General features: G+C 42.1%; 5 protein-coding genes across 10 annotated transcripts; 2 read left to right on the top strand and 3 right to left on the bottom strand.

Annotated features, from left to right (window-relative positions):
* Positions 1-21,312: 21,312 nt before the first annotated feature.
* Positions 21,313-23,283, top strand: LOC105906524 (myoblast determination protein 1 homolog 1). The gene is made up of 3 exons (XM_012834684.3): positions 21,313-21,979; positions 22,095-22,173; positions 22,356-23,283. The coding sequence occupies exons 1-3, from the start codon at positions 21,467-21,469 to the stop codon at positions 22,586-22,588; spliced, it is 825 nt and encodes a 274-aa protein (XP_012690138.1). The 5' UTR covers positions 21,313-21,466; the 3' UTR covers positions 22,589-23,283.
* Positions 23,284-24,645: 1,362 nt separating this feature from the next.
* tnnt3b (troponin T type 3b (skeletal, fast)) lies at positions 24,646-36,757 on the bottom strand. Of its 5 annotated transcripts, none has more exons than XM_042708049.1 (16): positions 36,391-36,756; positions 34,634-34,670; positions 34,378-34,391; positions 33,555-33,569; positions 32,055-32,243; positions 30,678-30,695; positions 30,341-30,361; positions 29,664-29,682; positions 29,402-29,441; positions 29,165-29,281; positions 28,969-29,046; positions 28,641-28,754; positions 28,334-28,443; positions 28,034-28,124; positions 27,563-27,603; positions 24,646-25,004 (listed from the first exon to the last, which is right to left on the bottom strand). In XM_042708049.1, the coding sequence occupies exons 2-16, from the start codon at positions 34,648-34,650 to the stop codon at positions 24,968-24,970; spliced, it is 921 nt and encodes a 306-aa protein (XP_042563983.1). In that variant the 5' UTR covers positions 34,651-34,670; positions 36,391-36,756; the 3' UTR covers positions 24,646-24,967. The 5 variants fall into 5 exon arrangements, with proteins under 5 accessions (XP_042563983.1, XP_042563984.1, XP_031424555.1 ...); XM_042708050.1 differs by lacking the exon at positions 27,563-27,603 and adding an exon at positions 26,803-26,843; XM_031568695.2 differs by lacking the exon at positions 27,563-27,603 and having other exon boundaries at positions 36,391-36,757.
* A 2,975-nt stretch (positions 36,758-39,732) lies between these two features.
* Positions 39,733-66,083, bottom strand: lsp1b (lymphocyte specific protein 1 b). 2 transcript variants are annotated; one of them, XM_012834681.3, is made up of 14 exons: positions 65,846-66,083; positions 60,208-60,354; positions 57,255-57,642; positions 57,020-57,141; positions 55,910-56,159; positions 54,843-54,971; positions 53,908-53,949; positions 53,464-53,507; positions 52,140-52,221; positions 51,003-51,143; positions 50,685-50,783; positions 48,777-48,863; positions 48,386-48,479; positions 39,733-40,663 (listed from the first exon to the last, which is right to left on the bottom strand). In XM_012834681.3, exons 1-14 carry the CDS (start codon positions 65,902-65,904, stop codon positions 40,650-40,652), a joined length of 1,698 nt encoding a protein of 565 aa, XP_012690135.1. In that variant the 5' UTR covers positions 65,905-66,083; the 3' UTR covers positions 39,733-40,649. The 2 variants fall into 2 exon arrangements, with proteins under 2 accessions (XP_012690135.1, XP_012690136.1); XM_012834682.3 differs by lacking the exon at positions 53,908-53,949 and having other exon boundaries at positions 65,846-66,082.
* On the top strand, positions 42,082-48,354 carry LOC116220808 (mucin-17). The gene has a single exon (XM_031569305.2). It carries the CDS (start codon positions 42,435-42,437, stop codon positions 46,521-46,523), a length of 4,089 nt encoding a protein of 1,362 aa, XP_031425165.1. The 5' UTR covers positions 42,082-42,434; the 3' UTR covers positions 46,524-48,354.
* A 9,861-nt stretch (positions 66,084-75,944) lies between the features above and the next one.
* LOC105906494 (troponin I, fast skeletal muscle-like) lies at positions 75,945-81,882 on the bottom strand. Its single transcript, XM_012834647.2, has 6 exons — positions 81,721-81,882; positions 77,586-77,621; positions 77,311-77,439; positions 77,085-77,174; positions 76,607-76,783; positions 75,945-76,282 (listed from the first exon to the last, which is right to left on the bottom strand). The coding sequence occupies exons 1-6, from the start codon at positions 81,880-81,882 to the stop codon at positions 76,193-76,195; spliced, it is 684 nt and encodes a 227-aa protein (XP_012690101.2). The 3' UTR covers positions 75,945-76,192.
* Between the last annotated feature and the right edge of the window lie 40,168 nt (positions 81,883-122,050).

Below are 122,050 nucleotides of genomic sequence, written 5' to 3'. Positions count from 1 at the left end.
GTGAAGGAGGGACAAAATGCGAAACGACTAACTATTGGGTCTGCAGGTTAGCGTCTCTCGGGAGCGCATTCTAAATAAGACAGAGGCTCCGAATGTACAGACTCTCTGACTGTGCCCAGGTCATTCTCTCACACCGTGTATTTTAAGGCCCGTCTCTGAAGTGAGAATACGTCTGACCTTAGTGTAGAGCTGTGACATCACGGCCCTGCGGTCAGCACAGCTGTTCGCCCATCCTGCCCCCTGTCACTCGTCCGAAGTGACAAATCAGGGTGACGGCCTCCGAGGGGAACTCGAGGAAGCATAAACCTGCCCGGCCAGGACAACAGTCGAATACCAAAGATTCAGCACATGTTCTATCTGCGTGCAAGTACGAGGTGCCTCTGCTCAAAGTCACTGATGCACAGTGGTGTGCAGTGATGCACCGGGATAAATACATATATACAGCCATATGATAGAGGAGATAACAGCTGGGGTGGATCATTAGTCTTTTTGTTGACATTTTCCTCAAAATTTCAGAAATGAAATAAACAGTGTGTGAACAACTGGTGTTGAAAGTAGAAGTGGTTCATCACCTCTTGTCTAGATTTTTACTATAGTTGGCACAAAAAAGCCCAAATAACTTTGTGGTCATCTCTGATTTCAAAGTCATGTCCTGAGGACCAGCTGTATCATAAGGGACTGCACGCTTTTCCAAAGATCTAATGCTGGATGTTTTTTGAAAGGCAAGCTACTGAGGCTGAACTGGGAAGTTTTGAGAAAGTTGAAAGAGAGAAGGAAAAAACTTGCACCCTGTGATGACCACCAGATGGTCCAGTGATTTGGCAGAGCTTAGTGGCAGGTTTTGATATGAGGCAGCCTGCCCTCTCATTCTGCACACGGCCAGAGCCATGGACATGCTGAAGATTTTGTAACAATAGTTCTTTGAAGTCTCCAAGATAAGTCATAAGTAGATTTGTATAGTTCTCTTTTTGTGAATACCTGTTATGGGAATTAGTGTAAAGAGACATACAATATGCAAGGGAGTGTGAACAGCATTGACAAGGCATGGCAATACTTTTCCCTGTCAATATGTTAAAAGCTAATAGTCAAATGCATGTATATATCTATATATCTATCTATATATAAACGTATGTGTATATGTACTGTATGTGTATATGTATGTGTATGTGTGTGTATGTGTGTGTGTATCTGTGTGTATATGTATATATTATTTGGGGTTCCTAGCGTAAAAACTACCATCAGTTAGTATGGTACAGTATTAAATGCTATTTGCTATTAGACTATATTACATGCTACTGCTTAATTAGTCAAAACAGTCCCCGTAGTGGTATTTTGTGTTATTCTCTCTCCCACACACACACACACGTGTACTGACACATATATGCAAAGACCCCACAACACATACACATACACATACACACACACATACGCACACACACACACACACGCACACACACACACAGATGCTTGCACTTGCACAAGCACACAATACAGTTATTAGAGAACTAGGGAACCTAATCTCCAGCTTCATTCTCACTTCCAGATAACATTTCAGAGAGCGCATAAAGCTGGTGTGCAGAGTTGAACCCCAGCCAAGACAGTTACAGCTAAATGATTACACAACAGCCACAGGGCCCCACACAGCTTTTAAGCCAGAATGATTCTCTCACATTTGACATATTATCACAAAATACCACTTTATGTTTGTTGCTAGGAAAGACTGTACAGTGACAATATGTCTACTAACACAAATCCATATGAATAGCTCTGACATATGTACATAACTGTATTATTAGATTTGATAAACTTATACTTGTAAATGTCTCTACATAACTGTCAGTGTGAAGTATCGCCATCTTGCCATTTCTCTTTCCTATTACCGGCCCATTTGTCACTCTTTCTGCCTAACCTTTAAACATGCACAGTAAGCTGACGTGGCCAGGGGATGGGATGACAGCGAGGGGCCCCGGCGGGCGCTTTGTTGGGGGTCACGTATACCACGCCATGTCTGCCCCCTGACCCGCTGCCCAGAAAGAGGTGTGGGGCAATCTGGGTGGGGCGGCCTGGGCCCGGCCAGGGTCAGGTGAGGACTGCATGGGATGGCATTATGTATGAATGATAGCAGTTGCTAGGTGGACCGCCGAAGATCCTGCCGAGCCCTGGGGGACAGGAAGTTGGTCAACAGGTCAAAGACGAATGGGAGCGAGCCACCAACAGGTGGACAGTTTAGGGCTTCTGCAAGCAACCCCACACTCCCCTCCACCTGTTCCCCCTGTCACTCAGCCAGTCCCACTGGACTGAATAGCCTAGGCACTGAGACACACCCCTGCCTATACTATCTCACTCAAAGTCCACTTTTCCATGTGGCTACTCCCATGCATATCTGATATATGAACATTGAGGATATATGTGTGTATTAAGTGTGGGGCCTGCTGCACAGATCACATGTTTTGTCCATTTTGAAAGAGTCTGAGATTGATTGATGGCCCATTCCACCCTTTGGGATGCCGTGAAAACTGATGCCGGATCTATTTTCGGCCTGGGCACAGTATTTAGGGACTGTGTGTGCCTCACCCGGAATGGTTTTTAAATGTCATGGAACCCAGCAGAGGCACACAGCAGAACCCTTGCCACGGCACAACTCAACAATGTCGCAAACACCTCCCCCCTTAAACCACAAGCCGATACATTAGTCTGTAGGGACAAGTATGACACCTCAGTGTGTCACTGAAGGTTTTGGGGCGTCATCTCTTGACATTTCTCCTTGGCGAGGCGCCCGAGATTTTTGTAGCGCTATCAAGCAGGAATATCAGCAAGGGGTTATCTGTTCATGTGGACCAGAAATGAGATTTTCTTTCACCCTCTTTCCTCCCTCAGTTTTTGAGACAGGGAGGCTTAGTGGTTATTTTAGAAGAAAGTCCTCTCAATCCCTGCAGCTGTTCCTGAGGCACGGAGCACTTAGTCACTGTTTCACTTTTGCTCACAGACAGAACCTTGCAGTGCAACACACGAGCAACATGTTCATTTCAGGGGTTGAATTGAATGTTCTTTTTAAAGTTCAGAATGATACATGTTCTGAATAGTACAAACATCAATACTGATACAAAATTATTTCTTTGCTTTCTCCTGAAGTGCTAATGATACACAGAGCTACATTTTGGACAACTTTGATAGGCAGCATTGCCATTAAAAGCAAAAATAGTCAAAGAAAGCCCACCTAGTGTTTGTCATACACCTCTAGTAATACCAAGTTATCTTTAATTGTATAATAACATATAGGTATGGGTAGGGGTGAGAATTGATAAGATTTTAACGATTCCGATTGCATAACGATTCTTGCTTATCGATTCGATTCCTTATCGATTCTCATATCGATTCTTTTTGGGCAAGGAAAAAAAAAAGAGTACAAACGGGTTTGTTTACATTAATTTTCTTTTACATAATATTCTCTGAATAGATGATGCACCGCATATACAGTATGTATGTATACATTTACATGTTTTAAATAACCAAAAACAAACCTAAGAATAGGTCAACAAACTCTCAAAGTAGGGTCCAGAGACCCATAGCCTAGGGATCCTTTTCCTTGAGAAAAAAAGTATTTGTTTTGACTATAATTCCAACCATAAGTAACAGAATGTATGACTGATTTGGTAATGGGTTTCATACAATTTTTGTAATGAAACATCTAAACTCAAAAATCAGATGGGGGAGCCTGGAAAATAATTTATCAAATAGGGATCCCTCCCTGGTCTAATTTGTGGCAGTTTAGGGGTCCTTGATATACCAGAGTTTGAGAACCGCTGTGCTAAATAATATTTGAACTTGCCAATTACAGTGCTGTTTTTTTTAAGTGTATTCTACTTGAACTAACAATACAACTGACATAAACAAATAGTGAAAGCTGGTTTACACAATGAAACCAATGGCACTAACACAATAGACTGTTAGAGTTTACCTTCGATATTAACAGATGAAGCGCTAACATTAGCCGCGCTGCTGTTGCTTGGTTGAGATTCATTAACGTTATCGTCACTCCGTAGAGCTCAAAAACGTGACATTCCTGCAAAGTTATTGCATGCAGTATGGACAAATGTTTCGGTGTAATGGTAGTTTTCCCCCCCTTTGACGAAAGAGACGTTTTGCAAGCATTGCAAGTGGCCCTGTGGTCATCTTTTTGCGTGAAATATAACCACACCTCTGCCTAGACGCCATGTTGGCTGCAGTCTAAAACAAAACAAAGCTGCGTGCACGTCACATACCTAAACGGCACTTACATGATACCGGAATAAAATAAAATAAAATAATATTTTTTTAATTATCTTTAGCGGAATCGGGAAAAAAATAAAAAAAAAATAAATATATATTTTTTTATATCGATAGCGGAATCGAAAATGAGTTTGGCTAACGATTCCAAGGAATCGGTCCACTGGGAACCGGTGCTTAACAGGAACCGGTTCTCGATTCCCATCCCTAGGTATGGGTTTAAATTATGTTAAATTGATAATATTTCTCAGCACCAATACCTTGTCAGTGTTGACCAAAAACGTTATGGACCTTAAACCCTATCCTTTACTCATACCGACCCTGATTTATTTACTGTGTTTATGGGAGCTCCAGGCTTGTATGTCACAGGGTAATATTACAGTCCACAGTAGCTGGAGTTAGAGTCTGTCCTTTGATCTAACCCTTCACCGGAGAAAAGCGTCATTAATTCCCCTGGCTGGATCCAGGCTCTATCTGTGGGCCACCTGGCTCCTGTGTGTGGATGAGGCACTGAAAGAGCCTCTGAAGCTCTAATGCACAGGAAGCCCAGAGCAGCAACAGTCCCCAAACCACTGCTGCGCAGACAATGCACTTTTTTGCCTCACGCTTGATTAGCCACTTAAATTGTACCCTTCCTTTTGGAATGCTGTGCATGACTGAGAGGGTTTTAAGTGCTGTGTGTGCAGGTGTGTGTGTGTGTGTGTGTGTGTGTGTGTGTGTGTGTGTGTGTGTGTGTGTGTGTGTGTGCGCATGTGTGTGGGTGTCATAATGTGTGCTTGTGTGTATGTGTGTGCGTTCGGGTGCGTTTACATGCATGAGTATTTGCGTGCATTTATGTCCAGGTTGGATAGGTTTTATGTTGAGTGGTGGTAATATGAAATGTTTGCCCCTTAACATGGTTGGGTTATAAAGGCCAGCCGTTGTGTATGACAGATGCTAGAGACTCGCAAGGAAAAAAAGATAGCTTTGACATGAGCTAGACAAATACTACCTTTTATAAGACCCATAGAACCAAGACACTCATACTGTATAGCTTACCTTAGTCTACCACCAGCCTATTCAGAGAGCTTTACCCCAGTCTATGTGATACCTGCTCCTACTACTAATTATTAGCTAAAAATGTTTTGAACCAACCAAAACGTCTTCAATCTTAACTTTGTTGTCTAAATGAAACATAGCACAACAACTGATTCAGTCAAATAGGCATGTACAGAAGCACACCTCAAGAAAACACCAATAATACAAACAAACAAACAAACAAATATGACAGAGATGAAAAACAAACGATAGCCCAAACAACAAGAAGTAAGTGCAGCTCAAAAGACACGGGACAAGAAGACCACACATAGATGAAGCAGGTAGTCAGACCCCCTCTCTGGCTCCCACAGAGAGAGCGGCCATCCTGCTGAAGCCAGACCTTTACCACGTGTAGGTCAGAGCCCTGTACCCACATCGCACATACCCAACAAACACAGCTATGTGTCAGAGCTTCCGCTCCTCTGCATCTTTGCTCCTTCTAGACACCATTGGACGTCGGGTAGCCCTCCGATTAACTCACGCACTGGAGTCCTCCCGGCGAGTCCTCGTCCCTGCCGAGTGGCCCCAGGTTGCTGGACTGTCTGAGTGGCGTTGTTACCATGGCCTTGGCCTTTAAAAAGATCCTCATGTCCATCTGCTCTGCAACTGTGCAGCAGGTGCGTTGGGGTACTGAAGTGACACACCAAACAAGCACAGGCCAGGCGAGGCTGGGACACCCCTCTCCTGGTCAAGCCGTTATTGTCTGTCAAACAGGGAAACCTGTCTGCAATGGCTGCTTTTGTGGCAATGGGTGTTTGTATGGGTCTTTCCCCCAATCTTCTCCTATCGGGAGTTGTGCCTAAGGCCTTGTTGCATTTATGCTCTGAATTTTTCAAAGGGAAATTATGTTGGTCGTATTTAAGCCATTTTATGGAAACTGAAAACTTGTGTTGGACTTTTCTTTTTACAAATTTAGTTTTTTGATGACATGAGAACATACAGTATTTAAAGCACATACTGTAAGATCTTAGCATAACACTGGACATGTCAGGAGCTTCCAGCACTGTCCACAACCTCTGCTGGTCATTGTGTGTGTTTTGTGCCGATAGCCACTAGGGATGCTGGAAGTCTTCAGTTGCAGCAGGGCAGACTGACTGGCACCCTCATAGTCACTGCTTCATCCCAGAGACAGCTGCTGTCTCCGTGACCACGCCAGCCAATGGGGAGTGGAGCCAGAGTGAGAGGCTGGCACTGAGGCTTAACGTGGCTGTCCTGGATAGAATTACTGGATGGACCTGGACAATCCAACACATACACAGCCACATTCTATCTTCATTTATCAGCATAAAAACACATAGTGTGAACACTATCGCCTTTATAGATGGCAATGACATTAAACTGCACTATCTATTACAGTCAGTGACACTATCAAAGGATGCTGTACTGAGCTACATAAATAGTAATTAATTGAATGTGCAGATAATAATAGTTCATAAGACATGCATTAGATACTTCAGGCAAGTGGTATAATGAATTTTAATGCTTTATAAGTAGGTTCCTTGAAAAATATTGTCTATTATGTTCATGTAAATAGATTTTTACGGTAGAGGTGTTTACATAAACCCTAATACTGGAAAAAGGAGGTGCTGTTGGATTTTTACCATCACTTCCAAACCTAAACCTGTGTCTCTAAATAATATGGTTGAAAGTGAATATCCTGAGTGATGGAGATAATTTGCAAACACTGTTAATTACTTAAGAATGTATGAATCATGTGCTTATGAAAGCAGAAACATGGCTTTTCTGTGTTTCTGCGTGTGTGTAACTTAGAATATTAGGTGCCACTTAGTCTGCATATGTACAAGAGCATGTTTAGACCAGAGGTGATAAGAAGGTTCGAACTGTGCTTCTTCCGACCTTGCAAAACTTCCATCCTTGCCTCAAGCGTCAGAAATCCACCACGTGGTTATCTCTGCTGAACGCTAAACTTCTGTCTATATAAACCTTGTGCGATGTGTTTATGATGGCTTCACTTTCAGCCTTGTGCTGGGAGTGAGCCCGATTGCAATTGTTGTCTGTCTAATAAATATACTTATATGCAGCTCCGGAGTCCTGAGGTAACTAGGGTGAATTTTCACCTAACACTGAGGGCCCAAGTTTTAACAAGCACTATTTGGACTGTCTTAAGAGTGTTTTAAGTGAACTTTGTGCAAAGCATGGTGGGTATTGTGGGGTCACGGTAGGTCTCTCTGCTGTGAACAGTCCATTGTCACTGACCTTGAAGGGCCAACAGCAGGTGTTCTGAAAGCAGAGAAGAAGACAGAGAGAGAGAGAGAGAGAGAGAGAGAGAGAGAGAGAGAGAGAGAGAGAGAGAGAGAGAGAGAGAGAAAGAGAGAGAGACCAACTGGACGTCACACCAAGTTGTTGGTTATGAAAAGATGACAGCAGCGAAAGTGACTGGCATTTCTGGAAGGACACGGGAATGGCACCAATGCAGAAGCAGCGAGAGAATGCTTTGGGCTCAGAAAGTGTGTTCTGTGGATACATAAATATTCTGCTACTTTAAGACTAGTGAGTTAAGAGAGAATATAAACTAAACAATACTTTGATTTGTCTAGAAGTACTTTAACATGCTGTTATGTAAGACACTTAAGGCTCTCAGAGAAGTGGCATAGTCCCTGTGATTTGGCAGGAGCACAAATAATGTACGTCTGACAGGCTCTCCTACCATTAAAAAGGACCGTTGGATGTAACTGCCACTGTTACAGCTGCCACTGCCATCAGATCACCCAGATTATGTTAACATTCACAAAAGACTGTTGAACCTGAGTGACTGAAAGACATTCCAAATGGCTGCTTTTGCACACTTTGATAGCATGTTCCAAAGAGCACATTACACTGCATCTGTTTCTCCCGCATGACATAACGGCACTCCTATACATGAAGCTGATTCTACCTTCAGCAGTTTGCTGCATGCACTGTAAATACGTGCACTCTACACAGCAGACATAGGATATGATGATCAATTTCTTGATGTAAATGTGTATTGTAGTATGGCCTCAGTAAGTTCAGGGTCACCTATTCTCGCTGGAGTACTCCGATGGCTGTGCAGCGTGTGGCCTCAAGGGCCGTGGCCCACAGTCCTGCCCCTTGTTCTCATGGGAACACAGCAGCTGGGAGTGGGGGTGCTCAACACAAACACGGCACCGTAAATCTCCCATCCACCTGTCCATATACACCAGAGAGGGGTTTAAAAGAGCATAGCCTGAGATACTTACATCCTTAGGGATGCCTACAGTGAACCATGGTGAGAAACTGCAGTGTCAAATCTAGTACTAAGAAGTAATATAGTGTTGTAGTATGTTAAATGACAGTTCTTGTTCACATGTTGAAATGTCCTTGCTGATGGCAGGTTTGCACTTTAGACTCGTTTACGACGCTGGCTTCCTGTGCAGGTCGGATGTTCATAAAAGCTGTCAGCGCCGTAGGGACTTCAATTGCCCAGGCCGTTGTTGAGAGTCCCTTTCAAAGATGCACACTGCACACTGGGTACTCTTCGAGTGATTTATGTTGGGGGGCGGTTTGGGAAAACATCCTAATGTCAGAATCATACGAATGGAGCGGCTGTGGGGACAACGACAAGGCCAGATATTGGCTGCTCACAAGCCCTGTAGAGGAGCGGGGTGAGGGGCTTGATGGCGGTGGACAAGTGATTGGCCATCTGACATCAGTGAGAAGGTCCATGACATTTGTCCCCTGCACCCTCCTTTTAGGAAGTGACCAGTGACCTATTTTACATACAGGCACAGACACAAGAGTAGAACTCTTTGTTTTAACCGTTGTCATTGACTTAACCTTTGACCTTGCCAGCAGGGGGACTTAAATGTTCTTAAGTGTGGACAGGGTTACCTATTAATCTATTCACAAGACCCATGACCATATATAAAATACACTCTGTCAAATATTCCTCTAAAACTGTAAAGTGGATGGAAAATGTATTGATATGAATGCATGGGGAACATGAGTAATCTTGTAAAAAAAGAAATCTCTAATAAAGTTAGCAGATAGTCATTGAGGCGTAAAACTAATTAGCATGTGAGTGGTATTGGGAACACATTAGCTCTTCATTGCTTTTAAGTGTAATTGTTTTTACACTGACTGGGGCTGCGGGACAGATGCACATAGGAAGTGGGAAGATCAAGCCTTTTGGATGGGAGTCGTACTGACTCATTATGTCGTGCACATTCTCACTGATGTCAGTGGCAAGCTTGATCACTGAACAAGAGAGGGCAATGAAATAGACACATGTAATCCTAATCCTAAATGCTGTTTGATGGCATTAATGAATCACAAAAAAAGATGTTTCATTAATTGATAATGAGATTGTGGGATTCCATAGTTATCCTCAATAATCAGACACCACACAAAAATACCAAATGACAGCTGTGGCTATAGAACAGTGAAAGAAAGTGAAAGTGAATTCCTCTGTACAGCCAGTGTAAATATTTATTGATGACATCTCGTATCATCACAGACACTTTGAGTAAAATAGCGCATGAGTTATTTAAAATAACTCACTGTCTTCTTTTAAATAGTAACATTCACTGGCTGTCCTATAACAAATATTTTGAGCTAATACTTTTGAGCTAATATTTTGAACTAAAACATAACCGTCTTTAGGACGAATGTGTGACAGATTCACTAAGAGTGGAAAAAAGTGTCAATGTACGTATAAGGCGTATATTGTTGTGTTATGGAGCTGTTGAAGAGGAACTGTTAAAAGATTGTGTTGCAATAAAGGTTTTGTCATCCAACTGGGGTGTGAGTTAACTGTTGCCTAATTCACACTCCCATGATATGACACCCCAGGTAAAGTTCTGCTGTGCTAACCCTCGCTTAAACTGAGACACATTTGAACTACTGGGTGAACATCATGATTGTAACGCTATGTACTGTTTACAGATGTTACTTCACACGGTGTGAGTCAGTCCTTATTACACATCGTCAAAAGAAGAAAATAGATTATTTTTTTATAGAATGGGAATACAAACATGACACCCTAAGTAAACAGATAATACAAAATTGGCTGCCTAAGCATTTCACATCTTTTGACACGGAAGAATCCCATAAAAACACTAGTTATTGGATAGATAGGGAAGCTCTGGTGGGCCATCAGTACAGTCACAGGAGGGGTTAAATCGAGCAGAGGAACAGAAAAGAGGCCATCAGAGTTGGTAAGAATGCACAGGGCATGACTTTAGAACAGCAGAAAATAACTCAGGGTAACAGTAATCCAGTAAGCCCACTATGAAAATCTCTGCTCTGAGTGTGTATTACCAAAGCAGTGCATCGCCCACATGCCAGCTAACTATAGCTCTGCTGGAAGCAGGGGGACTGAGGGAATATCCAGTAAGAACTGAATCATGGGATAAATAAGGTGTGACGAGTTCATCACACAGTCTGGGAAGCTTTTGGGAATAAACCACACTGCAGTAAACCACAATATACTGAATTTGATCTTTGTTGGTGTTGCTACCTTCTCCATTACCATTAAATGAAGATGATTAACGATCTGAAAAGATACAACAGAGCAAAATATCAAAAGAAAGGTCCATCTTTGGGAAATAGAAATGCAGAGATGCTGAAACTAGATGATTTGTTCAGAAATACAACATATTTAGGTGTAAGGCATGAAAAATGTGTGTATGGGTACCGGCTTATCTTACTCCCAGCTAAACCTGACAGACTTGGCTGCAAACCCAATTTTATGATTGAAATGATGGTTGTCAAGATTATGAAGCTTTCGCTGAGACACCGTATCGTGTGAAAAATGCCTTGCAGATCTGTGTTTGTCTTTTCTCAACAGAAAAAATTTAATTCAGACCAATGAAGACACAGAAAATGTATCTTTAGGTCGCATTACAAATTACAAGAAAGTTAACTAATAGACACTGGATGCAACTCTAAAGGTTGATTAAAAAGTCAAACTAAGGACAGTAGTCAAGACGTGTGGGAAATGTTGCATGTTCTGTAGGGCAGCAAATAAAACTTTCCGCCTGTGTGTGTCATCATGTACTCATTATCTCATCTGTTTTCACTCCCTAAATGGACATCATCAGTCCACTCCTCCGTGTAAACAAGGGAAGTGTCCAAATAAAACACAGAACAGGCTGCAATGAGAAAATAGTTTCAAATTTCACACTAATGTGTAAAGTAACACAACACTGCATATAATTTCATGGGAGTTTATGGAGGCCAATGGAACTTTCCCAAACTCTGCTTTCTACCTTCATGTATATTGTGTATACATGGTTGTGATCATTTCTTTGGTGTGTTGAAGACCAATGTCACTGGATATTTCTCAGTGAGTATCCGACCACATCTCACTATCTTGTACAAAATCCTGCTGAGGTTAACATCTTGGGGATTACTCATGACTCTGTCCACAGTGGTGGTTAAGGCAAAATGTTGATCTTCAATGTTTAGTATATGAACTTATTTAAAAGTGTTTAGTCGTCTCTATAAAATTAACATTCAAATGAAATTCAGATAAATGTGAAATGATCAGAAATACATTTTTGTGGGCTTAACATAGATTTGAAAGGAGAAATGTTGGGCCCATTTCTATGAGCTATTCTTATTTACATTGTACTTAGTAAACAATCAATAATACATCGCACCCCCATGTAAGTACATATTGGTGCATCCTTTTATTGATCCTAACTCTAAACATAACCCTAATGTTAATTGTAGATCCAAAATTGTTACCCCTGCTGTCTACTAATGTTGGAAATACACTGTGCTTACCAATTCAGTGTTCAGGACATAGTACCAAAGATCACCTAAAATAAACTTTTCAAAATTCAAAATGATCTTTAGCTGTATTTTAAAGTGGATCTCAGACATTTCAGAATCACTGTGTCCATTTGATAGACAAATAGAGTTCCTCGGTCTCTAACGGCACGCAGGTTTGCCCAGCAGTGGGGTGGACTGCTACTGTGTCCCTAACTAACTAGGGTAATTAAACCGTGGGTGTCCCAGCAGGGGGCCTGGACCTGGTCCCAGAGAGCCTCTGCTCCATCTGGAATCCACATCCAGCCCCCCCCACTGCTGGGAGCGAGCCCGCTTGGGACGGAGAAGACCGTGATTAACCCTGCAGCGAGATCAGCATGTTCCTACATGCCCACTGGTGTCCTCCTGCCCATCCAGCCTCATCCTGAGTCCCTGTCCCAGCCTAGGCCAGCACAGCCCAGCGAGATGGTTAAGTCATCTGAATGGCCTATGAGGGAGGACAGGGGAGGACTCCTGCTGCTCCTTGTTTGTTTATTTGCTTTTGTTTGTGTGGGAATCAAAACACAGGGTTAGCATGTGCTCAGCAGGACTACTGCTACAGACGAGCGGAGATCAAGACATGGAGGGCGTAAAGTGCTACTGACGGAGTTTCTCAGATCCATCTCGCTAGCTGTATTGTCCAAATTGATTTGCCAGGATGACAATTATGACATCTCAGAGTAAATATTTTCATCGTGTTACATTTTATTGTTTTTAAATCACCAGTGACTGTTCCCAAAGTAACGGGGAAGACACTCATGTACAAAAAAAATATATTTTATGCATACCATAGTACAAAGACATTTCCAAACTGTGTTAGATATGGAACCAAAGTTGACATAGAATCAAAATGCACGTTTTACAATGCTGAACATGTGGAGACCCTGTTTTTTTGGCATGCTATGTGTTCACACAGCATTAAACTTAACCGTGTCCAGGGTAGGGTATCACATGATAGGGAGAGATGCCACAGCTTGAAGTGAAAATAGATGCATTGATAAGATGCCCCAAAATGTCTCAAATTAGTTTTAAAAATACGTATGAAAAAGTAATTACGATACAGGCTGTGAGTCTAATCCATCAAAGAACTAATAAAATGATACAAGGGAGATGTCAGAAATTCTATATTCTACATATTGAGACTCCATAAAACTCTAATGTGAAAAGTCCCTTAGTGGAGTGAAACTCTAGACAGTACATCCAAATTATTACGCTCACACGGAAATGGAATTAAGCTTCAGATTAGGACTTTTTGTGAATGTCTAAACTGCTGGAAAAGCTGGACAAGGTAAAGAGATCCATGTTGGTGAGCATCACTCCACTCCCCAGGCCTGGACTGTTGGGAAACCAGCCAGTGTGCTGAACCTGAGATCTGAGAAACCTCTTACTGAATGCTCAGAAGTGAAATGTATTTCACAACTGTCTCTCCTTTCTCGCCACAGCTCTCAGACTGTTTATGATGGCCGTCGAGGGGTGGGGGGTGGTGGTGGTGGTGGTGGGAGGGGGGCTTGTGCTGGAGGGCCAGCTGGGCCCTGTGTCATAGGACTGTACACTAGGCTCTACACCAGAGGGGCTTGAGAGTCACTAGTTGCCAGGACGGAGGTAGGCACGGCGTCTATCGCGCCAGAAAAACGTACCTGGGATCTGTGAGCGATTATTCACAGTCTCTCAGGTTCCGCCCGCCTAAGCACCAGAGGCCCAGGGAAGGGATGGTCCTGCAGAACAACATTAAATCTGATACCTGCTATAGGCCCAAATACGTGCTGCCTCCAGAGCAAGCCCACGGCTAATCCATGTCTGCAGTTAAAATTCACGAGGGTGTTTTTACTCCCAAATTTGATCATGTTTACTTGTACTGTATGAGTATTATGTGAAGCTTTGTGGACGTAAATGTAATATAATGTCAAGGTTAAAGTAGTGCATACACTGTGTTGTATATAAATCTATTAATATTACCTAATATTGCATATACATATTTAATACTTAACAAATAATATGGCATTTCTCTGACACTGGGTTAGTGAGTGAAGTGTGAGGATTTCAATAGAATATTTGAGATATTTACTGTCTGTGAGAAAACTTTTACTGGTGTGATATTGTAACAATAGCCATCTCTGTCTTGTGTAAATGAACATTTATGGGGTTGGTGGTGTCATATCTTTAGGTGAGGGTATTGCTGTAACACCTCAGTTATCTCCAATAAGGTGTAGCGCTGTTTTATTCAGGAAGCAGGAAGACACCTCTGAGCTGGTGCAAGGTGACAGGATTACTGAGGATTGGTCAGGAGTGTGAAAGCCAGGGACAAATGGGCTCAGGCTCTGAAGAGTATTTAGCCAATAAGAAACGTGCTGTTTGAAGAAAAGGATTGCTAAATTGAATCAGAATGAGGTGTCACTTAAGCTGTCACACAGCATAGTAACCTGGGAATTTACAAATGAAATCCAGAGTGAATAAAAAAAACTTCAATGTGACACAAATTCAATGTGTTGAATTTAACTTGGGATATTCACCCACACTTTTGGTAAAATTATTCAATTAAAATTAGTCTTGCCAACGTATAAATATGCAATAAAAATGGAACAAACCTAAATGTGTCTACAGCTACACTCTCTGAATTTAATTCTGAATCTAAATGGGAGGTTCAGCTGATGTTTTATGAGGGTTCTTTAGAGTAATCAACTAATGTTCAGCAGAAATATATTTTCATTAGAATAATCAATTCACCAAATGAAAATGGATCCTCAAAAGAAAACACAAATGTCATATACAGCACATTGTGTTACCATCAAACATTTAAACCATCAAACATATAGCTCCAGTTATACATCATATCTCTCCAGAAAGCTACACTGTAAAATGATGCCAATATTACCTCAGAGAGCACATTACCTTTCAACAGACATGAGGATTAACAAACATTAAATAATACATTCCTACCCTGTGTACTAATTAATATATGGGGGTGCAGGCTCTGTAATGAGCTGGTTAGCCGTGCGCACACTGTAGCCTGGTTGTTTTGGGGGGGCTAACGTGAGTGGCTAGGCTGCAGCAGGTCACTGAGTGCTGAGAGGCCCCAGATGGTCACTGAGTGCTGCAGGCCTGTCCCAGCCTCTCCATGTCTCTCAACAGAGGAGACTGATCGCCCCACTTGTGCTTTGTTCCCCCGGAGTGGACATGCTCTGTTTTACGAGCGCGGTGCCAATAAAGGGGCTGGAGCGCTGCCCACTGTAAGTGCCACACAGGCCGGATGGCGCCTCCCATACTTAAAACCATATTTAATGTTTTACATCACTGTGCCAGCGGATCATTTGCTTAAGGGTGCTGTAATTCCCAGCAAAGACCAGCATGTGTTTCTTAAATACAACACCAGGAAACAATGTACATGCTTTGACATGTGGCTTACACACGATACAACACATGGGCGACCATGCCAGCCTTTTCAATGTGGGCATCACTGAACTGTTTATAGCTGTGAAATATCTAGTGGCGTGTCTGATCTTTTTGACTGGTCAGAGAATCTAAAATAGACGATGATGCATAAATATGGCACACAGTCCTACCTGTGAGATCACTCTTTTTTACCCACTGAAATGATGAGATAGCGTGATTGTTCTGTAATGTGCGGAAAGTGAAGGGTACGCTCTGATTCTCTGCCCCCTATGCCTCTGGCTCTGGGGACTGCCATGGTGTGGTCTGCACTCAACAGGCCAGGAACAGCGAGTCCAATCAGTGTGAAGATGAAAAGGCAGAAGACAGCTCCTTCAGTGTGACCTTCACATCCACTGTTACACACCCTACAGCACTAAGACTCACATTACATCATGCACTTCACAAGATCCTTGTCAGTCTGGGCCAATTTTTCAGTAATGATCTACGCCATAGAAATCTCCTGAAGGAGCTGTCTACCAACCCTAACCCCACACACACAGCACATCTGATAACATTTGTTGGGCCGTTGTATTTGTGAAACAAATACACAACTCATTGTGTGAATAATAATATGATTTCATGTGAAGAGTATTCTACGCGCAGTATATTATATACTATATTATATACAAGTATTATGCTGATCCTGTAACTCTGCATCCACATCATAGAGCATCATACCAGCATCTCTCCTGTCAGCTCCTTAAAAGAGACAGTCAGCATTGTTATTGTCTTTGTGGTGGCATTCACACCCACAGAGTGTTGTTCCAACTCTGAGCTTCAAATGGCATTCCTTAGAGTGTCAGCATCCAAAACAATGTCGCCTGATTATTTAAACCATTTGCACTTGCCAAAAATGTTGCAAACTCGACCACCCTGTGGGTGAGGAACTGAGACTACCACCCAGGATTGAGAGAGACGTGGTAAGTACCTGCCAAGCCCAACCATTAGCCACCTGAGCTAAATTTGGCCCCGGCCAGCAGCCGTTGTGGCCCCAGCATCGCGTTCACACCTGCTGCGGCTGTCTCAGGCCGGGGACAATCATCACAGTTCTGGGTGGGAGTTTGGCATGCTTTGGGTTGGGATGCTCAGCCGCTCGAACAACAAAGAAGCATTCCTGTGGAGCCAACATACAGCATCTCTGTGATCTGGGCTCGCTTCATGTGTAACACATAGACTTCTACTGGGCTCTAGAAAATCACAGTCATCAGTTCTTTTTAACGATAGGAAATGGCTACGTCCTCATCTTAGCATCAAATAGTTGTGTAGTCTCATTTTGTTGCCTTTCAGGAGAACATAAGCACAGAAGATAGTGTGATGTCTGGACTCCCATTTGTAGAGTAGGTCATCCAATGTCAATTTAATGTACGTGGGATTAAAACAGAAAAAATCTTCCATTGTTTGGCTGAGAGTATTCTGTGGTTGTTTGCATGTAAATCTCTCAGTGCAGCTTATTGTGAACACTAAAAGCAGAACCAGTTAATGGGGTAGTGCTAAAAGACTAACAACACAGCAGAAAACGGAGAAAGATGGATAACCAACAGTGCAGGCTTAACTCACAGCTGAACTGATCAAACTCAACACAAACATCCCTGCTCAAGTGGTCCCTCACATTAACCAATTAAAGAGTTGAAAGTGATGACTGATGACTCTTGCTGCTGCCATTATTCCATTTGGGCTGATTCACCACCCAAGTGAGCTTGCAGCCTGGAGTTGGGGTGTGAGGTTAGAGACCACACAGGAGAAACAAACAGTTTAACTACATGGCTAAGGAGCAAACAGACTCACTCATGTTACAGTGCAACACAGGCAGAATAATACTGATTAATGTCTGTTAATGTAACTACATGGGTAAGTAGCAGACCACAGACTCACCCATGTTACAGTGCAACACAGCCATAGACTCACCCATGTTACATTGCAACACAGGCAGAATAATACTGATTAATGTCTGTTAACTTAAAAATATTACTCCCATCCAGGCTTCTCTGTGAGCCGTATAGACAATGCTTTCCGACATCTGGATGTGACATTCTAGAACTCACCAGAGTTTGGGATTTTGAGTACAACAACTGTTAATCTGGTTATAAAAAGCTACTTAAACCAATTGGGCCTGAGTATCCTCAATCCTCTCTCAGTTGAAACCCATGTCAGATAAGCATGTATCCCTTACTTTTCTCAGCAGCTTATTGGTGAAATATGCACTACAAAGTACTGGCGTACTCTGCATTTTTTGTGATTTGTTCAGTTTGTTTCAGTTTGTTACTGCGTTCTTCTTGTAAATACGTAGGGACAGTCAAACTGCAGACATTTGTAGACAAGTGGCTGTGTGGCACTGACTGCTTCTGGTTCATGGGTGGCCTACCACTACCACGGCTTGGTTGTTGTCATGTTTGTGTTACGAGACTTGTAAAATGAAGGTTTGGGAGGGTAGCAGAGGGGTCTTATGGACACCTACTGGCTGGTTTTCTGCCTCAGTAGTCTGATGTTACCATTGTCGCTAATTTAGAGATATTTAGTTGGCTTTTTTAAATGGGCCTTTCCTTCCTGCTTATCATCCCACAAAAATATTGCAATCTCCATGATGGTGTACAGTAATACACAGTTCACGATAAACAAAGTGAACTTCTACTTACTTCTGTGCAATTCTACTTTTCACTTTTCATGTTAATGTTGTACAACCACATATGACCAATTTTGTTTATACCTAAAGGAAATCCTGAGCCACTTGCCAGTAATGGTTACAGGGGCAATGGATTCCTTTTGAGTGTCGGAACATGTGATACACTGATGTTCGTGGGTGTTCCAGCATGTTCCCTTGTTCATTTTCACCTTCAGTTCAGGGAACATGGGAGAGACCTGAAATCATACCTCTGGCCCAGGCGTAATCATGCCGACACTTTACTCCGAGGCATGCACAGAGCGTACGCCCTCCAGAAAGATGATCATCTCTTTCAGATGCTCAGAACATGACACAAGAATGTCTCATCAGAGATGGAAGATTGTTTTGCACTCGTTCAGCGTAGGACGTGTTTCAAATGTCCATCTGCAATCCTAAGGTGAATGTGTATCATTGATATGATACCCATAGACCTTAGAATTTATGGACTCACAGCATATCAGGCTCAACAACAGGCCATCGTAACTCTCAGAATATTTTCTGATGGTAAACTCCTAAAATAATCATGACTTGGATTTGATACAAACATTAATGTTCTTGGATTCAATGTAAGCATTAAAAAAATCACACCACTGTCTATTGAACATCATATTTTTTTCTAAATGTGGTTAAGTGTATGGTGTTATAAGCAAACAAAACCTGTCTAAGGCATATCAGAAGTAGACTGCATGGCACATAACTTCTGGCTCTGTAGGGTACGCCAGCAGGGATTTGGTCATAATCCTTTAGCTGCAGTGGCACAAGACCTGTTGGCCATCTCGTGTCCGTGGTTACAATCCCCCAGTATCTCCAGAGTGTGGAGAAAGCCCAGCTGTAGGCTGGGTGTAATGTAATCTGTGGCCCATCACAATGCTTGTGTTCAGTGAGTCGGGGGGCGAGCGGCCTGCAATGGTTACGCACCGCAGCAGGTGTGAAAAGAAACTCCAGGGCTGTTGCTGATTACTGATTGCTCTAACCCCTCCCCTCCCCTCCCTTCCCTTCACCTCCTCTCCCTTCTCCTCCCCTCCTCTCTCCCTTTTTTCCTCCTCTCTTTCTGGCTTTCTGGGCTGTTTTGTATTCATGCATTTAAAAGCAGAATGTAATAATGCGTGATCATGCCATAATATTAATGAAAACATTGACAAATAAATGAAACTTGTCATGAACCTGTCAAGAAATGAGACTTTAAGATAAAACTTTTTGAGATTTGAATTGTAAAATTAATGACAATCCTGTATAGTGTTTGTGTTTGAATATAAATACAAAGCAAGGGGTCTCTCACAAAATAGGATTTTTTGTGTTACTGGAGAATTGCCTAAAAAAGGGCTTTACATATTAATTTGTGTTTTGGTGGTATTCTTAATTTTACTCCACACTTCATACTCTATCTAACTCATAAATATTGGTTATAAAAATGGGCAAATCGAATATGCACGCCATTGGTTAATACATATATTACAATAATTAATGGAAATACAGACTTAGGAAATAACCGTCTCCCCCTCTTCGATATGTTTTCTTGATTTTTAATCGGATTATTCTTTGAAACAAATAAATTGACTGGTTATTTAATTTCTTGTCAATGGAGTAGCATATTGGAACTATGAGCTGTGCCTGAATCAATTGTTTTAGGCCTTCAAAACGTTTTTTTTATTATTTGTTTTTATCTTATTTTCCCGAGAAGTCATTAACTAAAATGTGGCAGTGCTAAGGTATGAATGTCAAAAGTCTGCAGAAAAGTTAATCATAAATATCACCCTGAAATAAAAACAAGAAAGCACACGTTCAGACTGCGAATTGAGAGGGAGGAAGAGATACGTGTAAACCCTTGGCTTTGGGGGTCTGAGGGTTTAAAGCTAGGCACGGTGTACATTACGTTTCGTAAATCCGAACAACCGCGGAGGTCAGATGAACTGAACTTTTCTACATTTGAGCATCACAAAGCCAACTAAATTATGAAAGAAGCGCGTCAAGCGTGATATGACACCCTGTCAGGGAAATATTAAACGAATAACTTTAGTTAAGGGCTTTGATTGGTTATGGCATTTTGGATTGGTAGTGTCACTTGACGTAGTAGTGGTGAGTTGACACATATAGGTCTGCTGCATACAAGTATTTTTTTTGTCTCAGGAAACCGAGCATAAATAAAATATGATCATTCATCATTCATTACTAATGAGAGTTATTATTTACTCATTAAGATATTAATCTTCCACTTGAGTTGAAACCTCTTTTCTGTTTACCACGATCTTTGCTATCTATTTTCGTTTTCTTTTCATCTTTTCCTTTTCCTTGAATAAACTTTGCTATGATAGCCAGACACTGTCCACCAATTACACATGACTAACGAGCTCATGATAATGAACGCAGGGTTGCATATAGTCTGTGGGCGAATTGATCTACTCATGACTCAGTACACTTGCGTTTTGGCTCTACAGCGTCACCTATTGTAATGAACCGATATAGCAAACCATACCCATGGGTAGATTCTACTACTCACAAAACGTTATTTCATGACAGTGCTAAGACAGTACTTTAGATCTTAGAAAATACCACTGTGGTGCATTTGACAAATTCCAAATTAACTCAGCTATCATTTTTTATACAAGTCCATATACCCTACCAATTCTTATAACCTACATTTGATCATCTTTCCAAAAATCTGAATGTTAAATTACCTAATCATTATTCACTTCAGTTATTTTGTTACTCTAACATTGAGTAGAACACATTGCGTTTACGACCTAATTTCTGTAATAATACAGAAATACTTTCTTAGTTCTTTTTTAACGTTGTTTTCTCATTGAGTTTAATTTCAGTTAACGACCCAACCATATCAATTCGATCAGTCACTTGGCAACGTTTATAGGCGACATTCATAATTTAACATAAATATTTCAGCTGAATTTACATTGTTGCATGACAAAATCAGACATTTCAATACCACCAGTATTTCAACATTAAGCTTTCTGTCATTAGATCAATGACGCCCCTCTAAGACAGCGTACAGCCATTGGATTGTCTTGTGGTTTGGCCGCGGCTAGACACGCCCCGGGAACTACAGGTCACTATAAATTCGACCCAAACTTTTGCAATAGCACGTACGTTGAGGGTTTCTCAGCTGATGCACGCCCACACTTCTGATTCATAATCGGTGCCTACACATCGAACTAGTGTGGATCAAATATTCCCTGGATAGCCAGAGGCAGCAAAAGACACATCAGCGAAAATCCCTTAAAGTTCTTTGGAAATAAACAAACAAGGACCATGGAGTTGGATATCTCTTTTCCAATCAGCACCGCAGACGACTTTTATGATGATCCGTGTTTCGACACCAGTGACATGCAGTTTTTTGAGGATTTGGATCCCAGGCTGGTACACGCAGGTCTGTTAAAGCCAGACGACCATCAGCAGAATGAAGACGAACACATACGTGCACCAAGCGGGCACCACCAAGCTGGTAGATGCCTATTGTGGGCATGCAAAGCCTGCAAAAGGAAAACCACCAACTCAGATCGCAGGAAAGCTGCAACTATGCGTGAGCGGAGGCGGCTGTCGAAAGTCAATGATGCATTTGAGAGCCTGAAGAGATGCACGTCTACAAATCCGAACCAGAGGTTGCCAAAGGTCGAGATCCTCAGAAATGCCATCAGTTACATCGAATCTTTACAGTCCTTGCTTCGGGGGGGAGGACAAGAAGACAACTATTACCCAGTGATCGACCACTACAGCGGCGACTCTGACGCATCCAGTCCGAGATCCAACTGCTCTGATGGCATGGTATGATATAAACACTGTTCTAAATGTGCTTCGTGCTTTTTGTTCCGTCCTTTTACGCATTGTATAGGCTACACTTGCATCAACATATCTAACAACTGTCTTCTTTCATGTTTAGGCTGACTTCACTAGGCCATCTTGCACTTCAAGGCGAAGGAACAATTATGACAGCGCTTACTTCAGCGAAACACCAAATGGTAGGTGTGATGTCAAACTGACACATTGCAAATACGTTTAATGGGAAAAGACAATTGAAAGACGCAAAATGTTTGTGCGTTGCAAAGAGTGTGTCAAAAATAAAGATCTACCAATTAATTTTCAGGAGGTAGCGCTCACCAAATGTGACTCATTTTAACATTTCGTTTTTGTAACCTTTCAGATTCCAGAAACAACAAAAACACAGTTATTTCCAGTCTGGACTGTCTATCAAGCATTGTGGAGAGGATCACCACAGAAACCTCTCCCTGCCCCACTGTCCAGGAGGGCTCTGAGGGTAGTCCATGCTCCCCTCAGGAGGGATCCGTGTTGACTGAGCCAGTTGCGCCCCTCCCGTCACCTACCAGCTGTATCCCTTCTTCGCACGATCCCAACCCAATTTATCAAGTGTTGTGAGGATACCGGCGTCTGAGACAGAGGAGAAGCCAACGGGCGAAGTGACTTTACATTCTTCAGGACGAACTTATTCCTTTACACACATAACAGTTTATACACTTGCCTTTGAGGTGTCAGCTAAATTAACGATTGCGTCCTTTTCATGTCGGCCTATAGCAAGTCCACGTTGTCCAGTATCTTAAATTAACATTATTCCTGTTTAATCGTCAGCAATGATACGTCTTTGTCGATGTATGTATGGATGCACTGTGTCAATGTCTGAGTGCTATAATTCTCTTTTGAGGACTGAAAAATAGGTGGCACTAAATTAAGTATGTTAAGTATGAAATCAATAAGAAATTAAGTATGTTTTTGACAGTTGCCCTTGCATTTAGACAGAAATAATTGCACGTGAGGAATGTACTTCTGGCTAGTAGCAGTGATGACCAATAGCTCATTTTCAACATTAATAATAATTTAATCTTTCGATTCCTCTGCTTGGTAAAGATTTCACACGATAATGAATAGAACATGAGGACCATTTGTGTATATTTGTAAATAAGAAAATCTGCTGAAAATCAAACACAATCTTGACTTATTTAATGTTGCTTGTTGAAAAATGCTTGTATTGTTGTGCCAAATGTTAAACTTTATATTTATAAAAAACGAGTGTATGTCAACATTTTACTAAATAAATATTTATACGGATTACCTTACATTTTTCGTTTTATATGGGTCAATTAATGTATTCTCAAAAGGTATGGTCAGTTGTGCATATCGATTGAACCTGAACGACGATCATGGTATTATAGCCTACGTAAGGCCTAGGCCTATACGACGCTAAATAGGCCTTAAACCACGGATGGCTGGAAATTATATATAAACTGAATATGTTTATCCTCTCTCAGTCTTGTTAAACGTTCAACGTAAAATATTAATCTATTTTCGTCAGGCCTTTTAACCAGTTTTGTCCAAACACATTAGTCGAGAAGATGCTTAGAGAAACGTGGAGAAACGTCGAGAATACGCAAAATGTTGTAAATACCTGAATATTGAGAACACCTTCTAGAAAGTTTATAAGAGACTGATTGTGCAAATCATTGTGTGCCTAATCAACAGACCTACTGGATCGTCTTTTTGAATTATGCTTGGCCTGTTTGCATTTAACTATGAATTTATCTTTTAAATAGTCAGCCAGCATTAAACGATACATTTTTTTTAATTCACTGTGACAATATGATCTGAATGAAAGTAGGTTAATTTTTCTAAGACAACATGCCTACCGCGCAATTTGGAGAGTGGTTGGTCAATCAGACAACATTTTGACACGAAACAAACAAACCAGAACAAGTTCTACGTGAAACACGGACACTGTAGAGCAAAAATGGACATTTCATGACGTGATTAACAGCTTACTTCAAGGTTGAGAAATCAGTCGTTTCCCCTGACAGCTCAGCCCATTTGTTGATATTTCCCAATAAAATGTCTTTGTCTGAGAAGGAAAAAACATACCTCAAATAATTAAAAATATACGAAAACATACAGACTGCATTAGAAAATATAAGAGCTGCGTAAGAAGCTAAGCACAATTATTTTCATTAGTCATTATGACACTCAATTTTGAAGCACTATAAAAACCTAGGAATTATGTCAATATGTATGTGAATATATGAAATATATGTTATAAATATAGGTATTTATTTATACATTATTTGGAGGGAGGGGAGTACAAATTATATTTAGTCACGTTGGTTCTTTGACTACAGTTTGTAATTCACTGATAGAATGACAACATGGAGTCATGTTTCAGGTTGAGCGAGTGAAAAGTGGAACAAAACAAGAACGGCGTTTGATGAAAAAATACATAATTTATTAATGTAGTTGCAATAAGGACATTTTTCTTGTTCTCATTTTCAGCTAGCTATTTGTTATTCACACTAAGATTATCTGAAGTGCTCACCTGATATTATTATTTAAACAATGTCCAGCCCATCTGTCCGAGCTCAGACAAACATGTATATGGTTTGATTGATTTCAAGTTCAAGATAACATGAATATAAAGACTGTCAAGTTCATGGTTTAAGAAGAAGGATTTTATTGAATTGCGAAGAGTTACAGGGCAACAGACATAGCTGTAGAGTCATACGTTATTTACAAAAAACATCTTGAGAACCTAACAGTAGTCCGGGTGAGGAGGGCCAAAGCCAACTACCTCTACTATTCCAGCTCTGGGCCTTTAGGAGGGATTTCACACAAAACAAAACAGATGCCAAGACACCTGATGCCTGTCGTTTCTGTGCTAAGGGTCTAGGTGCATTCTGGACCTCTACGGGGGGCGGGTCATAGCTCCAACTGGCACGGAGGTCACGTGCCAGCGCCACGTCCTCCTGAGCTGGCAGCTTACTTTCTGCGGCGGGTGGCAGCTCCCTTCTTGCTGCTGCAGTAAGGCAAGAGAAGACACGCACACATGAGAGGATCCAGGGGGCCGGTGTACACACGGGCATGGGGGGGGGGGGGGGGGGCTGGGAGCGTCCTGTTCTGAACACTGACCTCTAGTGTCATGCAATGGATTGGACGCCGTCACATGGAATAATATTTCAACATGAGAGACACTATCTGGACCGTCCGTCATAACTATCTTATTTAATAGCACTGGCTATGAAAATTAAAAAGAAAACTGCCATGAATAAAGGTTGCTATGAAATGCTGTATAATGCTTTATTATTACTACAAAAACAGTTTCTTCCCCCTCGCCGTCTCACTACTGAACAACTAACCCACTGTAGCATATATATTTATATTTATATATTTATCCCTGCACATCTCGCACTCTCCACTTCTTCTTTGCACTACTGTTGTGCAACATTTCACAGCTACTGTATATAACCATTCCACCTTGTACATACTTTCTTAAACTCCTTAGTCCATTGCACTGTTGCACTGTTTGTTTGTTTGTATTGTATTGTATCGTATTGTGTTGTATATTTTGTGTAAGCACACTGAGAGTCACTTTACCAAGTCAAATTCCTTGTTTGTGCAAACTTACTTGGCCAATAAAACCTGATTCTGATTCTGATTCTGATTTTAACAGCATCTAAATAACTATTAACAGGGCTAATTTGCTTTACACAAACTATTGACCTGTCACATTTTCTCAGTTAATGGCTACAGTAGAGATTTTACTAATTGTTGTGATTAAACACACAACTTCTGCAATATGTTCAACACCTGATTAATAAATACCCTGGGCATGGTGAAAAGTTACATCACAAGGGTTAATGCGTGTCATTCCATGCAAAACTTACCATAATTTATTATATGAAATGAGAAAAAAACACACTCATCACTCATTAAATTATATCATTCATGAAGGAATCATGGAGGACATGCAGTACATTTTAGCTAGATGGATACAGAAATTAAAACACACACACACACACATTACAATAGTACTATTGTATGACAAAGAAAATTATAAGCTCAGAGCAAAATTTTCAGATTTGACTGAACTATAACTCTACTGAATTACCCAGCACCCCAGGTTACTCCATCATGACCACAGTTGTAAGACTGTACTCATGTAATAAATGCTTCTTAAGTAAAAAGATGAGCCAAATTTTCTTTGCCTTTATAGCAATCCTTACCAGATGGAAGATAATGGAGCAGGAATGGACCAAAGCATATATACTGTAATGCCTCATACTAACAGTGTGGCATTACAGGAGGTACAGGTAGCAATGATGATGACAGTACTGTAAGTACCTTTCTGTTGTCACGCAGTAACTTGTTATTCAGTCCTCCCTTGGCACTGAATGCCAGGCACAGCAGACAGGAGAAGAGGAATGAGAGCCTACGGTTTTGTCAGTGTGCTTAGTCTCACTCATATCTTCCATGCCTTTTACAAAAATGTCCTAATTACTTCTGTCTTTGTTGTAGACTGTCTGAACTTGTGGTGTTCACTCAGGTTTAGGACATTCTTTGTACATCCTTAGTGCAAATGAAAGACTCACCACAGAGAGTGTGATGCGGGTATGTCTGACATGTTGCATAAGAGTGTGGGGGGGGGGGGCGTATGTGGGAAAGAGTCTAGTGACTAGTTCTGTTTCTTGTCAGAAGTTATTAGCGTGATGATGAATGCATTTCTCGGGAGAGGCAGTGGCCTTTCTCAAAAGAGGAAATGCATCGGCCATGCTGCTAGAAATGTATGTGAGATCTGATTTGAAAGCGTTACTTACTGTTTCTGCAGCTCATCAATGCGGTTTCGCAGTGAGACAACCTGAAAGCAACACATTCACAGTGCACTTTTTTAAAAACCAGAGGCTGTGTGTGGCACCAGCAGCGAACCGCTCACCTTTTTTTCCGAGGAGAACTCCTACCCCCTCAGCTGGGAACTGGCTGGAATTTGAGAGACTGGAGAAAAACTACAAACTAAACACCATCTGAGCTGCCCTTACATAATCACTGAAACAAAATGTGTGGTTTCTTCTCAGGAACTCACACGAAACATTAATGGACTTTCTTTTTCTCTGACTGTAATAACCAAGAAGCAGAGGAGACAGTGTGTATATTTGGCTTGTTTCTCCAGCTCACAAAATGCCCAACAGCTCTTTGAATGAACCATCAAACCTGTGTGCGCTGTTCATACTCTCAGCACTGTGTGAATGACCCAGGGAAGCACTCTTAGATGCACTGATACACACCCACTTACCTGTTGGGGGGCAAAAGGGAACCCAGGGAGTTTTGAGGTCTCTTACTAATTATACCAAGAGACAGGTGCCTTATTTGAGCCAACCCTGCAACTCATCCTCAAAGGCACAAATCCTTTTTTTGCAGCTTCCCCACTATTTGATTAGACCCGTCAACCTTCACATGATGGCCCGTTGCCCCCATTTCCATTTTCAGGTCTCTCTTAGAGTTTCCCATGCAGGCAGATCATGCTATCTGGACCGAGCTCTGTGCCTGCACTTGCTCAGCTGTCTGAGCTCTGTTACTTACAATTTACTCAGCTCCTCCACTCTCTTACGTAGTGTTGTAACCTGAAGGAGATCAAAGCACAGCTGCATTCAATGCTGCACTTTTTCAGGAGGAGGAACCCTTTGCAACCGGAGCGACATGGACCTCCCTATTCAATGTACTTTAACAGAAGCTTGTTGCAAGTTAAAGGTATGATACTCAGTTTTCATTGGTAAATATAGAGGTGTTTCCAGACCTACCAGAGTGATGCTATTATAAAGGAATATTGAAAATAATCTTTCACAATTTTGCCTTGCATTCTGTGCTTACGTTTGCAAATCTAACCATAGTAATGCCAGTCCGTGGTGATGTAGATACAGAAAAAGTAGTGGGTTTCTGTAAATGTCATCTGTCATCAGAGCAAAATGTTGTGAAAACAGCACCATTTTATTGATTATACGGAAATACGTTAAAATGTCATGGCAACTATACAGGGAGCAAGGGAGTACCCACCTCATACTTCTGCCTCTTCAGCTTCTCCATGTGGTCGAACTTCTCAGACTCCAGTTGGTGCATCCAGTCCCACAGCTCCTTAGCCTTCTCCCTGGTTAGTCAAATATGAAACAAAATCAGCAAGGGGAAACATTTCTACGACAGCTTATTTGGCAGACTTTTTTAAAAACTGGTCGGAAGATTACATTCTGTAATATGCACATTTGATTCCCTTGTTACAAATGCATTCTCAGATTCACCCTGCCTTTGCCCATCACACACCTGACGACAGAGCTGCCATTACGGAGCTGAATTACTTACTTCAGTTTATCCTCGTTCAGATGGTCAATGTTCATCGCCTTGCGCCTGTCAGCCAGGATCTTCTTCTTCTTTTCTCTCTCAGTCTGCTTCTTGCCTCTCTTCTGGTCAGCCTGTTATGCGTATACAAACAATTGTGTCATCATCATCATCCCCTAGGCAGCTTACTAGAAGCTATATAAGCATTGTAGATAACTACATCCCTACATCGCAGATAAGCACATTTCTGTCCATAAAACAAGAAATACAGAACCCTAGATGTTGTGAGGTGGACAGTACAGTCTGTCCAGTCGTTAATCAGAGCACTGACCTTCTGCAGGTGGCTGCTGTAGCTGGAGCCCATGTTGGACAGGGCAGACTTCTTCTTCATGTCCTCATCAGCCTTCTTCTTTTGATCTGCCTCCTCCCTCTTCAGCCTCTCCTCCTGTATGGGCAATCAGAGTGGAGTCCATCAGCAGGGGACCCATGTATGTGTGTTGATACTTACTTACTTATATGTGTGTGTGTGTGTGTGTGTGTGTGTGTGTGTGTGTGTGTGTGTGTGTGTGTGTGTGTGTGTGTGTGTGTGTGTATGTGTGTGTGTGTGTGTGTGTGTGTGTGTGTGAGTGAGTGGTCTTCTGAGTCAGAGTTCTACACACCTCACGTCTCGCCTGGCGCTCTTTGTCCTTCTCAGAACGGATCCTCTGCTGCTCAGCCCTCTCGGCCCTACGTTTCTCCTGTGATTTTGGACACACACACACACACACACACACACACACACACACATTGAATTAGGAAACCATTCCGATCACACAACCTATAAACACGTTCAGTCAGATAGAAGCCATTCCTCACAATTCTATCTTTGAGAGCAATGAGCTCCTCCTCTTCCTTCTTCCTCTGCTCAAAGTGAGTATCGATCAGGCCCTGCAACTCAACGAGGTCCTTGTTTTGGCGCTTCTTCTGGATGTCCTGTGGGGACACAGAGAGGGCAAAGGTCACATTTATTTCACCAACTGTAGTCTAATCAGCGTTCTTGCTGTTCAGATCTTTCATTCAGCATATATAATAAAATAACTCATGTTGACCTACATCAAAGTCCACTTTGTCGCCGTCTGGGATCTTGGGGGCCCTAGAAACATTTAAATAATGCCAAATCAAGTACTCGTCTGTGATGATCCTAAACTACTTATTGTATGAATCAATCTTTACTAAGCAATTCAGTTAAAGCACTCAACAAAACTTTCAATAAGACGGACGGTGTAAACAGTATGCAAGCTCACGCTGTCCAACATTTAAAAAAGCTTCATTTAATGATTCATTGCCTACGCCAACACTGATACTTGATACTTACTTGAACTTTGGCTTCTCCTCTGTTCAGTAATAAAATAAAAAAAAGGGAGAAGGACATGTTACAGTGTTAGAGACTCACATCCAATGGCATTTGTGCAGCGTTCAGGCAACAACGGATGAGTGTTATGTTAATAATGAAAAGGACTGTTATTTTAGGTTATCTCCTGGCATCTAAGAGCTGCTCTTAAAATAGCATCTACATAGCATTAATATAGAAAGTAAACTTTTAAAGTCTTACTTTCAACTGTGTGTTGTTAATATACAAAACGTCAGTGAAGAGGTAAATAACAACTCAAAGAGAACACCATTTGAAAGACAGACATGAACATCAGTATATAAGTGCACAAATATCACATCAAAATGATAGAGTTTTACACAGAAAACAAGGGAGGCGGGAACATCAGTCAAGATTTCATGAATCATGTGGGACTTAATTCTTTGTTCCTAGCTCAACGTGTATGCAAATGTTAATGTTAACCATAATCTGGGTGAATGAAATAAAAAAAACTGTGGGTTAGATTGGAGAATTACACTCATGACTAGAATATATCTTGGCTTGACCCGTCCCTCACCCACCAAACAACAAAACAGGAAAACGAAACGACACAAAAACTAAAGACACAAGCAAGGCAACACCAAGTGATTAAAAAAAGTTCTTTGAAAGAAAATCCAAGCTACCATCCTGTTCTCCCTCCTCGACTGGTTTGGCACGTCATGCAAAGAGAGAAGCAAAGCAAACATGAGCAGTGAAGTCACTGCGCGGGTCAAAGCATAATGTGAGCATTTTATATTCTTTCACCCTTTCTCCATGTTGGCACATCATCTGACATTAGGCTTAAATTTGGACTGTTATGTTGGATTTTGGTGAGGGCATCTGGCCAATTATTTTTTTTTGCAGTGCACCTTGCTCGGTGGAAGACGCAGGCATCTACCAGCTCAGGGGGGGGCTTCGACCCCCCCACACACTATAGCCCCTCTAATCAGATAAACACATACAAGAAATGTGTCAACATACCTTCCTCTTCATAGGCCTCTGCATGCACCAAACGTCCAAAGCAAAAGCAGAATAGACAACATTAGCAATACAAACAGGTGGAATACAGCCACTACCTCACACTTTTTGAAGTGCTTAGCTCGGCTTACATCCAGATTGAGGTGTCCATAGAAAAAAAAGTACTTAATTTTCTTTTTTTTTTATTAACTACAGCTACGAACCATAACAAGCCATCACACTCTAAGACACCTCAATGGGAAAAGCACCAAAAAAAATCAGTCCATTTCATACGTCATAAACTTCACTCAAATATCACTCATCGGCTCTTAAGAAGATATTTCATTCTTGTAATTAGAGAAAGGACTGAAATGTAACACTTTGTATGACTTTCAAGAGGGACAAAAAAGCCTTTACAGCAGTCAGGGTCCTCTCCATTCCACGCCTATCACATAGATTGCATATGGGAGCTACATTCTAATTTCCTACATTTCTCTATGTTAAATAGGATAAGATATTGTATAGAGTGGTCATGGAGGAACACAAGATGTCCCAGTGTGTAAAGGCCTAAGATGATCTGTGATCATCGTGGATCTCGAATGTTAAGATGGGACATTTTGAGAGGACATCATATAAAGGAAATGCAGAGATCCTTTCTTTGTCCCTTTGAGGAGTTGAAACTGGCGAATTGTCCCATATGCACTGCTAACATTAACACCCAAAGCATCCCATAGAGGCTCTAAAACCCTCCATTGTTATCAGGAGCAAAAGCTAACGCCAGTGCATGCAACTACATATCGGTACGAGCAGTTGACTTTCTTCAAATGCAATTGAAGAGAGCAGTGTTTCGCTTGGCAACGGCATGAGGACTGCTCTCTGTTTTGTAAGTGTGGGGGTAAGCAGGGAGGGTTTAGCTTGGTTTGAAGCACATTGCGAGCAGAAGAACTTTATATTAAGCTTCAATGGTAATATTAGAAATGGGGGGGGAAATACAGCATTAGTGGTGTGCTCCACAGAGGACCCACAGACACTTTGCTTACCATTGCACTGAACAGAAGCATTTGGTGCAAAGCAGCTAGAAGCGCTCTTTGGGAGCATGGTAGGTGTAAACAGCAATGTAATTTCAAACACAGATTTTGTTCTGTACAAGATATTGCCAAGTCTCCTTTATACTGGGCAGTTATGAAGAGGAGGTACCTCCAGTAATTGTTAGCGACTTAGGGGGTTGATGCTAGAAAGTTGATAAAGGTTTGGTATGGACACAACAGTTCGCTGCAAGTCTTTTTTGTATTATTATTAAGTAGTATTGTCTGTAATTGGTTTTATTTATTTGTTTGTTTATTTCTTTTTTGCACCTCTTAAAATTTCGGGGAAGGATGAATGAATATCCATGCCACATACCTTCCTGCACCTCTGGTTCAGGCTCAGGTTCTGGTTCAGGCTCTGGCTCTGACTCAACCTCAGGTTCAGGTTCAGGCTCTGGCTCTGGCTCTGGCTCTGGCTCTACCTCTGGCTCAGGCTCAGGCTCAGGCTCAGGCTCTGGCTCAGGAGCCGCCTCGGGTGCTACTTCTACCTCCACTACCTCTTCGGCTAAAGCCACGCAGCATGCAGCGAGCAACCAGGGAGAGGAAGGTTTATATTAGATTGTAGAAAGGCCAAGGAGAAGCAGAGGCATTAGAGTATAAGATTACTTGTCAGTGATGAGGAGAAGAGAGGGGGAGAGAGGAGAGAGGAGAGCGGGAGAGGAGGAGAAGGAGAAAGATAAGGAGAAGGAAGAGTTGAGGCAAGGAAGAGGGGTGAAATGCATCAAGGAGATGGGCCACAAACAGCTCTGCTGAAAAAAATACAGCTGGCAGCAACATTACCAGAGGGAGAAAGAATCTGAGAAAATGAGTCAATGACACACACACAAACATGGTGAAAAAGGAGATGTTGATTAGATGAACAGTGATACTCTATTTACCGGAGATACCTGGGTTGACAAAAAGGCCTTGCATGCCAAAAACGCAAAAATGTTTTACACTCATCATTGCCTGAATATATTTGACCTCAGTGTCTGAGTTTCAAAAAGTCATCCAGTCATTCAAGCATGTGTCACCCTTAATTAGACAGGCAATGCAATGCAACTGAAATACATGCAGATCATAGCATTAACAAGCATAATGCACAGTGACAACTGAACAAATCAAGGGATTGGGAAGTGGGGGAAACACTGTGTTGTTGGCTGTAAAAATGTGAGCAAAATGTGAGCACATACTGCCAAATGAATGGAACCTAGAGTCTAGCAAAGCTTTAAAGCTTTTTACTGCAAAATGAATATATTCGGACTAACCCTTTGTAATCACCAACATTCTGATTAGTAACTGTAAGTGTATTACAATTTTCTTCTCAGTAACTTTAACGTATTAAAATTACATTTTATTGAATTACCTAACTCCGTTAAATGTAACTAGTTACTCCCTAACCCTGTGTGTAACTGTGCCCGGTTAATAAAACAGAAGCAGACCTTTGGTTGATGAGAAATACCCATCAACCCAGAGACAATACAGTGCATGGACATGAACTCAACCACTGGGATGATAGTCTTGTCTCTATATCAAAGGCCATATGCTGTTGACTAGTGATAACCAAATAATTATTAAATAGGCTCTATTTTTATATTTTATTATCAAAATGTTTTGTCTTTACACACAACAGGACTTTAGTAGTTTTATTGAAATGATTGTTGTGTGTTATATTGGACTTGAAATGTGGACAGGACAGTAAATAAAATGAGGAAAGGTTAGTGCTATCAAAGCACAATGACTGGCCGAGACAGAGTCAAACATATTAAGGGTGGGATGGTGGTAAAATAATTAGTATAGACATTAAAAGTGATCTAATCATCTGTGGATTTTTTACCTTCCCCCTCGTAATCTTCATTTCCGTAAAGAAAGCAATAAATGGATAAGATTACAATGAGTTTACTTCTATCAAATAACTAATAATATTACAATTTAAAAACAAAAGATCAATGCTGCCATGCTGGGCATACACATATGCTGTCCTCCATAACTGATAATGAATCATTGATCACATCATGAATCAAGAGCATCACAACATTGAATTTAAGGCCACAAGTCATACCATATTCAGTTTAAGGAGGGCAGTATAACACTGCATAACATTATTATACATAGTTGCAGGACAACAGATTGAAAATAATAATGTTTCCTTAGGTAATGTTGAATGACTATTAATACTAATAATACACCTTTACAAAGTATAGCTCCAGTAATTATTATCAATATTGCTTTAAAATGGATATCTACATAAAACAGTCTATATACACCTGTGTCCTGTGACTATGTATCAGGAAAACCTTTATCAATACATTCCTGACATCATCAGCACAGTATACTTTGGCTGCGTTGCTTTAGAAGGTAGCAAAGAAGCACACATCTTCATTAGGCCAAGCCAAATCTACGAAAATGTGAAATGTTCATAAACACTCACTACAACTTAATATGGCATACAGATGTATGATAGATTCATGGAAAGACAGAAATGCAAAGGCAAATAAATCATTTCGTTGCAGTGTATTACATCCGACGGTAGAGGGGGGAGTAATACAATGTATCCTAAGAATGGATGTGGAAACGCAATTGGTCGAAAATCCTATGCATTCATTTCTATACCAGTTTACAGTAAATAAATAATTAAAAATTGTTTAATTTCAACTTACCCTCAACCTGATCACTGCAAGGAAAAGCAAAAGCAAAAGGGAACAACTGGTTATAATCAGGAAAATATAGCCTAGCCTAACAGCCTAGAGCTTTGAAAATAATACGCATACACAGTAATTTTATTATTTACATTAACCGTGAGTTATAAATGAAATAGGCGCAATGCTTGCCCAAGCCCAAATAACTAATTATGAATGTATGGCTAAGCATCAAATAGTAGAACAAGAGAAAATAAATAATCCAATTTCTACTCACACTTCCGTATCAGACATGATGATGGTAGTCTTTACACCTGTGTGTGACAGAGAAGAGTAACGTCAGGCTATGAGTGTGTAGCAAGGTTTATAACTAGGCAACTGCATCACAGAATATTTTAAGATCGCAGGCATAGGCTATACCTCCCACCCCCCTCCCCACCTCAAAGTCGACGCCAGCATCTTGGGGTGGTTGAAAATAAACGCGGGCCAAGGACACAGATAAGAAGTGGCCGTTTCAGTAGGTCATTTAAGTTATCATCAGCGCTCTGCTAACGACACCTGTTGCTTTCAACACTTCAGTTTCTGTACGCACTGAAGAGGATGTGAGATGGCAGGCATAGGCTATACCTCCCACCCCCCTCCCCACCTCAAAGTCGACGCCAGCATCTTGGGGTGGTTGAAAATAAACGCGGGCCAAGGACACAGATAAGAAGTGGCCGTTTCAGTAGGTAACGACAACTGTTGCTTTCAACACTTCAGTTTCTGAAGAGGATGTTATTTACAGTAGTGTATCTAAGATGCTAACCGGTGACATTACTTGTGTGCCACTTTATCAAACTACTTAAACAGTGAAATGAAGACTAGTTCAATATATTTTTTTCTGGCAAGTCGCTTGACTGCATTGGAAAAGACATTGTCGGATGACTCCCGCCATCAGCGCTCCGGCGCAGCTGTAGAGGATTAGCCAAGGATCATATTTCTCAGCATCAGCGGACGCCCTTTTTGTCTGAATAGCTGTCATAATTACCATTGCTCATCCGTATGTGGTCATAGCACCTAAGGAAATTATAGAATTGGAGGCCAGATACAACTGTATTCAAAACGTATCTTTGTCTTATACATTATTTCTTTATATATCATATCATATTTCTTTATATATCATATCATAATTTTTTGTTTCTTTTTTCTCTTTTGTTTTTGAGTGGCATATATTATTTGTATTTCTCTTTGATGCCATCCATACTGGATTGGGAGTGCCATTGCTAGCACTGTCTGAGGTACCTGCCAATTGTTTCAATCCCCCATTGGCTCCTCTGAGGATATTTAGCATTTACGGTCATATTATCAACAATGCTTTGCTAAGCCTCGATTGTCATACCCAACAATGCAGTGATGATTTGAAGGTGGCCGTTTGAAAATCCACTGCTTGAAATACATTGTGGCAGCTCTTCAGGAACACGTTGTAACAATAGGCTAAGGTAGATGCCATCAGTGATCCAAAACCACATAATACTAGTCCAGTTAATTCTATGAATCCTTCATAAGCACACAACAATATGCCTTAGAAACAGAGTATTCCAAGCCCCCTGGCACAAACAGACTTCCAACTTTTGTGTATCATAATATTTCATACAGAATAGTAATGATGACATTGATAGTGAAACTGATGCAAGCTATCCAGACAGTACAATAACTCATGTCTGAAATATTTCCAATTCTGAATTTAATCCTCTTCAAATCCATCCAAGGCAACAGGCTCGGATTTCCTACAAGCGTATCAAGCTTAATAGTTGTCCAAGCACTAATAAATTCCAACTCATAAATAGATTTATGCGTTCTACTCTCTGTGCACCATGTCATCATGCCAGGGCAATAGACCTGGCAGCAGGTGAGCCAAAGTGATTCTACCCACCAGCTCCTTTGAAGAAAAAAAGAAAAGAAAAATCTGATACAGTAAGACCATTTACTGTACGTTAAATGCACTCTCCATGGACCTACTGAAGCAGGCGAGTTATTCCTTTTTCCCCCTCTTACCTCAGAAAAGCTGAAAGAAGTGAGCGTCTGTTGGCGCAGACTGGCTGTAAGGTTCTACAAACTTCCCACAACGAATAAGTCCTTCTGTTATACTGATACTTGATATGCTGAGGAGCCTTATTGGCTGAGGTTGTGAGCGAGGCTGGATGCACAGTGGGGCAGGAGACATCTTCTCCTCTGGCACTGAATAAGGAGATGGGTAGAATGTGCCAGATGGAAGGAGGCTCAAGTTTGGAAAGGCGAGATGGCCAGTGGCTATATTTGTCGCAATACAAGGCAAGCAAAAATGTGTCCAAGGGGTTCTCAAGCAAATGAGGTTTGAGGCAGACAGGCAGCAATATACTGCTACACATCAGCTTGGCATTTGGACAATGCCTCTGTTTATTTTAGCCACGGGTTTAGCAGACAGGTTTTGGACTTGGTCAACGCAAACAACTAGGCATACATTTATTGATACACATGTCAAGTCTTACACAAAGTATGTGTTTCAGAAGATCTTTAAAAGTCTATTTTCAAGCAAATTTGACATTTGATATATCTTGAATTGTATTGAACACATATGTGTGTACATACATATTAAATATACGTTGAAGTCATATGGTCGAACAAAAATACATGAACTGCATTCTCTTAAAGTGTAAACATTTAAATCACTGGTATGGTTCTGCATGTTTAAGGTCTGAAATATGTGTGACACAGTGTCCTCACTGATCAAAGAGTCAAAATGTAGCTTGCTAATTATTTTTGTGTTGATCGATGACAGATAGATGAGAAGTAAAATATATCTAAAGCAAAAAAGGACTTTATAAGTGGTTTTGTCTACTACGGTCAATGTCACTCATCTTGTTGAAAATAACATCATTCATGGTAATGCAAGGCAGCTCAAAGGTGGCCCCATAATCAAAGGACAAATTCTCTGAGGTCAAGTTCAAGTTTTTGAAGCCAGTGATTTACTACCTCTGAAATATATATTAAGATAAAATATTCCAAGCTTTTCCCATGTTAAGTCTTCAGAGAATATTGTACAAGACAAGATTAACAAGGAATCACCACAACAAAGTCACTGTAGTTATTAGTCCAAAACCTGGATTCAGGAAAATGCAGTACATACATAACTTTATATAAATAATACTTCCATTAATGTACAGCTTTTGTCATGTTCACATTCATATTCACACCACATATAACACCATTTGGATGATTTAATGAGAGATAAATGAGAACATTAAATTTCATTGATCCATTCTAATTAATAGTAAGCAATTGATTTTTTTATATTTATTATTTTTTTAATAGTAAGCAATAATACAAATACGTTTTTGTTCTAAAAATATGTCCATATATAATACAAAAATAAATATGTTTACTGACCAACTGTACAAAAAAAAATTATGTACTTTTTTCATGCAACTGTAATTAAACATTTATCAGACATTCAATATCCCATAATTATGCCATGCTCATTAAATTAGGTGGCTTTGACGTTTTGCGGTTTACTATCTCTATAGATAAAATCAACACCAACAGGCAGTGATTCACGAGCACTGGTTGAAAGACAGACACTCCCACTGAAGAAGCCCCTAACATCTCGCTGGGACTTCCATTCTAATTCAGTTAGGGAAAGGGTGCAGTCAGGGTCTGGACATAGCAGCCAGTGTAAGGACTTGTCAAACAGACACAGGCACCAGAATGCTCCAAGTGGCCTGTAGGGGTTGGTCCGTGCAGGCCAAGGAGTGAGGGGTTGTCGCAGGGGCCATTGACACCGCCATATATCTCAGGTGATGTGGAAAGCCCCCTGCCCGCCTGCCTGCCTGGTTACTGCTGCCTGCAGGTTGTCAAAGTAGAACATGAATTTAGGAGCAAGGGTTTTATTTTTGGAGTAGTTGCTCTCCCCAGGGTGAGGTTCTATGTTGTCCCCTCTGACACTCCAGGCTGGGATTTGCAGGGAGCAGTCAGTTAGCCCCTAAAGCAGCACTCACACAGGTAAACTGAATGGAAAAAAGCAGAAATAATGTATATATTTGAAGTCATGTTTCAGTGAAATTTGATTGACAATGGAATGTGTTGAGCCTATGAGTGTCTGAGGCATTTGCCCCAGGGATTGGTTGGGGCCCTAAAATCAAGTGTGCTATCCCTTAGGGAGCTTTTTTTTGCATGTAGTGTTGCACGGCATGCACTACTTATGTTGGCTGAAGAATGCTATACTTAGTATCTTGCGCTATCTTGAAGAATGTTAAGATTTTTTTTATATTATATGTTACCAATTACCTCATTTCTACAGCAGTGATATGTTATGCATTATTGTTACTACAATGTTAAGACTAATTTTGGGAGTCTTCACAAACTACTTTTTACACACATTAACCAGCACAATCTCTCTCCAACCGACAGATCAAGGGTTGTTGACATCCATCATAAAGCCCTGGTAAGTCATATGAGAACATGTGCTCTTTTTCCATGCCTTATTTGATAACCTAATAGGTAAACCATGTACCAAAGCAGGTGTACAGCTTAAACATGTACATGATTATAATTTAATTTTGCACATTGTATTGCAATTTCTTTGCAAAGGAATTGTTCAGGGCTTGTTGTTTGCGGACCACTTTTATTATACTGCCCCCTTTCAAGCGTGTATGGTAGTGGTGCCCCATATAACCAGTGCTTTAAATGGATGACCTCTACTCATGTGTCAGTCTGGTTCTTGTGTCTGTCTGTGTGCTAAACTCATTTAAAAATGTAATCCTTCCATGGAGGATTGTTTTGTAAAGACACCGGCTAGCACATCATACTTTTCAAATGATCAACCCAACCATGATCTATGTCATGCTTGTTTTGTTTTATTATGTGTGGTCAGAAACATCTGTTACTAGAAGTTGTCGCAGAATGTAGAATACGTTCTGAAATCAGACATCAAGCCAGCACTTGCTGATGATACTTAGTGGCTCACAAAGTTGAGTTGTCCTGGTCTTTGTATGTGGGTACCTCAACTTTGAGGTGCATGAGTACTTATCAAGCCAACAGACTGATACGACACTTGTATATTTGAGTTCTTTGAGTCATGTCCTGGGTCTAAGTGGACCTTAAAGGGTACACTGCTTTGTTTAATACTATAAGTGGTTTGGGTGAGGGAGACTTATTTCTGTATGAGAGCTGCTCTCTAAGGAACAAATTGAAATTAGGTCAAATACCTTGCAGGAGTCCCCATTGCCTACTCATGTTTTATGTTCCATGAGTAGTGATGATGTTTTGCTGATGAAGGGAAGCTGACTGAATGGATGTACCATTCATATGAAATTGGTCATCCATACTGGAAACGTTGATAGAATAAGCACTGAGCACAAATTGTATTAAAAGTCATTTATGTACTATTTCCAATTTTTTAGACATAAAAAAAAGAAAAAAAGACAAATAGGTCCACTCTGCTACCTTTATATATGAAGAGGATGTAAACGAATACATGATTGTCTGAGACCACTTATGCTTAGCAATGCCAGCCTGTGGAAACTTTGTAATAATAGGACTGCATATTTATAACTACCAAAATAAAACCCCTCTATAAATACTCAAAGTTAATTTGACTTGGCTTTCAGGATGACTTCTTCTTAGCTCCGGCATACTTCCTCTGGTCTGATATGTTGTACCACTTAACTGCCATGTATTGTATACCTTGATGGTGGTTTGATTGGATATGAGCACATTAAAATGCTTAGGAAGTCTAAGCAAGCCTTTATCTTTGTGACAGAACTGCTTGGCCTATGTTCCTGAAAGCCACATGCAGGGCAAAACTAATGTAAAACAGCAGCTAGCTGTCGATTCACATTAACAAAACATTGCAGGCATTCAGACAGACAAGTACATACTGAAGAACAAACCATGCTTATTCCAAGTTTATTGTTCCCAATTCTGTTTCTATATATATTTCGGAAGGTGCTGTGGCACCTAAAACCTTGAAAATTCTCTTCAATGTTTTAGTATGGATTAACTCAAATTGGATCTGGGTCAATAACATATAAAATGATAACACTGTAATCATAAATACAAGGCAAATCTATTGACAACAAAGCTAACAATATTTAAAGGATAAAATAGATTGGCATTATCATAGGGTACATAGGAAATACTGAAATGATAAAGAATGGCAAATATTAAATGCTGAAAAAAAGGAATGTCTAATATCCTAATTGAGTGAATGTGAATGAGAATTGTCCCAATGTCTATGAGTGCACTGGATCTGCTGTACTGCTTCTTCAACTGGTCCCTCATAAGTCCTCATCTGAAAGGAGGAGAGGAGATTTTATTAATACAATTTACTAAGAAAGATTGCTGCATCAAAAACTGAACTGAATGTATTTTTACAGTGGCTGTTTTAGAATTTTAGAAATTGTCCATAATGTGAGTTTTTCTTTTTCATCTTCTAGGGCGTTGAAATGGTGATGGCGGTCAGTTTCAGCAATGGACCTTATCCTGACCTGCAGCCCTTACAGTACCCTCCCCAGCTGCTGCCTAAGCCAGGAAAAGATAACGCCCGTCTGCAGAAGCTAATCAAAAAGTCAACGAAGAAGAAGTCCTCCGCTTCCCAAACACCCATACCTTTCCGCTCAAATCTCTCTCCAGTTAACGAGATCAGTGACATAGAATTCAGTGACACCTCCACGCCACCAAGAACACCAGATGTCCCGCTCTATGGCAGTTCCCTCAACCTGAACTGTTACTCAGCCAGACCCTTCTACCAGCAGTCACCCATACCCTACTCATGCCAACGTCACTCACCCTTCACTGCATCTGAGGCTGCATCTCCTGAGCATCACATCGCACCTCTGTATGCCTGCTCCTCATTTCTGTTTGATGATGCCACCCCCATCACTGAGCTGTCAATCACAGAGCCTGCAGCCAAAGCCCCTGAGCCAACCAGTGGTCAAACAATGACACCGGACCCGTATGGACTGAGACCGTCTGGTGTCTGTCCAGCACCACCAACCTTACAACAGCAGATCCCAGCACCTGTCCCAAGCTCTTTGACTGCCTCAGTTCCAACCCAGTTACACACAGCCCCATTTCAATCTCAACATCCTGTTCCGAATGCCGTGCCCCAGGCCTTTGTACAAGGCCCATACGGCCCTACTGGGGCTGTCCCTTTCCCCAAAGCAGCACCCGGACAACAAAGTTCTGGTTTTCTACAACACCATTTGTCAACTTCAACTCTGGCACTTGGACCTACCCCACACCAAGTGCCACCTAGTACTTTAAATCAGGCACCCATACCAGGATCATATGGGCCCACTATGACTGTGCTTCCACCAAGACTATCCCAAGAACAAATGCCCCCTGTTCCACTCCAAAACTCTGTGGCCCCTCTTGCTCCACCACAGCCTCCTGTCTTTGCCCAGACCATAAGTCAACCTCACGTTCCAGTCTTGGCATCAGTATCAGCTACAAACCACCCGGCGATGTCCTCCCAGGGTGCTGTAGCTTTCCCTCCCACTTTTGTAGCACCAAATGCCCCAAAAGGGTTGCTTACCAATACTTGCAGAAATGGAAATAGCATAACAGATACAAGGCCTAAAGAAAGAAGCCCACAAATTGCTTCTGCAGAGTTATCTAACATTCAAAATCCCTTGAAAGTGTACACGTCTAAAGCTACGTTTTATGAGATATCCAAACCTCCATCTCTTCAAGACATAACCGGATTTAACACATCCTACAATGGAGCATCTCTTTCAACCATACACAGGGAAAAAACCCCTACATATGATGTTTCTGGAAGAACAAACCCATCAGGTGGACCAAAAACACCTGCTTTTCAGGTCTCCAGGGCTAAAACACCTGTTTTTGAAGTATCAAAAGCAAATCCACTGCTCTTTGCTACACCCTCAAGGGATGTCCACAATGCAGTTAAAAAAGAGGTTCAGGGACCCAAATCAACTATTGCCATCAGAAGCGAAGCATCTGCTATACCCCCTAATACTCTGAAACCCTCTGTACCAGAGAAAATTAATACAGCTCAAGTTCAAAATGGGATTGACTTGAAGGAACCTCACAAAGAAATGATTCAGGCAGCTAAAGTTATCGCAGGGGCCCTGTCAATGCCCAAAATAACATCAGACGTTTCTTTAATGCGAACAAAACCTACAGAGGCCTCACAGCTAACTGCTAAAGCAAGTGTGGAGGCTGTCCCTGCCATCATCCCACAGGAGTATCAAATTCCCAAGGCTCAGACATGTGAGACCGTTACACCAGCAACACCCCCAAATGAATTTAGCATACCAAGGTCTGTGAGTCACAGCTCTCCAGTCCCTGCACCTCCTCCTCAGAGCTATCAAACCCCCATCACACCAGTGCACTGGTCACCAAGACCTCCCTCACGATTACTTGGGAATAAAAGACTGAATGCATCAACAAGTGAACTTTACAAACCTAGAGTGAAATCAACATATTATGGACTGACTCCTGTTGAGTATGCTGCTTACGGGGGAATCAAAACGTATTATGGTCCTCCTGGGAATAAGACACAGTCAGGTGATGCAGCCGAAAGCTGTCCAGATGATTTGTCATTTTCAAAAACAGTCAACACATCATCACAGGATACTAATTCCTCAAGTGCTATGGATAAACCTGAGGAAATATCACAACAACCTGAAGGAGCTAAACAACTGCAAAGTGAAACTAAACTGAGCACCTCCATGATCCATCTGTCCATGTCTCAGAACTCTTCAGCAGTGACCACATCATCTGATAACACACAGAATCAGTCAAAATCACCAGTATCTGAGGAGAAAAATCCTGAGGCATCTGTATTAGATAACACTAAGGCTCCAACAGTGGATGTATCAAAACCAAATGCAGCAGTATTTTCCCAACAAAATGACATGACCCAAAGTCCAAGCAGAGAGGCAGTACTGGCTAGCTCAAAGGATCCTGCTGAGCAAACAACTGAAACAGTAATAGCAGATGGGTATATACCCACTGTGAGAGAGGATCTGAAGCCATCTTCAGTGAAAGACTCAAGAACACTTACGACCTCAGTCCTAACCCATGGACAAAGTATGCCTATTTACCCTTTGCCCAAAACACACATTAACACTGAAAGTTCAAATGCTGCAGAAATGGCAACAAAACAAATGGCTCAATACATGTCTCAATCAGCTTTGCACGTTCAAGCAAAAACATCCACCTCTACACAGCCAGTTATGGTCAGCAAACCCTCATTAAGTTCAAATTTACATCCTCACCCAAACAATAGTACTTTTCCAAATGTCCAGTCAGATATATCCAAGAAGTTGGAAAACGCCATTGATACAAATTCTCTTAGCATGCTTGCTACCTCAAATGCACCTATTACAAAAACATCAATCTGTAAGTCAAGTGTTGAGACCTCAGTCTCTAAGTCTATTACAGACATTAAGTTATCTACAGTAGAAACAAAAACTACAACCAATTTAAAATCTATGAATTCAGAACCACCCAAAACACTCCCTGGGGTCATACCATCTGTCAAATTGGCAACAGATTTTAATTCTTCAATTATCCCCAATAGTGATAGTCAGCCATCAAAACAGCTGACTGCCAGCAATAATTCCTCAAATTTGTCAAAAGATGTCAACCCCTCCAGTAATCCCAGTGCATCACCCTTACAGCCAGCTTTAAAACTAGATAATAAAGGGAGTGGACTTCCCGGCATGGTCAAAACAGGAACTGAAATGCTAACAGCTTCAGTCACTAAAACTGACACTTTAACAAAATCGACTTATTCCAGAGCACTAACAAATACTTTTAGTGATCTCACAACAGCTGTTAAACAATCAGCTAACTCCACAACAACCACAGGTTCAACCCCAACCATGGACAGGAGAACCTCATCAACTCCAACCATCGATAGGAAAACTACTTCAACACCAATCGTGGACAGGAGAACCTCTTCAACTCCAATCATGGATAGGAGAACCTCTTCAACTCCAATCATAGACAAGAGAACCATATCAACTCCAATCATGGACAGAAGAACCCCCTCAACTCCAATCATGGACAGGAGAACATCCTCAACTCCAATCATGGACTGGAGAACATCCTCAACTCCAATCATGGATAGAAGAACATCCTCAACTCCAACCATGGACAGGAGAACATCCTCAACTCCAATCATGGACAGGAGAACATCCTCAACTCCAATCGTGGACAGGAGAACATCCTCAACTCCAATTGTGGACAGGAGAACCTCCTCAACTCCAACCATGGACAGAAGAACTTTAACTACTCCAACTATGGACAGAAGAACTTTAACTACTCCAACCATGGACAGAAGAAATTTAACTACAACTATGGAACAGAGAATTTCAACAACTCCAACCATTGACAGAAGATCTTACACAACACTATCTGCAGAAAATAAGCTTTACACAAAATCCACCATGGATATCAGGCAGTCCTTCAAATCTGCCTCTGAGGTTAGATCCTCTGGCATGTTTACTGCAGACAGTAAACTATCTGCCAAGTCCACCATGGACATAAGAGCCTCTGTGATGACTGCTGACACACAAACGATGATCACAAGACCATATCTTGCACCTAAATTAGAGAACAAATCCATATTTGTGACTAGTCCTTTCCCAAATTCTTCAGGAAATAGTAATGCCCGCCTTTCCACCAAGGAGCCCACAGCATCCTTAATTTCTTCATTAGAGAATAAACCTTTGCCAAATCAGACTATAGATGGAAATCCTACTACTGCCAGTAAGTCTGATGTTACAGTCACAGACATATTTGAAAAAAACTTCAATCCATCAACCAAGTTTTCTTTGAGGCCTACAAAAGACAACAAACCTTTCAAACAAACAAGTACAAACCTTATGCCACCTCACAAGATCAAAAATGACACAAAGAATTCAACAGTTGCTACATCTGATTCAAAGTCCACTACAGACTCAAGAGTACCCACTAAAGTAAGTTTTGACTTACACCCAACTTCAACAGCACAAACTCCTACCACGGCACAAGCACAATTATCTATCACAACAATACAAACACAGGCTCCAGATTCAAAGAGGACACATCTTCCAGCAACAACAATGCAAACACCAACAGTCAAAACAGCCCAATCCCAAATGCCACCCCCAAAAACTCAAACACAACCTCCAGTGACAACACAACCACAAGTTCCAACCACAGTCAGAACAGAATCTTCAGCTTCAACAGCAGAAATACAAGCTACAGTCACAACAAATACTCAACCTCCAGCCACAACACAGTCTGAAGCTTCTGCCACAGCAACCCCATCCACAGCACCACAAACACAACACTCCTTCACAGAGAAAACACAAACACAACCCTCCTCCACAGAGAAAACACAAACTCCAGCCACAGCAACTCAGACACAGTCTTCAGTGAAAGCAGCAACAACAGCGCCACAAGATGAATGTGGCGCTGCCATCAAGGATAAGGACAGAATGTTAGACACCAACTCAACTGCAACTACAAACCATGAAGAGTCTCCTTCCTCAACTACACCTCCAGCTACAGACAAAAAGGTGGAGGAGGTACAGAATGCTGCCCCAAAGGCTGAAACTAAGGCCAAAGCAACTTTGAAACCAAAAGGATTAAAAGCCAAGTTGAGTGGCTGGAATAGACTGAAGAAGCACATGGTCGTTGAACCTGAGGAACCAACGTTTCCTGAACCAGAGACCAAGGCGGCTGAAGATGACAAAAAGAAGGGGGGTGAGGGTAAACATGGAAAAGCTGCCGGGGCCAAAGATATACCCACAGGACAGGAGGTAGTTAGTGAGAAGGAAGCCCCCAGGGCTCTTAAGATGTGGGATGCAGTTCTCTTTCAAATGTTCTCCACCAAAGACAACATTTTGAAGCAGATTAATGTCGATAAAAGCGAGGCAGATGATAAAACAACGTCAAAAGAAAACTCGATTGACATCCCTTCCTTTGTGTACCATCTGCCTGTTCTGCTTTATAGTCCACGTTTTGACGCTAGGAAACTAAGGGAGGCTGCTGAAAAGCCACTGAACAAAATTGCTACGATGTTTGAGAGGGGTCTACTACAGCGTAAAACTCAGGAGGAGGAGCCTAAGGACTTTAACAGAACGGCCAGAGGATTTGGTCCGTCAAAGTCAAAGACAACTGATGTCTGATGATGAAAATGGGCTTTTAGATGTTTATTTTTTTTCACTTTCTAAATGTATCCAACTCTGATCAGTTAACTGAAAAGACAAAAAAGTCAAGCTATTATTTCAGAAAGGATTTGCTAGCAATGCATTTGCAAATATTACATAATAGCATTTAGCATATACTTTAGTACATGTTTGAGAATGCTTTTGGTACATGTTTTTAAACTGCTTTTAAGCAGAGCATAAGTAGGGCAGAGTATCTACCGTACTGTGCCCAGTGCTGCGGGTGTTTTTGTGTGAAAATAGAGCTTGTACATTCCTGGATTGACAGTGCAGAAGGACAGCGTGAGATGGACAAGTACAGCTGTGTAAGGCAGTGACTTCATAGGCACAGTGGGAGGGGGTGGGTGGAGACCAGGCCTGGAAGGCTATATTTAAGATATGTATATTAAGTATAACAGTAAAACCTGTTGGTTTTTCACGTTTCCTGAGATACACAATAAAATCATTGATTATAAAGGCTGTTGCAATTGTACAACATTAGATAATGACGTCATCTAAGTAAATATGTTTTGACCAGGGATCTGGTGGGGATGTTTTAGATTTGGAATGGAGAGGGGTCATAGAATGTGACAGAGGATTTATTGGATAACCAGCCAATGTAGTTTGACATGAGCAAGTAAAGTGGTTCAGGGACCATTGAGGCCCCCGTACATAGATGGCATTTTGTTGTTAGGTGAGGATAGAAATCCTGGAATGTTCTGAGGGTACAGAATGGTTTAGATGTATTTAGTGGAGTGCCTTAACACAGGTGCCTTCAACTTTAAAGCCTTTTCTATGGCTTTAAAGACACTGCCTTACAATGTTGTCCATATCCATAACAGCAATACAGTATTTTTTTCAGTAATTTTGGATGATCTAAAAGTTGGATTTTTGATTGTTTTCACCTGCATGTTTAATATATATAGTCAAATAAAGTGCAAAAGTTTTGTATTTCAATATTTTAAGGATTGTATTTGCTTTTTGATGGATTGATTAAAGCAATTGTACCTACTTATACGTATATAGCATCACATGTATATATGGTTTTGTAGTTCAAGTGAATTTTTAGAGCACTGATTCCAAATAATTTCATTTCAGATTTCGAAATGTTCATAAATATTTATAAAAGACATTTTGTACTTTGTAAGTGTATTCAGTGTAGTGTGTCCCACAGTGATCAGACCTGTAGCCACAAACATTTGCTCAGAATTTATCACCACACATGTAGTAAGTTACCCCTAATTTACGTAACAGGGGCTTTGACAGACAGGCATGACCTGCACTAGGTACAATACTGCTAAGGGTATTAATGGAGAACCACAACCCCACGACAGGCATGTATAATTCTAGTTCCTGTATCCTGACAGTAAAGAGGTCTTATCCAATGTGCTCCCTACATCTGACTGCCCTCTCCTCACAAAGCCCCAGGGGATTAGAGATTCCCTCCGATGCCCAACCCAGACAAGACCTTGGCATGCCTTTTCCATGTGAGAGAAGTACGTGAGGCTGTGACAGATCTCTCCTGTTTAATGTAATGATAAATAGTCTGTGGTGTGAAGGTCAAAGTCAGCATGGCACGACAACTGTCTGATTTATTCACATTAGTTTGAATTAGTTGAAATTGGCTAGTCAAATGACATTAGAGATATTATGTTTTTCATGAAGCAGAAGATGCTTTTGTTTACAACTAAAATGGGAAGTGTTACAAAACATTACATTAAATGTAATTGATATTAATATAACATTTGTTTGAAAAACACATTATGTAGTGTGAAGGTATGTAATGAGTGCATTTAATGTGCAGATGTATCAAGAAATCTATAAACATCACATGATGAATGTACCTGATTTTCCCAATGTGTATTCATCATCAACTGCAATCTTCTCATATCTTCCATGTCGGGTCTTAACAAATTTATATTTGGCTCCACAAGTGCCCTGTAATGAAAATAAGTAGACCATTATGCTTTTGCTGGAAGTGCTGTATATCTGCATTTTGCTGAATCATTTTGCTGAATTAACTAGTTAAGATAAACCATCAATTTCAGAATTCAGTCTCAAGTGTTATTACTGAAGTCCACTTTTCATGTTAATTAATCAGTTAAGGGACTCTTACAATAAGCATTACCGTGCATTTGTGCCTTATTCTTTGAAAAGAGTAAAATCAAGTCTAACAATAGACTTCAAGTGACAACAACCTTACATACAAATCTGATTTAAAGAGGAATTCAATACTTTTGCTCCTGGGCCTGCGTTTCCAGGTGAGTCTCCCAGATTTTCCCATAGGTTCTTCTTGTTTAATACATCACCAGGCTTCACTTCCTGTTGTAAAGGGAGTAACATGAATGTAGTAATCCAAAACCTGACCACTAAATGTGAACACCACATCCTCCGAAGACATTTGAATGCAGCAGGAAAATAAGTGATTCATTAATGACATGACAACATCGCCTCATTCAAATAATGTTCATTACAAATGTGACCAGTGGGGGGCAGAATTTCCCAGATAACGTTTACAGAGTAAACTAAATGATCTGTTAAGAAGATCTCTCAGCTGTGAGTGTTCAACTGGAGCTGGAACACTCATTCCGTTTAATAGCATTGTCTGACTTGGACTCTGTGTTCAGGCTTGTTCAGATGAATAAAAAGCTGAAGCAAAAGAGAGGCAGATGGAGAGAGTTTCCATTTAAGATGGAGAAATGAATGTAGTGGAAAAAGACTGTTTCAGTTACCTTGGAGAAGGAAAGGGTAAGTAGAACACCAGACATGGGAGTTGAAATAAGAAGACTGAGGGAGTAGAAGAAGAGAAAAGGAGATAGAAAGACAGATGCAGGAGGGATACCAAGTCTGAACAATTCAGAAGTGGCCCAGAAATAGCCCATGTTTATACAACATGTCCTATACATACATATATGAGCTTTCTATGGTTGTTGAAGACACAAATTTCATTTACGTGTTATGGGGGGGTCATTAATGTCAGATAGCATGAAAAAGTGTCTTGCTAAGGACAAATTAAGTTATTTTATAGTTACCTAGTCGTAGTATTTATAATTAGTAGTAACTAGTTTTGAAAATCTTAGGCTGCTACAGACGTGGACAAAATTGTTGGTACCCTTCATTTAAAGAAGGAAAAACCCACAATTGTCACTGAAATAACTTGAAACTGACAAGAAGCCCTGTGGCTTGTCAATATGCATTTTGGCAAATTCCAGTTTCGCTTTTATATGATTTGCTTTCAACAGTGGTGTCCTCCTCGGTCGACTTTGGCTCAAACAGCGACTGATGGTGCGATCTGGCACTGATGTACCTTGACCTTGGAGTTCACCTCTAATCTCTTTGGAAGTTGTTCTGGGCACTTTGGTTACCATTTGTATTATCCGTCTCTTCAATTTGTCATCAATTTTCCTCTTAAAGCCACGTCCAGGGAGGTTGGCTACAGTCCCCTGGACCTTAAACTTAATGAATAATATGTGCAAATGTTGTCACAGGAATATCAAGCTGCTTGGAGATGGTCTTATAGCCTTTATCTTTAACATGCTTGTCTATAATTTTCTTTTTAATCTCCTGAGACAACTCTGTCCTTATCTTTCTGTGGTCCATGTTCAGTGTGGTACACACCATGATACCAAACACCACAGTGACTACTTTTCACCCTTTAAATAGGCAGACTGACTGATTACAAGTTTGAAGAAGCCTGTAATGCTAATTAGAGGACACACCTTAGTTTAACATGTCTCTATGGTCTATCGTTTTTGTCCAGGCCAGTTTAATTCGTTTTTTTGGTTGAACCACAATTCAAAAGCAATGTCTGATTTTCATTAGTTCATTTTCAGTGTTTTTTTATTTATTATTACTTTTGTCAGTTTCAAGTTATTTCAGTGACCATTGTGGCTTTTTCTTCATTTAACGGAAGGGTACCAACAATTTTGTCCACGTCTGTATATATTGCTGTTAAGGGCAACGTTTCAAGATCAAGGGTTTAGTACGCACGCCAAGATAGAAATAAACTGCTAGCCAGATTTATAGCTATTTTAAATTGAGTGTTTATCTATTATTTCATCTGACATGAATAAACTGTGACAGATCTCAGTCACTGATATTCCACTTCTTTTACGGTAAGTTCACTCTTGCAGATCAACTCACCGCTGGCTTAGAGGACGAGGACTTCACACTCCCATCACCGTTGCCCTTTCCCCATTTAGTTATAAGGTCAGACACGGCCACCTTCAAGTCCTCTGCATCCTGGGAGACATTGAAATCCACATGACCTGACTTACTATGTATTTATTACATTGGTATATTTGATATATTTGAATGTGCTGTGAACACTTCCATGCATTCAACAAGCGTTTCGCTAATGTACTATTCAATGACTCTCCTCTCAACTAAATCTGCAGGACAGATACCAGAGGGTCAAAATAGACATCTTATATAACTTTGTGGATTCGTGAACTACTGTACCTTGGATGGAGTCGTCTTTGTGGCACTCTGGTTCCAGGCATCTCCGGCCTCAAACAGGCTCTTCTTTGAGGCCACAGGCTCAGGGGAACTGGGGATCTCCATCAGAGCTTGCTTGGCTGCTTTGGCTTCCTTTGAGGAAATCTGTAAGAACGAGGAGAGGGTGTTGTAAATTCCGGGGCTTGACAGGCTTTGTGTGAGAGGAAACGTGTTTTGTATTCAGGCCTTTTGCTGACTCTTGTGGTTGTTTGAAACAGGACAGACATTTCTTTGCGTTTGCCAAAGGCTGCTGAGGGCAGTGGAGATAGAATTACTTGTTTAGTGCCATGTGCTACACAGACTTGTCTAAGTGATTTCTTTTACAGTTTTTCACGACTGGTACTGGAACGTGTTCAGCCGGAGACATCAGGATTTAGATACCAAGAGCTCTATGGCTAGACATTAGTTAAATAAATTCATATGACTAACAATATTACTTTTGCCTGGAGGTATGTGTATCTGTTTGTCATTCTTGCAGGTGTATCTGGCTTTACACCAGATGACGACATTAGCACATGGTGAAAAACCATGAGTAGGTGCGCAACACTGGACCGTGTTAGGTGTGGAGGTCCTGGTTTTGCTCCAGATAAAGGTGTTGCGACACGGTGAGGAGCAAGTGGGGACTGGTTCTGAGTCAGCGGTGACATTCTTCACTGCACAGCGCTGCAGAGGCTGGTGACTCAATCGGCCCAGCACATCTGCTTTCCCATAACTTAATGGACGGCAGTGGGTGTGCATACCACCTCTACCCCGCAGTTATACCTGCCAGCCCAGGTATGACGTGTTCTCAGTCTGAGAATGCCACGGCACCCCAAAGGCTAAGAGGGCCTCTGAGATAATTTTCACTGACAAGGGGAGACGTATGATGATTTATTGTATTGACAAAGAGACTACGTCAGTCCGTGTCTGAGAGCATGGCTGAGAGGCAATGAGCAGAACGTGTCAGAGCATGAACACCTTACCTCAGTGTCTGGGAAATAGGTTCTGTGCCAGGTGAAAACTAGTGTTGAGAAATGTGCGTTTTGGTTGGAAGGTTGACTCATGTTGATGCTCTGTGTCTGAAGCTCATGAACCACCCTTAGCAAATGGTGAATAGCTTACCTCAATGGCCTGATTATATTGTTCAAGTTTGTTGTCAATCTTGGAGATTGGCACTGGGGGATGAGCTTTCTTTAGGCTGTTACTGTTTTTGAGAGAAAAAAGTTATTTATTACCTAAAAATGCTAAAGTATATTAGATGTCATCCATTCATGATTTGCAAATGATAACTGTACTCAGCAAAACTATGCTGTTTGCTATACTAATGTCCAAGGACTGGTTTTAATATCTGTTTCACAATGGTGCTTTGTTCTACATGAAAGACTCTTGAAAACTTGAAGCAATCATACAAACTCTAACAAGTCTGCCTTTTAACTAATTAAGAATATGTATCATGTTTGAAGACAGAGAAGTACAAACATATTATATAGCTGATATCAATGCCAGACAAAACATGCACAGTGTACTGTAATTACAGTGCAAGAAAAGAAGTGAAATGATGGGTTTGAATGTCTTTTCTTTTCCTGTGTTCATTTTATGTGCTCTTTGAATCTTCTCCAGTCTTTTGGATGAGATCATGCTGCGGTGATTCAAAAAAGATTTGGGAATTTTAACTGAGCCTGTCCTCGGGAGAGACAGATAAATGCACGGTGAGGGAAGGTGTTTGGTTAAGACCGATGATGTCATGCTCTTTTCACTGGAGAGGCTGTGTGAAGTAGCGGCAGGGCCGGGGGCAGGATGTGTTCCGTCATGTTTACATCAGCGAAGTGGAGTCTCCGCATGAGGCGCTTCCTCTCACCCATCGCCGCGGGCATCGGCCAAACAATGAAAGGATGCGCCCCACACACTGGATCACTCCTCAGCCGTGTCATCCCAACTGGATGTCAGACGTGTGACACGTAGACAAGGATCCTCATTTCCTTCACCGAACCCTGACGGACAGATCTTAACTCTGTGACTGAATCTCTTTTCGAGTCATCTCCCTGCATCCCTCTCCATGCATATCTCAGCTTGGCAGCAAGCTGTTTAGCACTGATAGCAAACAGACTCAGACAGCGCGGAGCCTAACGACGGTTGCGAGTGCATATCTCACCAGCCACCGAGTGAAAACACCAGGGCAACATCTGGATGGGATTAGCTGTGCCATAAATCATGGTGAACAAAAGCGATGCAATAAAAGGAAAGTTGCACCCAATTGTCAAGTTAACTGTCTCACACCATCCATTTAGCCAAATGTGGGTACAGTCAAAGACACACAAGTGCTTTTATCAGCAGGAGAAAAGAACTGTTTATGATCACTTCCCCAGTTTCTGCACCAATGAAAGTCCCTGTGGTCTAGGTGTGCTTCCTGTTCAAAAGGACAATTGGGTCATGCAAGTGAACTCACCTTTTCTGAAGTGAGCGATTCAAAGACTCTGTTCTCTCTGTAATCTGAGGGAGAGAAAAACAGATTAGATTAATGTCAGACCACCACTTGGCGTGTGTACTGTACCTGAGGGAAACAAGCAGCATACTTTACAGCTGATCACACAGCTCTGTGTAGTTAGCTGTCATCAGCTGTCGAACATATACACAAGTTTTTATCCCAGTCATATAGCTGTTCTGAGATTGAAAGATTTCAAGTGCTTAACAATTTCTTTGACCATATGATTTTGAAAAACAATTTTCTATTCTAAACCGTTAATGCAGAGACTGAAAGGACACAAAAGCACAATGCATTCAAAGCAGTGCAGAAAGAGCTGGCAGGAACCCGTCACACACACTTTTGGTTCTTTCCCACTGCAACCATGTGACCAAGAGACCTGAAGACACCGATTAGTGACCAACTCACCGAACATGTACTTTCTGCGGTCACTCTCTCTTCAGTCTCATTCTGAAATCACACAGGCAGAAGCCCAATGGCAGCGGGAACAATTAAAGCACAAAAAGGCAGAAGCAACACTTGCTGCAGACACGCATCATATGCACAGACAACAAATTGCTAAATTAAATAAAAAATATTTTTTTTAATTATGCATATGCAGTGGAGAACACTGAACCCACATCACAGAAAAATGTGAGCCAGTCATGATTAGTCATGGAGTACTGGCGATGAATAGCATCTCTTTCTGGCAGGCTGATGGCTTTTGTCAGACTGGTAAAGTAAAGTCTCTGAGAGGTTGCACACATGCAGTGTTATATACACATAGTATGTCCGGGGCGTGAAAGTGTAGTATGTGCATCTATATGCAAGAGCACAGAAACCACATTCAGTGGACAGTTGATACAATCTGTTATGTCCTACTGTTGAGAAGGAAACAGTGGAAATGTCAACATGCAATGAAAAGGGGAAGCAGCAGTAAGTCAGAAGGACAAAACAGAAAACGTAGTTGTCACAAACCGTAGATACATCACACAGGAGCATGCAATACAACACAATTTTTCATACGAAATCTCCATATCTGAACCCGATCAATTATTGTGATTACACAGCATTTCAAAGATCAAACATCTAACCACCACAACACCACAGTGATATCATTATATCCAACTTACTGGATAGAACTGAATGAGAAGCTTCTGAATGTGATGCACGGGAAACAGAACATAAATGTCACCAGTGGTGTTAAGACATGGGAATCTTTAAGTGGCATATTAGCATTCAGCACATAGGCTAGTGTATGACGGACATAAGACTAGTGTTTGAACAGACATAAGGCTACTGTACGAACAGACATATTAGGCTAAAAAATACGTGAGGACTGGCAGAGATATTCAGGACTGTACCTTAAAGGAGGGGCTCATCGGGCTGAAGGGTTCCTCCTCAACACTGGAGGTGCTAAGACGCTTCATCCTCCTCTCTGTGGCCTCCATTCTCCTCCTCTCGATCTCCTCCCTCATTCTCTGCATCTCCTCCTGGAGGAGCAAAACAAGGAAACCCTCCAAAACTCATTAGTTTGTATTTCACTATATAAGATGGTAAAGTCAGTAACCAATTGGCAAGCTAACTAGTTACAAGCCAACAACAGCACAGTTGGCACTGATTGTCGCTACACGATGGTAGTCCTTTGGGGGATCGTAGTCCCTCACATTGCGCATGCGTCATTTTGCGACACTGTCGACAGCGAAGCCGCGCGCATGTGTCACAACGACAGATCCGTTTTCAATCATGGAGAAAAACGACGAAAGCCAGTTTTTTGAAAACATGACCATTTATTTAAAAACAAAGAAGATGTCACAGTGGACAAAACAGATGAGGTGGAGGATCAAAAAGTCTCTCCCCAGTTTCGTTTCATATGTTGACGTAGAGCCTTATGCTGTTAGCCGTTTACAACATAATTAAATATAACATTAAATATACCCACATTATGCGTTAAGACAAGCCCCATATGTTGACGTTTAAACCGTTTACAACATTATTAAATATTACGTTAAATAAACCTACATTATGCGTTAAGACAAGCCAGATATGTTGATGTTGATGTTGAGCCTTATGCCGTAAACCGTTTGTGTCTGAGCATGCGCAATGTGAGGGACTACGATCCCCCAAAGGACTACCATCGTGTAGCGACACTGATAAACGCTTGCTAGCATGCTAACTGTTGTAATTTGGTAATCGGTATTTTCATAGTGGATAGCAAAACTACATAGTGAGTAGCCCGGGTGGCTAGTGTTAAGGCCCGAATGTAAATGTATTTTTCTGTCTCTACGAATACATTAGAATTTGTGGATGTTATACAAACTAGTTACCTTCAAAAACATACATCAAACATTAAAAAACCTGCATGAAGTAACTTCAACTGTGAACTTCATATATCTGTATTTTGCGTGAGTGCCGGTGGTGTTAACTTTACCTCCTCCCTGGCTTGGCGTAGCTGCCCTTCTTCTCCCCGCCTCCTGTCCTCGTCCTCACGGGCACGTCGGCGCTCCTCTCGCCTCACATTGAGCTCCTCGAGCTCCTCCTGGGCCTCAATGCCCTTCTGCCTCAGCTCCTCAATCTCCTGCTGCTCCTTCTGCTCGTGGCTCAAGCGGATGCTCTGCAGCTTGGTCTCGCGCTCCAGGGTAGCCTCGAACACCTCACCCTCCTCCGCAAGGCTCTCAGCCCTGTGGTGCCAGCAGATGAATAGAGAGAGAGAGAGAGAGAAATACAGGATGTATAAACACCAAATATAATTAGCAATCACTGTACTATAACTATATAACAATGATTTGAATCACCTAGTGTTGTTCTATAAATTGCACACCACAATACACGGTCACGTCTCTTGTTTATAAGTCACAAAATCATAAATCAGGAAGCGACCACATAGGCAACCTATAGATTTCAATCAGACTGAAGTAGCCTAACTTCACGCTCATCTGTCCATTACACCTTTTTGCTTTTTGGGTAGATTATTAACTTCAGTGCTTTTAAAGGTATACAGTCTGAATCTGAATGAGCTGTGGCAAAGTAGCTTTGGTTTACCTGACTCTGTGGTAGCTAGATGAGGACGATCGTCTTCTGTCCCCCATGACTGACTGTGTAATTATGTGTTCCTGTTCAGTTAAAACTGATCTGAACTCAGGAAGGATGTGAAATTTAGGGAAGTTAAGACGTTTACATCTATTTGATCTTTGTTATTTCTCAATCCGAGTACAAGGCGGAGTGCAATTTTGAGTGGAATGTTCTGTTCATATCTTTGCATTTGTTTTCTTCAGCACCTTCCCTGAGAATTGTGTTGGTAACAGATGTAGGCCTATGTGTGACACCTATGTTTACTAATATCTCTTTATGCTTCTAGTTTTAAAAGAAACTACGAGCACAGTCTGACGCTTTCAAACACTGTTCAACAGTAATGTAAGCCACCATGACTGAGCAAAAAGGCTGGGGCCAGTGGAAATGACTTGACAGCAGATGTTGATGCATTATTAATGGCTGAAATGGCAGTAAAATAAGCCTATTTCAGCATCCAACAGACTCTTACTTTGGTGTAATCTTGGATATGGTCACATCTGTCACTCCGTTGCCATTAATGTGAATCACTTCTTGCTGCAGGACCAGCTTGGACGTGTAGGAAATTCTCAGCTGCTTTTTTCTTTCTTCTCCCTGCAAGAAGAAATTTGTGCGGATCAGAGAAACAGAGTAACCTCAATTCTGATTTTGATTCTGATTCTGATTCTGCATGTCTTATCTGATGAGTTTCAAACATTGTCCTGTACCTTGCCCTCTGCTCCTATTTTCCTGATGTCCTCCTGATGTGCCTGTGTTTTCTCCTCTCCCGCTCTCCCCCGATTCTCTCCCTCCCAGTCTCTGTGACACGGCTCTCTTTCTTTGGCTTCCTCTTGTTCCTTCTGTTTTCTCCGGCCCTCATCCTCCTGTAGCCCATCTCCTGCTCGGTTCTGCAGTGGTCTGTGCGTGGACTTCAGAATGGATACGCTTGTAGTGGTGTGTTTGGCCATGCCATTCTGTCCCGGGCTGTCTTCCTCCGCTGAGGCCTGCTCCTCCATGCGTCTCTGCCGGCGTTTCTCCAGCCTCTGGGTCCAGTCGCTGAAGCCCTCATCCTCCTCCATCGCTGACTGATACGCTGGCTTAAAATCACTCTCAGTACTATGGAGGAAAAATCAGACAAGAGGGTTGGAATTAAACTCATCATTAGTCCGCGAGCCTGATAGACTGATTTTAAGGACAAAGTATTTTCCCATTACCTTGGAGAAATTATAGCAGAAACGGCAACATTCCACCTCTATGTTTCAGGATTGCATAACCCGATAATGCTGAACCCTGTTCACATATGTGCAAATATGCCCTACATTTCATCTAATATACGAAAGCGTATCAGACAACACCATACTTAGCTCTTATTTGTCCATCGCAAACCACATGCTTTGTTGAAAATGGCACAAAAAGCAGCAACCTCAAGCAGACACAAAACGCTGATTTGTGAGCTGCAGACAACATGGTGCTTAAACAGAGGACCAATGACAAAGCCCTGAGAGGGTAAAGGTCAGCCAGCAGCCATACTGTGATCAGACGTCCATCCCGCTGTGCCCAACAAAGCGACACCTGTGCCAGCCAGTGTGGAACACCGCTGGGGCACTGTTTATTTAACTGGAGGACTGTGCCACACAGTCACAGGCCGAGGCCAACAACAGGTGTGCGCCAGACCCAACGGGGCTGGGGTGCCATGGAAACAAGCTGGGTGAACATGGAAATACACACTGAGAGGGAAAATGTGTTTCCTGTTTGATGCCCGTTTTATCCGAAAGGGCTGCTGTTCACCCAGCAGTTTGCTGTCCGCTGTCCCTAGAGACCCAAACTGAAAGCCTTTGTGCTCTTCATTGTCAACTGTATCTTTCCTCCCACATAAAATGGACCCCCCCCCACCCACCCCTCCTCCACATAAAACTCCAAATACTTTTGGAAGTGAAACAAAGAAAGAGCGATTTGCAGCTGTAGTGGAGCCACAGATTGAGGCCAAACATCTTGCTTTCCGGGCCGCCAGTGGATCATTAGTCGGTTATTACCTCAACAACAGAATGTTTTATTTTGAGCTCAGAACAAACACAACAGCAATGAGTCATTTGGGGAAAATCTGTCAACTAATGTTTCTTCTTCTCAGAGTCACGTGCGACGCCTCAACAAAACAAAATGTAAATTAAATCATTATACGGTCATTACATTACAGATGCAACGGAGTGCTTCCAGCTCCACACATCCCCGGAGCTCTGAGCATATATTGCTGTAGGAGAGCTGGTGAAAACACAGTGCATGCTTCATTAAGAATATTCCACTGGAGAAGCTATCTATGCAGCATTGGGATCCTGTACTCTCTCTTTCCCGTTGGTAGATGTAGTCAGCACCTCTCCCACTGGCTGACTGAACCCTGCGGTGTTCATATCACGTGGCTGTATTTTCCTCAGTGTCTGCATAGAGAAAATCCAGGTGAAGACTGACACTCATCATTTGCCGATAAAAAGGGAGATTAACGAAGGCACACAGAGCCTGACAAAATTAAGCAGAGTAAATAATTACAGAGTTGATGTTTATGCCTCCACCTGGCTCGGCTGTGCCAGTGAGAGCTAAAGAGAGACCTGGAGTGTTTGCTTTTCTATTAAGGAACAGAGGCAGCACAATGCTTCCCTTCTTTCCCTTATCAGCTCACCCACCAAATAATCGTATCTAGTTTGGGGTCGTCATCTAAAACATCACATTCATTTTCACATTCACATTCACTTTAGCAACACTGACATGATCAGAGGGCAGCCAGTTAGATCTCTCACAGGCTCCTCCATTCATGTGAGATCACCCATCAGGGCAAAGTATAGAGCAGTCAGAGGTAAGTAATGGTGATCAGATGCAGACAGACCAAATTGAGGGACGAGTACGTTTGTGCGGGACGATGTGGGGCGTGTTACCAACGATGAGAGGTAACCTAAAACTTTGACATATGGTTTATCTAACTGAATAGGAAACATTTGTATGCTGCCTTTCCCCTTGTAAACACCTATACTTTATCCTCTAGTCGATTCCACAGCCCACAATAAAAGCTACAGCTTTATGAAAGATATGATGAGCACAGTGCTGTTTGTCATTCCAAAGGCACACTAACACTCTTTGGGAATCCCCGTCCACCAGCCTCACCCAGTAATATGTCACGGCTCATTCTTCACTAAAAGAACATTTAGTGTTCTTACTGGCCATGATGACCCCTGGTAGTTTTTATCTAACTGCAAAGTTTCTGGAGGTTAGATTTTTGTGACGTGGCAGAGGTGTTCACGTCTGCACCGTTTAGTTGATGGTCGTTACAGCCTCTTAATGACCGCTTTCACTGCTCTCTTCTCAGCCACTGGATTTCAGGAAAGCTTGGCTATGTTGCAGTGGTATGAGCCAGGTTGCTGCTTTTGACGTAGCACTATTAAACAGACTAAAAACCATGCCAGAACGTCATAAGCAGCTCATGTGCTAGGCCGGTAATAGAACAAATCCATCTGTTCTTATTTCTGACAACTAAAAAACAAATGACCAATGAAAATGTGGGATATTATCTCAATACGTGGCATGTGGGACAAAGGGTCAAAAGGCTGTGCAGTACAACACAAACTTAAAAAAAACCTTAGCAAGAAGGCCAGTGAAGTATACAAGCTTTGCTCCAGTACAACACTTGACACTTACATGTTGTCTTCCAGCGTATATCCACTGCTGTACTGGGCCTCCCCAGACCCTGTAGAGCTGTTCTGGCTCCAGTGCCTCTGCCTCTCCCTTCGCCTCCGCTCCCGCTCAATCTCCTCTGCGTCCTCAACACTCCTCTGAGCTGTCATCCTGCCAGAGAAGAAGAACGAACACAGATCACAAATTCTGTCTGCACTTGTTTTATAAAAGCTTTAGGTTATCTAACATAGTATGTAGTGGCACAAATGCAAACATAGTGAGATGTCTAACCGTGTACCATATGCAACCATGTGCATATCCAGTACAAACTTTACAGTACTTTACAGTAAGATAACGGTTATACTGGATAAGTAAACCACAGTGGAGTGGCCTCTGCAGTGTTAGTGCATGTGAGAAGAACGCAATGTGTCAAGCAGTTATGCAAGTGGTGAGACAAGAAATATGAGTGATGCCAAAGTGCATCTACATGGCTGTCTTAAGACCTGGACATCAAGACACTCCGGTAACATTCAAGAAGCTCTATATTTAGGCGCTAGTGAGCATACTTGCGTCTGGGGCATGCATGCTGAAGTATCATTTATGTGTTTAGGGCTACAGGAGTCCAACAACTTAATGTTCTGCTGACACGGGAGCTGTAAATCACCAATCTATCTTTCAGCAGCAGAAGACGGGCCAGAACGTGAAGTTTTATTGGACTGAGGTCACGCTCGGTGAAGTGTGACAGACGACACCTCATCTTACCCAAACTGTCCTCCATGGGCATTTGTTGTGTTTCCATGGCCAGTGTTCCAGTGCACTACTGCAGTCATTTAAATAAACCAGTGGGAGTCAGTCCAGTGGACTCAGTGAAATCATATGTTTGGGTAACCATTAGAGATAGGGAAACCCCTGATCAGGTGAAATGGAGTAATCAGCTCAATAGCTGAAACAGGGAATGGAATGAGCGGTCTGAAGACTGAAAGCCCTCAGCGGGGTTAGAGTGTCATATTACAGCTGCCATTTATCAGACATCTGCTTGTGGTGTTTGTGGATCATGTTTCTCCTCCGGGCTGCCAGGCTTGCTTCAGTGTTCTTGCCATGTTTTATTGCGGTGACACTGATGGCCATAAACACCCTTCACAATATACCAATCACTGTCTTGTTGTTTTGCCCTATGTGCAGTGCGCTTCAACCAAGTCTAAGTCACCAGCGCTTCACAATCTGCTCACTGTTCATTTATTTTTCCTGTGCTCTTGCCACTGAATTAGCTCATTGCCTTGGCTCCACCAGTGCATGTAAAAAATGAGGAAAGAGGATTCGGTCACAGAGGCAAGCGAGGCGGTGGTTTGCAGTTTAGGCCGAGGGAAGGCGGTCAGGTTTAGGGGAGGAAGAGAGGTCCCTTTGAACAGGAAAGAAGCTGTGTCCTGCCATGCTCTGTGACAAAGATATCACATTTACAGGAAACTTCCCTGTGATTTCCTGCGAAGCAACAGAGATGGCCTACGTGTCATGGAAAGTACTCCTAATTCTGCTGTTTTGGTCAAATGATTTTAGTTGAAAGTCACTTAAGTCTCTGACACCACATGCCTACTTAAGGTACGCATAACAAGACTGCAAGATGGCAGTGGATGTACATTTCATTGACTTAAATGTACTATAACGATAAACACTCTGGTTTCTGTTTAAACATCTGTGTAAATGAGAGTAAATCCCAGGCAAACACCCTCTCTTCCCATGTAATTGTTTGGCAGAGCGCAGGGAACTTTCCTCTAAAGCCCCATGAAAGTCAAAGCAATTGTCCAAAACGTTTGCTTGGGAGCTGTTGGAGTTCAACTTGTTGAAACAACAACTCCAGCAACTCTACATCTTTTGTGTGCTATTTCAATCTGTACAATAGGTCACATGTGTTTGCTGTTCTTAGAGGTCTTATAGATCTTATAGGTGAATATTAACCTCACTGTTTTGATCTGAGGACAGTCAGTCTCTCAGTTAAAATGGAAGAAAATACAACTACTATGCTATCACAGAACTGCAGCTTAGGTGGGGCGTTTAATTGCTAGAGATTCGACTGGAAAATCTGGCGTGATTTGGAGGCTGACTGATGTCCAGGAACTGCTGGACAGGAAAATAGGTCACATCTCTGAACCTCTGGTTCAGCAGGAGCACAATGGCAGCCATCAGGGGCCACCACGGCCTCTGACCAAAATAACAGGTGCTTATTAAAAACCTTTAATCTCTTTATGCATTCATCTGTGACTCACATTCATTTCAGGGTTGTGTGTGAACTAATCAGCATGTCACCAAACCTGGGGTTAAATATGAGCCCATAATCTCTCACCCCACAATGCTGACAGACTACAATAGCTAATGACTGGACTGGATACCGTTTTTCTGTTTCCTCAGAGTTTTGTTCTGAGAACAGAGCCAGGGGCTTAGAGCAAAAACAACCAGGCCTGTAATTGTCCTCATTAAACCAAATCAACAGACACAATGTCCTCCGTAAGCTCAGATGAAATCTATGTGTGTTCGCTTCAGCTATCGTTTTTCTCATAACCACCAGTGATCAGAAGTACTTCAACAGAGTGAATCAAATTTAGACATTAAGGGGAGGAAATTGAACCCATCTGTGCTTCTCTTTTCCAATTAGCCAGAATTAGTTCCCCTAACAGTTGAGCATTTAGGTCAAAACAACATTAAACATCTCTGTGATGTGCTGTTGTGAAGATGTGTTTTGAGAGAGTGCCCCTGCGCATTCACAGTGCTTTTCATATCACTGACAAAGGCTGTCAGTGGTTGTCCTCAAGAGGAAATAACAAAGCCTCTTATTTTCTCAGATGCTGGCTTTGCACGGCAATGATGACATCCACCAGCACCCCCACCCCTCCCCTTTCCACATAGCCCTGACTGGGCTGATGTTACAAATGTGCAGAATGTCTCTCTGTGGTGACGGCTTGGCTTGATCTGATCGCCCTCATATTTTCCACTCCTACAAGGAGGCAGCTGAAGTCTGTGACACAGATACAGAGGGGTGGGGTGTGGGGCGAGGGGTGATGGGGAGGGGGAGAAAGGAAGAGGTGGAGGAGGAGGAGGAGGAGGAGGAGGAGGAGGAGAAGGGGGACTCGACCAGATGAGGTCATTGCCATTAGGGAGGTTTCAGCAATAAAGGAAACCATTAAAACGCACTAAATATCATTTTCATGATGTCATAAAGCGACACACCAACAGGCTTGCAAAGGAGCCACAGTTCATGTGGCCGGAGTCTGTGGGGCAAAACGCTCGACTCCCAGGAATAATGGGGCTGATTCTCCTCGACACGTTTACACAAGAGTCCTCAGTGACCTCCGTAATAACTCTGAACGAGCTGAGCGGAGAGATTTTTATGAGCATGCTTGCCAGTGAGACGCTGGCAATCATACCCAGTAGAGCAGTAAACGGCGAGAAATTCACCACATTAGCTTCTCATTAGGGCCACGTCGCATAGGAGTGCTAACAGCCCTTGCTTCCTGAGCTTCTGCCCTTTGACCTGCCCCAGGCCCTGATGGACTAGATAGAGGACAGATGAAAGCCCTTCTCTGGGTTTATCAGCGTAGTGTACTGGTTTACAGCATCCCCCTTCATCTTATCACGCTGCTCTACATGGGAGTTCAGATGGGGCTTCTGCACAAGACTATCCACGGATAAGTGGCTTAGCCTGGAGCGGCAGCGTGCTTGGCCGTACCGGGGCGAATGCTGCGGCAGAAGAGGCTAACATGGAACACTCTGTGTGAACCAAAAGCACCCCTACACTCGCATTCCTCTTATTTGACATCACCCCGCAATTTCATTTTTAGAGCTCGACGGGAGAGCGTACGGGGCAGCCTTTACGAAGTGTTGATTTGAACCAGGGCCTTCTTGTAATGATTAGCACACGAAGGGACTAATAGATCATAAAGCGCAAAGCCTCTCACCTCGCACTGGCACCTCTGGCAAGCAGGAGAGACAGAACGACATGGAATGAGATGAGACTGAGAAAGCCTGGCGCTGCACGCTGTTTCTATCAGCGGAGGGCTTGGGGATGGATTAGAACATATTTTCCGAAATAAACGACTAAGCTGCTCGGTGGCACTGGTTAGCTGTGCATCATATGGTTTTGCCGGCAGCAGAGCCGTGGGTGACTGTCAGCACTGGCCTCTGCTGAGGGCTGAAGCACAGAGGCACCATGGAGGAGAGCGAGGAGATGAAGCCTTTCAGCAAGGCCTTGTCTCTACAGAAATAAATGGGGCAGACAGCATGAAGAAGACCACACAGACACGCAAAGACATACACACACACACACACACTCGAATGGGAACATCAACAGGATCACATGCTGAGAAAGCTGGTTTCGGAGGGAGGTGTTTATGAATGATGTCATTCATGTTTCCCTAACAACTGAAGCAGAGCAATGCCAACAAGAGAGTTTTTTGAGGTCTGACATTTAAAAATGTTTATTCACAAAATAATCTCCTCCCAGAGTGGCTTATAATTATATTGAGGTTTAATTAATAAGACTATTAGATTTAAGAGGTGCTGGCTCAGTTTCAGAACTATTGTCTTGTTAAACTATTTGTTTTTTACAGTCTTTCCTGACATTTTGTGAATTGTTTATAATATAAATTGTTCTACCCAAACTGCAACAAAGATAAATGGTGAGTTCTACTCTGTTCAAATTGTTATTTTAAAGACAGAAACTCTGCGATGGTCCATTGAACCCTAGATACTTCAAAGCTCTTGGTTTACATTGCGCCTCAGTGACCTTTGACCCAGGCCTACCGCAGGATGGAGACAGCTCAGAGGGCAATGCAGACTGATCACCCCACCCTACTGACTGGGGCTGACTGAGTCAACCCCAACACACTGAGAGTAATCTTAAGGCTCTCAATCAGGGGGGTAGGGATACAAAGCCTACACAAAGACACACATTCTCTCTCACACTCATAGGAGACCTCATCTAAACTCACACAATAACACTAAAAAAAAACTGTGGCGCTGATAGAAGAAGGGGTGAATGGCAAGATAGATCGTCTGCCGAATAAAGGTCTCTCCTGTCCTGGCAATCATGACAGAAAATGGACCAATAGCAACTGTCTGATATTATGAAAGCCTGTTATAATCTGCCTCAGAAAAATAAGAGTAATCTCCCCAGATCTAAATCAAACACCTACAGATTAGTTCTAGAACAATGGGGCCGACACAAGGGGGCTACCCCCCTGACCCACATAACTCCATAGCCTCAGCGGTCTCTGAGACACTCCCTGAGTCTCCATCCAATAACAACATAATGCTTTAAAGGGGAGACACAGTAGAACAATGCACAACAATTGACATCAGAATGGTTGGCCGTTTTGGCTAGTGTGGTGACTGAGTGTTGAAGGAAATGCTTATCTTTTTTGTCATAACGCATGTGGTCGTTTGTCTCGAATGCCAAACATGCCTCCCACTAGGGAGGTTACCTGTGGTCTCATGTTGCCGACATTCTGAACAAAGGACAGCATCTGGTTGTTCATGCTGCAGTCATGACATCAGAACTACACTCAGTTGAATATACACACACACACACCTGAGACGTAAGCATTTATTATGCCTACGTTAAAACCCCAAATTAAAGAGGTGAAATTATTGTATTATAATTTTTTTCACTGACCTCTGGAGATTCTGTAGTCCTTGTTTGCTGGAGTTTCTTCTCAGGATTGAGGTGGACATGGCTTGGTTCTGTCTGCCGGCTACTCAGCTGTGAGGAGAAGGACTGGTAACAAAAAGTTCACACCAGTGAAGACAGTCTTGAGCACACTGTGAAGTCCCCACCAGCCCGTGTAGAGCCACTGAGAGGTGTGGAGTTTCCAGGAAGGATGTCTCTTTGTGATTCCTCCCTCTCTCTCTCTCTCTCTCTCGCTCTCTCTCTCTCTCTCTCTCTCTCTCTCTCTTTCTCTTTCTCTTTTTCTCCTTCACACAAAAACACAGTGTCCTCTCCTCCTGTGTGCTGTGGGTTGGGAATGGCAAGGTTTGCTCCCTGAGCTCTCTCTTTACAGCCAGAAAGGCTTTAGTCACCATGCATTTCCTCCTCCCCTCAGCCTCCCTCCTCCTCCCCTCAGCCTCCCTCCTCCTCACTCTCCTCCTCCTCACCCCTTCCTTTCTAAGACCTGCATGTGGTTCTTATTGAGCGTTATGAAAGCCTGGCCCATACTCCCCATTGCCCCCCCACCCCCCACCCCATTCTGCAATCGGCAGGACACTGCTAAGGTCATGTGACTGCTCCATTGGGAAATGTAAGATGATACCCACACAATACTTCTCCATTGGCTTATAAACTCACAATACCTCAACCTTTGCCTACCCACACAATACTTCTCCATTTCTTTATATCCTCACAATACTTCTCCATTGGCTTGATTGTTCAATGTCTGATCATTTACCTCCAAACATATCACCATCAACAAGATTGTTATACTAAGAGTGCCATAGAATAGTAACACCCCTGTCCCTATAACTGAAGTTAGGTACAGGTACAGTACACTGAGACTGAGGACAAACATGAGAGTGATGTTTAAATCCGTGGCTGTGGATACATCCTGTGCAGGGTCAGTAGGTCACTGGTTTAGTTGTCATGACTTAACATGTTTGCAATATGGCAGAACATTATAACCTAACACATTTGCTATAACATAAGAGTAATATACATTAGAAGCATGTTGGGCTTGTACTGCACAAAGAGACCAGCTTCATTTATCTTGGTACGGCCTCTGGTGTAAGGTGGAAAATCACGCCCTGTAAACTCACACTGTGAAAGAAACAAAACAGGATGCGAGCAATCAGTAATCACCTAGAAAAAGTGATATACTGACGCCATCCAATTCCTAAACATTCCATAATTTACACGAGGAAACATAAAAAGAATATTACGCTTATTTCAAAGACTAGGCACAGCCATAACAATTCAGTTTCTAAAATTCTTGGCATTGTGCCTCACCTAATGAAATGTGCATCGTATGATTCAAAAGTTGGCCCCCCAATATGAATAAGAGATCATTATTTCTGTCATGTAAACATTTCATTCTCTAAAGGCTCTACACAATGCCTCCAGATCCAGGTGGTAAATGGGCAGATACTATTACATCTCTCCCTCTCTCCCTCTCTCCCTCTCTCTGTCTTTCTCTTTCTCTTTCGTCTTTCATCGCACAAGCATAGAATGGACGCTTTTCAAGAAAACCAAAGTATTCATCCTGAGCATGGATGTACCAACCAACACTCAGTTCAAAGACTTCAAAGACACCATTTAATCTGTGCGTTCCCTTGTATTTAGCCCTGAAAACACACACACTCACACACATATGCACATTCACTCCCCTAAACACATTCTCCCACACACCTCCCTCTCCCATAAGAACGCTGCCTGCAACAAGGCTGTTGCCATGGCAAAATGGCAAAACATTCAGATGAGGCTACTCTTTCACTTTATAGTTCTGACTCAAGCACTCGAACTGCAAATTTGTCCCCATTCAGGGAGATATAAACTAAAGTAAATCCACAGAAACAACAGCAGCTCCTGGAAGATAAAAGTGAAAGCAGGCAGCTTCAGTTGGGAAGAGTGTGAAATCTCCTTTGATTCTGAGTGACAGAGGCAGGCACCCATCCACTCTTTCTGTTAACACCTCGCTACAGGCCATTTGTGGGCCGAAAGCTGCTGAAGGATGCCTGTCTATGGTACAGAAAAATACAAATAAAAAACCTTGCAGAGTTTAAGTGGTGCTTACCGAACTGAAAAGGCCTAAGATGGCCATAACACATTCTACAGGATCAGTTCCCAGCTATCCGAGCAGTGAAGCCTGCACTTTCACTTGTGTGAATACTAGCGTGGTGAAAATGATTATGTTTTTTATTCATTTTCGATTTTTTCCCAAGTCCAGTTCAGCGTGGGAGTCAATATCCATTTGTTCTCTGTAAAAAAGGCAATTGGCAACAGGGTTTATTTAACGTCCATACATTAGAACGTTTTGTCGCTAAAGCCCTAAACTGTGTTCACTGCTCTGCCTCACAGTGCCAGCAGTCTGGCAGATAACGCACGAGGTATGGAACAGTTTTGCAGCTGTTGGATGAAAGGGCGAGTATGAAACCATTTTTAACTCTTCCTCACATGTCTCTCTCATGCTGCGTGAGCATGGCCTAATTTCCACAGCTTTGTGATAATTCCTGTTGGTTGTATCCCTTTCCCTGGAGCAGTTTCACATGAACAGTGACAACACTGGCCATCCTTGAACCCTAAAATGGCAACAGTAGAAAACACAGACAATGTCTCGCCTCATTTACTGTGAGCAGAGCACCAAACCAAATATTTGTCTGTTGCACCCTCCCTATTCAGCTGGTTTGCAAGTACTGAGAGATGTGCAACGGTGCAAATGTGACTGTGCCTTTGTGATACTCTTCAGTGCAGTGAATGGTTTGATCTTTCATTCTGGCAAGATATCAGAAACTAACAACTGAAGGAAGACTGAACTTATAACTTGGTAAAGAGTGACGCTGTAAAACCCAATTGCCGTGGGAGTCACTGGCTTCTGTGAGAACAACACTCTGTGACATCAGTTTCTTATGTTATGGCGGGTCTTTAACATGTTAGATGACAGCTACAGTTCCAGCCATTGTTTTAAACTTGGTGGTAATTACTTCCCAGATGACGGGCACCAACACAAGTCCCTTATTTCAGACAGATGTACACACAAAATGGCCCGTCTGGTCAACGACTCATAACAGATTTCAGCTTTGAAGTATGTCTAGGAACTGGTGGTTGTTATAGTTTTTTTCATCTTTTAGAATGTACATTTCTGAAAAGTATATATCTTTCCCATGTAAAAAACTATTACAAACTGTTCACAGAGGCACATTACTGTATGTAGTAAGTTACCGTAGACTGTTTCCAGTTATGGCATTATGACACACCAGGGCTGATTTCAGAGTCATCAACAGGCTCGTTGCAGTGTATGTAATGTTAACATTGGGATTTTTTTTTTAAACAGACAATTTGATCAAATGTTGACCCAAGATTTCAGATTTCAGACTCAGCATTTTATATGAGTATAGTCTCTCGATGAGGTACGGATATCTCCCTCAAAGTGAGTTATGGATGGCAACGCATGTTTTGAAACACACCAACACAAAAAGTTTAGAGCGAGATATGATGTCTCCAGTCGCTAGTGTTACCTTCGTGGCATGCCTAACAGGGCCCAATGGCCCCCTGCGGGAGAGCCTCCATGACGTGACCTAAGGGGAATTTATGGCTGCCGTTCCCATGCTTGCGCACAGCGGAGTGTTTAAAAAATGACACCATTTCCGCTGGTGCGTGGTGCGCTTTGGTGTCATTTCGGCTGGTTGCGCACCCCCACCTCACACACGGCAGGCGCATATGTAAAATGAACGAGCTGACACAAGTCACAGGTCCCTCTGTACAGGCAGGTCTCTATGATCCTTTAATGCAGGAGCATAGGGATTTCCAGATAGCACAGAACTCGTGGAGGGAGATTGCTGCAACAATTGTACAAACATTTGTGTGATTTACTAACATCACAGTCTTGCCTGATGGGGACCTGAGGGCCAAAACTTTGCATGTAGGCTGTGCTGAAATGTAACATTTTTTCCTGATGAAAATTCAGTTTTACTCTCATGTCATAGCCTAGGTTTTTTCACTGTGCTCTATTCGAAACATCGCGTAGTATTCCAGTGGTTAATCCACAGATGAAGACTGGTGATACAGTTAACTGTCACGTATATTCCACCAATCTAATCAGGGTAGGCCATATGTTTTAGTCAGTAACTTTGTGGCAAGGTAAAGTGATTAAAGGTTAAATATTTAGCGTGCCGATTTGTATTCCTTGGCTGGCTGAATATTTTTGTAATAACAAAACGTAGAGTGTGGTGATCACCATTATGGGTCAGGGCATGTGGAGCTGTGCCACCAGGGAGAGCTGAACGGTGTCAGGGCATGTGCTACGTTGTAGTTGTAGTAGGCCTACCTTTATGAACCTTTCTTGAAAGAAGGCAAAATGTCACTTGAAATTTTCACAGTTAGTAGGGTATAACAGTACAAACACTGAAACGTTTTGTTGTCGATAACTTAACTGCTTCGTAGTATTTTTTACTTCGGTAATGGTTGTTTGATGCTTTGTTGACAATGGGTACATTGACTTTTTAACAAGATACTGTATAACTCAAGTTCAGTATCAGTATCAAGTGATCATATTATTTTTCATATAGTGCCAGATTTAATTCAGCAGTCTACTGTATTAAACCAACCCTGGCCCTTCTTTATTTGGACGGTCCACCGTCAACAAACCATCTGTTAACCCTCTGTTGACACTGAGGGGAAACAATGTTCTAAGATGTGAGGTGGGGTTAGGGTTAATTTCTGGTTTGTTTTAGCTGTCAGTTGTAGTTGAGAATTATTAGTTTAGAAAATGTCAAAAATGTTGACGTAATGTTTAGAAACCCATTTGATCTCCATCGAAAACGTATTGCCTCTTCGTTCAAAATTACATGTTAATCCAGCTCCAACAATATCAGATGTTAAGACTGCACCTCCTATTGGTTCACAGAAGAAATTACTTCCTTAACCACTTCTCTGCTTTGCTACTATGCAGCAGAAAGTTGCAGCTGATTATTCAAATAAGATGCATTTACTGTGTATTTTGGCTAAGCAAACCTGATGTGCAGAGCACACTGGAAGATATGTAAGTTTATATATATATATATATATATATATATATATATATATATATACACATATATATAATATCTTTATTTCAGTTGAATGTCAATTTAACCCTCCTATTATGTTCAAATTTTACCCACATCTATTATGCTTGGGGTCAATTTGACCCCAGCAATTTAAACCTCCAAAAAATGATTATAATATTTTTTTTTACTCAAGTTTATGTGTCAGGTACTTTAGGTTTGTTTGTTGACTACCTAAATAGCCCTTAAAAATAAAACAATACCCCCACCCACCCCCCTTATACATCCAGAATACATGTTACGCTACTATGGAGAAATATGCAGATCACCATCAAATCTCACTGATTGACTTAAAATTGGAAAGAGATATCCTTCTGGTGTTTTATGGCTTCATATTATTTCTAAGTACATATTGTTGTTATCTATAACATATGGAATAGAAAACTATTTCTGTAATCAAGAATAGTAACAATGTGATAAAAAAAGTTTATATTTCTTATATATTTTATACAATTAAAACAGCCTGGGGTCAAATTGACCCCAAACAACACCTATGCGTAAAGCATGTGTACAGGACATTGAAAACATATCATCATGTTAATTTTGTGTTTACCCAGTTCTCCCCATTAGATTAGGAAAAGTCATTAAATATGAAGCAAAAAAAACTATGCCAATCATTTATTTAGAGACGTTAAACATTGAAAAGGGTCAAATTGACCCCAAACATAATAGGAGGGTTAAAGGTCAGGTATTTAGCACCTACAGCAATCGAACCTTGCAAAGCAGTGACGCTAGTGACCAGTGCACCACCACGCCCAGTAATTAACACTAGGAGTTAAAATATTAATACCAGTACTTTAAAGATAGTACTTTAAATTATGTGTTCTGAATGGACTTTACAAGAAATATCATCATTTGCTGGCCAGGCATCACCAAGTTATGTTTTTAGTACTGGATGCCAATGAAAACTATATAACAGAGACAAGACTAGCCAATATTTGCCAATGTTTGACCACATAATGCTAACACTTAGTATTACAACCACAGCTGAATATATCCATAGGGATTAATATGTAATGCTGCTGGTTAAAGGAAATAATAAGTTTGCCATTAATAGGGGGGCTCTGGGGATGATGTGAGCCATTCTAAAGTTAGCTGTGAGGAATCCGCCCTTGCATTACCCGCTGCTCTCTCAGCAGCTATACTTAGGTGGAGCTCTCCTTGGTGCCTTGCATCTGCGCTGCCTGGGGTAACTTAAGATGCGGGGACAGCACTGAGGAGTATGGGAGGTTGTGGGGCTGGGGGGGTTGCTAAGGGAAGGGCTGCTTGGGCAGGGGGCTAGGGTCTAATGTCGCATGACCGTAGAAGGAAAGCAGAGGACACCCATGAACGAGGCAGCTCCGCTAATGATACTGGCTAAGAAGAGAGCAAAGCAGCTCCTCAATCTTCATCAGAATGACATGTGACTTGTCAGCGCTGCTTCTACTTAAGACTGCGGGTGAAGCGGAGAAGTGTTCTGGAACGGAGGCGGTAGCAGCAGGGGAGGATAGGAAGAAGTGTCAGCCTGTTTAATTAGAAGTCATTAAAATTTGACTGACAGAAGAAACACATTCAGTTTGTGTCCATCAGTCTGTCAGATACCTTCTCTTAACAAACGGAAAAAAAATCAGTAGGACCAGATTTGTGTGAACCTGTATGATACTATAATTGCATAGTTTTGTATACATTTTAATTTTCTTTAGTCTAAGGAGTACGTTTTACAAATATACTGGTATTTATAACATAACGTAGACCTATTTTTAGATGAATGCATGCTTTAATCCTTTTTAAGACACTGTTACAAATGTAACACAGTGAGATAGTAGAACACAGAGATTAAATTCCACACTGACACCTTGTGGTACAGGCAATGAACTACCTAAAATTCAACTAAGGTCAGGCTTCTCACAATTGTTAGGTCAGCTTTAAATAATTGTGTAATAGAGAAACAGAAATGTCAAATGACCTTTTAAATCAAAGTAAACATGTCAACCCATATTTACGACAGTTGTTTTAAAACTAGAAAGGAGATATGTTCCTAAACAGAGCAACCAATCCATCTTCCTGCAGTGAAACGCAGTGTGGTCTCTGGCACACAGCTCATTCAGAGTCATAATTCCCTGGTCGTTAGCTTGGCAGTGATCCTCACGGAGAAGCTCTTGGCCCCCTTGCCTCAGAGAGGTTGTTCAGCCTTCTACACCATGATACCTCACTGTGGTCAGGATGGACACAAGCTTCCTCCCCTGCTGAACCACACACGAATAGCATATCACAAAATAAAATGTTGCAACAGCCTTTATATCAAACAATATTACAATATTTGATGTTTTGGTATTTAGAAAATAGATATATGCAATGGTTGGGAAAAGCATTCAGTTGTATTCAGCATTTGTATTTGTAAAATATTTCATGCTGCATCAGATAACACTAAATAGTATGATATTATATGATTGATAATCAACTTACTTTTAAAAAACATGTTAAAAAAATATGCAAAAATTTAAAATTCACCTTGGCCAACTTTAGGCATCTTAGAAATCACATGTCTACCGGGGCTGCTAAAATGTACATGTTCTCGCTGATTTTATCTCACATTAACTACTGCTTACCCACCTGGTCTACTGCCAACTCCACTACCCTTAAACCAGTCATGTCTCTTTACAAACAGGCTCTCAAAATACTTGACAAAAAACCTAAATCACACCATCACTGTTCAGTCCTCCATAAGTACAGACTTTTAGGTTGGGACAACCTGATCACATTTAAGAACTGCTGTTTAATGTTCAAAATCCGGTTTAACCTGGCCCCCCCACCACTATGCAGCCTAGTCACGTTTAGAACAGCAGCAACCAGTGCTACTCGAGGGGCAGCAAGAGGAGACTGTGATATTCCTTTAAAAAAAAGTGTATTTGGACAGTCGGTTTTCTCAGTTAGGTCAGCCCGGGAATGGAACCATCTCCCTCAGAACATTAGAGAATCAACCTCATTTAACTGTTTTAAAAGTAATCTCAAAACATGGTTGATAAATAACCAAAAATGTGATCACTAGTGGGTAAGCAGTAGAACTTGTATAGCAGTAGAACTTGTATATTAGGATTGTATTTTATTTTATTGTATCTTATTTAATTTTTTTGATTTATTGTCAATGTTATGTTTGATATACGTTAATGCCTTTTTTAGGTTGTATTGCCTTTTTCAATCTGGCAGGGGGACTGCCAATGGAAACTAGCCTTTTGGCTATAATTGGGTGCATTTACATTTTAATGTTCATGAATGTACACTGTCCCTCTTGATCAAATAAACAAATTGATTGATTGATTGATTGACATAAAGACCTGATTCAAACATGGTACCTCTTTCCTTCAGAGTAGTCCTTGACTCTGCAGTCACATAAATCTACATAGGGAAAGTGTGACTGGCAGAATCCTGTTTGTAAGGCCACTATGACAACCGAGAGGCCAGCTAGACATTCTCACATAAACTGTGTTTACATACTCAAATAGTTCACATGCCCGGAAGACATGTACACAACACTTCCTGGCCGTATATCTTTTTAACAGCACACATGCTGCCTCTGCTCTTAAAGCGGCCATTAGGAAACTGAGTAGCGGCCAAACTGATACGGAACCCTTTAGAACTATATCTGTATACATTCTGAATACTAATGTCTCTAAAGCAACAGTGTTACAGGCACGATAACATTGTTTACAAAGGCACAAAGGCTGCACAGGCAGAGGGCTTTTGCAATACAAACAAACAAATCTGTTGCGTGTTTATCCCTGAAGTCACTTTTCCTACCGCTCTATTTTTTTGGGCTCCCGACACTCTTAGTGTAATGTAGATGATGGGTTGCGCCATAAACAGCAGTGACAGATGCCCCCTTCTGGCACGGAAAGTCACAACTTCAGTCTGTCATAACGATCTCTGGAGATAGGTTTGAGAAGGGTCGTTACGGCCAACACACCAAGTGATATATTTATATATACACACACAGCAAATATAACATGGAAAGAACCAGTCTCAAAATATCTAGGCGGTGTTAGCGTGTAGTCCTGTATAAGTGTGAACGAGGAGTGTAACTGAAAAGGCCTATGGTAATAATTTCAAGACTGTTGTGAGAGTCTTGTATAGACCATGGCATTACCTACAAGCATGAGTCTTCCCTGCATTAGTCTACCTCAGTCTGCCCACCCCTTCTCATCTCATCTCAATATTATACCAACCCACTGTCCATCCCTTTACTGGCTATACTAGCCCCTTGCACAGACTTAACCTCTTATATTCTGCACTGCATCTCTTTGCACTATCCACACACACAAAAGCACAAGAACACTATCTTTGCACTATCCACACAAGCACAAGAACACTATCTTTTTGCACTATCCACAGAAGCAGCACAAGAACACTTCCCTCCTGGGCATCTACACTGTCACAATCAATGCATATTCTACCATAGGGTCAGACCCATTCTTGTATCTGTAAACACCCCACTCCTTGTGAACATGTTCTCCCTATCAATCAATCAATCAATCAATCAATCAATCAATCAATCAAACTTTACTTGTAAGGCGCATTTCATACCAGGAGGTAACACAATGCGCCTCACAGAAGGAAAAATGGGGGGGGGGGTTCCAAACACTTGTAAAGACACAGATATTCAAGAGATGATAAATAAACAGGAAAAGACGTACTAACCACACTGGCACCGAAAAGGACTGCTCAGTACGGTTATCGTATACCCTATGTGTATGTGATTTATGTATGTATGTCTGTGAGTTGTACAAGTGTATAAGCTACTGGATGACCTAAATTTCCCTCGGGATTAATAAAGTATCCATCTATCTACAGTATCTATCTAGCAAAGAAAGTGAAACAAGTGAAAATGACCCCTCGGTTCATAGTAGACATAGCAGAGAGAGGTATTACATAGGTTTGCCTAACAGAAGAGCGTGTGTTGAAGGGCAGCAGAAAAGTATACAATGACAGAGATATGAAACAGTATGGTTGTTTTCAGATACAGTTTATTTACAATGGCCACCTCCCAATTAGACAAATGTAGAATAAGTGCAAGTAAGGGTGAATGTTTACAGTGGCCACCTACAGATTGTTAATCATAAATAGTGTGAGTAAGAGCATGATTGTTTTGGCATATGTGGCATTTGCTGGGTTACACAATAACCCAGCTAAAATGAGACATTCCATGAAGTTCCTCGATCGGCAGCACAAGATCCCTTTATGCCTCACCCTCAAACATCTTCTTCCTGCCGTCCATGCCAGCCTTGTCTTCAATGTTCTTACGCCAGTCGCCAACGGAATCTTTCTCCTGTGAGGCGCACAGTTGGGAGTGTAAAACAAGACGATGAGAAAAGGTGAGTCATCAGCTGTGAAGCATAAAGCGACAGCTGTCCACATGGCTGACGTATGAATCACTGTGACCCAGAGTAACATGTGTTACAATGTGGGTAAGGAATTAGGCGTGTCATTACTGTCAGTCCTCTATAAACACACTGGCATACTGAACAATGGGGTCATCACTGCCATCTAACTGGTCATTATGTTGAACTCTCAGAATGACATTAAATTGCATGTTGATTTTTTTTTCTCATGTCAATCGTGCCAAGATATACTGTAGTAGTTATGCACCCACCTCATCTTTCACCTCCTTCTTGACCTGCTTCAAGTTGGCTCTCAGATCCATGGACACATGGTGTTTGGAGCCAAGCAGGGCCTGGAGCATGTCATCAGCAGACATGCGCACCTTCTTCAAGGCCGGCTTCTTGAACTTACCCTTTAGGTCCTGCACTTTCATCCTCAGATCGTCAATCTAAGCACAAATGTTACAGGTAAAACAAATGAGAAACCATTCTACTGCTGTGGTCACAAGACTTGACATCCACACTGCCAGTAGGCTACTGACTGCGTGCCGACCTCAGACATTCGCCATTCTAAGTGTTCCCGTGGCACAAAAGCATGCAGGTGCTAGCCATACCAATGCATCGGTGTTTGAAAAGGAACACGACACTGACACAGAATATCTCCGTCCTAGTAGGTCACACTGGATTAATCTGTTTGTTCAGTGTGATGCTTTCTGTGACGTGGTATATGTAGTGAAATGTCAGTGGTACCTCCTTGTCGGCTTTGACAACTTTGCTTTCCATGTCATATCTCTGTTCATCCACGCTGTCGATCTGCTGGTGTAACGTTTTACACAGGTCCTGGAGCAGATGATGGAAAAGGATGGATAGTCATTAGTCAAATCAATGGTTTCACTAAAAGCTATCTCAGTTGGTCTATCAGAGTCATTTGTATACGGTATCATCAACTAACTGTTCAATATTATGAGGTGTGTACCTGTAGTTCTTGCATACTTGATGGGAATTCAGCGAAAGCACAGTTTTCCTCCATGTATCTCTGTTTTAATTCTACAGCTTGTTTGGCTTCAGCCTCCAGTAAAACCACACCTCTTGCGAGCATCATGCTCTGAAGGAATGTAGAGTTTCAACGATCATTAGCAAGACCAAAAGTTAGTTTTTCATTCTCATATGCTGTCACATTGCCGTATTGATTTGTTTTCTTCAATGAACTAAAGCACTTTATTCCTGAGAGTCTCAGGAAAAGTTTATTACCTTCAGGTGATGCCGACGGCTCGATGTCATCTTTTTCTGCCTTTTGAGTTCAGAAAATATTCATCATGAGCAATGAAATAAGAGTAATATCTATTCAAATGTTTTAAATGATAGTTGAGGTAGAAGAAATTTTAATATTACACAGAAGACAATATGTTTTTGTAGTAATTTCAAGTCTAGAAATAAACACTTACTCAGACATCTTGCCAGATTGTTGTTGCCAGACTCTGTGAATAGAAAACAGTTATTAACTTTAAACCATTCTTGACCAGAACTTCTCTCTGGTGGCACAGAAACTATTCTCTCTGAAAAGAAGAATATGACTGGAAGTTAGTTATGTCTAAAATTGGCCTGGGAGTGGAGTACCAGTTGTCTTTACAGCTATTTGGTACGTTCCCAAACAAAAGGTCAACAACAGCTGAGACTAGCCCTGCCTCTTAAAGAATTTCCTCAAGTATGTTCAGAGATTGTCAAGCAACGTCATCTCAAATGTCTTGTCTTCAAGCCTCAGTATTGTCTCAAGGAGACTGAGACTGAGACCTAGATCTTATTTAAAATAACCTCTTTAGTTTTTGATGGATGGTATATTACAGACACTATCAACATTATTCATAAATATTTCCCAATAGAGGATTTCTATAGTCTCAATATTTTGAGATCTATGTATAGTCAAGACCAACATTGCTTCCAACACATGTTCTCAGAGAACTAATGAGGCTAAGTGGAATCTTTGTGTGGAAGATTATTTCTCTCATCCTCCATCCAGCATCCTGAATCCAGCTAATTCATGGGAGCTCCACATATGATGAAATCCTTTAACCAAATCATTAGATTTATGAAAGATCATTGCAGCTGTGCCTATCTATGGAACCCCCTAAGGGTCATGGTAGTGAATATATTTCTGAGCTGCTTTTGTGCTCCCAATACTTTTGCTTGCAATATTTTTGCGTTAACTCAAAGTACTTTTGGATTCAATTTTGTGTTACCTCGAAAACAGAAGAGTATGCAAAAGTATTGTGGGAATATGCAAAAGTATTGGGAGGTAATGCAAAAACTGCTCATTAAAGAAAATCATCGCTATGACCCTTTAGGGCTCTGAAACTATCTGATGTTCATTTGTTTAAAATAATAAGAATGGTTATTATGTGATGCACACAAAATGTGAGTTTACAATTTACTCTAGATATTCAATCACAGGCACAAAAAAACATGGCAAAACAGTCAGAGAGTATCATAGAGTATCACTGATGGCCCACCTATGTGGCAGCTACTCAGGCTCCTGAGCCAGAGCCATACACTAAACCACCAAATCCCTGAGACTCAACACCCAAGTCTCCAAATCCCTTCGACTGTACACCTCTGGAGTCTAGTTAAGAAGGGACAAACTGAACCTGAAAGAAATGGAGAGAAGATCTCACCTATCAGCCCGAGGGAAAGATGACCAGAATATATCTGTTGTAGAGATGAGTGAGGTGGGCGAGCCTTAGACAGTAGAAATCTGATCAGAGCATATATAGTGCCCTCAGATGTCCAAGCCAAAGCCAACCTCTCTGTATGGCAGTAGATCCTGGCTTAAGCCAATGGGCTTTGTTGCCTCCTGGCATCCCATCTTACCCCTCCCTTATCCCTACCTCAGCCACAAGACGCCACAAGAAATATCCCTTCAAATACCTACGCTGCAAAAAAAAATAATAATACTGCACAATTTAGCCTGGTATAAATGCTTTGTTTGTGGGAATTTCATTTCTTACACGTGTCTGTTGCAGTAATATTTACCTGTTTAGTTAGGAAATTATAATGTCATTAATGTCGATAAACATTAGGTTTTAGTTTTTTCTTCCAATCAGTGCTGGCAAGGGGGGAAAAACTTTCATGTGTTGATACTGGGTTAGTAAATGTGACTTAATTATGAGACACAAGAACAAAGACGGAAGGAGATGGAAAGACCATAGGAGAAAGGCCACAGTCCCTGTGACGAGTGACCTACAGGACCCCCTCAGCAGTCCCACCTGTTCTGATCTATACTGGGTGTGTTTACTGATCACACTGAAGCTGTGGGAGGGGTTGACAGGTGTGAAAACTGTGAGCATGCCACATCCTCAGACACAGTGTAAATCACACACCATTCAACGCGTACAGCTACTGAAGATTTGAGGACCAACTATTGATAACATGGAAGTTACAGATTACTGAGTGACATTATATTAGATCTACATTTGCTTAATAGTAAAGTACGCATTTTACATCCGTTAATGGCACACCTTACATATTAAAATGTTCTAATCTTTTGATTGAAATAAAAAAGGAGAAACATTTTAACCTTCTTTTTGGCTGTCCCTGGTTGGCACTCAGATACAGACACATGATGGATTTCAGGACCATCGCCTCAATCTTCAGGTAATCAAACAATATCAAACTTTATGACACAGGATGTCATAACATTAGTCTAAGTAGGATCATGTCAGAAACACACATAGCTTAAACAAACCATGTTAGATACATTGAGTTACCTAAAGAAGTGTTGACATTTTTGCTTGAGTACGCAGTGATATGAAAATAAAAAGTGCATGTAGTGTTTCCTGATTTTCATGCAACCCCAAAATGAGAGCCAAAATAGAAATAGCTCGTATCACACACTCATTTGAGTGCTACGTCTATGGTGCCAGTGCACAAATGGCTGTGCCTTGACTTCACAAAGGACAATGTGCAGGCACAGTAGGTTCAGATACTGGATTCTTGTACTGTACTTAGTAAGACCCACTGGGGTTGTTCTGTCACCCGTGTATAATACAGTACCTCTCACTCACTCATAGACTCTAGTAGGGTGGAAGCATCAAGGTCTGATACACAAGAAGAAAGGGTCATAGCACAGCAGCCCTCAAACAGAAGGTTATGGTGAAAATCAAATAGATTATGGGTTGAAATATGTATAAACAGCAGTTTAGTTTAAGTGCATGCTTCTTTGTATTCCTGCCAACAATCAAGAGACAAATTTCATATTAAAACTAAATTAAATATGGAAGGTCGTGTTTTTTGTACATTGATTATCTTAAAGGACTCAAAATCCACATTGACACACAGTTTAGAATCAACTGATCACTCCAGCAAGAATCCAGTTACGAAACAGGAATCTACACGGCCTGTAGTATAAATCTGACATCTGGAATTTCACTCAAATACAAAAGTGATGCAAGTTTGCATAATCTGATCTGATAATCGGCAGGCGAGCAGTTGAATTTGACTACCTATTCTGTCAAAAGAATTGAGTGCACTCACCTCCGGCATACATTACTCATCAAAATTATGCATGCAACCCACCACTTTTTACACTTTTTGAAAGTAGGAACGTTTGACGTATGACGGAGGGCACGCAGCATCGAAAAGGACAGCTCTCACCCCAGCCACAGACTGTTTGCCCTCCTCCCCTCTGGGAGGCGCTACAGGGTGCTCCGTTCCCAGACCAGCAGGTTCAGGAACAGCTTCATCCCTGCGGCTGTCACTCTACTGAACTCTGCCCCCCACCCCCACACACATCTCCCTCAGTGACTGTACTTCCCCCCTCCACCCTGGCTTGACTGCCACACCCTCCTCCAGCCACTGAACATTTGCACTGTACTTCCCTCCTCCACCCTGGCTTGACTGCCATACCCTCCTCCAGCCACTGAACATTTGCACCAGAATGTTTTTTCTACCACTTATTACTGTCTTAATCGTACTTATACCATACAATACCTCTTAAATATAATATTACTAATACCTCTTTCACTTCATCTCACTTATTACCACCACTAATACTTACACCTGCACTTTACATATACTTATCATACCTACACTTCTTACCTCAATTGCTGCTATTCTTGTCCCAATTACTGTTCATATTGCATATCCATTTCTTACTGTTCATATTGCATATCTATTTCTTACTGTACATATCTATTTATTCACTTATTACACTTTACATATGCACATACTCTGCACTTTTTGCTATTTTGCACTTCTGGTTGGATGCTAAACTGCATTTCGTTGCCTCAGTACTTGTACTCTGTGCAATGACAATAAAGTTGAATCTAATCTAAATCTAAAAAAAAATCTAATGACGTACATCAGTGCTGAGACATATTACACATTCACCCACCTCCTCTTTCACCTCCTTCTTGACCTGCTTCAGGTTGGCCCTCAGATCTACGGATACCTTGTGTTTGGAGCCCAACAAGGCACTAAGCATGGCATCAGCCGACATGTGCACTTTCTTCAGGACTGGTTTCTTGAACTTGCCCTTGAGGTCCTGCACCTTCATCTTCGGGTCTTCAGTCTGCAGAGGTTACAGGTAACAAACACACTGTCCCTTCTAATCCAAAATTTTGTACAAATGTTATTAACATAAACAATTTGTATTAACATACTGTGACGATGTGATCGTCACTACAGATGAGTGGGATGGCTCATCGGAGGTCATCGGAGGCGTGCCCGTAAAACTGCGTTGCGGTCAGAGAGCATGTTTGGCACCCTGTAGACTAGGGTTTGAGTCTGGGTGGGGTGACCACACTCTCCCTTCGCTACACATATTCACCACATAACTTCTGGCAACCACTGTTTAACCAATAACCATCAATCATCATTGCAAGAACCCCACCCCCACCACCCACCCCCAGCAGTTTCAGGGCCACACAAAGTACCTACCTACCTTATTACCTTATTTGGTTCCCAAAAACAGCTCTGCAGAGGAAAACCATCTAAAGGTGCTGGCCCACGAGTTCCTGCAGTGGAAAAGCACCCTTAGATGATATCTGGAAGAGACTAAAAGGCCCAGTTCAAGGAAACTAATTTGGTTCTTCAAGCTTTTCTTTCTTTGTTCCACACCACAAATGTGAATGTAGTAGGACCCATTTGTGAAGAGGTTGTTATAAAAAAAAATCCGAAATTATTACAGTTCAGTGATGTGAGGATGGATCCATGGAGACCAGGATAGTGCTCTTGAAAGTGGTGACTTGTGACCACAAATAGAAGTCGAGCAGCGCTCCCAATTTAGTTTACATCCAAGCTGTGGTCTACATTTTAAACAAAGGTTTCGTTTAATATTCTAATACATGTAAACTGGCATAATAAAGATGAGATAACAAACAAAAAACATACAGAGTTTTGCACATGACTAGCCACCACTGTGCAGAAACTTGACAGCGTGAAGCCTCAGAAAACAGGCCTGTTACTTGCAGTTAAACTGAAAATGACTGAACATAACTCCAACTAATGAACATAAACTCCGACCTATCAAGTCAAGTTAGTACATTTATCTAATATCCATTCTTTTTATTGTTTTCTTGGTTCATGTGTGTGAAGCAAAAATGATCAAATTGTTTGATCAGATGCTGTGATAAATGTGTTTTGGTGCTGAATGAGTTTGGGTCTCATGTCGTAAGCTAGCAGTTGACAGGTTACTGTCATGCAGTGGAAATAAATTTATACAATTAATAATAGAAACATTTAAAACATGTTTTTTGAATGACGATGTGTGTTTCTCAAAGACATTTAACCTTCTCCCACACCTACAGATGATACTGTTTATTTTATTTTATTGTTTTAAGCAATTGAATTATGCTTATTGCTTATATGTGTCATTGTCTTTTTATTCTATTAGGACAAAAGCTAAATATTTCACAAATACAACGGAGTATAAGCAAGGTTAAGCAAAAGAAGGTTTAATGTTATTGATACGATACAGCTTTCAATTAGGAATACCACCTCAGAAACTCCAGAGAACCACTTCAGATACTCACTTTCACACTCCAAGGATGTACACACTCTTTATTATTGAAATTGTATTTCAATTTTATTCTCTGCCTTTCTTCATTTGCATTTTATTCCCTGCATTTTCCTCCTATGATTTAATTTTTCTTATGCCAGGCACTAAACTGAAAATTCTAGTTTATTCTCGACATTCCGACTTCATTCTCGAAATGCAAAGTTACAATGTATTCATTTATTTCCCTAACCTAACCTATTCTATGACATGGACTGATTGGACATCCGTTGCGTGGACATCTTATTTTGAAGAAGCCTGAAACAGGAAATTGCTATACCACCAAAGTGCTTAACGTGTCTGTTCTCATCTCTTCAGTAAACTTAGCTTAAGTCATTTTATTATTAATCATCAATTTTCTAGTGTTAGTTGTAATTTAACTTTATTTGATGCTCATGAAATATATGATATTATTAATGAGTACTGATGAATAATATTCATTCTGAAGATGTTTTAATGAATTAGCATGTTGCTAAGTTAGATAGGATAATGAGTAACGTTAACTATATGCATATTACGGAAATGAGGCAGCTACCTTCCAATTCAAACTGGCTCTACCAATATTTGATATCATACTGTTCTAACATTTTACAATATAAAATTAAATTAGTATTGAAGGTCAGACTAAACAACTATGTCCAAGTCCTTTATTATTCAATTGCCAATAGTGTAAAGTAGTAGAAGCAGGAGAGGTGTGTTAATCCTTGTTCTTGCTGCTAGCTCTAACCAGTAGTGGGCTAGGGCCTACATATTTTTAAAACATGTTCTTCTTTCAAGTATACTTTACAAACATGATGGATAACGGTAGCAGAGAGGTGTCATGGAAGGAAGGGCTGGACACAGGACTGTTACAGGAGCGAATTGGAATACAGAAGGAACAGACGTTGGATTGGATTGAAATAAAAAATATGTTGTTGGACAGTTGGAAAAAACAGGGAAAACATGGGTTTCTATATGAAGAGAACATCATGCCAACCATGGATAATCCTAAAGTAGAGAATCAGATCACACAACTGGACGAACAAGTAAGGTTATCTCAACAGCAGATTGCATTGTTTAAGACCATAAATGAAGACTTGACTCAGAGGGTGAAAACACTGGAGACAAAGAACCTACATCAGAATCAAGAAATGGAGAATTGGAGGGCAAGGGAACTCCAAGAAAGAGACATAGAGAAACCAACCCGAATGGTGGAGATGGAAAAGATGATAAAAATGATAAATGAAGACTTGACTCAGAGGGTGAAAACACTGGAGACAGAGAACCTACATCTGAAACAAGAAATGGAGAATTGGAGGGCAAGGGAACTCCAAATGACCCAAAAAGACATGGCCCGAATGGCCAATGCCCTACAAAGACTTGAGGAATTGACCATCAAATCAATAGAAGACAAAAGGCTAGAGGCAGTGAGAGTTAAAATGAATGAGGAAAGAAGACAAGAGGAGGTCAACTTGGATGTCAAAGATAAAAATAATTTGTTGGAGGACAAGCAAAAAATTGAAGATGACAGAAAAAGCACAGAAGAGGTAGAACAGGAGAGAGCTCAAAAGAAAACAAACAGAGAGGATGAGAAACCAGTGAGGGAAGACCAAAACTGGGGGGAGGAGGAAAGTAATGTTAAAGACATGGGACATGCAGATGAAAAGACAGAAGGTGAAAGTAAGGTATCGGAGACGGGGAAAGCAGGTGATCAGACTGTGGAAAAGGAGTTTCTGAAGGACCAAGTAGAGATAAAGCCCTCTTCTAAGGAAGGTGTAGACTGGACAGACGTCAAGGAAGCGGAGATTAAAGAGGAGATCCACAATGATGTGTGTGAAGACCACCAGGACAATACTGTGACCAAATCTGTTTTGATTTTCTTCAAAAATTAAGACAGTGTCACCCTGAAGGACTCTAAGACCAACTCTGCATACTTTCCTCTCAAAGTTTCCTCTCTTGATGAAGCCACAGGAGCAACAAACACTGGGGTTGAGACTAAAGAGCTGATCCAAAATGATGTGGCAGAGAAAAAGGTTGAGAGAAGCCCAACTTCAATGGCAGAGCAGTCTGGAAAACCATCAGTCCAGGATGAAGGTAAATGCATGGGCTGTGTAGTAAAATGTGTGTGGTTAGCATATGCAGTAAATTACAGGGAAAATTAGATTAAGTTTCCTTGAGAAATTAATGTTAATCTGTTTGTTGGGTGTTCGTATTTAATTCATTATTCTCATTTAATTTGTCCCACAGAACACTTGTGGAGCCCTGAAGTGACAGCACATGCAAACCCACAGTATACTCAATATATGAAGTCACCATTGCCAGGTATTTTATTAGGAATCGTATATGTATATTCTACTAGGACATGCTTGATTCGGTGTAACATGCAGTATTTATCTGTATTTACATAAACATTGGATTTATATATACATGTCTTTGTATTTCTTTTGATTCTTCTACAGATCTCTCATCTCCTACAGAAACGATGAAACCACAAACCCTACCTCCACGACAGGATAACCTCACAGATACTTGGGCAGATTCAGTGGATGGGGATACCTTCTGTGAAGAGCAGGAATATTCAGATTATGACGGTGGTACACAGTCTAAGAAGTTGAACAATGAAGGTAAGATCCATAAAGGTGAAGAGATCCAGACCGAGGACATTGACCACGAGTCTGAGGACAGCATAGTTAAAGAACTAAGCCAAGATGATCAGCGTGACATTGACATTGAGACGGAACATTTAGTGGAGGTTCATCAGCAGCTTCACCAATATGAGGAAACCAGCGGCAAGCACAGCAGTCCATGAGGACCAGTCTGGGCAACAGTCAGCAAAGTCAAAAGGTAATTATACTGATATTACAATTTGTGAGATTTACTTACTTACTTACTTACTTACTTACTTACTTACTTACTTACTTACTTACTTAATTCATTCATTCATTCATTCATTCATTCATTCATTCATTCATTCATTCATTAATTCATTCATTCATTCAATAAATAAATAGATAATAATATTGGGCCTCATTCTCGAACGCAGTTAAGAAGAATTTAAGAAGGAATTTCTTCTGAATTGGATTTAGGAAAACATTTGGCATTCATGAAAGTTTTCTCATCTGGGATTTGTTCTGAACTTCAGAAGACTTTCCGAACTCGAAATAGCAGTCGTAACTCGGCCAGAGTTTTCTCAAATGCGATTCCTTAAAAAAATATTTTTTAAAAAACCTTAAAAAACTCTCCGTGTTAGAAGTGTTAATGAATTTGTGAGAAATCGTTGGTGATTGCATTCACATCAACTCTACAGATCCTCGGATTAAAGTAGGCTAATTATAATAATAATAATTACGAGAATATTTGTATCATTAACAATTACGTTTCACATGTATAGTCATGATTCTACAAGGCACCGTGATGTCATAAAATAAATAAAAGGACTACACCAATTCAATTCAATTCAATTTTATTTATATAGCGCCATAACAATACAATTGTCTCTAGGCGCTTTACAGAGCCCAGAGCCTGAACCCCCTTAGTGCAAGCACATTGGCAACACGGGCAAGAAAAAACTCCCTGTTAGTCAGGAAGGAACCTTAAGCAGAACCACGGCACATAAGGGGGGACCCATCTGCTTGAGGTCGGCCGGGTGGAGATAGGAAGGGGGGATGGGGGCAGAAGGGGATGGGAAACAACAGGTGTTGTACATATCCTGCATTTGGTAGGTGTACATAATAGACACACAGACATCCGGTGGTAAATACATGATACAAACAAGACCAGTTTAGTGGGTATACACTGTGCTCAAAGGTTTACTGTTACAGGGGTAAGGGGAGTAGGAACAGAGAAACATGTTGATGGTGGCAATATTATATATTGTATATAAATGCTAGCATAGGGTATGAGGTAGAGTAAGTGTACGGCAGTGCGGTGGCGGTGGGTGCAATTGGCAGAGGGTTTCTACGGGTAGACCGGGTGGAGAGATTACAGCAGCGTCCCATAGCGAAGATAGTCTGGATTAGGAGAAAAAGAAAAAGAACAGAGTGAGTGGGTAGAGTTTGGCTGTCCATATGCGTAGTTGAGGAGTAGTGGGGGTGAGGAGCAATGTTTCCACTTCCATCAGCAATTGGAACATGCTACAAGGGAGAGAGAACATTTTTGTTAGTAGACATTTATTTCAGAACCAGATAAGGAGATACCTTATTATAAGCATTAGCGATGTGATATGAAAGGAGAGGGAGGGAGAGAGAGAGCGAGGGAGAGAGGGAGAGGGGCTGCCTGGCTAGGTGTAAGGGAATATTATTTAATATATTATTTAGATTTTAGTCCAGTTTAGTGTATTACATGTGTATAGATTTGTTTGGTTTATGTAATTTTGTCTTACACTAGCATCTGTTTTACCTATCTACCAAGTGGTCCATGGAAAGCATCACAGGATTGAGAGAACTAAGAGGTGCGCCACCGGGTCTGGCAGGACAGCCTCCCTGCCGTGTCTGGCATTGTCTCTCTCACCCGCTCAGCCCCCAGGCCCAACTAAGCAGGACAGGGGCAGAGCGGGTGTGTATCTATTTTTTTTTTTTTTTTTTTTTAAGTCCACCAATGGGTTTCTGATGTTCTTAATTGTCCCTTAAGGGTTGGCCTAGATTCTAGGTGTATGTTTCGGTTTTTTGACCTTTAAGTACACCTTTCTAAAGTGGTCTCAATGTAGGTTTTGGTTTAATTTTGTCTCACACTAGCATCTGTTTACCTATCTACCAAGTGGCCCTATGGAAAAGCATCACAGGAGTGAGGGATGAGAGGCGCGCCACCAAAATGGGCAGGGTAACCTCCATGCCGGGATTGGCCTTGTTGTCTCTCGCCCCTGCTCAGCCCCTAGGCTTAGTTGACGCAGTTATGTCAGCCTATTGGAACTGGAGGTGGATAGTTAGTTGTGTTTCCAGCTTGCTGTGAAATTGTGTGCTGTGCCTTTTTGATTTGCTGTGTTTGTGAAATGTATCACCCTTTTATATTCACTGTTCACACTGTGATCTTCGATTTACGTGCACCATGTGAAGCGCATAGAACACTATTCTCCACACAGACTTCTCCTTGGGGCTCACTGATCACTCTATTGCTTTCACCTGGACTAATTAACGGGACACTTACCTACCAACCTATCTGCGGGAGCGAGGGGCAAAGAGGGGGAGTACAAAAAGAGGAAACAACGGACGTACCGGAGACACGGCAGGGACAACGAGACGGTGGCAGACGAACCGAGCGGCTGCAACGGATGGAAACGGACGAGAGCACGCCATCTTCACAAGGAGCTGCCGTTGTTGGGTGATCGATACGCACACTTCCTAAACTAAGGGACGTAAGCCTTTCCTGACGTTTTAAACGTTCTATTGCTGCTGACTACGTGGCCTATATAGTGTGTTTATATTGTGCCTGTTTATCCGAGGGTTGCTGATTCCCACTTCCGGATTGGAACTACACCTTCCATCGGTACGACGAGAAGCCAGCGTGAATTACAACTCAACGCCCCCAATATGCAGCCTAAAGGAAAGTAAAACATCTACTCCCATCCTATTGTGTTGCATATTAAACCGACTGAGTTGTAATTGTTCCTTTTGTGTTGGCGTTGGTGGCTGGGCTGGGAGGCCGTGACTGACGTCACTGGGGAATTCCAGGAAAGCCCTTCGTCGGAAGGGGGCGTCGGCCACAACGTCACTCCAAGCCCTCTGCAGGCTACACTGGAAAGATCACGGCTGGATTTACCACAAACGGACCCCAGCTGCCGGACAGCTTGTGACTGGACTTTCCTTGTGGACATTTACCTTGTTTTAAAAGACTGCTTTTAAAACATAAATTATCTTTAACTTGTTTTAACAAATAAAACTATTTTTGTAATTAAATACTGTTGGTACTTCTGTGTCCTGGGCATTCGTACAATTAAGGAGGGGTCATACGGCTGACATCTCCTTTTCTGGCGTAGTTCGGCAGGATGCCCAGTGACACAGAAGACCACTCGGGCTCGCCCGATAGATTAAATATTCCACAGAGTAATGCACCTCTAACTCCGGCGTCACCCTTAACTATGCCATGGTTTTTTCAGTGCTCCCTGGCTCCCAAATTCAATGGTGAGCGGCGGCAATTCGGGGAATGGCGTGCCCAGGTGCAGGCTATGCTGCGTGCACAACCACTCTCTGATGAACAGCAAGCCGACTTCATCTTCAGCGCCTTAGAAGGAGAAGCCCGGCGCGAAGTGGCATTATTGGATGCAGCACAACGCAACACTGGCAAGCACATTCTTTCTGCCCTAAAGGAACTTTATGGGGAGACCCTCAATGCAGCGCAAGCAAGAGCAGCCTTTTTCAAGTGCCGACAAAGCCCTGATGAGAAGGTAGGGGATTTCATTCTCCGGCTGAGGGAATGCCATGCGAAGTGGCGACAGCTTGACCGACAGGCTGCAGGGGCGGAAGACGAGGCACCGCTGGACCAGTTTGTGCTGGGCATGAAGGCGGGTCCTGTGAGAACAGAACTACAGCGTTACCTGCGTCGACAGCCTCTTCAAGGTTTTAAGGCAGTGACTGCAGAAGCCCGGGCCCTAGAAGAGGAGCTGGGAAGTGGCACTGAGGAGGCCCAGGCGAGTGCAGTAAGAGCCACTCCTGCCCGTGCAGCAACCATGATGGAAAGGAGGGAAGAACCAACTGGACCGACCCACAAGCAGATGGATGACTGGAAGGAAGAACTGCGCCGTGAGCTGCAACAAGAACTGTCAGAGCAAGTGAAGGCCCTTGGCACGCAGTTAGTAGAGCAGCTGCGGGGACATGCTGCCTCCAACAGCCGACCAGGGGACAGCTCCCGGGAGCAACCACGAGATCATACAACACCCCCTCCAACCCAGGCAGGCCTTAGCCATGCGACGAGTTACCAGTGGGACCCACAAGGCCGACCCATCTGCTTGGATTGCAGGGAGGCTGGCCATGTGCGGAGGAATTGCCCCAAGCGGCAGCGGCCCTCAAGGGGTTTCAGAACCCCCCACCGCAGCGGGCCGGCCGGTGGGGGTGGTGAAGGACATCTCAACTCCTTCCCTACGGCCTGCTCTAATAGGTGAGTGTCCAGGGGTGGAGGTGGAGGTTAATGGCCAAATAATACCTTGTCTGCTTGATACCGGTTTCACAGGTGACCTTGATGAGCCAGACCCTTTTAGACAGCGCTTGGGAAATGTGGGGGTTAGAAGTGGGAGAAGAGTCACGCTGGTTGTCGTTGAAAGCTGCAAATGGCCTGCAGATCCCCTATATTGGCTATGCCTTACTGGACTTCAAGGTGGGTGGTGTTCAGCTTCATAATAAAGGAGTGTTTATTGTAAATGATGACTGTTTAGGTGCAGAACGGGCTATCCTAGGAATGAACATTATAGCAGACTGCTGGCAGGAACTTATGCATGGCCTTCACCCTGGAGAGGCAGCTTTTCGGTCCCAGCTTCCACCTCGGGCAGAGCGAGAGTGGGGGAAAGCATTTGCTGTCTGCCAGCAAGCCAGCATGGGGCCCACTCCGCCTTTCCAAGGGCATGTAAGACTCCCAAAGTCAGAGACTATTGTGGTTCCTGCAGAATCCGAACTCTTAGTGTGGGGACGGACGAGCGAAGATTCGTCTTCCTCAGGACGTACCCTATTGGTTGAACCATTACCCCAGCATGATGCAGAATGGCGAGTGGGGAGGGCCTTAGTCACCACAAGGGGGGGTTATGTGCCAATCCGCCTGTGTAATCCCCATCCTTATGTTGTCGAGATTTCCCCCAGGACAGTCCTTGCAGAACTCCACGGAGTGTCAGCAGAAGACGTCCAAGCACAACGGGTGCTCCGCCTGCATGGTGAAGAGACCGGGACTGTCGAGGTTACCATCCATAGCATTGATGCCCTCCAGGCCGGTGACTCTGCAGCGCCCCCCGTCCTGGGTGAAGGGTTGACTACAGAACAGCAACAGAGGGTGAAAGGCCGGATGGACCAGTGGAGGGCTGTGTTCGCGCAGCACGAGGAAGACTTTGGGCGGACAGGGGCCGTTCAACATCAGATTCCGACCGGCTCTGCACCACCCAGCCGGGAACGATACCGGCCTGTGCCGCCCAGCCTCTATCCCGAGCTCCGCAGTCTACTGAAAGGCATGCTGGAGACTGGGGTAGTACGGGAGAGTTCCAGCCCTTGGGCAGCCCCAATTGTCCTCGTTAAAAAGAAAGATGGCTCCTGGCGCTTCTGCGTGGATTATCGAAAACTCAATGCGGTAACACACAAAGATGCTTACCCATTACCACGCATTGAAGAGTCACTGACCTGCTTAAAGAAGGCTGCCTGGTATTCCACTCTAGACTTAGCCGCTGGCTACTGGCAAGTCGAAGTTGATCCTAAAGACAGGGAAAAGACCGCCTTCACGACCCCTATGGGGCTATATGAATTCGACCGGATGCCTTTCGGATTGTGTAACGCGCCAGCGACGTTCCAGCGGCTAATGCAGCGGTGCCTGGGGGGAATGATTTACGAATCCTTGTTAATTTACTTGGATGATGTGATCGTCTACTCCCCAGATTTTGACAGCCATTTGCGAGACCTGGAGACGGTGTTTCGACGCCTTCAGGAGATGGGGCTCAAGCTACAACCCAAGAAATGCCGGTTCTTCCAACAAAAGGTAACTTATCTTGGCCATGTAGTTAGCCAGGAGGGGGTAGCTACAGATCCGACGAAGACTGCAGTAGTGGAGCAGTGGGAGGCACCAAGCACTGTCCAACAGCTGCGGTCCTTCCTCGGCTTCGTTGGCTACTATCGTCGGTTTGTCCAAGACTTTGCCAAAATCGCAGCCCCATTGAACCGCCTCCTGCAAGGGGGTAGGACAACAAGCAAGAATACCCCAGTGGTGTGGAGCACAACATGTGAGCAAGCCTTTCGACAATTGAAGAGCGCCCTGGTGAGTTCCCCGATTCTGGCATATGCCGATTTCACCCTTCCGTTCCGCCTGTACACTGATGCGAGCCTGGATGGGCTAGGGGCAGTTCTGTCTCAGGTACAGGACGGTAAGGAGAGGGTAATAGCATATGCTAGTCGTAGCTTACACCCTACTGAAAGGAACGACCAGAATTATAGCTCTTTTAAGTTAGAATTTTTAGCATTAAAGTGGGCTATGACTGAAAAATTTAAGGATTACCTCTGGGGTGCTACAGTTGAAGTATTCACTGACAATAACCCTCTTGTCCATCTACAGTCAGCTCGGCTTGGCGCGGTAGAACAACGATGGGCATCGCAGTTGGCCAACTATAATTACACCCTGAAGTATAGACCAGGGAAGCTTAACCAGAATGCGGATATCCTGTCTAGGCTGCCCGGAGAGCAGGTGGCTACAGTGTGTCTGCTGCAAGGAGAGAGCGAAGCCCAACAGGAAGTGGAAGAGGACTGGGCCCACCAGCAACAACGAGACCCTGACCTGCGCCGGCTCTCGAGTTGGCTGGAGAGGGGGTCTCAACCGACTGCCCTGGAGAGGGAGAACATCAGCATGGCCCTACAAAGGTGGTTGCGGGAATGGTCCCGGCTGGAGAACAAGGAAGGAGTGTTGTGGAGGAAGAGGGTGCAGCAGGGGACCGGGGAGCCTTGTCAACAAGTCTTGGTGCCACAACAGAGAGGACGGACCTTATGGGAAGAATACCATCGACAAGCTGGGCATGCCAACCCAGACAAGACCGCCGCCCTCCTACGTCAACGGTACTTCTGGCCTGGAATGGCTAATGACGGTGCCACCTGGGGCCAAGAATGTCGTCAGTGCATCACCAACAAGCCTGGACCTGCGGTAAGAGCACCCTTGGTGTCCATCCAGTCCAGTTACCCGTTCCAGATTGTGGGTATAGATTATTTGTCTCTAGGGCGATCTAACGATAGCCATCCCTACATTCTGGTAATGACTGATTTATTTTCGAAGTATGCAGTAGCTGTCCCTACCAAGGACCAGTCAGCCACGACTACCGCCCGTGCTGTCTGGACTCACTTGTTCCAAGTCTTCGGCTGCCCAGAACAGATTCATTCGGACCGTGGGGGTGCCTTTGAGTCAGCCCTCTTCACAGAGTTGTGCCAACTATACGGATGCCGAAAGAGTCGAACGACACCGTACCACCCGCAAGGGAACGGAGCCTGTGAACGCTTTAATCAGACCCTTTTGGGCCTGTTAGGGACTCTACTAGAAGAGGAAAAGTCACAGTGGCAGGCTAAGCTGCCAGCCTTGCTTCAGGTATATAATAACACCACACATAGAACTACCAACCTGACACCCCATTTCATGGTCTTTGGACGCCACGCACGCTTGCCAGTAGACTGGATCCATGGAGTAACAGTGCAGGGGGATACCCATGTTACAAATGGCTGGGTCCAACACCAACACCAGCTCCTAGGGAAGGTCTACCGCTTGGCCCAGAAGCACTCCCGGCAACAACAAGGACGGGACAAGGCACGTTACGATCGGCGGGCCCGCGCACCAGACCTTCTTCCAGGGGAGCGGGTTCTGTTAAGACATTTCCGACGACGAGCACAGGGTAAGCTGACACCCCGTTGGCTCCCCACACCCTTTGTGATTGTGGAAAGGGTGTACCCAGACGGACCCGTGTACCTCATTAAGCCGGAGGGAAGAGAGGGGCCCACCAAAACTGCTCACCGCAACAATCTTCGGCCTTGCCCTGTAACTTTCCCCCAGGAACCTACAGTGGCAGTGGAACCAGAACCACCACTAGGGCGAACCACAAGCCAGAGTGGCACTGGTGTAAACCAGAGGAGGACCTACTGGCCCCTGACCTTTTATGGTCGAAGACCGGTACCTCCAAGAGAGCCCGAACCCCCAGCAATCCCTGAAGACCCTCTCTATGGGCCAGACAGCCCCGTCCAAGATGCGCCAGCCAGCGCCGATCCTGGGCTGTCCGGACCCCGGGTTGCTGCCGCTCTCCAAGGTACCAAGGACCTACCCCTGCGCCGCTCCACCCGTTCCACTCAAGGTAACAAACCGGACCGGTATAGTCCATGTTAGTCGGGACGACTAGGGTCAAAGTGGGGGGGAAATTGTCAGCCTATTGGAACTGGAGGTGGATAGTTAGTTGTGTTTCCAGCTTGCTGTGAAATTGTGTGCTGTGCCTTTTTGATTTGCTGTGTTTGTGAAATGTATCACCCTTTTATATTCACTGTTCACACTGTGATCTTCGATTTACGTGCACCATGTGAAGCGCATAGAACACTATTCTCCACACAGACTTCTCCTTGGGGCTCACTGATCACTCTATTGCTTTCACCTGGACTAATTAACGGGACACTTACCTACCAACCTATCTGCGGGAGCGAGGGGCAAAGAGGGGGAGTACAAAAAGAGGAAACAACGGACGTACCGGAGACACGGCAGGGACAACGAGACGGTGGCAGACGAACCGAGCGGCTGCAACGGATGGAAACGGACGAGAGCACGCCATCTTCACAAGGAGCTGCCGTTGTTGGGTGATCGATACGCACACTTCCTAAACTAAGGGACGTAAGCCTTTCCTGACGTTTTAAACGTTCTATTGCTGCTGACTACGTGGCCTATATAGTGTGTTTATATTGTGCCTGTTTATCCGAGGGTTGCTGATTCCCACTTCCGGATTGGAACTACACCTTCCATCGGTACGACGAGAAGCCAGCGTGAATTACAACTCAACGCCCCCAATATGCAGCCTAAAGGAAAGTAAAACATCTACTCCCATCCTATTGTGTTGCATATTAAACCGACTGAGTTGTAATTGTTCCTTTTGTGTTGGCGTTGGTGGCTGGGCTGGGAGGCCGTGACTGACGTCACTGGGGAATTCCAGGAAAGCCCTTCGTCGGAAGGGGGCGTCGGCCACAACGTCACTCCAAGCCCTCTGCAGGCTACACTGGAAAGATCACGGCTGGATTTACCACAAACGGACCCCAGCTGCCGGACAGCTTGTGACTGGACTTTCCTTGTGGACATTTACCTTGTTTTAAAAGACTGCTTTTAAAACATAAATTATCTTTAACTTGTTTTAACAAATAAAACTATTTTTGTAATTAAATACTGTTGGTACTTCTGTGTCCTGGGCATTCGTACAATTAAGGAGGGGTCATACGGCTGACAGTTACTTATGGCTATAGGATGCACTGAAGAGGAATGTCTTTAGTCTCGATTTGAATATCGGTAGGGTGTCTGCATCTCGAATGGAGGCAGGGAGATTGTTCCAGAGGAGGGGGGCTCGGTAGCTAAAGGCTCTGCCTCCTACTGTGGTTTTTGATATTCTTGGAATTACAAGGAGGCCAGCACTCTGGGAACGGAGCGGTCTTGGAGGGCAGTAGGGGACAACTATTTCCTTAAGGTAGTTTGGAGCCAGGTCATTTAGGGCTTTGTATGTTAGCAGGAGTACTTTGAAATCAATTCTACTGCGCTGCGCTCATCTAGTGAGCGTCGTTTGGCACTGCCGTCTGTACAAGTAGCCTACGGCAATCCAGAATTTTCATTTGTAGGTGGAACGAACTGCCTAGCACTACCAGAGTAGGGGCGTCCCTCTCTACCGTTAAGAAGCGTTTGAAGACCCAATTCCTCAGAGAGCACCTCCCTTCCTAACTGGCACTTCGACTAGTGCTTAACTTGCACTTACAGCAGTTACATTCCTGCACTTCGTTTTTATTTTCTATTTCGTTTTTCTATTTCTTATGTAAAGTAGTATTTATTGTTACACTAAGTCTCTATTGCTCGTAGCTTGACTGTTCTCTCCCTTGTAGGTCGCTTTGGACAAAAGCGTCTGCTAAATTACTAAATGTAAATGTGAATGTACACGAACACTGCAAATGTAAGTGAATAAATAAATAAGCACTAAACTCAATCACGTTGATATAGCTATAGTGGAATAGAATGGACACATCTACATCCTGCAACGGTCCACCTCTGCACCGTTGAAGTTAGATCTGCGTGCTTTCCGCTTTGACATGACTCGTTTACGAGTTGCTTTCGTGTAGATTCGTTCGATTCCGACTGCACACGTCACTACGGTTGCGTGCCCTTATAAGGAGCTGGCGGGGCGTGTATGTATACAAATTCAGGAGCACGAGAACGCGCTTTCAATTAAAGAAAACTCTTCCGGTGGAGCACAGCTCAGAACACTTCTGCTGCGTAGGAACACATTTTCAAGCCTTCATGAATTTGTCGGATGTCTTTTTCTTACGTTGTTTTTCCGAAGCCCGTAAGAAACATTTCAGAAGAAACTTCAGAAAATGTTCGAGAATGAGACCCATTGTTTTAAATGCACTTATAAATCATTTAACCCTCTTCACCTTGTTTAATGACCCAAACAGACATGGCAAAGGAACAGAAGGATGCTGATATGAAGGCAGAAATATTGAGAGTGGGGGAACAAGAGAAGAGAGTTCAAGAAAACAGCCAGGAGCATAACACAAAACAGGAGCCAGAGGCAATGAAGTTAAATATGGGCATAGAAAGAATGGAAGAAGAGATAAAGATGATGGATGCAGAACATGAGAACGCCAATATGTCAAGGAGATTGGAAGAGGAGAGTATGAGTGCTCTGGAAGAAGTGGAGAGGATGAGTGCTCTGGAAGAAGAGGAGAGGATGAGGGTAAAGGAGGAAGTTGGGACAGAAATGGTGAAAAGACATCCCTCCTCTGCAGAAAAGTTAGACCCTGATGATAAAGTCTTGAGAGTCCCTGAAGAATGTGAAAAAGAAGGAAAGAAAGGCAGGAATAAAGGTATGTGTGCTTTTAACAGATATGTACAGTAGATATGTCTATGAGAATCCCTGGACTATTTTGACCTGAAGATTACCATGGCTATTTTTTGTTATTATTTAACCATTTTCATTGTCTATAAAGAACCTATGATGAAGCCTGAAAAGACAGCACATGCAAATTCAGAGAATATTCTACTGAAGTCACCTTTACAAGGAGGTACTGATTGACAAATCTGATTTGACAAAACTATGCCTATGAAACGTGTACAGTGTATTAACCTTTATTTTATTTTTACACAGATCACCTCTCTCCCATCGTGGAAAAGGTGACGTCAAAACCTTTGCCACCATTACAAGGTAGTTTCACTTGTTGTTGTTAGAATGTTGTTGTTGAGTTGTGTTTATATTCAGTATGAACTAGATGTAAAACATTCTCAGCCCGCTGGGGAATTTCAGTTTCCTGTTCAACTCTGCAAAGTTATCACTAGTACACTTCCAGTGATTAACACTGTAGAAACTTGTGTTCAAATGGTGTTCAAAAGAGATATTGTGAAATGGCTTGTTTTTGCACTGAAGTACAAATTCTCTTTTAAAATCCTCTAATTAGACATGGGCAGGCATCAGCTTGATGATGGTTCTAATTCAGCAATGGAGACCATGAGGAAGCAAAAGAAAAAGGCAAAAGACACAAGAAAAAGAAACAAACAGGCTGAAAAAAGGAAAGCCAACGAGGTAAAAAGATTGGAAATGGACAGGGACGCAACGGAGAAAGAGAAAAAGAAGATGGTTGAAGAAAAAAAGAAAGCCGAGCTGATTCGGAGACTGGAGGAGGAGAGACTGAAGGCTTTGGCAGAAGTGATAGAAATGTTGAAAGCAAAAAAAGCTATTCGAATGTAAACACTATCGGAAGGGCCTTCTTCTGAATGAGATAATCAGAGACCTTAGATCATTCCAGATACGCACAGATTCACACAGTTTTATATTTGATCTTCTTTCACATTTTTTTTTTCAAGTGACAGCTATTTTTGACAATTTGCCTTGAAGACAACCCACACTCCTATAATGAAATAAACAAATAAAGTATGTTTGAGCCAAAAGGTGGTTTTAGTGTCATGTTTTAATATGACTAGAACAGAGCACAGAATTAGATAGAGTCAGATGTCATTAGACATCCCAATCCAAAGTCAAAATCCAATCCAAAAAAGAGATCAACCTAGAGCAAATAATCAATCAATGATGTTTCAGGAATCATAGTAAGGGCCAGACAAAAGTCTGAATAAAGTCCGTTAGAAAGGAGAGGGGAGCAATGAGTTTCAGTTGCAGTCATGACAGAACCCCTCAGGACAGACTCTAAAGCTGAAAACCATTTTCCTGAGGCTTTTCCACTGGGTTCTTCCCAGGTGGAGCAAACATTTATAGGAACAGCCCCCTAATCAGCCCTTTCAGACTTTCTGTTTCCATTGTGGTGCAGGAGCTACGAACCTACAAGTGATGTAGCCTAATATTTTGCTCTTCGATCTCAACGTCAATTTCAATTATATATTTCTCCAGGGGCAGCACCAACATTAGACCATTAAAACAGAGATTTACTAGATAACATAAGGAATTCCTCAAGTTTGAGTCAAGTTGAATTTTGCTATAATGTTGCTAACACTTGAATGGCTTCATGGCAGCTGTAATAACTTAAAGGATATAAATGAATATACCAGCACCACTATAAATAACTAAAGCCTATATTTCAGCTGACGGTTTGCTCTTGTTCACTCAGTGACTGGAACCTCAACAAGCTTACTATGTAAACTATGATTTATTCCGCTTGTGACGATGTGATCGTCACTACAGATGAGTATGTGCTCTGACTGCCATGCCATCAAGCCTCCCCAGCCTCCTCAGCCTCAGCCTCCAGCAGGCCCTTGGCAATCTGGAGCGGCAGGCTCTGGAGGAACAAGATCATTGCATCATTATGCACAAACAGATGTAATGTGTCAGATACTTTATTTGTCAGATTTTGCTGATATTCTTTTTCATTATGAAAAATGTCATGCTGGATAGACAGATCATGAAATAGACCATGCTGTATATTTTGCTTCACCTTGAGATGATGCCTGCGGCTTGATGTCATCTTTTTTGTTCAGGTAGAAGATAAAGATTACTCAGTATTATCAATGCAGCTGTCACAACACCAAACAGAATATCAAAAAAGCAAATGGTGCCCAAGAAGGTCAGTATATTGTTATGACATACACGGTTCCCTGACACTCAGCTCCAGAAAATGGTGTATACTACCCCCCAGAGGTAAGACATAAGAATGACATGCTGCCTTTAGCAGTGACTAGGGGCATTGCATTGTTACATAAATCTCAATAATAACTGAAAGAACAACTCAATCTTAAATTAATCTCTCTGAAAGGCAAAATTGTGAAAATTAGATTTGACATGTATTAACATGAGTGTCATATAATGTGTACATGTATATGTGACCTTATGAGTGACGTCACCGGTAATGAGATCACGCGAGATACGTTAGTCTTATGTTGATGTTAAAGTGATAAATTGGATTTACCTGCCTGTGTGTTACCTTCACGTTTGTTCAATAGAGAGCTTTGCACTTATACTTATTGAGTGGACATCAGTTCTTTACATGGTGTCAGAAGCGTTTGACGAACACATTGCTTCGAAAGGATGGCCAAGTTTAACCCCCCGGAGAGTTTTGCTTTCGACCGACCGAATGAATGGGCAGATTGGAAGCAACGTTTCCAGAGATTTCGGATGGCGACGAAACTTACTAAAGAGAGTGGCGAAGTTCTGGTCAGTTCACTGATTTATGCCATGGGCAGTGAAGCTGAGAACATTTTCAAATCTTTCAACTTAGCGGATGGAGCGGATGAGAAAAAGTTTGACGTTGTGTTAAAGAAATACGACGAATACTTCTATCCCAAACGCAACGTGATTCACGAGCGCGCTTGTTTTCACCAGAGAGTGCAGCGGCCCTAGCCTGACGATGTCATACTCATAATTCTAGTCAGAATATGAGTCTGATACCGCTCCGTTGGGCTGTGATTATGGGGCGTGTTTCAACCGAACCAGGAAAAAAAATGCCTCTTCGCTCAATTGGATATAGCTAGAACCAATCAGAGCAACGTAGTATGACCATAACGTAGACCATGGGGCCAGCTGATACATTAAACTTTTACCGGATCCCGTAGGAAGGACGGCAAAAACATATTTTCGATCGACAAATGCCTTGATCGTGTTTCTCTGTTCCTCTTTCAAAATGAATGTGCTGTCAATGTCTTCCAAAACAGACTCGAATCTCCACATTTCAGCTCTCCAACGGCAGCCATGTTTGTTGAAAACGAATTCACCCCAAAAGCTCTTTGGTGACGTTGTTGATTACGTTACGGTTGATCATCTGTCCATCATCGTATAAAGCCCGCCCTGACAATTTGATTGGTCTATCTATCTCCTCACAGATTTTTGTGGGGAGATAGTTTCTCCCCAACGGAGCGACACCAGACCGAACTTCCCAACCTAAAATTTTGTGGGCGGGGCTAAGTTCGTCTGGCATCCAGGCTACAGCGGCCCAGTGAGAAAGCTGAAATGTTCATCAGAGCCCTTTATGAGATGTCAGAACACTGTGAATTTGGCCTGAACAGAGACGAGCACATCCGTGACCGGATTGTTGTGGGCATTGTCGATAAAGAACTGTCACGCAAATTGCAACTGATGGCTGAACTGACGCTTGCTCAAACCGTTCAAAACGTTCGCCAGTCTGAAGAGGTCACACTCCAAGTTCACCAGCAGGGTGAAGCACACGCTGCGGTGCAGGAGGTTCGTGGAAATGCAGCAGGCAGAGGGAAATCTAAATGGCAACCCAAAAGGAGGGAAAGTGGAGAGCAAGGAGACTCTAAGTGTGGAAAATGTGGGAAATTGAAACACACCGATCCAGCAAGGTGCCCAGCCATGAATTCAACATGCAACAGATGCAAAAAGGTGTGTCACTGGGAAAATAAATGCTATAGTAAATTAGTGAGAGAAGTAACTGAAGAGACAGTTTCACAGAGACCGTATTACCTGGGTGCAGTCACTAACACAAACAGAAATGACAAACTATGGACAATGGACTATGGACAGTTAACAATTGGAGCAGCACCAGTCAAATTTAGGATCGACACAGGTGCAGATGCAAACATTATGGGAGAAGAGACATTTAACAAATTAACTCCCAAGAAGAAATTAGAGCCGTCTAATATCACACTGTGTAGCCCAGGTGGTCAATTGGACTGTTTAGGGAAAGTTCTAGCTAGCACACAATACAAAGGGAAGCCATACACTTTTCCGGTGTACGTCATCAGTGGCAAAACTGCAAATAACTTGCTGAGCAGAGACACAGCAACATCGATGGGGCTTGTGAAGCGCATCGAAGAAGTTCACAAAGCATTCGGTGAACTTGGAACTTTGAAAACAGAACCTGTTAAAAGAGAACGCACAGCCATACACAGTGCACACGGCCCGTCGCGTCCCTTTGCCCCTGTTGCAGCAAGTAAAAGAAGAATTGCAGCGAATGGAGGAGAATGAGGTGATAGAAGCCGTGACTGAACCTACAGACTGGTGTGCACCAATGGTGCCAGTCCCACGGAAAAATGGAAAAGTACGTATCTGTGTGGATTTGAAAAGGTTAAATGAAGGTGTACGTAGAGAGAGATATGTCCTTCCTACCGCAGAGGAAATCACTGCAAAGCTCAGTGGCGCAAAGATGTTCACATCTTTGGATGCCGCCTCTGGCTTTTGGCAAATTCCTCTCCACCCAGAAAGCACCAAATTAACCACCTTCATAACGCCCTTTGGGAGATATGCCTTCAAACGACTCCCATTTGGTATCACGAGCGCGCCTGAAATTTTTCAGCGTAAGATGACGGAGACGCTCAACGGCCTGGAAGGCGTGGCAATCTTTATGGATGATGTGCTAGTGTATGGGGACACTTCTGAGCAGCACGACCAGCGTCTCAGCAAGGTGTTGGAGAGGATTGAGTCGGCTGGACTGAAGCTGAACAAAGAAAAATTTAAATTCAGACAAAACCAGCTTCACTTCCTGGGCCAGGTAATTGACAAATCAGGTGTGAGGCCGGACCCTGATAAAGTCAAAGCAATCCGTGAGCTCCCTCCACCACAGAATGTGAATGACCTAAGGCGTGTCCTGGGTATGTTTAACTACTTAGAGAAATACATCCCAAACCTGTCAACAGTGGGCCAGCCACTATATGAACTGTTAAGATCCAAGTCAGTTTGGACGTGGGACCATTCTCAACAGGAGGCATTCCAGCGCCTGAAAGACATACTGTCCACCTCTCCAGTCCTGAAATTCTACGATGTGAACCGACCAACTGCTGTATCAGCTGATGCCAGCAGCTATGGCATTGGCTGGGTACTGCTGCAGCTGTAGGACAAGGACTGGAAACCAGTGGCATTCTGCTAGCGTCGTCTGTCGGAGGCCAAGACCAGATATGCCCAAATCGAGAAAGAATGTTTGGCTAGTGTGTGGGCGTGTGAGAGATTCGAGAAGTACCTCTGTGGCCTTGAAAACTTTAAGTTGGTCACAGACCACAAACCTTTGGTGCCACTTATGAACAAAAAGGACCTTGACAATGTGCCAATACGATGCCAAAGGTTACTCATGAGACTGATGAGGTTTAAACCAACAGCTGAATACGCACCTGGAAAGACATTGACAGTGGCAGATACACTCTCACGAAGTCCGCTACAGTACGTAGAAAGAGAGGCTGACACTCACTCAGATGTAGCGTGTTACATAGCAGCCATTGTTGATAATATGCCAGCTACTCCACATAAAATGATGGCCATAAAGACCGCTACAGCAGCTGACTACAATCTGCAGTTAGTGTTGCAGTACGTCAGATCAGGTTGGCCTGAGTATATAGGCAATGTTCCAGCAGTGATTAAAGAGTACTTTCCCATCAGAAATTAACTGTCTGAACACAACGGGATCATCATTAGAGGAAACCGCATGGTGATTCCTGATGTCATGAGACCAGACATCCTGGATCGAATACATGACGGACATCAAGGTCTGACAAAGTGCCGAGAGCGGGCCCATGCGTCCGTGTGGTGGCCCGGCGTCTCATCTGAAATTAAAAACAAAGTCCAGTCTTGTCAGGTATGCCGTGAGATGAAACCCGCACAGCGAAAGGAGCCCCTAATCTCAACCCCTTTACCTGATAGACCCTGGAAGAGACTTGCCATTGACCTGTGTGACCATAACAAACACACCTACCTTGTTGTCTCAGACTACTTCTCCCGGTTCCTTGAGATACTTCACCTGCCAACAACCACTGCTTCACAGGTGATTTTAAAAGTGAAAGGAGTGTTTGGAAGATTTGGTTGTCCAGATGAGGTCGTTTCAGACAATGGGCCTCAGTTCTCCTGCCAAGAGTTTCAAGAGTTTGCAAGACAGTTTGACTTTATGCACATCGCCTCTAGTCCACACAACCCCCAAGGGAACGGACATGCTGAGAGAGGAGTACAAACCGCAAAGAGAATCCTACAGCAGGATCCTCTGCTCGCCCTTATGTGCTATTGGTCAACGCCTTGCGCCACCACAGGCGTGAGCCCAGCAGAACTGCTTATGGGCCGGAAGATCAAAACAACTCTTCCGACTCTGGAAGCCAATCTTCAGCCTCGATGGCCTGATCTGGAATTAGTCAGGAATAAAGATGCAATGGAAAAACAGAAACAAGCATTCTACTTTAATCAGCGCCATGGAGCCAGACCCCTACCATCACTAAAACCAGGTGATCCGGTCCTCATGAAATTGTACCATCAGAAGTCCTGGAAAACACCCGCCATTGTCACTGGAGAAGGCATCACACCTCGCTCCTTTGTCATTGAAACACCCCAGGGTGCAACACTGCGACGCAACCGCCGTCACTTGCAACATGTTCCTGAAACAGCTGGAGCTGCACACCCTTTAGCTCCAGATGGACTACAGCAGGGAGCTGCTGGACAGCAGCCCGACCCTCCAGTTACGACTGACACTACCCCACCAACAGCCAGTGTCAAACCACCAGACCCACAGAATGGACTGTTTCATACCCGGTCTGGCAGACAGAGTAAACCTGGGGAAAGACTGAATTTGTGAAAAAGAGAAGAAAAAAAAAAGTGTATGTTGCTATTTCGTTCAGTAATTGAGCTATGGACTGTGGGGAGGGGAAAGAAAAGAAAGAGAAAAAAAATAAGATTGTTGATTCTGTGAATTGAAAAGTTTACTGAAGCTGTGAAATGAGCTTATGTTCTAATGATCTAATTGATAAAATGCTCAGATTTTGATTTTGATAAGTTAGTGTTTGATAAGCTAAGTAATATCAGTGTGTTGCTGATTTAATGAAAGCAGTATCTTCTGAATGTTTAGTCAGGAAATGTAATTGTCTTGTTTTGTTCTGAGAGAAAGAAACAAGCTGAAAAGGGGAGATGTCATATAATGTGTACATGTACAGTGGGGAAAATAAGTATTTGAACCCCTGCCGAATTCCCAAGTTTGGCCACTTGCAAAGAAATGTGTGATCTATAATTGTAATAGTAGGTGTATTTTAACAGTGAGAAACAGAATATCAACAAAAAAATCCAGAAAACTGCATTTTATAACATTTATGACTTTATTTGCATTTGATGCAGAAAATAAGTATTTGAACCCCTAGCAAAACATGACTTATTACTTGGTGGAATAACCCTTGTTGGCAAGTACAGACGTCAGACTTTTCTTGTAGTTGGTCACCGGGTTTACACACATCTCAGGAGGGATTTTGGTTCACTCCTCTTTGCAGATCCTCTCCAAATCCTTAAGGTTGCGTTTGATTTTGGTCTCATCTGACCACATCCTGTCTCCCAATCCTCCTTAGAATCATTCAAGTGTTCATTGGCAAACTTCAGACGGCCCTGTACATGTGCTTCCTTGAGCAGGGGGACCTTGCGAGTTCTGCTTACTTCAAACCATTACGGCGTAGTGTGTTGCCAATGGTTTTCTTGGTGACTGTGGTCCCAGCTGCCTTGAGATCATTCACAAGCTCCCCCTGTGTAGTTCTGGGGTTATTCTGCACCTTTCGGATGATCACCGATACCGCACGAGGGGATATCTTGCATGGAGCCCCAGACCTAGAGCGATGGACAGTTGTTTGGTGTTGCTTCCATTTACGAATAATCGCACCAATAGTTGTCTGCTTCTCACCAAGCTGCTTGCTGATGGTTTTGTAACCCATTCCAGCCTTGTGCAGGTCTACAATCTTATCTCTGACGTCCTTGGTCAACTCTTTGGTCTTGCCCATGGTGGTGAGGTTGAAGGTGTGAAGTATGATTCTTTGGACAGGTTTCTTTTATACACGTCACCAGTTGAGATCAGGTGTACCTTGCTAGGCCTAATGAGGACTAATCTGTGTGCTTCTTGGGCACATAACTGGTCATTGGGAGCCAGAATTCTTGCTGTTTGCTCGGGGGTTCAAATACTTATTTTCTGCATCAAATACAAATAGTCATAAATGTTATAAAATGCAGTTTTCTGGATTTGTTTGTTGATATTCTATTTCTCACTGTTAAAATACACCTACCATTACAATAATAGATCACACATTTCTTTGCAAGTGGGCAAACTTGCTAAATCGGCAGGGGTTCAAATACTTATTTTCCCCACTGTATATGTGACCTTATGAGTGACGTCACCGGTAATGAGATCACGCGAGATATACGTTAGTCTTATGTTGATGCTAAAGTGATACGTTGGATTTACCTGCCTGTGTGTTACCTTCACGTTTGTTCAATAGAGAACTTTGCACCTATACTTATTGAGTGGACATCAGTTCTTTACAATGAGTACAACATGAACAGGCCAAATGGTAAGATATGGATTTGCCCTCATAACACACACATCAGCCCTATTACTTACTTAATAAGCAACGTAAGATGAAATAACATGCTGATCCATGCCATTTTCTATTTTGATTTTGTTCACTAAAATACCAAAATGCAATGTCCAAGACAATGAGTGTGTCGACATACAGTCAGTTTCTGTTTTAGCAACCAAATAGAAAAGATATCTCAATGCAGGGTCTTAAGGGAAACTTTACGGCAGAACTGGATGGCTCAGACTGTCAGGGTTGCATCTGATGCCAAGGATGCTTCAAACCCATGCCACACTGTCAGTACTGAGAGTACGCATGTGAAAGAGCCCAGGGCCACTGGATCACAGAGGTCAGAGCTCACAGTGACTGTCAAGTTCAAGAAGAGAGACCATTGGTATGTCAGCCAAGTCTACAAACAGTGCGTCTAGTTGCCAGTCTCAAATATATATATAGTAAATATACATAGACATTTTCTAAGACACAGACTTCTCAGAGAAAAGTACAAAAGTGAGTTCAAGTTTCAAAAACTGTATTTGCATCCATAGCAGAGGTGGAATATTGACTAGACCACATAGATACCAAGACAAAATTACAGAGGACAACTGTTACCAAGAGCCCTAAATATGTTTATTACATAAAGCAAAAGCAACATATAGCAACAGCAGCATTAAACATGCAAAAATGCAGAAATTCAATCATGAGCAAATAATTTTTAGCATAATGAAATGGACTATGGCAATTTTTAGAACCAAAACTGCTATAGACCATTTTCCAAAACTTTAAAAACTTAACTTTTCCAAAACTTCAATCTGTAGATGCCAATATAAATACAAATATTCCACATAAAGAACATGAACATGTTGAAGTGTGGTCCTCATGAATTATTCACCTATTACTAACACACTGCTGAGTTTTTAGTGCAGAGAGATAACACCGACGGAGAAACTTGGCCAAACAGAACAAATTCTCAACTGCCACAAGTAGCTGTAAAGCAAAGAAGGTTTTTAATGGCATCTCATGATGGTTCAGCAAAATTGTATCTCTCTATAGATTTGCAGTTCTCCCAAACCAATAGGGAACAGAGCTGCTGGAACCAATCCCTGCCCCTCCTCCACCCTGCATCTGTATAAATAACCTATTTCTTTCAAGTTTGCAAATCGCAAATTACAAATCGCTTATTTAGCAGGGGGTCCAAAGGGTAATTTGCTTGCCCTTTTAAGAGAATAAATAGGCATACTATACACTGGGAATCATTTCAAATGATCATTAATGATCATTTTGTTACAGATTGGTATGCAACTTACCCATAATGGTCCACCATCTTCATATCTCCCATCATCAGTACTGAACACTGTTAAAATGAAATGGAAAAAGATTCTTATCAAGAATGTTTGAAATAAGTGACAGATTTTAAAATTTTCAATTTATAAGACAGCACTACCATGGAGTTATACACAAGGGTACTTTGGATTAGTATTTGAATCATGGCATAAAAGAAAATACCATAAAGATAATAACTCTACAAAATCCTCTAATTTCTCTTACAAACAACTTTGAAGTTACAGGCTCAAAATTACTTCCTCAAATCTGAATTTTTGAGAGTTGACCCAGAAACTAAAAAAAAGGAATTATGAAAGGGGCAAATATAACATTTGTTGCATGTATTCACTCACGTTGAAGAGTGACTTCTCTTATCTATTCTTATATCCAAATATAACTGTATTTAAAGAAGAACAGAACAACTTGAATGAACAAAGGATGGGGCAGTATTAAGTGACCCTATCACATTTGTGTCACTTTGGCCATGGTCACATATTATCTCAAACTGAACCTTACATGTAGCCTACATAGGACATATAAATACGGTTTCCTTCAAACTCTGCGCATCCTTTCCTTATGCCAAAGGGACAATTAGCTCAGCCACATGCTAAAAACAAGCTTCTCAAAATCTCTATGAGAAGTTGTATACATACTGTATGTCAAGTTGGTTGACATTGCATTTGGTGAACAGTGTCTATGAGATGGAGCGTTTGGAGACAGCAGTGTTACTAATTTCAGATCAGTGCACACGGCTAGGCCTATAGGAGAGCTGTTGTGATAGCCTTGTCTCAAGGAGATGGTGCTAGTACTGCCAATCCAAGCAAACCACATCCCTGAAATAGTCAAGATGCTGCATGAAGTAAACTAGCTGTGAAAGATTTGTAAAAGCCATAACATTTGAATTGTCCATGAAATAACGGATTGAGAATCTTTTAGACATCACTGACAGTTGTGTATTTCCAGAACACACTGAGCATGGGGTTATATATAACAACTCATCATTTATTTCTTAGTATTTGTATCAAATCGAAATACTCTTCGAAATTTCAAGACAAAATCAATAAAATATGACATGATGACAAATAAACTAGGGTCTGTATTGAAAGAAATTACCTAAAGTATCTCTAACAAGATTAGTAGTTCTATAGCAGCTTTATGCACGAAAGGGATATTTATTTAAGATGATGCAATTTCAACATCACAGTCATTTTACTAATAATACTCATACCAATTTAATTTATTCACTAAAACGTCACTATTCATCAAGAAGAAATTCAGAGTACTGTCAAAACAAAACAAAATATGACAAAGCATAAATACCTAACAAAATGCTTTTTTTCAGGTCTGTCATTTCTAGATCTTAATCAATGCATTTCTCACTTCTGAACCTTTGTTACGACAGTTAGTTAACCCAGTGAAATTGACCTCAATCTGTAGCTGTCAATATCACACCAATGCAGCCCATCCAAATGAAAGCAAACAGCCTCACCTCTATGAGTTCTGAGACGTGCATGCAGTTGAAGGATGATTCCATGCAGTTAGAACCTGACTCTTGACAAGACATATACAGTAGCGGCAACCTTCTGGACATACAGTATATGTCTCATCCTTTGACTGCTCTGCAAATCCACTCCATCTCAGTATGGAAGGGGATTTTCAATCAGACCAATGAATTGAGGGCATGAAATTCACTACTGCTGCCCTCCCATTGCTTTCCAGACTCAATCTAACCAGAATCACAGGGGTTTTCATTGTAATATGAGATAATTAGGCTATAGTATTATAATAACAAAGCACATGTGACATATGTTAATGATACTACAATGTCTTCACCCAGCCCTCCTGCATTAATGACTTCAGTTTACCCTGGAAAATACTAATTATAATTTTAAACCTGTTATCTGGAAAGAAATCATGAAACCCAAATCTAAAGCTACACTCCCCCAAAGAGAAGAAAGTGAAATAAAAAAAGAAAATTACCATATTTTTGTCAGCACGGTGCAATAAGACTTAACAGTAACAGCAGTAGACATGTGTGTGCCTTTGAAGTGGAATCTAGACTTTTGAACAGAAGCATAGCATTAGGTTCATCACTGCAGAGACCATAGACAAAGTGACAAAAGACAGAGTGGCACAATTAAGTGTTTTGCCCAGAATTCCAGTCAGAAAGCAGTCAGCCAACCAGAATCCAGCAAACCAACAGTCAATCAGAACACAGGACATTACCAGAATGCAGGAAATAAAAAAAACAAGCAGGAAATCAACAGCCAATGAGATTCCAGGATTCCAGAATTTAAGTTACTGCCGGGTGGCCTAGTGTTTATTTTCTAGCCTACATGCTTTCAGTCCTCAATTTCAATGACTTTATTTCACACTGTGACCTTTTGTCATGCAAGTACCAAAGTCATGTCAAGTCAGTTGTGTTGAATAACAACCAAATATTGTCTGATCAATATTTAGTCAATAATGATTGATGCTGGTGATGAGTGTGCAAAAAAAGGAAAGTACTATAAGTCAGGGGTCTTCAACCTTTTTCAGCCCAAGGACCCCTTGGCTGAGAGAGACGCTGAGCAGGGACCCCCACCCCCGCCGCCCCAAATTTGGGCCTGATATTCATATAATTTATTTGGAACTGTCAGTCACACACAAACACTCCCCTACACATGTTTGAACAGAATTACAAATCATCTGTGACACACAACTAGTTTCAATTTATTCTGTTTATTTTTGACATTTGTTCTCCCTTACAGTTAGTCGTCACTCCATATTCAATTAGGGAGGGACAAAGAATTGAGTAGCTTGAGAAGCTTAAGTATGGATGAAATATTTCATACCTAGTGAGAGATCTGACGTTTGAGAATTCATGATTCATGTCTTTGGCAACGACATTCTCCCTATGAAGCATGCAGTGCGTCATACATGGCTCTTGCACCGTCTGTGCACATCGCGACACATTTTGGCCAGGGTATATCATGTTCATGGAAAAAATTGTCGATCACTTTGAAAATCTCTGAACTTTTTTTTACCTCCAGGCAGCTGCTTAAAGAATCGAAATTCCTCCTGCATCTCATTTTGGTCGACAAATCACAAAAAAGCTAAAAGCTGAGCTTCGTTTGACACATCGTGGATTAAATTGTATTGCAAAATAATCTGCCTTCGGGAGTTTTGCGACTTATAGTGCCCTCACATCAGCTGCCAATTCAATTCAATAGGGCGGGCATTGGGATGCTTTTCAGTTTTTTTACGTACTCATCCTTCCCAAAATTGTTTTGCACATATCACTAGCTGTTGGCAATATTAAACGTTCCGCAATTATGTATGGCTGTTTGGTCTGAGCGACACGTAATGCAACTTGATAAGAAGCTTTTAAAGCTAGCTCGCACACTTTGGCTGATTGTCTCATCAAGGTCTGCTGGCCCTCAAAAGATTTTAAACGGGAAATATTAAATGTTTTTTTCTTTCAAGTGAGCATGGGTTGTCTTTGAGTGTCGTTGCAGCTTTGATGGTTTCATAGTTTCGTTTGATAGCACGGAAGAGCAAACCACGCACACTGCTAATTCTTCACCATCGGTATCTTTGTAGGTGAAGGCAAACTTCAGATAATTCTCTGAATATTTACCTGTCTACTCCCGTTTGCGCTTTTGGCTGTTCATGTTGGCATCCTCTGAAGGTAGATCATCTTAACCGCCATCAGTGGTGTCTGACGAGGAGCTTTTGTTCCGAGAAATTACAAACGATCAATTATTTCAAATTGTATGGTTATGGCAGGTAACGTCTTTTGGCACCAGATAGCTAAATGTAGCTAAAAGTGCATATGTTGCCATTATGATCAAATGATCGCCTGAAGACTCATGGGTAGCCTGTGTATTATTTTTAAGTAATAGAAAGCAATTTTTACGTTCTGTTTATGTTTATGTAGTCTTTAGGACGTTGTACATTTTTGGAAGAGGGAAAAAATGCTTCAGATGAAATCATTTGGCGGACCCCCTGCAGTACCTCCGCGGACCCCCTGGGGGTCGCGGACCCCCGGTTGAAGACCTCTGCTATAAGTAATTGTAGGTGCAACCTGCACTGTGAGAAGCACAGTCCCATACCAGATGTGAACATGGGACCCTTGAACCCACAGCACAGACACTGGACCCAACTGTCCAACCCAGTACCCAGACACTTTCTTCAGTTGCCACAGTTTGGTGACTTTCACAAATCATCTACCATACCACCTAACTTGTCAAGTCGGTATATAGACAGCACAATGATAAATCTTACTGAGCATGAATCTGACAGATAAGTGAATCACTCAGTTACATGATGGTATAATTCGAATCTTGCTTTAGTCGGACTATGCTATCTTTTGGGGCAACTGCTATTATCCCAATATACATGGCAGTGAATAAATCGAATCATTGGCCGAAAGCATGTCATATCCGATACGATAGGTGGCGCTGTTTTCATTACAACTAGTGGTGATACAGCCATTTCCGCTTGACCTCTTCACCACTACCAACAACCATAGACATATAGGTAGGTAGGTATAGGTACATAGGTATATATGTCTATGCCAACAACAACAACAGTTGATTAAGCATGAATCGCGTCTGTTCATCGGTCCAGAAATGCGTGTTGCCTCTTGGGTTGTCAATCGCGTTGTTTGTTTGTTTGTTTGTTTCTGCTGGGCCGACGTGTTTATAAGTTACATTATTCAAAGGTGAAAGATAAAAGGCGAGAGAAACGCACGCACATTCACACACACACACACGCGCGCAAATAATGGGTTACAGTCAAAACGCATTGCCCTTCTGCCAGTTGCATCAAATTGTTTTAGTACTTCTTCGCTGTCGATTTCCAAATCTGTGTGAATATTCATGAGAGCAAGTCCAGTCAGTCTTTTGTCAGTCATCGTACTTCATAGATATGTCTTAAGACGCCTCATTGTACTGAATGACCGCTCAGCAGACGCTGTGGAAACGGGCATTGTCAACAAGACCTTCAGGACGCAATGAATGTTTGGGTAGAAATTTGCCGAACTTTCCAGGGCTTGATAAAGCTCACTGCGTTTTGGCTGTAACTCATTTAGCTGTTTCCAGCTCTGTATCTGCATCGTCAACGCTGGGCATTAGTTGTCTGTACTCCGATTTTATAGTTTCCCCATTGTAATAAATATGCGTTCATGATATATTTTTTTTTCTTCTCGCATAGCAGAAGGTACGCACAGTGTGTACGGCTGCATGCGCCACTGGAACTCTGTGCAATTAATACACTACATAATAGGCTAATTGATACAATATCTCCTCGTTTGAGTGTGGTTGTTTGAGTGCAATGGGAGTGTATGATCGTTGTTGTCTATAAAGGAAGGTTATGCAACGAGAAAATATCGCGCTCCACCTGTCACGTCTCTGTCTTTAGAGGGCAGCGCCAAATAACCGAACAATACTCAACTCACGCTTGCCTCACAGGTGAAATACCAAATTTCATCATATTTGATAGAATGAAGGACAAATTAGTTGTGAATACTATCACCGAGTTTGACAGGTATTGGTCAGGTAATAGCCGAGTGAAAGCTGATTTGCTTTCTGATTTGACCGTACTTATTCGTGTTTTTTTCAGTGCCAGATAACCGAACAAAACTAAACTCACGCTTGCCTCAAGGGTACAATACCAAATTTCATCATATTTGATAGAATGAAGGACAAATTAGTTGTGAATACTATCACCGAGTTTGACAGGTATTGGTCAGGGGGGACGGCCCAGTGTTCCGAAAGCCCGATATTCCGAAATCTCAATATTCCGAAAAATAGTCCCCCTGGCAACATTTTGAAATATTTGAAGTGGCACAAAACACACACAGCATTTCGTTTGCACAGCAGAGCGGAGACGCTCACCGGGCTATCACGCATATAACTTTTCCTAGGCAATATTTGTTAACTTAGCCTACTCTGGTTTTGAATATGGGGTAGGCTACCACTCATGCGAAGGAAATCACCGGCAGATTGTCTCAGGACATTACGCAGATCTTGTCAAGCACTGACAAAGCATGCATGCGTTGGCAATTATAAAAATATTTTTGTATCATCGCAATGCAAATGCCATGTGTGTATAATAATATTCTGAATTAAAGTTAATGCTTGTGAAATAAAGGCATTTATATGTTTATGATTGTGTGATTCATTGGGATGTGCATGTGGGCTATAGTGGTTCACGTTGCTGTGCTCACAATTTCGGAACAGCGGGCTGTCGGAATAATGGGCTTTCAGAACATTGCCATGGAACCTTGGTCAGGTAATAGCCGAGTGACAGCTGATTTGACAGTACTGCTGTGTGTTTTAAGCAAATAAAATGTGGAACATCCTTATACGTGTTTAAGGAGGGGTTGTAAAGGTGCTCATATCTTCGGACCTTCTCTGTTATGTTTGTTTATAATCAACAAGAATAAGCTTGTGAGACAGTCTGCAGGATTTTCATAAACAACGTGTCATTAGTATGAACAGTTGAGACAACTTATCTCTCTTTCGTCTTCCGGGTCATGACCTGGCAGGGAGGGAGGGAGGAGGGCGGCGGGATCTCAAGCATGCGCAAAGACGCAAAGTCCAGTTCCTAATCCAATTCACCGTTACATGCCGCGATAGTCGAATTATCAACCGGATCGGATCAAGTTATCCAGGGGTGTTAATCGGATCGTAGTCGGACCGCACATAGTCGAACAAAGGTGTTTACATGAAACGGATAATTCGATTTCAGTCCGACTAAGCAGTTATTCGAATGCATGTAACCACGGTCACTGTGGTCACATCGTAAATCATAGAAATGTCTGATCTCACACTATCTCATTTTCATGTTGACTTTTCCTTACAAATTTCTGCAATCCCCTGTGTTGCTCTGCTGTCCACCAGTTGGAGGGTAATAAACAGCTGTATTCAATCAGATGACTGTGTAGGGATAGCTGTGGTTGTGTTGTAATGATGTTGTAAAGGTAACTCAAATGGTATCCAGGTCTTTGAAAGGGGCACTTAGAAATCAGAATCAGGTTTTATTGGCCAAGTAAGTTTGCACACAAGGAATTTGACTTGGTAAAGTGGGTCTCACTGTGCTTACACAGAATATACATCACAACACAAAAACAATACAAACAGTGAAACGGTCTAAGGAGTGTAAAAAGGTATATACAAGGAGGAATGCCTATATACAGGAGCTGTGAATTGTAACACAACAATAGTGCAAAGAAGTGGAGAGTCCAAGAAGTGCAGGGATAAATATTAGACGGTATGAGTATGACGGTTATACAGTAAGGGTGAAATAAATTAATATGATTGCGGGAGTAATTGTACAGTGGTTATTATATTAATCCAGGGTTATTGCACAGTGCCACAGTGGGTTAGCTCAGTAGTGAGACGGCGAGGGGGAAGAAACTGTTTTTGTGTCTAGAGGTTTTGGCGAACAGAGATCTGTAGCGCCTACCAGAGGGGAGGAGTTTGAATAGGTTGTGTCCTGCAGTGATTTTTCCTGCCCGTTTCCTGACTCTGGAGGTGTACAGGTCTTGGATGGTGGGCAGGTTGGCACCGATGATCTTTCCTGCAGACCTGACTGTCCGTTGGAGTCTATTCTTATCCAGTTTGGTGGCCGATCCAAACCAGACAGTTATTGAAGTGCACAGAACAGACTCGATGACTGCAGTGTAGAACAGGATCAGCAGCTCCTGAGGCAGGTTGTACTTCCTAAGCTGGCGCAGCTGGGGGGTTCCTCCTGAAGTCCACTGTCATCTCCACGGTTTTAAGCGTGTTCAGCTCTAGATTGTTGTGACCGCACCACAGGGCCAGCTGTTCAACTTCCAGCCTATATGCAGACTCATCATCATCACGGATAAGGCCGATGACTGATGTGTCGTCTGCAAATTTTAGGAGTTTAACAGATGGGTCTCCTGAGGTGCAGTCATTTGTGTAGAGGGAGAAGAGCTGTGGGGAGAGCACGCATTTCTGAGGTGCACCAGTTCTGACTGACCGGGTGCTGGATGTTATTTCACCCAGCCTCACCTGCTGCTTCCTGTCTATCAGGAAGTTTGTGATCCACTGACAGGCGAGCACAGTGAGCTGGGTGAGTTTGGTAAGGAGGACTTCTGGGATGATGGTGTTGAATGCCGAGCTGAAGTCCACAAACAGCATCCTTGCATAGGTCCCTGGGGAGTCGAGGTGTTGCAGGATGTAGTGCAGCCCCATGTTGACTGCATCATCCACTGACCTGTTTGCCCGGTAGGCAAACTGCAGAGGTTCCAGCAGGGGGCCTGTGATGCCCTTCAGATGGGTCAACACCAGCCTTTCAAAGGATTTCATGACCACAGACGTCAGGGCGACGGGCCTGTAGTCATTCAGTCCAGTGATGGAGTGTTTCTTAGGGACTGGGATGATGGCGGAGCGTTTGAAGCAGGAGAGGACTTCACACAGTTCCAGAGATCTGTTGAAGATCCGTGTGAAGATGGGGCCAGCTGATCAGCGCAGGCTTTCAGACAGGAGGGTGACACACCGTTTGGGACTGATGCCTTCCTTGTCTTCTGTCTCTGAAAGAGCTGGCACACATCCTCTTCACAGCCCGTTAGTGCCCGTGGGGAGTCAGGGGGAGGGGGGAGGTGATAACAGGGGGTGCAGATGATTGTGTGAAGTCCAGTTGGAGCGGGTGAGGGGTGTGAATGTGGGGTGATCAAACCTGCAGTAAAACACATTCAGATCACCAGCCAGTTGAGGGTTCTCCATGGTGTGGGGGGAGGTTTTCTTATAGTTGGTAATGTCCTGCAGGCCTCTCCACACTGACGCAGGGTCGTTAGCTGAAAACCTGATTTTCAGCTTTTCAGAGTAGCTTCTCTTTGCTACTCTGATCTCCTTAGGGGAATACTCCGGCAATCATATTTATTTATTTCATCCTTCATACTCATACGTCAAATATTTATCCCTGCACTTCTTGGACTCTCCACTTCTTTGCACTATTGTTGTGTGAAAATGCACAGCTCCTGTATGCATTCCTCTTGTATATACTTTTTTAGACTTCTTAGACCGTTGCACTGTTTGTATTGTGATGTATATTCTGTGTAAGCACACTGAGAGCCACTTTACCAAGTCAAATTCCTTGTTTGTGCAAACTTACTTGGCCAATAAAACCTGATTCTGAATAGTCAGTGTGTTTCTGGCCTACAGGATCCTGTCCCCACTCCTGAAGGCCTCCTCTTTGGCTTGACGAAGCTGCTTGATTTTTGCTGTGAACCACGGTTTATTGTTATTAAAGATACAGTATGTTTTGGTGGGTACACACATGCCTTGAAAGAGTTGCTTTACTGCCTGTCTGTGGCTCTGACTCCTGTGTCTGTCCAGGATTATATCCTTTTAAAAAAACATTGCCCTGCATTTTCTCACTAATGACGATTTCCTCACTTATCTTCAACACACCCGCGTCCTATCTTTACCCCTCCTTTTTCAAAATATTGTATCAAAGTGAAGTCAACATGATGAACTATAATTGAAAGGGAAATTAATATATGATAGTGTAACCGAGCGTTGGCACTTAGATCTTTATAGCACAAGAATGACACAGGCTTGGAAGGGAAAACAGTCTCGTTTACTTCGTAAGCAGATAAGAAGTGAGTTAGTTACAATGTGAGAGCCGGAATACCTTTTTCCAAATACGGAAACCCAGAGGGGATAAAATACATTCACTCTTCACCAGTCCCATACTAGTCTGTTACAATAGTAACCCGTTTTGGTAGATGTCAGATACTGTAACTGGCAGCAGTGATGGTGGATGATCAGTACAGAAAATGGATGCAATTATCATTATTATGACGATCTGTAAATAAATTGATACAAATAAATTGATTAAGGATTTAGATTTTTTTTAATTTTTTTTATTGTAATCGTTATCTACATATACCACCACACTTCCTCCATATGTCACACATTGTATCACCCCAACCAGCCTCCTACAGAATCATCTTTCCCAATCCAAAGCAACTTGTAGTAGTGTGATTGTTCTGCCCTCTGATTTATTTAGGTAAGCAAAAAGGTTATACATTGATTGCAGTAATTCAACATAATGCATGTTTAATTATTGACATAAAGACACGCATAGAGTGTTACATTACTTTCTGTTGAAATGCTGAACTTTTTTTTGATACGATGCAAATGCTTCATCGTGGGATAGGGAACCTGGCAGTTTTGCCGCTATATCTAGCGACTTAATTAGTCAAAAGCGACTAGCGACCTTTTGTCAGTTGTAAATACGTAAATAGTTTGTATGTCTACATTCATTAGGCCACTGCATAAAAAAGAAAAGAAAAAAAGCTTACCATACACTTATATGGCAAAGTGTTTATTTACGTATTTACAAAAAATATGTATTTTTTATTTTTTGTAAATACGTAAATATTTCGTTTGTAAACTATCTACCTGCTTAGCCTTTTCTATTTATTTTACCTCTTTCAGAATTGCATATTATGCAAATGTGTTGATTACGTCATCTAGCTACTTTTGGGAGAGCTAACAGCTACTTCCCTTATAGAGGAGTTGGCAACACTGGAACCTGGCAGTAGTGAACAAGTTGCGCACACGGTGAAAGCCTCAAATGTATGTATCTCTGTTGTTACGCTTTGTAGTTTTGTAGTTGTCTCACATCTTAGATAATATGTATGAGTGACCAAGATTTACTTTTTATGATCTGTGTTAGTTTGTTGATCTGCAATGTGAAATTATCAGTAATTTACGGCTAATTTATGACCATGTTAGCATACCATTTATTTGTCATCCTGTTGATGACTAACGTTAGCACTTATTAGCCACCCGTGCTGTACTAATATAGTAACTTTGCTATGTTAGTTAAGAGACTTCCTAAGTCTATTTTGTGTTTCTTGTGTATTCCAGTTTCACTCACATAAGTTCTCAACTGACATATTGGAAAGCATCAATTAAGGAGTAAGGCGAAAATCGAGTTTGGCTGACTGTTTAACTGCGTTAACGCACTGGTCGTGTAGAAATTATAGCAGGAACAGTACAGTGATTGCCACGTTAGCTTTGTGTGGGAGAGAGATTGGAGCTGGGAAGCTATAGGAAATTCCACACGGCAGGAAATTCTACTAAACTATGGACATTTGTTTCCAGTAACCTCCACTGTAATGTGTTGCGTGCGTCCTGCAAAATAGACCAAAATCTAACCTAAATTAGACCTTAGGTACAATCTTATATAACCGTGATACATGTGACAAACAAAAATATAACTTGAATTAATTGAATTGGAAGAAGTTAGTAACATAAAGTATTTATAGTAGAGCAAGAGAGATAACATTTTAATTATCAATTATAAAACACTGTATGGGGGGGGTCTAGTCACTTTTCTTATTATATTCCGATACAGAGGGGGAAGACCCCGCGTGGTTTCGGGTGAGGGTTGCCTGTTATACTATGATAAACTTTATACTTTTGATAAACCACATTCAACTTTCTGGCTGATAACCATTGATTTCCTCCCTTCCAGCTTTCAAAAAGGTAGCATGGCACATCATGTACCACCAAACTATATGCCACCAACTATATGCCACCAAACTATCCAATGGACGGTATGCCACCAAACTATCCAATGGACGGTATGCCACCAAACTGTCCAATGGACTATATACCATTAAACCAAGACCATGTGCCAATACAAGTCGTGACTCACATGCCGCAGAGACAAATTGTTTATGTGGAACCCCCCATGCCAAAGGACTATGTCATATGGTCAGTGCTCAGTCTCATCTTCTGTAACCCATTCTGCTTGGGGTTCGTTGCCTTCTGCTACTCCATAAAGGTGAGTATAGCAGCACGACTGTTGCTTTTAAATAAATGTTCCAAATTTTGAAATGCATAAGTTCCAGATTTTTAAACACTGTTGCTCGACCTAAACTCTGGACTCCTCAGAATGTAAAATTAAGAATAGACTGTTTATTCCAGCTCGGATGGCATTGTAGCTCCGTATACAGATATAGACTAGAATGACAGACTTGAGATTCTGTTGGGTTCTGTTTTGTTGTGATACTGTCATTTGATTTTGATGTCCTGTGAAACTACCGGAAGTCTAAGAGTGAGATTCTGCAGAATATTTGTTTGGCATATTACCAATATTCCACGTGTTAAAATCTTAATGTAATTTTTTCTCTAATTGTAAACTTTGGTCTTACTCTTAATTCAATTATTTTCCGGCACTTGATGTATCTATAAAGCATTTTAAATGAGCTTTGTCTATCAATGGCTGAGATAAACTGTGTGTTATTTTAACAATATATGAGTTTTACAATAATGATGTTGTCTTATAGTCACGGGACAGGAAAATGGCTGGGGACTATCTGGGAGCCGGAAGTTATGGATTCATTGCTCGTCGCATAAACGTCCTTGCTCTTTTGATAAGTCTTGCTGCTCTTGGCGTTCTGTTTAGTCAAATATATAGTATAATCATGCTAATTCAAAGAACATTTGAAAACTTTAATTGAAAAGTCAATGACATCTTGACATTTTGGGATATTACTGTATTTATCTGGCATACAATACTGTATTTGTACACTTTGGTATTTCAGTTTGTTGTCATCATGTTCATGATGTTTCAAGTTATTTTACTGTTCTCTCCTGTAAGATCCTTTGTTTATATTGTGTAAAACAAAACAAAAAAACTTGAAAGATGTTTATTCATGGAAAGATTTTCTCTTCTTAAATAAAAAATGGCCAAAGTTACATTGTACGGTTACTGAATTACTACATCTTTTTGAACACAGTGATCACACTTATATTTGTTTTTTGTATTTATATTTATATTTGAAGTTACAGGCTGATAATTACTTCCTCAAATCTGAATTTTTGAGAGTTGACCCAGAAAAGAGAAGAGACTAGTTGACAAGAAAAGAGGAATTATGAAAGATGCAATATGACATTTGTTGCATGTATTCACTCACGTTGCAGAGTGACTTTTCTTATTTCCAAATTCAACTATGTAAAGAAGAACAGAACAACTTGAATGAACGAAGGATGGGGCAGTATTAAGTGATTCTTTCAAATTTGTGTCACTTTAGCCATAGATGGTCACATATTATCTCAAACTGAACCGGGACAGGGCGTTTCTGTATGAAAATTGGGGTGCACGAGAACACGCGTTCAATTTAAGAATCAGTGCACAGTTTCGAACACTTTGGTGGTTTAAGAACACATTTCCAGGCGTTCATGAATCCGGCAGACATCTTTTCTTAGGTTGGTCTTTCGAAGTCCGTAAAAAGATATTTAAAAGACCAAAACCTTGCGCCACCTGAACAGTTTTTTCCCCACGGCAGTGGGGCTCACAAAAAAGCCCCCTGCATCACACTGACTTTGGGTTTGCTAATTCCAATTCACTGCATCTTAGCCCTGCACGTGCCCAAATTATTTATTATTATTTAATATTCTATCTTGTAAAACATTTGTCTTTTAGTTTTGTTTTTGCTATTTTGTTGGTATGTTATGTGTTTTATGTCCTATGCACCAACCACACCAAGTTAATTACCTTGTATGTGTAAATATACTTGGCCATTCAAAATAATTCTGATTCTGAAATAACAGATTTTAGACAGTTGTGTGCTTCCAGAACATACTGAACATGGGGCTATATTTTTTTCTCAACAACCCATCATTTATTTCTTAGTATTTGTATCAAATCGAAATACTTCAAAATATGATTTTCAAATATCCAAAAACTGGTAATCACAAAATATGATAAGATGACAAATAAACTAGGGTCTGTATTGAAGGAAATTACCTAAAGTATCTCTAACAAGATTAGTAGTTCTATAGCAGCTTTATGCACCAAAGGGATATTTATTTAAGATGATGCAATTTCGACATCACGGTCATCTTACTAATAATACTCATACCAATTTTATTTATTCACTTAAACGTCACTATTCATCAAAAATTTAAAAAAATCTTGAAACTCTTGGTAAGTAAATTCAGAGTACTATCAAAACAAAATATGACAGCATAAATACCTAACAAAATGCTTTCTTTCAGGTCTGTCATTTCTAGATCGTAGTCACTGCATTTCTACTCTGAAACCACAGTCACTTCTAAACCTTTGTAACGACAGTTATGAATCAATGAAACTGACCTCATCAATATCACACCAATGCTGCCCATCCAAAGGAAAGCAAACAGCCTCACCTCTATGAGTTCTGAGACGTGCGTACAGTTGAAGGGTGATTCCATGCAGTTAGAACCTGACTCTCGACAAGATATATACAGTAGCGGCAACCTTCTGGACATACAGTATATGTCTCATCCTTTGACTGCTCTGCAAATCCACTCCATCTCAGTATGGAAGGGGATTTTTTATCAGACCAATGAATTGAGGGCATGAAATTCACTACTGCTGCCCTCCCATTGCTGCCTCATGACAGAAGGATACAATTGCAGCAGCATCACCATCGTTGAGCCAGTGGCTATAGGAGTTGACATATTAGAAATGCGAAAAAAAATCATGCGGAAATATTCCAAGAAATGTCTATGAACATTGTCAACCTGAAAATGGCAGCATAGGAAACAAAGGCACGTGGGCAAAAAGTTCTTGTTAGCACAAAGGCTTGCTCATCTGACACTACATATACCGTACATCTATAGTTCAACTTGGCACTCTACAGTAGACCAGCATACGCGTGTATTACTTTATTACGGAAATTGCATTATTTCACTTTAAGCACATGGGCCATGGGGGC

This window comes from Clupea harengus, chromosome 6 (assembly GCF_900700415.2).
Source record: "Clupea harengus chromosome 6, Ch_v2.0.2, whole genome shotgun sequence".
Taxonomy (NCBI): domain Eukaryota; kingdom Metazoa; phylum Chordata; class Actinopteri; order Clupeiformes; family Clupeidae; genus Clupea; species Clupea harengus.
Note: the sequence above shows the minus strand (reverse complement) of the source record. Positions and strands in the feature narration are given on the sequence as shown.

What these genes read in the sequence shown, in the direction of transcription:
- LOC105906524 (XM_012834684.3), top strand. Translation starts at nt 21,467, where the DNA reads ATGGAGTTGGATATCTCTTTTCCAATCAGCACCGCAGACGACTTTTAT. An exon ending in CCAACTGCTCTGATGGCATG is followed by an intron (nt 21,980 to 22,094) that starts GTATGATATAAA and finishes TTTCATGTTTAG; the next exon opens with GCTGACTTCACTAGGCCATC. An exon ending in CTTCAGCGAAACACCAAATG is followed by an intron (nt 22,174 to 22,355) that starts GTAGGTGTGATG and finishes GTAACCTTTCAG; the next exon opens with ATTCCAGAAACAACAAAAAC.
- tnnt3b (XM_031568695.2), bottom strand. An exon ending in TTGCTCTCAAAGATAGAATT is followed by an intron (nt 29,047 to 29,164) that starts GTGAGGAATGGC and finishes CCAAAATCACAG; the next exon opens with GAGAAACGTAGGGCCGAGAG. An exon ending in CTGAACGAGGATAAACTGAA is followed by an intron (nt 28,125 to 28,333) that starts GTAAGTAATTCA and finishes TTGACTAACCAG; the next exon opens with GGAGAAGGCTAAGGAGCTGT.
- LOC116220808 (XM_031569305.2), top strand. Translation starts at nt 42,435, where the DNA reads ATGATTCAGGCAGCTAAAGTTATCGCAGGGGCCCTGTCAATGCCCAAA.
- lsp1b (XM_012834681.3), bottom strand. Translation starts at nt 65,904, where the DNA reads ATGTCCACCTCAATCCTGAGAAGAAACTCCAGCAAACAAGGACTACAG. An exon ending in GGACTACAGAATCTCCAGAG is followed by an intron (nt 60,355 to 65,845) that starts GTCAGTGAAAAA and finishes CTTCTCTGGCAG; the next exon opens with GATGACAGCTCAGAGGAGTG. An exon ending in AAATAGGAGCAGAGGGCAAG is followed by an intron (nt 57,142 to 57,254) that starts GTACAGGACAAT and finishes TTCTTCTTGCAG; the next exon opens with GGAGAAGAAAGAAAAAAGCA.
- LOC105906494 (XM_012834647.2), bottom strand. Translation starts at nt 81,882, where the DNA reads ATGAAGGTGCAGGACCTCAAGGGCAAGTTCAAGAAACCAGTCCTGAAG. An exon ending in TTGTCAAAGCCGACAAGGAG is followed by an intron (nt 76,784 to 77,084) that starts GTACCACTGACA and finishes ATTTGTGCTTAG; the next exon opens with ATTGACGATCTGAGGATGAA. An exon ending in AGAAGGAGGTGAAAGATGAG is followed by an intron (nt 76,283 to 76,606) that starts GTGGGTGCATAA and finishes TGCGCCTCACAG; the next exon opens with GAGAAAGATTCCGTTGGCGA.